This window comes from Thunnus albacares, chromosome 17, assembly GCF_914725855.1.
Source record: "Thunnus albacares chromosome 17, fThuAlb1.1, whole genome shotgun sequence".
Classification (NCBI taxonomy): Eukaryota; Metazoa; Chordata; class Actinopteri; order Scombriformes; family Scombridae; genus Thunnus; species Thunnus albacares.
In genome coordinates, this window is record NC_058122.1 from 20,641,270 (window position 1) to 20,785,448 (window position 144,179).

Sequence of the window (144,179 nt, forward strand, 5' to 3'; positions counted from 1 at the left end):
TGGTTAGATTGCAGATTGCAACCAACTGAATACCCCTCACCCTCCTCTTCTAAGCATGTAGGAGAACCTACGGTGGCCACGAAACTCATGAGAAAATACAAAACGCTATCTCTAGAGCCAGTGTTTGGTTTGTCCATTCTGGGCTACTGTAGAAACATGACGGTGCAACATGGCGGGCTCCATGGAGGAGGATGCACTCCCTATGTAGATATAAAGGGCTCATTCTAAGGTAACGAAAACACAATTACTTTTATTTTCAGGTGATTACACACTAATTAAAACATACTTATGAATATTATATTCCATTTCTGCCAAGTCCGTTCCCCCAGATGCCACTAAATTCTACACACTGCACCTTTAATACATGTTTCTGCTTTAAAGTAACTTGTTACTGCTGATGTAAATTGTAAGTGACATAAATTCAAATTGAACTTTGTACGGCAGTCTTTTAAGCCTGCATGAGGTCAGTATTTGATACTAAGGTAATACATTTAAGGTGGAGTTTCACTTCTAGTTACAAAGGATGTTATCCATTCAATAATTTGGAGGACTAGACAGCTTAATCTTAATTCATTTAGAGGTACTGACTCACTGTATTTGCTTCAACAAAAACTTCTGGTCTGCCTGATACTAGCTGCTGGGTTTCAGTCCTTTTTGTAAAAAAAAAAAAAAAACAATAAAAAAACATGACAGACCATCATAGTTTACTGCTGTCATATCATATGATATGTTCAGTTTATCTGTTGCTGTCATTTGGATCTGTGAAGTTACAGTAGCTAGTGTAGTGAGCCAAAAACATAAAAGCACAACAACAAAGTAGACATTTTGACAGGTTGTTGCAACATCTATGGTGAGCAAAAAAATAAAAAAAAGAAGCTTATTTTAGGTGGTTGGACTCATTAAACAAAACTGATGAAATTATCTGATCTGCATTGTGAAAAAGTTTTTATGCTTTTTCCTGTGAGGAAAATTAAGGGTGTGGAGTAAGATTTGGATGGTGGACTGATGTGTCCTGTTGCAGACCAGCAATTAATTGTTAATGGAATTAAAAAAAACAACAAACTTTTGATGACAATCTTCCTCTGAGTTTAACAGACTTTAATTACCTACCTTGTCATAATGTCATGTGCAGATATTGTAGGGCTAATTACTAAAAAAGTGTGAATGTAAATCAAGATGTTGTATATTTGTCACCATCAGTGTTCTGTTTGGGAAGAGGGTTGACAATTCCCAACACAAAAACTCAGTGTTCAACATTACTGTTACAGTGCTTTTTTTGGCATTTTTTGCCATGAGTATTACCTAAAAGTCTCTTCTGAATACCTCCATCAAAAAAGCTTTAGAATCACCAAAGGCAAAAGCTAACAATTTCTGCAACTCATTTTTAGAACACTTCATCCTCAGGAAAGCTGTAGAAAAATGTTAACTTTGCTCCAGCTGAAAGTGAGTTCAGGCCCCAGAGCTCTTCAACAATTAATTAGAGATTTCTAATGATGGAACCGTAGTTATGAATAATCCATGTCTCAAACCACGGGAGTTATAGCCTCGAGGGAGATCAACAGGCAGCCTTATTGTAATTATTATCATTCTCATTTCATTTATTTATTTGCAGGCAGTATTAAGCTTTGCTATCTGCCCTCTGATAGAATCTGTTTGCATTGAGCTGATTTCAAGGCTCAAGTCATGCATAAATAAAATGATTAGCCAACATGATGAAAACTTCCTTTTTCTCCTTTTCCATCTATTACCACTCGATAGTCTCTTGATTGGTAAACTATTCTGCTGTGTTTATCATTTATATTCATCCAAATTCGGTCTGATTTCACCTGCTTTTGGATCTGTAGGTTCATTAATTATCACAAGAGGACTTGAGTCAATAGTCCTAGCATGTCGAATCAATAGATGTCAGTTCAGTAAAACATTAAAATAGATCAACCACTATTCCAAAATTCTTTCTTTTTTCACAATCGTTTTTATTATCAGCTCTTTGACGGAGTGTTTATTAGCATCACAGGAAGGATTACTGGTGTGGATTAGAGGGACTGACTCATGTGTGGGTAGAGCAGGTAAGCAGAAGCAGAAGTGTTGCTATGGTGTTGGACTTGAAAGTACTCTTTATGTTTCAAGATATCAGACTTGCGTGGGCAAAGTCTGTGCAGTTGTCATCCATCCGACCTCCAAGCTCAAGTCACATTTCTCCATGCAGTAGTTGATCTCAAGTATAATGTCTCAAGAGAAATCAGAACAGTGCTCACAGTAATAAAACTGTGAAAATGAGTCTAAATCAATGTTTCTCTTCTACAGAAACTAAACCACACAGTGAAATATCGTTTGAATTATTATTTCAACAAGGTCTTAATAAAAAATAAAATAAAAAAAAAAAAAAAACATGACAGAAACTTTCCTGCACTGCAAATGTAAGAAAAGTGAAAACACTGAAAATGTTTCACTATAAGGAGAAACAGGAAAAAAAAAAATTATGGTTATGCAAAAACAACATTCACAACATAATATAACTGTCATCCAAACTCCCACACACATAAATTGAACACATGAACACGTAAAATGGCCTCAAGTTGCAGTAAAAATGCAAATATTTACTTGAGATTCAATTATATCACTGTGTTTATAACTGCATTTTTCTCACAATATCTTCCATACAGACAATTACCATGAGTTCCTTTTTTTCAAAAATGAAGAATATTGCCACTAATTCCGATTTAGTTCACTGAACATTCAATAAAACAATGAATAAACATAATTCTTTTAGTAGCAAATGACAGACAGCGATCTTGTGCTCTGTTGAACGCTAAGTGGAAACACCTGCGAAATCTCACTTTGCTACCTAATTTATCCCTTGCAGAAATCTTTGTTTCTATCTGTGTAAAAACTGACATTTTAATTCAAAGCTCTTGTCAAAAGCTGAAACCTGGGAAGTACTTCTACTAAAATATACCCATGTGGCTTTCAAGACAAAGAGCTGCCAAATCAGAGAAGAGGAACACAGGAATGGCAACAAAAACGATGCACAATCTACCAAAAGTAAGATGATCTTTTTTTCTTTGCATTGTTTATAAACTCAAGAAGTATATCATGAAGTATGAATGAATGAATATGTAAATGTGTTACTTTCTGGCTCCTGCAGACACTTAAAGTGAGCAGCAAAACCCCCAACACTGACTCTGGCAAGCAAAAGCAAGGGCTAAAACACACACACAGTATGAATACACCGCACAAACAGTTCAGCTACCCTTGCCAGTGGGGTGAATGTACTGGCTGATATACAGTACGTGCGGGATGTGTACAAAAAAAGTCCCATCCAAACAACTTTCAAAGCAAAATGTGATCCAACTCAGTTCACAAATTGTTGGCCCTCTCTGCCTCAAAACTCTGTGTGCTTGCAAATAATATCTTTAAAAGCCAATACCTGAGAATGCACCCACCAGATATCTGGACTCACTCGACTCTTCTGACCGGTTTCAACAGTTTGGTTTATGTGAAATTTAAAATTCCCAAAAGTATGGGATAAAGAAAGTGTATGTGAATTTATAAATAAGAGTAAGAAATATGTCTGAAAAATGAAAGGTGTAGTAGTCTATTGTAAAATGATAAAGGTGGTTTGCTATTTGAATAAATCAATGTTATCTTATTGCTCTCCTCTGCTCTTATTATTAAATGTCATTCTGTGTACTATTCCTCTTATATTCCTTTGAATGTAAGGTGACTACTACAGATAGTACATTATTATATAATATAGATTATATTCTGTCGTATGGATGCAGGTGTTAAATGGAGGTGAGTCAGGGTTGATCTTTCATTGTTGATCAGGGTAGAAAAGTGAAATCTAAAATGCGAGGGTACGTCAACATTTTTATGCACTCACAAAAGTGAAATTCCCTAAAAGGTAGCTATTGCAGTCCAATGCTGTAGTTTCTGTCTCATTTTAATTGATTTTCTGCTGCCAACAGGAACGATAGGATTTGTACTGTCGCTCCCTGCACACTGCTGCCGGCCTTCACAGTGTGATTGTATCTTGGCATGGTCTAAATGAAAACAATTTTTCACCTGTCTTTAAACTTTTGCCATCAGATCCACATTTATTAAACTCATGCACCTTTTCAGTATGAAATGTCAATTGACCAAAGTACTGTCACAAATTTTCTCTAAATCTTCTACCATTGTCTGACTTATCTCTGAATATACAGTACCAGTCAAAAGTTTGGACGCATTCTCTTGAATAAGAAAATGTTTACAACCTTTTGACTGGTACCGCAGAAGTCAATAAATGCAATAATTATATCTCTGTATGGCCCCCGTAACAAGGATTTAATTCACAGAATTACTATTTAGCTGTTATGTTCTAACAAGATTTCATTTCCAGAGTTCACATGCACAGAGACACCAACCATATAAAAGGCGCTATTTCCTGGTACGCCAGCTGTGCACTTCAGTGTGGTCCTGTCATGTTACTTTAAGTATGGAAGCATCCTAATAAACTCTTAAGCACTCAGAATGATTAGCTATTGCATAACCTGAAACAGTGCCAAAGGGTTAAAGCCCAGTTTTAATGTAGTTCAGGCATTACTGGGCTTCAGTCTTGGGCTGTATTCCAAAAGGACAATTTAAGAGAATTACTAGACGCACATCAAGTTGTCAGAGATACACGTTCCATCAATGAAAGCCCAAAGAAACATTGCATTGCCGAGGAGAAATGTATCCCACATATGTGGGCTTAATTTGTTGCATGCATCCTAAATCAGCTAAAAAAACAATGCATCTAAATGAATGTCCGTGTATAGAACATTGTATGTGGGACATACTGTGCATTTCTATTGTGTTCATACACTGTGTGGGCTGATACTCAGCAATTCACCATCGCATTATAACAGTGGTCTCTTGATTTGAATACATGCAATTATTTTTGCTTGAGAGAGGTGAGAAGAATGTGTGTACTTATTTGGATTACTGCAGTTCGATTTATATTAGCGTGGATCTATCCCTCAGCATCATTGTCATTTCTATTATTTATGTGTAATATCACATGGAAACCTTGAAAATGTGGAGCATTCAAGGGAGAGAGCATTCAATGACTATTTCAGTTCATGTTAGTTATTAATGATTTAAAGTGATGTTCACTTTGCCAGAAATATTAAATAAACCATCTTCTTAGGCAATTAAATGCCTCACAGTCATTATGATATTTTAGATCAAAACTAGACATCTTAAGGATTTGGAGAGTTTGAGTCTTCAGGGTTACTGTGCGTCTTTTAGGGACAAAATAATTTATATTCAGAAATATTTTTTTGGCATTTACATGTTCAAAGAAACAGTGTAACTGAGTGCTCACAATATATATTATATACAGTATATTTCATGTCAATTGTATGAAATAAAGTGGTTTGCTGGTTGATTCCATGCTAATTAATTGCCAGTTTGCAGATATCACTACTTCAAGTGAGTTACATGGCCTCAAAATCACTTTTTAAGCACAATGGGTGTGTCAGTAAATAAAAAACAAATAAGATACACAGGTTCTTTATGAATTGGATATGACTGTACTCACACATCACACATGTCCTGATAAATTGATTCAGATAATCCTCATACTGTACAGTGGATGGACTCTGTGGAATTTTATTTCTGGCTTATTACCAGCATTGTTTCACACTTGCAGAAAGACACCAACAACTTCCATCGTCTCCGTCTGTGTTTACAGTTCCCAGTCACTCCCACTGTGTACCAAAAACTAATAAAAACAACTTGCATGCTTGCAGTGCTGTGGATAGAGAGGATCCATCATTGCAAAAAGAAGCAGAAAATGAATATACAAAATATTACTATTTCTCCTGTGTTCCTTCAGATGAGCAGTCTGTATCAAATGGGCTGGACCTCAAATATTAAACAGAGCTGCCAAATGAATTTGATGATGAGCAGCACTGTCTGGCACATTAATGGTATGTGTTTTTTCTAAGGATTATTCAGAAATCTGTTACAGAGTTGATGTTAATTCCAAAAAAAAAAAAAATCTACTCAACATTAGATTGTTAGTACTGTCAAGACTTAATTTGTGCCAAACCTTTGTTGATAGCCATAGTTACTGGTTTAACACCATCAAAGCATCTAATTCCAAATTTTTTATGAATATTGTTTCCCTATTAAGTTACAGCTGTTGACAGAGTACCCAGGCAGAGGTCATATGAAGAGACACGTCTGATATCCATTTTATGAGGTTTTTTTGGGTAGTAACTCATTTAAAGTTACAGTTGGACCTTTCCAGAGGACCTATAGTCCCTTGTGTGTTGGCCTCTGAGCTCAGAGATGAATTGTCTCGCTGGAAACTCATCTGTTATAGGCGATAATAGTCCGTGGTATAAAATCTTACTGAATATGCAGCGTAATAAATGTATTGTCATTTACAGATTGCACTTGAATAGTGTCTACATTCAACATTTACGTGCAAAAAAAGATTTGAATATTTACAGTATATATTCTCAAAATTTATATCTTAATTCACAAATATCCAAATAAGCATCCAAAAAAATATTTTACCTTGTGTCTTGAAGGCCTGTGGGAGAAAGTTTTGTCTGCTTCTCTCCCTGCTCACTTGCAACCTCATTCCCTGCCAAAGAACAACACATACAAACAACCAGCTGAGCTACAGCTATAAAGAAACCGTATCAGAGAGAGGTATCCTTCAATTTTTTTCAATTCACAAGTCACCGTACCTGACCTCTGTTCTGTGTTCAATATATGCACTGGCAACAAAAAGGCGATACCGTCAAATTTGATATAACTCTGAGTCAGTCTTCACTCTTCTTCCTCCAGCTCCATTGCAGCTACATGTAGACTGACTTTCCTTGTCTTTATTCCCTTAACAGTGAGAAACAAAAACGTGGGAGTGCTGCATTTGGGAAAGCCCAGCCTGAACTGATCTCCTCTCTGAAATTCTGGCCTGAGTTGATGGATACTGACTGAGCATAAATATTCAAGCTCTGTGGCACCATCTGTGCAGACACATAAGAAACGGAATTATCATTTCACAAATCAAAAGCTTTTAAGCCACACCTATACGTATGGTAGAATTACAAATTCTTTTCTTTTTTTTGCACCTTCAAAAATGCATCAACGATATAGATCAAAGTAAAAAGTGCACTTTTATTCAAACAGTGGACCATTTACAGAAGATAGAGCAGAGATTTACAATGGGTGAGTCTTGCACTGACTACAAGTATGAGAATATTATTAAAAAATAAAATATATAAGATCAATACCAAAATTTCAAGAGAAGAAATATTATTGAATGTTATGTAGTATTAGCCAACAAGGATTTCATTTCCTTTCTGATTTACTTTAAACTGTGTTTCAGCTTTTGCTCTTCTGTCTTGTCAATATCTGAAGAGCATTTACACATGTATTCATTATTGAATATTTCTCATATGGTCTAGTGTGGTTACTAAAGCAGCTTAGTTCTTTTGACTGCCACTGAATATAATCATCAGTGGAAAAAAAAAAACTGCACATAAGCGTTTTTAATTAAATTCTCTTGCTTAGAAATGCCAGAGGCTGTCTCTAATTTGAAGCAGTGTGTTGTTGAGAATAGGGATATTATTTTCAGGTCAAAATTAAATTCGTTGCAAAGGTTCCTATCAGAATCAAATACCTGCAAAAAAAGCTGTCGTTGCTTCATGTTAAAATAATGCTCAGTGTTTCCTGTTGCAGAGGGGGCAACCTATTAAGAATATTTTAACCTTGATCGGGAACAATTTTAGTTTTGATGTACCAACATTTATTCCACATCAATAATAATAATAATATATTTTTTATCTATACAGCACTTTTCAAGGTACTCAAAGATCGTTTGTTTTTACAGTTTTCAAGTATGGATTAAACAAACAACATATAACATTGATTTGTTTTAAAGGTGCTGGAAGGCAAATTCTGTTACCTGTGGACGGAGCCAGGCCAGCTGTTACCAATGTTTGTGCTAAGCTAATTGGCAGTAGCTACATATTTATTGTACAAATGATCTTCTTGAGGCAAATATCCATATTTGTTACATATAATAAGCACATGCTATTCCTTCACCCAACCATGAAGCTTGAAATGTGAGTAACAAAATAAAGACAAAGATGTGTTTCTGTGAAATTGTTTGTTTTTCTGCACTGTAGTGGTGAAAAATCACTATCTTAAGGAGATTAGCAGCTGTCACAACAACCAAACCACATTATAAACTAGATGCAGTATAACAAACATGAATATAAAAACTCAGGATCACACAAAGTCCTCTTACTGTCATACATAATTAAAAGCAAAATTAGAACTGATACAGTAGCTTAATTAAGTTGTTTTTTTTTAATAACCTTTTACTCTCAGTTTTCCAGATCAGCCATAAAAAGTCAACCTTCTAAAGAAACTTGATAGCTGACAAAAGGATTCCAGTAAATGTTTGTCTGCACCATGTTTTCTGAATGAATATCTGATAAGACCAGCACAGTGAAAAGCTCATTTGGCACATAAAACATGTTGCAAAATATGCTTATCGCTGTGTACCACAGGGTGAATGTTAACTGAGCAAAGTTTATCATAATGGTGAATTTAAATGACAAAAAATATTTTTTTTTAGCAGATAAAATTATCATTTCATGTCCTCATATTCAGCACCCTCCTCACCTTCATGACCTCCCCCACAGTGTGAAAATGTCCTCTGAATTTTAAATCAGCTATATGAAAATCCTTGTTGTGAAAAGGTCACAAGGTCTCACTTTTCATTGAGCCCGTGAGACTGTCACCGACTATCACGTTATTATCAGCAAACTAACTTTCAAGGTTTAGCAGGAGTTCAATCCTGAACACTCGACATGCATTTGATGGCATCAAACCTTCAGGTGTCAGCCTTCACTTTAAGTATTCATTGCAATTTATGATCTATTTTGAATGGAATGAAAATGCCATCTGTGCAATAAAACTTTCATGAGTTATTGATTTAAAAAACTGGATATAACACAGACCTGAGCCTTTGAAGAGCTCAGTCATATCCCATATTTTTCACTCCATCTGCCATGTTGATTTGCCAGCTTTCATACACTAACTTGTTTTTTTTTCTGCATGGATGTTGTTTTTCAAGTCCAAACTTTTGTCAAAGTAATATCCTACTCTGTTAAAAAGTGGACAAGGAAGTCTGTCTGACAAAAGCCAAGTATCTTTCTGAACTCACACAGAAAAAAAAAAAAAAACACATCAGTGCCAGCAGCAAATTTCACTAATAATGTAAATTCAGCCTCTAATTGGCAGCACACCAGCTGTTTCTCACCAAAAATAATGAGTCTGTTTTTCTTTCATGAGAAAATTACCTATCTTCTTTAGACACTTAACGCATGGCTTCAGTTTCCGTGTCTGTGTCCTGACTACGCCGCTACAGCCTGAGGTTTCCTGATAGAGATCCGGACTGAACCTGCCTGACATTGCCAGCAGCCAGAGGAGAGAGTGAAGCTTTTACCACCAACAGGCAGCTTACTGACTGCTCAAGACTGACTGATTCATTTCCTGCCTTTGTTGGTAAAGACAATATAAACCCCTTCGTAAGTCCTCCACCTTGTCTTCATCCTCCTTAATGGCTCACTGCACAGTTTGATTGTATGCAGATGAGGAAACCTGATGAAGTCAGTTTTTGTGCACACGCATAACCGCAGGGTCTTAGATCCGCCACTCGAGTGCGACTCATTAATGATTTCTGGGACTCCAACTCTTACATATTCACTGAGCAATATAAAAGGTTAATAGGTGTTTTATTTTCTCTGTGTAAAGGAAGGCAGACACCAGTGGTCAGATTGCAATTCTTGTTGGGTATTAAATAAAAGAGTCTTCTGGCCTTGTGATGTTCATATTAATGACTTGCTGATGGCTAATTTAATGAGATCCAGGTTCTTTTAATGAGCAAACATTAAAAAAGTGTCACTCATCAATGTCTGCTTGGTACTTGTAAGTACATGCAGAACACATTCGTTTTCACTAAAAAGACTAAAAAAACTAATCACTTCAGCTATGTCACAGGCTCAAATGCTCTGGATTTAGAAAATGAGCGACGCACACACACACACACACAGTTCTCGCACACACAATCATAAACGTACGAAACACTTTAACATATGTAACACATACACACTCACAACGCCTCTGACACTAGCACAGTAAAATGTAAGCCATACTGTCATCCCCAGTGAGTTTTCATGTGAGATTACATAAATTTCAAGACTCCATTAAGAGCACTCATGGGTGATTTTCTTCCACAGCATGAGAAATTTCGCTAAGTGATTACATGGTTTGCATGCAGTGATGTACAGTAGGTTGAGAGACGCGACACAGAAGGTTCACAGCCCGTAATGTGAGTAATTGTCACAGCATATGTTGCTCCATCTTTTCCCGTTTTGCCCCCCCTCTGGTTTCTAAAGAGAGACTTTCGCAAATACATGTGAATCACAGACATGTTTTTTTATTTGTTGGCGTAAACATTTCATATCGCTGCATGTATGCAGGTCACTTCCTCTCCAAGAATTACATTCACATTTCCAATAATTTGATTTTAGTTACTCAGTAAATTAATCTAATAAAACCTTGATTAACTGGAGAAAAGAGGCATGTTTAACATTTATGTTGTTGCAGAATGGAACTCATTTTTGTTCCTGTAGCATGATATATATTAATAACTGCATATCACAAGATTATATTCTATAAAATGTGGTGGATAAAAGTTTTTGCAATCACTTTACAAAATTAATCTCCAAAAGTATTCATAGAAAATAGACTTAAATTATATGGTAAAATGGGATATTTGTTCATCTGAACTGCATAATATATAATATATAACAAATCACTCAGTGGTGCTTCTTTTGCCACTCATGTCACCCGTCGAGTTCACTTAGGCGCCACAGTGGCTTTACATCGCCACATAACCACTATCATACTTCCTCATTACGTGATCTCAGTCACAGGAGGTTAACTGTGCATGTCGCTGATGATGTCACACATGATGCTCCTGCATCTGGACTGCCAACTGTGTAGGTTTATGAAGCCTTAAAGGAAACAGAAACAGTTAAGAGTTTTTTTCTGGCATCTCCTAAAGAACAGAGATGTGATTCATTCATTCAAGCTGACCTTTCATTGATGTGATAATTTAATGTTATTCCTCAATTAACTCACATTATACTTAGTACAGTACCAGTCAAAAGTTTGGACACACCTACTCATTCAAGGGTTTTTCTTTATTTTTACTATTTCTACATTGCAGAACAATACTGAAGACATCAAAACTATAAAGATCCATAAGACAAAGCAAAATGTCTTTCATATTTTAGATTCCTCAAAGTGCCCACTATTGGCAATATCTTAACCAGCTTCATGAGGGAGTCACCTGGAATGGTTTTCATTGAACAGATGTGTCTTGTCAAAAGTTAACTGCTGGAATTTCTTGACTTCTTAATGCGTTTGAGACCATCAGTGTTGTGCCAAGGTAGTGTTGGTATACAGCAAATACCCGCATTTGACTACTGTAGTAATCCATATTATGGCAGGAACCGTTCAACTAAGTAAAGAAAAACAACAGTCCATCATTACTTGAAGACATGAGGGTCAGTCAATCCAGAAAAGTTCAAAAAAGTTTCTTCAAGTGCAGTCACAAAAAACATCAAACGCTGTGATGAAACTGGCTCTCACGGGGACCGCCCCAAGGAAGACCAAGAGTTACCTCTGCCGCAGAGGATACGTTCATTAAAGTTACCAGCCAAATCGCCAATTAACGGCACCTCAGATTAGAGCCCACATCAATGCTTCCCAGAGTTCCCAGAGACATATCTCAACATCAGAGACTGTGTGAATCAGGCCTTCGTGGTCAAATTGCTGCAAAGAAATCACTACTGAGGGAGACTAATAATAAGAAGAGAATTGCTTGGGCCAAGAAACACAATGGACATTAGACCAGCGGAAATCTGTACTTTGGTCTGATGAGTCCAAATTTTAGCTTTTTGGTTCCAACTGCTATGTCTTTATGAGACGCAGAGAAGGTGAACGGATGGTATCTGCATGTACAGTTCCCACTGTGAAGCATGGAGGAGGAGGTATGATGATATGAGGGTGCTTTGCTGGTGACATCGTTGGTGGTTTATTCAGAATTCAAGGCACATTTAACCAGCATGGCTACCACAACATTCTACAGCAACACGCCACCCCCTCTAGTTTGTGCTTAGTGGGAACATAATTAGTTTTTCAACAGGACAATAACCCAAAACACACCTCCTGGCTATATAAGGGCTACTGGACCAAGAATGAGATTGATGGAGTGCTGCATCAGATGCCCTGGCCTCCACAATCACCTGACCAAAACCCAATTGAGATGATTTGGTATGAGTTGGACTGCAGAGTGAAGGAAAAGCAGCAAAACGTGTGCTCAGCATATGTTGGAACTCCTTCAAGAGTGTTGGAAAAGCATTCCCGGTGACTACATGATGTTATTTTATAGTTTTGATGTCTTTAGTATTGTTCTACAATGTAGAAAATTGTAAAAAATAAAGAAAAACCCTTGAATGAGTAGGTGCAAACTTTTGACTGGTACTATATGTCTCTGCATGCACATGATAGGAGAATCACATACATTTTCCAGATTTAAGGGATACATCCATTGCAGAGATGAGCACACTGCTGATATGATATATATCTTATTTCCAAACTACCTTTTAAATCTGAGTCACATCTTGAGTCACAGACTGCACACTATAATTCTACAACATCTATATTTACTGTACACTATTCCTTTTTATTGTAATTGCAGACATGATGCTTGATGGTAAAAGTGAAGGATACTTTCTGTGTACAATATAGAGCACCAAGGTGTTTTGCAATTAGAGAACTCACAAAACAAATTTGGATGTGTAAGCAATACTGAGTAGAGCTGTATAATGTCTCCTCGCTGGGTTTTTTGAATTCTACTGAGCCACACTATAGCACTCATAAATCACTATACTGAATATTGAAGTGAAGGTGACCCCAACTTCAGTGCAGTCATAACACAATGATCCCTGCATTTTTATACAGAAACAAGTGAATGATGGCTGTATTAAATGTTGCCTGACACATTTTTTTAATTTTTTTTTTACTGAATAATGAATTCTGATGGTTTGACCTTTTGTCCACACAATAGACAATAAGAATAATAATTATATGGTGATTACAAAAAAGTAGTGCCTACAAGATACAATCATTATGCTTAATTAATGCTATGTTAAGTTTTCTGTCAGTTTTCCATTTGATGCAGTTTGTCTCAACATTACAATTCTTTGGGCAATTTTTGCATGCAGCAGTAAAGTCCTAACTTAATTTGTTCTCATTTTGCTAAAGTTAAGCTGTCCCACATGCCTTGACACTCAGTAACGCAACAAATATTAATGCAAGCTACAAACACATTCGCCAGGAGACGTAGCCAACAATCTGTTTGGAATAATTATCTTGGCATTTTCTGTATAGTCAGCTAACTAAATAGCTGTTTACCTTGTATCAGGCCTTATTCACTGATAGTGTCAGAGGCAGTGACAGTCAGGCTTGCTTACATGACAGCAGTTTGCTGCCTCACTGACGACATGGGACCAATCAACTGCTGTGAGGTTGTTAATAATGTTTGTGCTGGTTGTTGAATGTTTTTCTTTAGAATTTTATGCAAATTTTAGAACAGATTTGCCTGTTTTATATTTTTGTGACTGTGTATTTGCGTTACCAGACAAAGGGAATTACTGCGAGAAGTTTTCATTTAGCAAATTTCACAGGCTGACTGTGAGTTATGTTGCTGTATATATATTTACACTGTAGATTAAATCCAAAAGACAGACGCGTGTAACATCCAGCAGCTTGTTTATTCGCACTCAGGTTTTAAAAATCCTTTAAAGAGATTTTTTTTTGTCATTTGGTGTGACATCTCATAGCCAAAAGAATTCACCCACCGAAACTTCCATCTGGACTCCTCCGTTTACTTAAATTAATATTGAGGCTTTTAAGGATTTGATGTACAAAAAACAATAAAAAATGAAAGAAAACTTGTAAGGTGACAGAAGGAATTGCATAATTGAAAACGAAAGCATGGAGCTCCCAAAGAGACCATTCCAATTTGCATAATAATGAATACTTGTGTGTTATTGTGTAGTCTGGTACATGCTGTTAAACTATGTTAAGACTTTGAAATGGTTTTGTTCCTGGGCTTTGAACCTCTTGCTGCACAGCTGATGACTTTGTGCCGAGCAGAATGACGGGAAAATAATGAAAACCTATCTCTCTCGCATCAGAGTCTCTCTGCAAATTCATTTGAACACATCTGTTCCCCTGGAGTGTCATCAAGTGATGCAGCTGTAAAATATGTGGGAGCGATAATCGTTAATGGGGAGGAGCACAAATGGCTAACGTTACACATCAGCCACTATTTGTTTAGAAATAAAATGAGCTTATTTAGGTTTTTTGTGCTCAGGAGACAACTGAAATGATATCCTAGCAGCAGAAACAATAAATTGAAAATGTACCTAAATGTTGAATAGCTGAATAAAAACCACTCATCTAATTTATCAATTAAAAAACATGTTTCGCCAGACCATATGCGTGCCATTAGTGGGTCTGTTATTCACTGTGCTGGCGAACAAGTGTTTTTTTGCCCTTGACCTGAATGAAATATTCAATAGGCACACACACAGTTGTGTTTCCATCACTTCAGACGACATTATATTTACTTATATTCATTTCCTGGAGACTTATCCTAACCTTAATCATTACCACCACATACCTAACCCTAACCCTCACCCCAACCTTAACATAACCCTAAACTAACCTTAACATTAAACCAAGTCTTCACTCTAAAATTAATGATATACATTAAAGGGACTTGTTTTTTGTCCCTATAAGGGAGGCAAGTCCCCACAACGTGACTGTGAAACAGATTTACGTCCCCACAACATGAGGAATACCTGGACCACACACACACACTCACGTGCTCAGCTGGATGGTGGAACACATATAGGTAGCTTTGGGTGGGAAACAAGCAGACGTCTTCATCTCCTGTGGTCAGAGTCATCGGGGTCGTCATTGTTCTGCTCTGACCTGCTCCAAGCTGCAGAGGTGCTTGAATCATTTTAATGGTTTCATCATATGAAGCCCCAGACATACAAGGAAAGATTACTGTGATTGCATCTGTCCCGCTCCACTGATATCTGTCTGGCAGGTGGTGAGATCACAAGGTCGCAAAAGTCTGTGATTGAAGAAGCAACTGTAGATTTTAATGAACCTACAAAACAAAACTAGAGAGAGAAAAGTCTCTTTGGCATTCATGCAGTAATATCAGATCTTTGTCTCCCCCTGATAATTCCAAAAGCAATTTCACGTTGGGGGTTTGACATAATATCTCACTTGTATTATATTTAGGTCAAAGACAGTGTGAAAAAGGAAGATCTCATCCAAAACTGCCTTTAAAAAGAGTTCAGAATGTCAGTGATTCAATTTAAGAAACTAAGGAGACAAATCAGGTCTGTTCTCTTTTGATGAAATTAAAGTAAGAGTTCAACATTTTGTACGTACACAATACACTTGTTCGTTTTCTTTAGATGAGAAGATCAATAACACTCTCATTTCTGTACATGAAGCTACCGCCAGCAGTCAGTTAGCTTAGCTTAGCTTAGTGCAAAGACTGGAAACACGGGCAAACAGCTAGCCAGGCTCGGTCCAAATAACCCCTCATTGCACCATAATATGAAGTTTCGCACATTGTTTTTTGTACAGATTGCACAAATAAGATATGTGTTAATTAGTGAGCTTTAGAGGTTCTGAGAGGACTGAGCCAAGCTAGATATTCAGGCAAGCTCTTCGTAAAAAACAGTAAATAAGCGTATTTCCCAAAATATCAAACTATTCCTTCAAATGACGTTGTTTCAGGATTAAAGTAGGAAATATATGGTTTCATACATGCAGAGCCAAACAGTGCTTTATCAGTCCTTCCAGGACATCGTGATCTTTAGATTGCAATAATTAATACAAATTCAACCAATCTCCACAATATTTGCGGGGGCTTGAAATTTAGCAAAATTCTCACAATTTCTCTGCATTAAAGGTACTACTAGGAAGATTTTGACATCATTATATAATTGCAAATTTAATGTCCATACCTTGCGATGAGAAAGACAGACAATTGCGATGAGTTGAGATATTTTGTGCGACCGAGTCGGATTCACAGGAGTTCTGCTAAAGGCAGTAAGTAAGCCTTTCCAAACAAAACTAGCTTTATCAACAAAAATAACTCCTCATTTACAGTTAGTAAGGCTGTTCAACTTCTCCTCTCATTATCAAAACAAACCCCATTCTGGCTGACCTGAAAAAACAGCAAAACAGGAAGTGACAGGGTTTATGGGAAATGTGGTCTTATCATGGTCCTTTAAATTCAGAAAATAAAAAAAGATGAGAACTAAAATAGTTTCAGCTATTTCTGTGATGTGAGGTGTTCACATCGCCTTCTTCATTAGGTAGTAGTTAAAAATAAAACAATTTTTTTCCTCGACTTGCAATTTTTGCCAATTCCCGCAATTTTACCACAAAAAAAATCACATAAAACTTCATCAATTGCATCCCAAGTTATGAGAAAAGCTGCTGCAAAATCAAGCATTTTTGATCATATCAATCACAAAAAAAGCTCTATGAAATCCTGGAGGGACTGCTTTATGTTGGATTTGCTGAAGGAGCCGGTGGGCTTTTTGTCTGACTGCCTCCATATGCTGCATCCCTCACACATGAGAGCTGCAGGCCGGAAACAAGGCAGGAGCTGTTCTCAGCGGTCCTTCCTACATGCTGCTTCTGACTCAGGGGCTCATGGGTTTGCATGTGTGAGACCAAACTCATTTAGCATTAAAGCCCTCCCTGTGTCTCACATAAACCCTCGCATTTACTCAAGCTACTCTCTACAGCAAAAGCAGTGACTATAACATAAATGAATGTGTCTTATCGTTGGCCACTGGAACTGTAAGTGAAAACAAAACTTCTTCTCAGTCACTTTCAGAACTGTGCAGGAAAAAAATATGTAACTATCACACTGTGATGTAACTAGCTTTTGCCAACAGCAGATTACTCATTGGATCACTGTAGCAATACCAGCTGCTGCCCTTATAGTTGCTGATTTGCGCATTTGACACCTTTGTAAATAATTCATGGGGATTTATTCATAACTCTTCCTGGCACACTGAATAGTACCACAGAGTTATTGCATTTTTTGAAATGTACCGTAATTATTAAAAACGCTGCTTTTCCAAGCTTACAGTAGCAGCTTTTTGATTCCTCGACATTAAGCTTTTCATAAAGCCAGAAGAGACTTTCTGATTTATTTTCCTTTCGGCTTCTGCACAGTCTCCTTTAAGGGACCCCCCAGTGATGTAGTCACTTGATTCAAAGTGTTTTCCTCTGAGAGCAGCTCTTTCTGAAAGGGATACGTGATTATCTCCGCTAGTCACAAACCTAATCAAAATAAAGTTCAGACACACCGTGGCGCAAGCATTATGGGGATGCACAGATGTTTCAGTTGGCAGGAATCAGGAGTTATTCCTATTCTGCCAGAAACAAACGACGTGATGTACAAGAAGTAAAGAATAAATTTAAAATTTGATGCAAGGTGTAAGGCCTGAGGGTGCTTCGTCTGGGTTTTATTTAAACTTTTAGTAGCAGCAAAGGAGTATCTGTCCAACTACTGCTGTGTTTTAGCAGTGTGCAGTGTCTCTGTGAGGATTTTCAGAGATGCCAAGAGAGTATTAGTGGCAGCGGCTGTCATGCGGTAAATACCTCATAAAATAATCCAGAGTTAAACAGGTGGTAGCTGAGGAGTGATCAATATTTTTTAATGCTGAATAATGCTGACAACAAAATATTAACACAGCGGGGCTAGTATATAGGTGCGCATACACACACACACACACACACACACACACACACACACACACACACACCATCTTCTGTGACAAACTCTCTTCAGATGTATCACAAACTTTACAGACAAGCCAACATTTATTGATTCAACCACATTCATAGCACTGGACTCATATTTGAGCAACTCTTTTGCATAAACTCACTGTTCTTTATGACTGAAACAGGCTTTGTGCTAATGTCACAGATCAGTAGCTGGAACTATCTAAAAACCCTGCAGAGCTTCCTGTGCCAGTTCAATATTTGTATATCCTTGTGGTGACTAAGGCCAGAGTGGCCAGATGACAATTAGCAATCTGTGCTGTACAAGGCTTGTGCATGAATTCACTTTTTTCCTAACTGATTGGAAGCAATATCATACTTGTTCAGGATAGAAAGAAAAAAGCTTATTTGGGTGGGCAAAAGTTAACATATCGCACAATAAATAATTGCATTCTGAAAAGTTCCTTTAATTCTTTAATCTAGTTTAATTAAGCAGCCCTGCAGGCCTGAAAGCATCTGATTTCTCCAAATTAAAGCAAAGAGCCTTTTTTTTTTTAAAGGGCACACACAGAATATTGAAACCCATTTCTCCAAAAACCCTCCAGTGTAAAAACTTGGCAGCCTAGGTGGAAAGCACTGTGAACGGTTGTTTCCAATATTTTGGATGAGTTGGCCAGTATAAGAGTTATGCATCGGCACAGCGCACGGCTGAATGCAGATGAGTTAAGCTCGGTCCTGCTTTACGGACTACTTTTTATTACTTTCTGCACATTCATTAAAACCAGTGGTTTCGCTCCCGTGAATGTTGATGCTTCACTGTTCATGAAATCATGCAAGTTTGAATTGTAATAATCATGTTCTGCTCTCCGATGTATTTAACAGCATTAACAAAGTTATTACAAATAATATGCAATCTAATATGAGCACATGAATGAATTCCAGTCTTAATTAGCAGTAATTATCATCTCAAACTAATAAGCTTATGAGGGATTTTGTGGAAAATTTAAACTGAGGTGGAAACTGGACATGACTGCCAAGGTAGCAGACATGTGAATACGGTTTTGTGTATGTTCTGGCATGTTGGTGTGTGTGTGTTGTGCTTTTATTGCTTTACAGCTTCAATAACACCGCCTGCAATAATAGCTGAACATGTGCCTGCTGTATGTGAGTGGACTTCACTTGCCCTCCTCTCACCTTCAAAGATGCACTGGTGTTCAAAAGAATTAAGCACTTTTAGCCCGAGTTTATCAAAACAATCCCTTTCCCTGCACCATCTCTCAGAAATCATAGACCACCTCACAACCTCTGACCCTCCCCTTTTTACTGCGGTAATGAAAAGTTTTACAGGAACTGAGGGAAGTATTTCTCTAAACACTTTCCAACCTCCACCGATCATACACTTCACAATCTGTTCTGCTTTTTTCACCGTTACGTGAGCTGGGGAATCATTTAGACAACACAGTGTAGGCGGATGTCCTTTTTTCAGTATGCACAGCATCTGTGTAGGCTGCCTGCTGGGCTCAGCTCTCTTATGGATAGGGCACTGGAAAGCCAGGCTCCCCGGCTGCAGTCAGACAGATGCAGACTGGTGGGCGCCTCATCACTAACTGCCTGCAGACAGACACACAAGCAGCAGCTACAGTGTATCAACGCTGGGTTTGAAATGAGCTGCGGTGACTGCGAGAGTGATGTGGTTATACCACACATGTGTGCCTGAGTCCACTTCCCTGGCCTCTGACCCGCCATCAGTCTGTTTACATCATATATTATGAGTCAGAACTTGTGAATGAAAAAACAATACTGCGTAGGATGAGGAAGGTTTCATCAGCATATTTGCATAATTTATTGGCATAAGTGTTTTATCTGTTGTTTGCACTAATTCAGTTTCATAGAAATACCTGTACAGAAATAAATGGGGGTTAAAGACATAGTTGTGCTTATTCGCTTTCTTGCTGAGAGTTACATGAGAAGATTGATACCAGTTTCATGTATGATGAATGTATGAAGCTAGTAGATGGTTAGCATAGCTTTGCATAAAGACTAAAGACATAAAACCACATTGTGTCATTTTTACACTTTGGTTTTTGTACAGAATAAACAAATACATTGGAATGTGTTACTTAGTTAGCTTAATTAGCTTAATTAGTGAGTTTTGTTACCATTGAACAAAGCTAGGTTAGTTGTTTCCTGATGTTTCCAATATTTATGCTAAGCTAAGCCTCCAAAAAAGCAAATAAGTGTTTTTTTTTCAAAATGTTGAACTATTTCTTTTTGAGATGATATAAAGTCAAACACTAGAAAAATGTCACCAGATAGATCTGAAACTCTGGTTCAATCAAGACTGTGTTGCAAGTCTAATAGATTTTGTATATTGCGGTGGAACTGAAATGTAATGGTTGTTGTATATACAGGACATATAACACAATGTATGACTGTGAATGTGAATCTGACTGTTCTAATATGTTTAGTTCTGTTTGTACAGTATGTTATAGACTGCCACCATGAGCAGGTGGATAGATGGACGGATGGATGGACGGAGGGACGGATGGGCGGACGGGCAGATGAATGGATGGATGGATAAAGTTTGGTTGAGTAGTGGCTGATGAAATAAATAGTTTTACATAAATTAAGCATAAAAGCAGAGCTTTCATTTAACACTTATTCAAATCTTTGTCAACATGAACACCTATTGATGGCTGAATCCGTATTAATAATTGTGCCAAATTTTTATTCTTGGAATATTATTTATGTGTTATGACGTAGAAGGTTAATGTGAAGGTGTCGGCAGTATTTGTCTTCTGTACAAAGGCCACTTTTTTTGGAAACGATGGGCCTGACATAAAGTGTCAGCTTATATTAGCTAGGTTGTCTTTATATTAGCTTGCATAATTACTACTAAAGTAGATTATAAAGAACCTGAATAGACAGCACATACTTCATGTCTGAGAGGTTTTCCCCTCTGCTACATCTCTATTGGTCTATTGGTATACTGTGTCTGTACTGTCTAGTTGAGATGTCTCTCAAGACATTTCAGATGATGAAAGACGGCATCAGTTCCACAAGATGAATAATTAACTAGTTATTTTTACCCCTCTGGGGCATGAAGCAACTGCCAGTATGTGTGCAGACAGGTGAGAGGATTGCAGACTGTATAAACGATGGCATTGAGTCAGAGGATCTCATGGTTTCACAGGCATGCAGCCAAGCTTGTTAATAAAGGGCCCTAGTAGGGATTTCTCAGCATTCAGAGTACTCTCAAATTTGAATAATTCAGATACAGAGGTATTGTAAAGTTTATCCTACATCCTGTACTGCTGTTCTTGTATATTACATCATTATAAGCATCAAGGAGGAAGCTAAAAAAAATGTTTCCCATTGTTGGGTTCCTAACAAAGCGTTCAGTGTTTCGGGCAAACTTGTTGTCATCAACTTGATAGAAAAGGACATGCAAAGCAAGCACTTTCCTTTGACTACAATGTCAAATTGTCATGATATTCAAATTAAATCAATCTGTCACATAACCTTAAATCAGATTTGAGTCATTGTACTTGATGATGGATAAATTGAGCCTACAAGGCTACAAGCTTCTGAATTATGCACATAGTGCAATTCTTGGTGCTATACATGTAAAATATAGGTACAGCCCTATTTCCCCGCTTGCCTTCAAGCTAATGGATAAAGAAGGAGTAGCATGTAAAAATGACCAAAGCAGGCACACAGGCACTCAGCTGTTTTTAATTATATATATCTTGCATCCCCTGTTAAAATAACCCCACTGTGCATTCCCTGTAAGTGTATCAATATGAGCTGGACACTATTTACAGACATAGAGCTCCATTCCCTTGTTAGGGGGGGGAGGGTGGCCAACCTTAAACCAGAGTAACTCAGCTGGGAGAACTGAAAGTACCAACATCAGGTATTTTCAGGCTTTCTTCCATCTAAACCATAAATAAACCTTGTTCATTCCAGAGTCACAGGGTACAGACTGCATGTCACAGCTGTTAGAATAGCCGTGTCTCTTTTGTAAGGCTTTTAGTGTAGGTGGTGTGTTTATCCCACCGGTCACGCTGAGGCAGTCACCATGGGGCCTCAGCCCTCCTCGCTGAGTGTTGGCTGAGTTTGCCCACGCTCTGCTCTCCACTGTGAGCTGTCTGTCTCTCCTGGTACCCAAGCTGTCAAATATCTTCACAGGAAACATAAAAGAGGAGGGGTGGGCCGAGAGGGGACATAATTTTCACTAAATTACAGAGCAAGTATGACCCTCACACACATTTTTTTTCTCTGGCTCTAGGGGAAATGATGAGGTAAGTGTGACACCTTGACTAACCATTAAAGAGCGAACATAAAGGCTCCCATGTAATTTCATGAAATAGTCCATTGCAGTGCTAATGTTTGTACTCAGATTTGCATACCTGTATGCCTGTTATTCTTACACTGAATAAGCACATTATGTTCATGGGCAAATGTACGTATATCGCCATGTAGTTCTGTTAGGTTGTGATATATGGTTTAATATTGTAACTGGGTCACATTTTATTATTTTAGCAAGTTCAGATGACTGTTACTATATTGTCTGTAATTTTCTTCTTTCTTTGGTTTTATCTCGGTATTTGTTAAATGTAAATGGTGGTGATGGCAGACTAGACTGGAACATTAGCAGCAGGGAGACATTAATGCCACGTCATGTTCAATCACTTCATACAGCTGTCTTTCCAGAATAGAATTTAAAATCCTTCTCCTCACCTACAAAACGCCCTTAATGGTCAGGCACCATCATATCATAAAAAGCTCACAGTACCCTATTATCCCACTAGAACACTGTGTTACCAGTATGCAGGCTTACTTGTGGTCCCTAGAGTCTCCAAAAGTAGAATGGGAGGAAGAGCCTTCTGCTATTAGGCTCCTTTCCTGTGGACCCATCTTCCAGTTTTGGTCCAGGGGCAGACACCTTCTCTATGTTTAAGAGTAGGCTTGAACTTTTTGATAAAGCTTATAGTTAAGACCAGCCCCTAGTTATGCTGCTATAGGCCTAGACTGCCAGGGGGACTTCTCATAATGCACTGAACTTCTCTCTCCCCTTCTCCCTCTCCATCTGTATGCATTCATGCCCCATCAATACATGATTCTAACTTGGCATCTTCCCTGGAGTTTTGTGCTTTCTCGTCTCACGGGTGTGGACCTTCAGTTGTGGACCGGCTGCTGCCTGTGGCTGCAGACCGCTTGCTGTCCCCTTGGTCCAGCTTAATGCCCACTGCTACTACTATTATTATTAGTCATATTTCTATTACTATTATTGTTGTTGTTGCTGTACTTCTCTGTGTCTCTCTCCCCCCCCTCCCCCTCCCTCTTTCTCTCTCAACCCAACCAGTCAAAGCAGATGGCCGCCCACCTAGAGCACAGTTCTGCTTGAGGTTTCTTCCCATTAAAGGGGAGTTGTTCCTCACCGTTGCCACCAAGTGCTTGCTCATGGGGGAATGTTGGGTCTCTGTAAATTAAAGAGTATGGTCTAGACCTGCTTTATGTGAAAAGTGCCCTGAGATAACTTGTAAATTGGGGCTATATAAATAAAATTGATTTGGCTTCAATTGACTGCACCTTTCCAAGCTGCAACACTCCATCTGCTTGCTGTATTTGTGTGTTGCTGCGAGGACAATAACAAGGTATGTAAGTAGGGCTGTTAAACGTCAACAAGCACCCCAGAGTGCAGCTTCACATTTCTTCCACGTAACATTATCATTGGTGAAGCAGCTGTAGATATCCGTCCCACTGCTTAGCCAGTAAGATGGATCTCCCGCACTTCACTGACAGCAGATATTCCATTATATCAACCAGCAGTCACCGTCTCCTCCCCTGAATTATTGCCAGCCCTGTTACTTGCCTCAGCACCAAATTGGCTTAGCCAGTAAATGAAGGATTTGAATAATACATTCCACCTATCTCCCTCCTTTTCTTCTCCACCCGGACTGCCTGGACTTCATTTAGTGACATTATCATCTTTTCATTTGGAACAGTTTTCTACAGATTTATATGAAGCATTACCAGCCATATCCAATGCACAGCAAGTCAAACTACCTGATATTGAAAGCAGTACCGTCATTTTTTTTTGTGTTTTATAATTCAAAATATTAGAAAATCTAATTCAGTGGTGCTGTCGGCCTTGTTTGCTCTGTTAGTCTCAAAACTCTACAAAGTGTGAGACAAATTTAAACTTGCATTGACTAGAACAATACCTGATGCGTCCTGAGAAGCTGAAATGTCATGATAGTCATAGTCATCATAGTTATAGTTGTAATTATGGATAACTACAGTTGTAGTGCCTTATAGCAGTCATTAAACCCAATAATAGGACACTTACTTACAATTAGTTTAGTTGTTTATTGATCAGTTCCCACTACAGTTTATATAGGTTAAAATATTCATTGTTCTGAGATTTGAGAACAGAATCTTAATTTAAATTTAGTGTTTTATTGTAAGATACGGTAATGCAGATAGTTTTATAGTAAAATGTTAATTGGTATTACACTTGTATAGTAAATCTGTAAGGAATCAGATATGTGTGTAATCTTAAGTAAAAATATGTGCCTATAAATGGGAAAATGTCCATCGTTGTATGCACTGTATACAACACAGCTTTCTGATTGTCATAAAAGTCATAAAATGTACCTTAAAGCATTTACAGACTATTATTTAGTGGTAAATTCCATGTTGCGCTGATGCTTGTTTTGACAGAGAAATCATGTTGAACTCAATGTGCAGCTTTGAGTTAAAACCCCTGAAAACATCAGTTTAACTAAAACTGCACAAATGCCACTCAGATGTAAAATGACAAAGCAACAAGAGTGTTGTATATTTCAATGTAAACAAACCTATTACCACCTTGAGTTATACACTAAATGAATCTGTTATATAATAAGAAAATCTCAAAATCCAGCAGTCCTCACCAGTAGCTGGGTGACATGACACCATTTAGCTTTACCTTAAACTTCTTCCCTTATACACTTGCCCCCTACCACTACACATCATAAATCATTACTACATTATGAACAGTTCTATCCACTGGGAATCAAAGCTCATACCTGGATGACATTAAAGCGATTGTGCTCTCAAGGTAAATTCAGCTGGGGATCTTCAATATGAAAGCCCATCAAGCCACCCCATCTGCTGCACTCTGAAAGGTAGAGTCCTCATGTTGTGAATAAACAAAACAAAAAAAGCGATTAAAAAGAAGCCTGCACTTATAAGCCTTCTATAAGAAGTATTTTGCATGCTAGCTTTCAGAATTGAAGCAGAAACATTTGTCAGAATTCTTGTAGTTTTACCCGCTTGAAAGAAGATGGTAACCTTCGGCTATGACCTGTTCTTTTTTTATTGTGCCAGCTGATACAGCTGGGTCCTGATATCTTTATTTTTTTGGAATTCAGGGTGGCGTGCAGTGGCAGCACAATGCTCAAAGGCTACAGTGTTGGTATGGGGTCACGTATCAGGCTTGCCCTGGGGTTGTGAAGATATTAGGGAGCATGATACAGTGTGTCTGTCATTCTCAATGCTGCAGCTGCAGTGCCGTGACTTCCTGGGCCAGGCTGTCCATGTCCACATTTCACAGCTTCAACGTGACTGCTGCAATGAGACAAGACATTGCAGCGTCTGTGCCAAGTCCTCACACAACCACTTGCTCCCTCTCACAGAAGAGCATCTGCAGCCTGGCTGCCGCTTCCCGACTTGCTCGGGTCATCCGTAAGACTACGTCATTACAGAGGACATCAGGCTGCACTCTCCATAAATTAAATCGGGGACTGCATTTACACAGGGACAGACAATCTGGGTTTAACCCTTGAGGCACAGATCAGATTTTTCCACAGCTATATCTGAGCGGGGAAATTTCTGTTTTCTCCTTCTTAACAAAGCCGGAATCAGATTTTACATCTGCATAGACACTCAGTCAACATTGCTGCTACTTCCACAGCAGGTCTGAATATGTTGTGGTCAAACTCATCTGCAAAATTTGGATATAGTTTATGTGTGAGATACAAATCCACAAATATAAAGAAACCTGCATTTAAGTACGTTGATATCATGTCCCACTAAAAGAAAACCTACTTTCTGACATCCCTTTACTGTATCACACTGCAGGTCCATATGGGTGGGAATTTGTATTCAGCAGGTTCTTGTATTCAATAATTTATCATTGATGTGTATTGATTTACTATCACAGGGACCAAGGGTTGACCTCTTCAGTGAAATATGGTCTACTTCAATAGCTGTCATGGCTCCTCCACCCCCCTGAAATTTACAGACCACAACCGTCACAATGTGGCAGTTTTTATTTGTCTAATGGGGCTCTTTAATGGTTTCCATTTACATTGTTGTGAATGTACCACTAAGGCTCAACAGCCTGCAAACAAAACATGTGTAACAATGTGAATATTACAAATATACTCAGGTGATATCATAGGGAATGTTGTAAGACACAGTCGTGCTCCCTGTAGACAAGTTAAGAAATCACCAAATAATATGAAATGGAAGCGCTTCTTTTGATTATTAAGGGGCCCCCTGTTGGTCGGACCGGTGGACCTTTGTGTGGAGAAAAATGATCTCCTCCCATGCGATACGAAATTAAACATACCCCCAACCAGACTGTGAAATTGTGCAGTTCAAAACCATTTTTAGCGCAGTGGTGCAGCCCATACACATAAAAAGGCGGAAAAGTTTGCTCATGGATAGGCCGTTCAAGCCCTGAACCCCGTGTGACGTCGTTGACACTTTTCACTCCGATTGTCTTCATTTAATGAAACTATTCAGCTTTTTCAGAAAACACGGGCTATCACGCGTTTTCACTTCAGTCGGTGGAGTTGCCATAACCCTTCCGGCATCCGTGTTGAACCTGCCACCATTTATAGCCTCGCGGTGACAAACAATCTTATTATGAGATTTAAACTTTGCCTCGGCTAGACAGGAGGATCAACATGCGCTCCTCTCGCAGTTATTCCTCGCAGTTTCCCAACTGATACAGTAATACCTACCTACATACCCGCCTCCTTTGAATGTGGTTAAACGCCGGTGTCAGCTCTCGGTGTATAATAGAAAAACCCAAGCAGGGCTCTGGGTCTGTTCAGCACACATAAAGGCGAGCGGTGAGAGGAGCTCAACCCTGAATTAAATCACTCACGGCTAAATGGATCTTTGAGACTCTCCCTCGACGCAGCCAGTCGCTGTTTTTTGCGTCTTCAGATCGAAAGCAGACAACTGGGATTTTTTTTTTCATTCTTTATCATCTAACAGAAATATCTCCTCTTTGAAAATGTCTTGTGTTGGTGGTGGCATACAGTAAGCGGCCAGCTTTGTATCGGGAAGAAGCTCTTGCTCCGCGATCGTCAAGCAGGTAAGCTGTGCTGGATATTGTACTTTAACATCGCAGTTTACAGACAGCATGTACTTTCTTTCTATTGCGTTCACACGGGGCAGGAACAAACCTCAAAGGCAAAATATTACTGCTTTACTTCACAGTAGCCTGTTAGTATGGCTGTTGAGCATAAACTGTGTGGTCATGTTCAGTAACTCTTATCTTACAAAGCACATACACATCTTACAAAATGCAGAGCTGAACTTGAACACCAGCAAGCTGAAGTCGGTGCATTTTGAGAGATGTTAACGGGACACGGGGTCACTTATTTGCTTTGACTGCGATTCATGTCGCAAATAATGTCAGTACCCTTAACTTTCTCTATTTTAACATTTATTAATCTCAATATTCATTTGTCTAAACAGTAGCATTTGCGACACAACGGATTTGCATTTGTTCTGCAAACACTCCACCTGATTAAAGCTCTAGTGAAAAGTACTGTAGTCGGTACTTTGCAAGTGTAAACCTCCAGTAAAGCCGCCCGCTTGAGATGTCGCTTCAGCACCACGGACAGCTCCCGGGCCGCCTCAGTGCGCCAGTCAAGGCTGAACTTTATGTCAGAGAATCAGACACAGAACATGATACTAATATGTATATAAATGAGAAACTCAGTGCTAATATGAAGGTTTACTTTGCCTAATTATTATTCATTAAAAAAAAAAAAATAAATAACAACACTAGGCCTACCCAGCCTACACCACAGTCACAAAATGACAAGCCAGTTTGTCGAGTCTGCACATGAAGCTTCCAAGACACCATATCATTGTAACGCCCTGCATTAAGTCATGGCAAATGTTGTGATTTTGACAGTTTAAAACAAAAATATTAAATGATTAGTGCTTTGCATAGCCTTAGCCATTATGCTGTCATTATACAGGCTTGTACTTACAGTAGCCCTGCACTCAGATTAGCTGAGGATTTTGCTGCGTCTGTACCATCTGTCTGGGAAATGCATACTATATACTGCACGGTAGGCTAGATGTGTGGATTTATTTGACACAAACCTTGATATGGATTGATTTCTTCTTCTTCTTTTTTTTCTTTTCTTTTTTTTTTTTTTTTAGTCAGCAGAGGGCTAATTTCCAAAGATGTTTAGCCAGCTATATTAAGTCTTTCACACAAATGAAGACTCCCTGGATTCAAGGTCTCTGTCAGGGGAGAAAGAGGTGGTGGTGGTGTTGGTTGGGGTGGGGGTGGGGTTGGGGGGGTCAAAAATGCTGAAACAATGCCAAGTTTAATGTAACCTGCACCTGCAGTCACAAAACAGCCAGAGAAATGACAAGCTTATAGGAACAATTCACTGGCGTTTCACTCAGCTGCACCCGTGGACGTAGGTGTAGGAGTGCTGTATCATTCTTGCTTCGGTTAAAGAATGTGTTACTGTCCTAGTGGCATTTAAAGGCAGGAAAGCATTTAGGATATAAAGCTCAAACAATACGTCTTGTGCCACTGAACTGCAGGCATTGTATTAATTGGCAGCGGTTGTTCTCATTCCAATCATTTCATATAGAAGATCAGCCCCAGCTTAGCATTCGCCATCAGTGTGAATCACCACAGTATCTTACTTCTCCCAACTTTTAATGTCTAGAGTTATGACTGTTTCCCAACATCTTAGTTTTGCTGCTGTTGCTAAAGCTGTCTCTCGCATTAGCCTTCACATCTCCCTTTTCCTGTCCCCGTCTCCCTTATCTTGATTATGCAGCTGGATGATTGAGTCAGCTATTTTGTATGCAAGTTGCCTGAGCTTGGTTCTTTGTGGAGGAGAGAGAGAGAGAGAGAGAGAGATCGTGCTGAGGATACTGAGAGAGAATTACAGCTTCTCATAACGGTGAGGAGTGGAAAAGACGAGGCTGCCCCGTTCGATAAATTGCTGTTTGAAAGAGGCAGATATCCTAGGGGGACAACGGTTTTGGAAATGTGACCAACCTTTCTAAATGGAAATAGCAGAACACATTACAGTTATCCACGGCTCTATACTGTGGACGACTAAAATTGAGGCATCTCAAACTCTTTGCTGTCAAGTTAGTCTGAGATAAACCTATTTGATCTGAATTGAGAGAGATTGAACTCATGTTGTACTGTACATATTCATTTATGTAGTGCTATGGAGAGGACTGTTACAGCTACAGTTTCATGCTCACAGGAACCTAGATTTCAAACATATCCTGGACAGACTGTCCTGGTGGTTGGTTGAATGGTGACTGTCACTTCTGCAGTTTCTATTAAGAAAAAGGACATAAAATCATGTTTTAATCTATCCTGTATTGGTGATCCTGTTGATAGTCAGTGTATAGTTATGTTATTGATGGTGTTTGTGTGTGACAGCAAAAACCCTATACAAAGAACGCAAATATTTATTTTTTCACACTGCTGTCATGTTGTAGAAAAGTTACCGAGGCTTGGCCGGCTGTATGTTCAAGCGGAGATGGTGTTGTTATACAGTTAACAATGTGGAAAGTGTAATCAAAGAGACCAGCACTGTGAAACATATGGTACAACAGCATGGTGTATTTCAGTTCGAGCTCCACAGCTTTTCACAACCGTAAAATTCAATAGGGCAACTTCCTGTGCTGTGAGTAGCTGCGTGCCATTTTACAAGAGCTGTTGCGCTTCCTCAGTCTCAAGTGTCCCATGTGATACTCACCTGTTTTATAAGAGGAAGAATGAGCTCTTTTACCCCAGCGGTGGGGAATGCTATAAGGATGTGAAATTAGTCACAGAGGGAAAACAAAACAAAGGAAGGAAAGATGTCTTCTTTCTTTTTCCGTGCTAAATGTCTGGATAAGACGCTGTAGATAGTTACAGCCCAAAATATGTCAGCACATTGTACATTAATAAAATATGAACCATATAACATTTCCCATAAAAGATAGGAATGTTATTCACTTTTAATAGAAAACAACTTCTGAAATACAAAAGGTCAACATTCATTGGCTTGTTTGTTTGATGATATAGTAGCTACCCAGAGCTAACTGCTACTTATTATTTTAGCTTTAAAAACATATAGAAATTCATGCATTATAATTTCTCAGCATTTCAAATTCTGTTTTTGCAGTGGCCAGACTTGTGAAGAGCTCTCTGTGCTGAAGGACAGGACCTTCAATGACACTGTCAGAGTTGCGCCTCAGGACAACACACATGAAAAGGAAATGTTATTGACAGTAACTTAACATTCAGGAAAGAGGGCAATTGGTTGAAGATTTCCAATATCTAATAAAGGCTGTAACTAACAGATAAGGCTTTGAATACAAAAACTGCTGGCTCCCTTAAATGCAGATGCCGGGGGCACATTTTATTTAGCCGCTGCAAAACAAAGATGCACTTTTGCTGAGATGATACCTCCTAGCAAGCATGCAAAAAAACCCCAAAAACATTAGCAAACTTCACCTTGAATCAGCAGCTCATGAGTCATTAACTACACATTGCGTTCACAGAGCTGTGGCCTGGTCTCATCTCAGGAAAGAATATATTTGAGTTTACTCAGGGGAGTTCATTGAAAGTGGCAGCAAAGGCCCTTTGGATTCCAGCCACATTCCAAGGAAACAAAAACATGGTAGATGTGACCATTATTGCTTGGTACTTTTATTTCTTACTTACCAACATTTTATGTGCTGGATACAAGCTCAGTAGAAAATGAGATGACTACCATTTGAAAACTGATCAGCCCACAGAGCTGAGGAGAATGCATGTACGTGAGCGGAAAGCTGCAAACAGTAAAGTTGGTATAAGCAACTGGACCATTGACAGATTGTGGGGATCAACCCGGAGATGTAGGGATTCACTGGAGGGTGTGAATCAGTCATAATTAATTTAGGAGTGCGCAAAAATTATTCCGCCCCAGTGCCAGAAACGTTTCTGTGTAGTTTCCCCAGCCACCTGCTGGCTGCTTTATGATAGACGAAGCCCTTTAGTAAACAAGCATTACGAAATGGCAGAGTGAGGTGCATCGAACATTGCTCTGTCTCTTCCTTGCCATCTCCTCTGCAAAGTAATTAGATGCCGGGATGCAAAACACCATGGCAGTGTATCTGCAGGCTCCGGCTCTGCTTGATGAATAGCTTGTACATGAGAGCCCATTAAAGCTGGCGATACATAACAGTTCTGTCAAAGCTCACTTTGGAAGCAGGACTCTTTTGTTTGGTTTCTTAGTGAGTGCGTGTCAGAGGACATCCCTGATCGCCTTTGCTGAATTCATGCTCTTTGTGACATCAGATTATGTATATAATGATGATCATACCGCAGTCTGTTGTGCCTTTTGGTGTGTGGCTCACCTTCTTATTACAGATGAAATGTAGGGTGGCAAGTAAAGGGTCTTTAAACATTATAACTCCATATACTAATAACACCAATGTAGTTTGTAGACACACTACACACCAATATAGAGCTGTCTCACTATATGCAAGGCTTATTTCCTCTGTACATGGCACAAAAATAAGTGTTATCTTATTGTCTTTTTTGTTTATGAAACTGAACTGTTATCAGTCATATTCTCTTCCAAATGGAAGCATATTTTTAAGAGATTGTCAAATAGTATAATAATATCATCATGCACTAATATATATTTGAATAGCTGAGCCAAACCCCAAAGGATCGGGGTCATTACTTAATGAAATCCTAAAGCCAATTTCTTTAAGAGGCAATGATTATGTTTAGTTTCTCTTCCCTTCCTGCCACCTACAGATCATAAAATGTCTCTTAATTTCTATTGGGAGTTTGCACATATAACTGATCAACCACGGTTGGCTCCAAATTATGATATCTTAATGTGCAAATATGGAGAATTACATTAACTTCATGCATGATTTAACATTCACTATTTGTCCATATGACTCATGTAAAGTCCGTAACATAAATTACTACCTTCAAAATATTTTTTTTTTTACTGCAAATCACTTGCCATATAGGCCTTTACTTCAAAGTTTGACTTTGAATAAAATTATTGCTCTGACAATCATCGGCATTCTATAAAGGATCACAAGCTGTAAGACGCCAATCTTAGTAATAGCAGTTATAAAAGCCATATTTAGCTATCATTAAGTAGCTTATGTGGGTTGCAGACACAGGTGTGATTATTCCTTTTTCTTTGGTTGACATCATGCTAGAAATGGATCAAAACAGAGTGTGATCTGGTGACTGCACATCCTATAATGCAATGAAACATCACACAGTATCCTTCCAATTTGAATTCTTCACACAAAATAGCTGCACTGAAGAGGTCACTTGTCATCAGGTGTGAATGAAGATGGATGACAATGTATCATGATGACGCATTTCGAAGCTGATTATCTTCAGTGCAAATACCATTTTTATGGTATAATATAAATTAGAGCTTTGTAACATTTTAAGGATCATAAAAATGATCAGAAGATATGGTACTCACACAACTAGGCATACTATACGTGTACTTGCAGAACACACACAAACATCCTCTCTATCCCGGAAAAGACAGACACCAATCACATTAATTGGTTACTTGGGGAAATATAAATCCCAAGCAGTAGGTCTGCAAAGTCCAACACGCTCAAATAAGAAAATATATTTAAGATTGTGAGCTGTCAGTCTATCAAATTAAAGCCATTTTATAAGGCAGACTTAATATGCTGTGTTTCGTTGTGAGCTGTGCATCTTTTGTTTAGATAAGTGTATTAGATTTCAGTGTAGTCGCAAATAGTGTTAGAAGATGTAGTTGATTAGATCCCTGATTGGTAATGTGGTGTGATTAGGTAGCTTGCAGTTTCCTACCAGTTATGAAATTTAAACCAGCAGCCTTTAAAGACGACAGATGCTCCGTGAATAAAGGCAGCTCCCATATGCCACACTGAAAGCAAATGATTTTCATCAAATGATGTGAAAATTCTTTAAGGGTCGATAGGTGTCAAAAGTAACACCATGATAATACATACTGTAGCTCCCTATGTCATGAAGTAGCAGGAATGGGTGGAACCAAATGCAGAGACTGGAAAGCAGGGCTGAAGAAAATCATCTTCATTTCAAGACCAAGACTTATATACTAACTGAACTAATAAACAAAGTCTAGTACAGAGTGCACCAGCCAAAAGAACAAAAACACATGAGTACCAAAAAACAAACAAAGTCCTGGCAGGATGTGACAGAATGCCCCACCCCCCCTTTAAGGGACGGATTCCAGATGTCCTACAAATGCCACCGAGGGACACAGAATGGATGGCTGACGTAAAACGGGGATGAGGAGGAGGCCAAAACTGACAGTCCTTAGGCCAGGACAAAGTGCAGGTAGCCAGGGAGGTGTTACTCATGCAGACGGCCAGAGCGCAGGGAACCAAGAAGGTCATGCTCAGGAAGGTGGCTAGGGTGTGGGGAACCAGGAAGGTGGCACACAGGCAGGCGGCCAGGACACCAGGGAGATGGCACCCAGGAGGGCAGCCTGAGGATGAACAGGGGCAGAGCAAGACAGTTCAGGAACAGCGAACCCAGGGGAAGAACAGAGGCACAGCAAAAAGTCTTAGCCGAGAAGCCTGGGGTCAGGACCAAGGGAAAGCTTAGGACCTCTGGCAGGCAACCAGAGGGCAGGGGCAATGGCTGACGCCACTATGAAGGATGACCAGGAGGCAGGACAGATGGCTGAAGGCACGGCCCCTGTGGAGGCTGGCCAGGAGGCCAGCGGCGAAGGTGGGGCCCCTCTGGAGGTGAAGCCACTGGGGATGCTGCAGACTCTGGAGGCAAAGCAAGCAAACCCAGCAGCCAAAGGAAACAGCTCACCAGGAACCCAAGGACCAGGGACTCCATGACCCCGGGCAGACAGGGACAGGACAGCTGTAGCTCAGGAACAGGGGACTGCCGCTGCACGCCAGCGGGAACGGGAAGTTGCTGCATGCCAACAGGAATGAGGAGTTGCTTCAGCTCAGCAGGGACAAGAGATTGCTTGGGCTGGTGCGTGAGCTGAAAGCTGGGAACCAGGGGCTTAGTCTTTGGGACACTGAAGAGCGGAGGCTCTGAGGTGCTGGGAAAAGGAGAAGTAGCCCTGGACCGGACAGGCAAGGTGGCAAGACAACCCAATGAGTGGTGTTGTTGTCTGCCATGACAACTGGAATTCTGGTGGATGCTACAGGGGCCTCCCAGAGCTAGGCGGGTGCCCAGATAGGGGTTTTGAACAGGAGTGGGCTCGGGACCAGCAGGCTACAGGCTCAGAACCCCAAGCCTTAGAAACTGGGGAGCAGGCTGGTGGTAGACTCACTGTCTTAGATGCTTGATAGCAGAAGAACTCAGAGTCATCTGAGCCAGAACAACAGGTGTAGAAGAAGCAGAATGGCGGTGCTGGTGGCTGGCAAGCTTGGAGGCCTGTCTAGCTGATCAAGGTCTCCCCAGTGCCAGATGGGTTCCTTGAAAAGGATTTGTCTCTGCTGGGTCCATTACTGGTAGGATCCTTCAAGTCATGAAGTAGCAGGAATGGATGGACCCAAATACAGAGACCGTCTTTATTTCAAGACGACGAAAAGCAGCAAATGACCAAAAGTACTGAACAGAGTGCAACATAGGAAAAGAACAAACACAAAGATTCCCAAAAAACAAACAAAGTCCAGGCAGGATGTGACACCCTATGAATGTTTGACACCCTATGAATGTTAAGTAACCTCAGTCTGCGCTTTTACACAGCCAGTGATGCTCCGAGGAAATGAACCTGTTCAGTGACATCAGCAAACATTTCCAAGCACATTTTTGTTGTCTTTTTCGTCAACATGCTAATGTGCAACAATGTGGGTCTTAAAAGCTTTGACACTCAGTATTTCTGTTCTGTGATGATGAACACTTGTAGCGCAATCGGCTACTCCTCTGCCTCTGCCTCCTAAAAATATTCAATATATCAAAAAAAAGTTATATAGTATTCATTTTCTTTTACATTTTGAAAATGTTAATTGATGTGTTATGAATGTTAAATCATAGAGTATCTGTGCATGCACTATAATAAGTTTTTTTTTCAGATTGATTAGAGACTTCTAATTCAGTTAGTAAAGGTTAATCATCTCTCTAAGTAAGAAGCTCACACCACTCACTGTTTCATATTAATTCACACACAGCATGACAGCCAATGATTGGAAGTTTACTTTAGTTTTCTGCATGTAAACAGTCACACTGCTTCCAGGTTTGTGTCCCATTTGTTTGTGACAATCACAACCTATTTAAGCCAACAACAACAAACTGTTCCATCTGCTGTAGTCTGTAAAATCAAGCAGAAAATGTAAATTGTTTTTACACAATTACATTTTAAAATTGCTGCACCTCTTCCTTAGTGGGAATAGGCTGACTTGCAGTATCTAGAGACTTGTTAAAAACTATGATAAAAGCAAAAATACAGTGTCTCATAATGTGATTGAAGAACTGGAGAAACATTTTGCAGTGATGTAAATGGCAATAAAATGCAGGACATTAGTGAAACCTACAATTATACCAGAATTGTCCTTTCACCATTCAAGCACAAAGTTATTTTGCCACTCACAAAGTTGCTTGATAATGCCTCTATCTTTTAACTCAAGGGGTTGATTGTAGTGCTGTTTTTGCTCCGTGCACCCAATTGCCCCTTACAGACTGAACAAACATTTCTTTAAGTGTACAATCATCTGAAGTGAAAGCCAAGAAGACAAGGAGCAATCAGATGATCAGTCCAGGACTCATCTACACTTTGATGTTGCGTGAAGGTCATCCCTTAATCTTCCTTCACATCGCAGCCAAGCACATTGTCGTACAACCGTCTGATGGATGATTTGAGCAAACCGATTGCTTCCTATTGAGCCAACTCTATAGAAGCCATACAGGAGACACACTGCAATGCTCATGAGTGCTTGATGGCTGATGGGAAGCCCCCACAAAAATCCAGCTGACCCAGACAACAAGGTTAACCTTGGTCAACATCAGACAGTGTTCTTCCAATCACTGAAAAGCAAGGACCTTTGTGAGTGAATTTCTGACTTGTTAACATTGTTGACATTGTAAAGATAATTACCATCAACACTTTTCTTAGAACACTGAAATGGAAGATTGTATGTTTAGTCAGGCATGGTCCAAAGAGAGAAAAAACATGTACATAGACTGTCATGACTTGAAGTCCCCTAGGAACTGCTAAATGTCATGTTTGTGAACATGTGGAGATACTTAAAGGATATGGCTGGCTATTTTCTATATTTTTCTTATTGTCAACAAATCTCATATGCTGAGCCAAACCAGCAATGAATTGATCTACTTAAAAGTATTGTGTGTGTATCCAAAATGTGATATATCATATTCCTCTGTGCTGTCGACTTCCATTGTTGTCCAGAAATTATTAAAAACACATCATTTAGCCACATGGCTGCACTGGGTGACATGTTCCTTCACCACAAAGATTACAATCATGTTAGTTTGTTTAGAAATGGCTCCAAAGACTAATAACAGCGATTATGTTTTCAGTTCCCGTGGGAACGAGGTTCTGTTTTCAGAGCTTTGCAAGCTTGTTGTACTACATTTCACAACCTTGACATTGTACTACATTGTAGATTGTAAATAACTTTTATATAAAGTCATGAGGTTGTGATTTGTAGCACAACAAGGTAGCGAGGCACTGTAAAAGGAATTGCATTAACATGCATGTGCAGTGGAGTCTGCCTTACATGGAACTACTCTCTGACGTGATTGCTGTTATTACTCTTTGGAGCCGTTAATGAACAAACTACTGTGACTATAATCTTCCTGGTGAAGGAACATGTCATCCAGTGCAATGGTATGACGTGTTTTTAATAGTTTTTGGACAACAACAGAGGAATATGATATATCAGGCTTTGGATACACGGACAATACTTGTTAGTAGGATCATTGTTGTTGTTGGTTTGGCTGTGTGATTTGTTGACAGTAAGAACAATATAGAAAATTGCCAGCCATATCCTTTAAGAGCACAGATGAGAGAGCATACTGCATAAGAAATTTAGATGGATTCTTTTAATCAGAAGGATTTTTAAACTCTAATGTGGAATCACTATTCAATTTAGATATATAATGAAAACACTAATCACATCATAGTTTTAAATCCTTCAGTTTTTGAACACAGAAAGAAAAATGTTCCTATATATTGTATCAGGAGGCACAATTTCATTCATAATGTGGAATAATGCTGCACTAGTGTTTGCAAGTGATCCTTTCTACTTCCTGCAGTAACAGCCTCTTGACTCACCATGCGGCTGCTGTAACAGAAGGCTTTTATCTCACTACAATCCCAGCATTTGTTTTACTATTGAAGTTCAGTATTTATGCCCGCTGAGAGATGACAGGGAAACAAAACTAAAATTCCCCACTTTTTTATTTTCGGGACATTTAATAGTTCTTTTATTATACAGTAGAAACATCACATTCCCAGTAAACAGAGGTGATAGTTCCTGCAACATTGAACTATCCTTCAATACCTCACCTGAGCTTCTAGCAGGGACCGATAGCTTGTAAAATCACACAGAAAGGATTCACAAAGTCAACCTGCACTGAAAGAGAAGATGACTGCTTTAAAGACCAGTCGAGAAGGGCAGGTTGTAAATAATAGGGTGACTGACTCATCAATAATTTCATCAGCCATATGTCTAGCCGTTGCAACCTGCACACGACCTTGACTGTTGTACTCTGGGGATCAAAGGTCAGTTTTGTGAGGAAATAATTAAGTAAAGCGTCTTTTGATAGCTAGTGACTCAGTGAGAGCGTGCAAGCTGCCAGAATACCTTTAATGCATCTTTACATCTCGACTTAAAAGCCTTTAAGCACTTCTGTCAAGATGGTGCATAGCTTTTAAGTTTTGGCTGGTGGGCAAATTCGCTTACCTAAGCACATGTGTCTTGTCATGATTAAAGAGTGCAACATGTTCCAAAGTGTCCGTGCAATGACTCTTCTCAGGCTTTAAGAGAATTACTTCATTTTAACTAAGTAATACTTGTTAAATCTACAGATTGTCAGTGAAGAAAATGTGTTGATAGGATATTGTTACCATAGAAACTGCTTCCAAACTTGGAGCAAACATACCAGCATCTACTTATAAAAATGTGCCAGTATTCACACCATTACCAGGCCACAGTGTACCATGACACTCATATTGGATAGTGTTGTTGCATACTTGACTTACTGTTCACTGACACTATTCAAAGGCTTTAATATGATGGGAATTATTCAAAGAGCCTGGTTTCTATGCAGTTGTCTACTAAATGAAGTCTTGAAAAGGCCTTGGTGGAAGTGCTTTACACAATGACTTGTATAAGGGGCCTCGAAACAACCAACATGATAAATTAATTAAGACTCGCACTGTTTGTAAAGAATCCCAATGAGTCCCTTGTGTTTCTATCTTTGTGACTGATTAAGCAATGCAATAAAAAGGTGTATCCTTTACAGAGAAGATTGATTGCAGACCAACAAAGCAAGGCAGAACACTGGACTTTTAAAGTAATAACTGAACTGATCCACATCAAGTGAAAAAAAAATCACTATATTTGGTGTGCCCAGAGCAATGAAGTCAGAGTTACACTGTGCCAAGTTTTGAGAGTGCTGTTACCAAATACTACAGATCATGATTCAGATCGGATGCAAGACCTTTCTTGGCAGCCTACTTGCAGCTTACAGCAGCGAATTGGGAACATATCAATATTTACCTGGATAACTGCCATCCTGAAAGCTGATATCTCTAAACAACAGCCAGATGAATAACATCTTGTGAATATAACTTATTTCTCCCAACAGCTGATGAAATCATGGACAAAATGTCTTGGTAGCATGAACACTTTTCTTAACACACTTCTTTAACGAATATTATCCAGGCTGACAGCTGGCAAGAAAAATGGTCCATCCCCAGCTGCAGAGCATCAATCTGACGCTCCACCTGTTGTCTCTTCACTCACGCCCTCCATTGCTCATTAAACAGCGTTGCCTTTCAGGGCGAATCAGCTCAGCCTGGTGATCACCCACTGTGAGACCAGAGCACAGAGAGAGAGAAGGGATCTGGGGTGCCAGATTGTCAGGCCTGTGAGGTGTTATTCCTCAAATAAATATGGAGATTATGTGTAAAGCCTGTATGCCAATTATGCTTTCCCACTTCTTTAGTAAGACCACTTGGAATTCTGTGTGAAGCTATACACAATGAAAGGGTGTACAGTTAGGCTCCCTTGTGATTTGATGAATATGTGCAATATAGAACGAACAGGAATTGGAGAAAAGCAAAAAGGTTCTTTCAGTAGATTCTTGTCTGTACAAAACAGGAAGCGTATTGTTCTCTCTGCACACCCACTGTTCAAGTCTCAACAATCAAGCCCATTGGAACAATAGGTGTTTTGTATGTGAGGGCAGACTCTATCCTTTCCCCTGGGCATACATAATGCCAACCACACACAAATATTCTCTTATTTTATGTGTGCAGTGCTACACCATCAAAGTATTACTCCATATGGCGCCTTGATAAAATATTCTGTTATTTTATCCTCAGGATGTTGCTAAGAAGTGAGTTTAGGTAAGTCAGTGTTCATGATGTTCATCACATGGTGCATTTCTCTAAAGAAAGAACTGGCAAGTCACCCTGATTGACCCTGTAAAACATTTCACACTAAATATTCAAGGAATTTTACGACACATTGTGTTATCATATATTCAAAAGTGTGTCATGTTTTTCTACCATTGCGGCTCACTGATTAGCTGTCTGGTTAAAGTGTGTAGGGTTACAGTTTAAAGGTTTTCATGGCCAAATGCTGCAAAGACACGGGTGATATCTTTCATCTATGATCTCTGACCTCCACAGTTTCATGGGTGTGGTCAAAATTGTGCTTTGCTGCACTTATAACTCAACTGTGATTTCAAGGTGTAGTTACCACACCTTGTATATAATACTTAATCATTAATCACTAAATTAAACTAAACTAAATCACAAAACTTCAACCACTGCAGGTCAGCAATAACATGATTTTCAGATTACTTTTTAAAGGAGAATTCCTCTTTTTAACCCAAGTCAACATTAGAACTCGTCTCTGTATCCACTGGATTTAGTCCATCTCATCACACAGTAAAGACAGTTACAGCCTGTAAGATTCAGGAACACCGAAGGAGGAACCAAATCATTATCATTTTTTTGCTGAGCAATTTGCAGCAGTTAAATAATACTAGAGGTGTCTTCTGTGTTAGCAGTTTCAATAAATGGATGCTGCCCATCCCCGAGATGAGTTTGCTCCGCTACTTGGGAAAGTTTTCAGCAGACAGATTGAGCAGGTGTCGGAGCAGAAGGTTTTATTCTTGAACGCCTCATTTCTATCATTTGCTTCTCACTTTTTAGTAATGTGCTGTGCGTTAAAATCTCAACAAAAAAAAAAGGAATGCAAACATAACTACAACAGCCACTAAAATAAAACACAGAACAGAAGTAAAAAAAAAAAAACAACTGAGAAAACATGGTAAATATAAATGTGCAAAGAAACAGGTTTTATAGAGTTACAAGTTTAACACAAGCTTAATATGCAATACATGTTGTATAACGTTCATTTTTAGGATGGACTGTTGGAAGAGGTTCAGAAGTGCCATTAAAAAAAAAAAAGAAAAACCAAAATTTGGGTGCTCGCCATAACCTGTCTGAATTTAGATTCCCCCCAACCACTTTAGGCGAAATACAGGTGCCAAAGATCTTCACATTTACAACCTACTGCCAAAAACCTTTGGCAAATTCCACATAAATCTGAAAGAGAAAAAAAATAACACTAAAAGCATGTTTGCATCCCTTGTGATCTGTTAAACACAGATATTACATGGAGGATAAGCCATCAATATCATGAGGATCAATGAAATAATTTAAATAAAAAATGAAATGTATCAATTCATTAATAGCTGCAGTATGGATGCTGTACAGCGATTCTACTGCTGGTGTGTGTATGTTTTCACCAGTATGTGTGTGTGATTTACCTGTCCCATGTGCATGGTTTCACTAATGCAAGTTTCAATCAAAGTCTGTCATCCTCTCATGCAGCCCCGCTATACTGTAGCGTATGTATTGTCTCAATCTACCGCGTCATCTCATGCAAACATGAGCAATCATTACAGGTCCTCGCGCTTGTATCTTTTGTTCGTTGATTGTTTCACTATCATCGCTGCTGAATCAAGAAGCTGAGTGATATTCACAATTTTGTATGCAAGTATGCGCTTGGAAAAGCAATTCACGGTCCACCCTGTAAGTGAATGGGTAAATTGATGCTATGGTAGTCATGCAGGAAAATAGGGATCTTGCATATGACCACTTTCATAATTGCAGTGGGTGTTTTGAATCTTATGGGCTCCTTCTTGGTTGTTCATTACGGTTGCCCGCATCAAAGACCTGGACAAACAGAGACAATCACGGCGTTCTAGTGGGCAAAGTACTGTTCGGAGAGATGATGAATACTGGAGTCTCATGATGTCAGGGCATGGAAATAACCTGCAAATGAAGGGTGGAGCAGAACTAGCTGTAGAGGATTTTTCATCAATAAAAATCAGTGTTCTTGCATGGCACAAGCAGGTGTCCTCCCTCCAGAGGACACATCACTATGGGAATAGATGACAAGTAGATGGCGTGTTTGAGGAAGAGGAAATATTTCTGAAAGCAGACGTACATACGTTACAGTACAGAACTGTAAATCAGCTCAGCTCATAGGGAAATGATAGACGTTTAAGGGTGTATCGGTAAAAGGTGTCAGACTTGTAGCCAACTGGGCTTCAGCTAATAGTTTTACAGTATGATGTTCTATTGTCTGAAGGTAAAATATATAACTCCCTGTATCATTAAAATAGACGAACACCACTCAAGCCCTTCAATGTCCTCCGAGTGCTCAGTGGAGTGCTGGATGAACTGCAGGAATAAGCTTGAGCGGTGTATACTACAGTATATATATTGTATGTTTTATTCGAGGACAAGGCCTCCCTCGAGGGCCAGAGTGCCTATTAGCCCTGCGTGTGCCTGCTCAGACTTCAACCCTATCTGCCGCAGGCACCGTCCCTCTGTCAATTCCTGCATGTTGCGCCTCCAGTCCCTCCTCCAGGGAAGTTTTCAAAGAGGTACATCTGTTATGTTACAGTAATGCCAGTGATAACATGATGATAAACTTCTTTTGAATGTTTTTTTTTAATTTATTTGCAAATTATCAAAAGAGTTTGCATATAAAACTAACTGTCTGTGATGTGCTCTACAGGCTTTCAGAACCCTCATCGCGACGATCAGCTTAATTGTAATGATGTTTGAATACGAGCTGATTAACTACAGTAACCTTATTAATATGAGAGCTGAAAGGTTTTTCCATTAATCAATAATATTATAACTTTCCAGCATTAATTATGCATATTAGTAATAGCATCATTCATTTCCGTAATAGGAATAAACATATTCCTGGAAATGTGTGTGTGAGACAACCTCTTAATATAGCATGTAAAGCAAAAATTTGGTTTATTATAATTACATTAATCACAGCATAAAAGAGGTTGAAATTTCAATTAATTTTCCTTGATAGTCTTCTAAGATATGAGCTTGATTAAAAAGTCTAATCCATTCTGACCAGCATATAAATCTACATCAGAGGAAGCGGATATGTCCACGAGGGAAAAGCGCATACAGTAGTGAATGTTGGGCTCTGCTCCCTGTTATTAGAGGTTCAGGCTTGACTAACTGTATCCTTTTCTGTCTAATCTGATTTGCACAGCTAAATGCTTATGCCTAGTGCTACGTGCCAGTGTCACTCTACTTTTAATTAAAAATCTTAGGTCTTTCACTTTTCATTATTCTTGCTGTTTAAGGATTTTCAGTATTCCCATGTGGCTGATCGGATCTGATACACAGTGAGATATACAGTGTATGTGACCGTGGCTGGACTGAGATGATGTTGAGTACTACCTACAACTACAGCCTCGAGAACAGACTGCCCATGTTCAAGTACTCAAGTACCCTTCATAATGAGAACATTTACATTAGAATTGGCAGTAATGATAATCCTTTTAGTCCATAATCTTGTATCCAGTACCCTTCTACCACTGCATCAGTAACAGTACTGTTATAAGACTTGTATGCATTTTGTGCATGCCAAAGTGAACTCATTTATGGGAGTTAGACAACACGTATGTTGCAAAGAATTTTTATCTTTTCCATCATAATTGCCACTGAGTGTGAAACCTGCATGATGGAAATGAGGAAAAGAAATGTGTCGTGTTGCATAAATCTTTTATGTGGACACTGTTCAAAGCAGTGGCACCGTGCCGCTTTTATCATACTGTACAAAGAGTGCAGGATGTTTCCGTCGTTAAAAATGAAATATTGCAGAAAGTATGTCATTCGCTGGTGGCCAGCGTGTACATCAAAGCTTTTAAAGTTTTTGTGTCTGATTGCATCAGTGTGTAAAAGCCAATAGATATGAGTTGGGTTCTGCAGGCGATATTGGCTGCGCTCCCCGCAGCTCGGCTTGCAGCCAGGGTTTGGACTGAGGCAGGGGCTGAAAAGTTTGAGGGGACCTCCCATAAGAGAGAGACATTTGAACTTTGGATCTATTGTATTTAATTGATTTAAAGTTGTGTGTTTTCTGAGAGAGTTTTCTGTGAAAATTTCCTGATGTGAAGTAATTTTGTTTCTGCTTTCAACAGAAGTCTCATTTCTCAACATGCCAAAGTGTGCAAGAGTTTTGTCTTGTCAAGCCGTCTACAGTACAGTCTTTAGTACAGATAACTAACTTAAGACTAAAACCTTTGTGAACAACAGTACAAAGCACAAACAACAGATGTTGTGCAATCATTTTTGAGAAGTTCACTTCCAAGAATTTCTGACGACTGCGGACGTCAGTTAGCCTCTTTGAGTCACTCAGGTGGTCAAGCACTTATTTAACCCACTAACTCCTGCAAATGGACTTACTGGGCTTAATGGGTCTGTTTGGGGTGAAGAGAAGAGATTAGAGGCTCAGCTGCACATGCCATTTTGTTTTACATACTCATACAATGATGCAGTATAAGAGAGGAGAGGGCATTGTTTTAATTATTTCAATGTTTTCATCCTTTGTTTCTCCACAAATTTAAATAGAAGTAATTAAAGACATCTGTAATCCCTGTGAAAGCAATTGTGAGAGATTATGAGATTAAGCATTTTTGTTGAACTATCTTGAGCTCATTACTTTCTCATAATCACATTATTTACATAAAGCATTACATTTACTATCAAATTATTAATCTGCTTAAAAATTGCGACTGGTAACCTCCATAATTTATTTATTTCACTATCCTCTCTGAGTATGTGTATAATCTTTAGTTTTATTCCCTTTTTTTCATAATCCCTGCCATGTTAATATTTACAGCTTCCTCAAGTCTTTCATAACAGACAGGCTTCCTTTCATGTATCTTTCTATATAAAGCCTGCTGTCTGCATTTGCGATTGCCTGAACCACCCTGCCATGATTCATTTGCATTTATATGCATCACAAGCCATGCAAGGCTTGACCACATGGGGCTTCCTGGTGACCCAGTGGTGTAAGACACATACCATGTAACCGTGATGACCACTCTGTATCCGGCTCATGGTCTTTGTCACATGCCACACCTTATTCTTTCCCCTCATGTTGCTTTTCATTCTCTACTGTCAACTGTTGAATAAAACCAAAACGCCATAAAATAATGTAAATTAATCATCAAATATTTAGAGAAATATTCATTATTTTAACATAATAGATTAAAAAAATCTCTATATGGTATGTAGTATGTATACAGTGCCGCTCTCAACAATCATTAAAGATGCTCATGTCATCTTGTCTGCAGAGATTTTTTTATTACATTATTATTTCATTCATTGCATGGGTTTTTGTGAACCGCCAGCCGTGTCGGTTTTAGCAGTAGTCAAGTATGAGAAAACAAGCTCTTGTGGAATTACGTAACAAGTCCTCTCACAAAACTGGAGCGGTGCCAATGGCAGCTTTGAGGGACCAGCTAGACCGGGCTCCTCTTCTCTTTTTAATGTGCTCTGGATACACGGCCATGAGCCATCACACTTCCCCCGGTAGCCTACAAACACTCCTCCATTTTTTGTCCTCTGGGTTTGGTCTCAATATTGTGCTGTGTCTGACTCTACCCCAAAACACCAGCATTACACTTAAATGGGCAAGTGGGAGGCCTACTCACCTTCTTACATTGTTTTTATTGACTCAGACAGTTAAAAAGCTCAGAGTGGAGTGAGAGACTTGGAGGGAAAACAGAGACAGAGGTGTCAGATACTATACTGGAGGTACTTAGTTCTGAAACTTGTCAATAGATGCCTTGACAGTGTATTTTTGTACTGTACTACTGTAAATGGCTGGGTGGTGTGGCTAAAACTCATATAGCAAAATTTATATTTGTCTGATATCAATATTTGTAATAATAAATGTATATAATATCCCATATGAAACAATTAAATTAATGCATTATCAAGCAAAACATGAAAAAAAATGTTCTAATAATTTATTTTCTTTGTTTTAATTGTGCTTTTGGGGGAAATTTTTTTAAAATGTTACAACTACATGATCATATCATGATAATACAGTACTATACGATTTCACTGACAGTCAATAAACAAAATATTGAATTGTCGCCCAACTCAAATTCACATCATTTTATTTGAATAAGAAAATTTGATTGTAGCCGCAGTCACTAAGAGCGAGACAAATAACTTCCTGTGACTTTCAAGATTTACTTTCCTGTCTCGTCAATCATCATTAGCGCTCTGCTGGATTGGTTTTTAGCTCCTATAAAATACGTGTTTATCTGGACACGTATTAGAACTGCCAAGCGCTTTGATTGCATGGAGTGTGGCAACCAAGGCCGCACAAATGCCCTGCCATTCCTGCAAGCTGTAAGCTCTCCCATGCACTGCTCTGAATTACCTGTCAGCATCGATTACAGAGAGTCAGTGTGGATGGGATCTTGGATTTTCTCTCCCTCAGAATTAAGATAAGCTCCTGCCTGCCTGTTTGAGATGCCCCTTGTTGACCCACCTGTTGAGTGTGATGCGAGATGGGTGTTTTGCCGCTGTGGCCATATTATCCTCGAGCTATACACACACACACACATGCACTCACGCCGAGCTGGCAGCACGCACTGTCCTCATCTGTTCACTTCTCTCCATCGCCCCCGTTCCTGGTCTCTCCTCTCACCTTTGTTTTCAGTTCTTGTTTTTCTTCTCTCTTCTCTAACCCCTCTTGCTAAGCTATCTGTCTGTTTTTATTCAACCTCATCTCTCTCGCCACACCTCGGTGACAGCAAATTCCAAAGAGAGTGTCCTATTTCTGCTGTTATCCAAGCAGAAATAAAACATTCTGCTCATTTAGTTTTGTGAAATTGGAAATATATAAATTTAAATGGGCCATTTCCCAGTAGTTAGGGTTCACAAAACCATTCACCTTGCCTTATGAATACAATAAATGTCTATTTGTGTTTAAAAATACTTTTGTGTGTTTAAATCTAATCCATCCAAAATCTGTCTTTTTAATCAATATCTAACACTGGCTTGAAAGGCTGTAGTTTCAGTTACAGTAGTGAAAAGCTATCACTGTGGACAAGAAGCATCAGAATTGGTCACAGAAAGTTCTAAAACTAGTCCTGCATCCTTATTTTTGCAAAATAACAGCTGTTTTGTGGGCATTTGGAAAGACAGTGAAGAAATAGAGCTCTCTGGAATATTTATTTATTTATTTTTTTTTTTGGCACGTTGATACTTTTTCTCCCTGTAAAAACCTACCTTACTATCAGAACCTGCATGCGTTCAAGATAACTGCAGTCAACCATTTAAGGTGCCAGTATACTCCATCAGCAGTCAGATGTTCAAACAGCTCACAAACCCCCCACCTTTCCAATGTCGGAATTGGGTTTGCTGTGTCCAAAAGTTCCTGTAACTTTCCGGAACAAACAGTCTGACACTCACACCCACTTCACACTGTGATTGGCCAGCTGTGCAGTGATGAGAAAGTTGGCAGGGTTTGAACTTCTCTCTCTCAAGCTCTATTTTTTCATTCCTTGCACAACTATTTGTGTCATTTTTTTCAAGTGCAACACTAAGGGTATTTTCACACCTGCACTTTTTAGTACGGTTAAATCGGACTCTGGTTTGTTTTTCCCTTTGGTGTGATTTGTTTGGGCAGGTGTGAACACAGTAATTGCACTCAGGTGTGGAACAAAACAACCGCACCAAGACTCTTTAGACGAGGTGGTATATTGTGGTGGGAACGTGATCCAACCTTGATCCAACCTGAAAGTTTGAGCGAAACGGCTCCCGTAGACAGGTAAGCTTTACATAATGGGATGTGGATGAACGAATTTAACAGATGCTAACAATGAGCAGGAGAATGAATTGAGGTCAGACCTGGACTAGCTCAACGCTGTACGTTGTCTTTGGCCAGTGGACCTCCTTCAGGACCTTCTTCCTGTGTTTACACTCTTGCTTGTTCCAATGAGGGAACATTCTCAGTGGCTTGTGGTACCACATTTCGGCTTGCTTGGATTTTTCTGTGTGAAAAGAAACTGAAGCAAAGGGAAAACACACCAAGTTCACAAACTCATCCACTGATTCAGACCAGAGCAAATAAACTATAGGTGTGAATACACCCTAAGACTACCCTCCAAGAGAAACTTTCTCCAATCTATCAAACCTGTCTCCAATAATGCATCCTTCAAGTGTCCAGCTTTAAACACTGTAGCCTTGCAATGTGGTCAGACGACACTCTTTTCTAGCGTAACCCATCCCTTCTTCTCTCTGGAGGACAAAATACAAGCAACTTCAAACAGCAACAGGTGTCGAATAATGTAATTGTCATTACAGATTGTGCAAAAATGAAACTGAAATAGAGACAAACTTTGTGTATTAATGATGAAAACAACTAAACCTCTGTATCAGAACCAAGGGAGAACCCATTTAAAAACCTGTCTCTAAAAGAAAATCTGTGGAAATTTTGATCCAGGCTTTGAAATTCATCTCCTATAAACATTATGTACATGTTTTTTTTTTTTTTTAGATTAGAACAGATATCTTGCTCTGGACTACCAAAGCTCAGCCAGAGAACAGCTTTAAAACATTATTCCTATTTTTGGAGGACTTTGACTTGCTAACATTTTCTGTTATTAACATTATCCAGATTTTCCTGACCTCCAATTGAATTCACAATATGTTCCTATAATGTAAAGCTCAATAGAGAAAGAAATTGATTAAGAGATGGAAAAAGTGACCAAAGTGGTTTAGAGAATATTCTATTCTTGGTACACGGATCAATTTTCTCATTTTTTTACCACTAGACTAATGTAAAGCTCCTTGAGCTGTAGTTCAGACAAACTATTTATGAGTCATCCAAGTCCGTTTCCTATTCATTATCAACGGGGGAGCTCTAGGCCATGCATCAATATGACACTGCAGTTAAGTACTAGTTCTGGCTTTGAGAGCGAGTTTTTCATCTTTATAGATTCTGATTGGACTTTCTAATGCCCTAAGAAAATGATATGTGACTGTGGCGTTCCCTAAACCACCGCAAAAGGTTTCATCAGGGGATAGAAGCTGGTCCTCAAACGAACACTTTCCATAATTTGCACAGCTTCAAGCCTAATGTTAAGTTGATGAAAGTCTCATGGTTGAGAGTCTGGAATCTAATATCATTTCAGCAGAGGGCTGATTACACTCTAAATGGTGTGCAGACTTTTCAATATGTTGGGTTAAGTAGATACTGGGAAAATATATTTTTAGGTTTCTTCAGAGGGATTTCAATTTTACAAATACTGATAGGACTTTTCAATGCCAGAGGAAATAAGATATGACTTTGTGGTTTTCTCCTCAACTCTAAATATGATTTCATCAGGGGGAAACAAGATAGTTATCAAATGCATGTACCTGCAAGAAGTTACTTAGTGAATGCCTCGGGGATGATCTGGAACATATTTGATGTTGGGTTAAATCATATTTTGGGTTAGCTTTCTGCCCTCCAGTCATCAAGCTGCGGTTGTAGCCCATTTTCAAATGTGACAGTGACTCAGGCCTTCACACCCACATTGCTCAGCCTTTATCAGCTTGTCTCAAACACAGCAGAGTGATTGTGTCCTCGTCAAGCCATTTTGTTATTGTGCTTACAGTTCCTAATCCCCCAAGTAATCCCATCGACTTCACTACAGCTACAACCTTTCTGGTTGAGCTTTCCTGGACAGGTGTCATCTGTTTCTATTTAACTGCCAAACTGTTGGGACAGATACAAGTTTATTAGCAAGGTGCGATGTGGTCAACAACCCTTTATCGCCTTTTTTCCTGCTGACTAACTGCACCCATATGAAGACGTGAAGTTTTGTGAGGTGTGAGAATAACAGGCCCATAATTGGATTCATTTGGTGATGATCATTGTCCCCATTAGTGCCATTTGTGTACACTGATGTAGACTCAGTCTTTCATTGCCTTCCATTGCCTCCCCCTCTCCCCTTGGAAATGAACAATTATCTTCTGTAAATGGATTTCTGCCACACACGGAGTTGCACATCATACACATGCGCATAAAACCATTCTGTCCAGCACCCATCCTTTCTCACTTCATGTCACGTCGCACACATACCGGCAGCACACTGGGCTTTATCGCACCCTTTGTGAAATTCAAAACATATGATTCTGTTCATGTTTGCTTGCTTCTAATCTCCCTAATCCATTATTGGTCATGCTTAGAATATGCTCCTCGTGTTTGAACTTAAGTAGGCTGGAGCGATACTGGTGGAGAGAAAACTCGAGGCTATCATTATCAGCTGATATTCAACGCCGCCGTGGGCACATCCCACCCCGAGGTTGACACCATTTCCTTAGTACCATCACTGATCTAATATGTCCAGGCTCACTCTGAGGGCCAGTGTATGAGCCAACATTTACTGTACGGAGAGGATTTTATAGTATAATCGCACTGCAACAGAAAACACCAAGATGCTCATATCTTACTGGCTTCATCAGGCAACATCAAATTTGACAACATTATCTATAGTTTCAGGCGTCTGGAGAGATTTGTGAACCCGAGTTTCTTGAGGTACTTTAAAACATATCAGTAAATAAATGAAAAAAATGGGTCCTTATCTATTACTAATTTATTATCAGCTATAAGGGGTTATAATCTTGAGGAAGAAGAACATCTTTAAAACACTTTTTGAAGAATAAGATTGAAAAGCTATACTATATACTGTATATAAAATTCAGCATGGTTATTATAATTATTGTAGATATTTACAAAAATAAATAAATCAATACCCTGATCAAAATGCCCTGAATCATGATGAATTTGGTCTTTTCTGAATCTGTCCAAACTGTACAGCATATACAGTACATGTACTGTAAATATGATATCACAGAGAATAAACTGTGTTTTGGCTCTGAAGGATATAAATGATTTTGCAGTTCTAGTTAGAATAACAAGCAATACTGAAATTCTGTGGTAAATCCTTTTTTACAGTGTCTTGGAGCCTGCTGATTCTGCTGTAGTCATTTCAATAGATTAACTGTATTAATTATACCTAATTATTAAAACAATCCATAGTGATAAATAAGATATTCTTATTCAAATTTTCAAACTTGCCATGTCTATTCCATCATACATGATCATGTAAAATTCAGTACATGTAAATATTTTATCATTTAACTGTAGAAATGGATTTACTTTTTTTGGCTCTGAAGGATATAAATGATTTTACAATGTTAGTTAGAATAACATGCAACACTGAAATTCAGTGGTAAATCCTTTTTACTGTGTCTTACAGCCTTGTGCAGAGGATTAGAGAGAAAATCCACAACAAAGCAGAGCTGAATCTCTGTATTGTGTCTTCATGATCTTGAACAGCCTGGGATTTCTTTAAATGCAGAACTTTCACCCAAAGTTGGAAGCAGAGCTCAGCATTGTAAAAAAGCACCACTGATGGTTGCTGAGCTTTCTGCAGCACCTTGGGGTGTCGGGCCAGAGGCTGAAGGTGCTCTAAAGCTGCATAAGCTCCCCAGGTGTTGTCTAAGATGTATTTTAGACCTCAGTCTCCTCGCTGCCGCCTCCAGGCTGCCCAGCCTCACCTCTACAATACAGCTGCTCTTTCTCACAGTTTGTTTATCCCGCCTGCCTCCCCAGATTCCACACCACAGAGAGCAGAGCACTGACCACCACTGACCGAGAGAATGTTTAATAGTCTGTAACATGCACCGCATGCAGAGCCTCTTAAGTAAAAGAGTCCACTCGTTCTTGTAGGACTTTTCCATGTCCACCTCCTCACACTGTGTGTTTACAGTGTTCATATAGTATCTGGCTCTACTGGCAGTCCATTCCTTCTTCTTGTAGTTTAGGGATGTTGTTATGTTTCATGCACATTATGAATTTATGCTTGTAAATCTTTAAATGGAAAAATGTTGTAAAGTAAGGGAGCATTTCCATCCAGAAAACTAAAGTTGAGAAGGAGTGATTGGATCAGATTTTTCATAAACACTGGCATAGACAAGGCATTAATCCTTGCTCACATTTCCCTCTACAGATAAAATTTTGTTTTGTGCTACATTTGTACAGAAACATACCTATGAATATAAAGTTGCAGCTGAAGAAACTCAGAAACTTCTCAGTGTCACAAAATATAAGATTTATAAAATAACCAGTGGAAGTTGCTTGAGTGAATTCTGAAGTCAGAGGTCTAGTGAGTGATCTAAAAGGTGACAGCACAGTCTCCTGGGGTGTGTTCACTACTCTGCAGGTGGACAAACTGAGGTCTATTCGTGAGGCGGCAAGTAACCTAAAAACTCTGATGCTGTCCACTACTCCCAGTGTGATAGCACTGGGATTCATGGAAATCAAAGAATATGTTTCTCACTGAGTTTCCTGACCTCTGGACGTGGAACATAAGCTCTTTGTAGCAGGTATATAGTGTCTATAATCTATATGTTACAGCTACAACCACTGTTTTAGTTTTACATTATACAAGTGTGTAAACACAGATGGTGATGTCAAATCGTATTTATATAACAGTACATATGCAGTTTGGCAAAATAATTATTGAGGGAAGTGCCTACTGAGGTTCTGCTGATTCTGCTGTAGTTATTTTAATAGATTAACTGTATTAAGTATTCCTAATTATAAAAAAACTCAAATTTTCACAGTCACAAGTCTATTCTATCACACATAATCATGTAATTTTCAGTACATGTAAATATTTTATCATTTAATTGTAGAAGATGATTCACTGTACTTGAAGGAAGAAGAAGGACAATGGGGTGAACCATATATTTTAGGCTTGGTGACATGACTAAGAATCTTGGTGAATTTCACCTGTGACTCACATTAAGGAGACTTCCCGCCCTGAAGCTCAAAGGGAACCTATTCCCCCACATTTGTTGTACCCACCACAGTCTGAGGATTGCCTGCTACAGAACAGCCTACAGACTGACCAAGTAGAGTACAACTCTCAGATACTCTGCCTGTTGGCATGGCTGGGGAGTGCTCTTCTTCCAGTTGATGGCAAAACCTATCCAGGTTACTTGCAGCACCAACTTGGTGTGTGGAAAATGGCCCATTCCTTGGACCTGGCCATGACAACGAGGTTGTCTAAGTAGAAGACGACCCTCATGCCCCGGTCATGCAGCGGCTGCAGAGCCGCGTCCACACATCTGCTGAATGTGCAGGGAGCCGGGGAATAGTCAAATGGTAGCCTGTTGTTCTCAGGCTACAGCGTTACCACACACTCCCAGGATGTTAGCTGCCACGGCCAGGTCTGCACCCAGCTGGAAAATTTTCTCGAAATATTCTAGCATGTCACTGTCCTCCACCAGTAGGGGTAGTGGCGTCCTGCTCAGGCTGCAAGGACCTCTTCCAGGGGGGCACACTGGGACAGCCTGTCTCCATGTGGCCTTGCACTCTCAGGAAGGGAATCAGTCCTGCGACTGGTGACTCTGTTTTCAGAGGCGCCTTCCAGGACGCTTTGACACACTGCCAGATGTCCGGGAGAGGACACAAAACAAAGGTAAAGGTACAGCCTGGGCTGTAAAAGCCTTCACATGGCCAGCTAAACAGTTTGGTTGGGATCACTGTGACCCCTATGCGTTCCACCACCGGCAAACTGAAGTTGGAGGTGGATTTCCAAAGGTCAGCGATGTTGCAGACACAGATGAGAGGTTGTTGTCATCGTCCATCGGTGGGACAGTCTCAGCCGAGGCATCTGGTGGCGGCATCTGGTGGCAGTGGCAGCAGCGGGGCACCAAAGTGGGGGACTCGTCATCAACACGTAAATCTATCTCGAGCTCCGGGTTGTTCTCGTTGCAGCAGAGCAAGACGTCACACAGCTGAAAACGGTTCCACCATCACCGGTGCTCAATTGGAGGAAGGCCTCGCCAGTTGCTGAAGTGAGAAGGATAAGAGCAGCAGTGAAGCGCTTCCTTGTATACTGTGTGAGACACACGTAATCAGTAGGCGCGTCCTCATTGGCCAGCTACTATATGCAAATTTCAGTGGACGATTGCATGCATGTGATTGGAGAAGAGTATTACCCATAGTGTCCAGTAGAGGGCGGAGCTTGTATAAGATAGAACATGTTTGTACTGCGATGCTAGTTTGAGTCCATGGCAGCACACTCAGTTGACAAAGCTGAGTAAGAAGGACTGTAGGGAAAAAGCAGAAAACTGTCACACAAAAGTGTTTTTTTCACCCCCTGACAGACAGTGCCATACGTTCCTGAGCACTGAGGCATGAGTCAATCACAAATCTAAGCGCAGGACACCTCTGCATGTCCTATCTCCCCTGAGCTCCTTCAATACATTACAGTGATGGACGTGTGTCAGGTGATGAGAAAAAGTCAAGTGACTTACACCAATCATTTGCCGCCTCACATCTTGGCAGTTTAACGGGTTCATGTAAAAGGAAAGATAGACAGAAGTAAAGTGTTGCTCAGTTCTCTTGGAGAAGACAGACCTCGTCCTACAGATCAGCTGTTCAACTCATTGAACTGACAGTCAGGCCTTTTTCTTCCTCAAAGAAGCTGTAGTCTGCGTCTGCCTGGTGTGAAAATATTCCATTTTTGAAACAGTGTTTCTGTACAATTCTCCTCTGAGTATGTTGCCTGTTTGGTCTCGGGAATGTTTTGTCTTCCGCTGATTTGTAGAGAATGCTCCTTTTTTTAAACTAGCAGAGAGAAACAAGTGTTCTGACAATTTGTGCAGTTGTTCAGTACAATCCCACATTGCACTGTGGTGAGGCTACATCAAACATAAGTTATAACAGCCATGCTTGATAGATTTTAAGAATACGATGATATAGCACAAGGCTATAGAAATTTGTCAGATTTTGCTTTACCATTTCTACCATGATAGCTCACCCTGAATATCTCTGGTTGTTTTAGACCATTGCAAACACTATCGCATATTTTAGAGGATTTTGCTTCAACGTAATTAGGTATATTGATTGCTTGTTTTTTAAATCAGCGGATTATGCCACGTTCCTGTCATATCAGATATACTGTAATTACAAGTTTGCAACTTGTAAATACGTTCATGCCAACCTTCAAGTCATAATTACAACTGGAAAAAAGGTATTTTTCTGAAAACTAAACAAACATCAGCCAAAGTCTGTTGTTCAATGTAATTAAACCAAAATTTAATGGATGTATTGTTAGTTTTGTCTATGCATGGTATTTTAAACCCTCATAAGACCAAATCAATTATCATTCAACCTTCCTGGGTTGTCAGAGAATATGAAACAATGCTCTTTTCTCATGCTTCTCATTCGTCTGACATAGCATGAATTCAGCATTAGCCAAAAACAGCTGGTTATTTTATGTTTTTTTGAATTCCCAGAAAATCTATGTATATCAAGACGTAATAAACAGTATTGCTATCACAATAAATAACTACATACAGTATACTTTGCAAAGAAGTTGTATCCATATCGACCACTCCTAATGCTATATTATCTTAGATTTTTCAAAAGAGTTCTCACGTATCATCCACTATAAGTGATATTAACATTTTAACAATTAATTGTTAACTATTTCCAGAGTTTAGGCTTACATAATAATTTAGTGTATAATTACAGCCTTTCACTCGACAACAGAGCAACAACAGAGGAAGAGTGATCTATATTAAATCATCAGCAAACACCGTTCTCAGCTAGGATGCCATGCCAATATAGCATGCCAATATGTGGTATTTTATAACTCTCTATAGAAAAGAGAGGGTTGCAAAATATAATGTGATCAAACAGTATAGTCATACAATAAATACTGTTAAACGAATACTGCTCAATTTTTGTCTATGGCAGAGATTTTTCAAAATTTTCAGCCATGGTTTGTTGCATTGTTTTGTACTACATATATGGAAAGATGTTACTTTGTCCACCTATTGGATTAAAAATCATAATTAAGTTTTTCAGTATTATTTTTCTTAATACAACCAAACTTGGTAGAAGTAAGATACTCCAGATATGAAGATATCCTTTTCTGTTGGGTTGACATTCTGGCTTCTTGCAGTGTTTCATCTTTAACACTTATGAAAGCAAACACCAATAATACTCAGTGTTCAAGGGGATATTTAGTGCTCATCATGAGCTACGTTGGTAAATTTCAGACTTATTTACTGATTGCAGGAATGTGATATTATAAAATGAAAGCCAGTAAATGGGTGGTCATTAGGGAGAAAGCCATTTGTGGAAGTATACATCCTGCGGATTCATTGCTCTAAAGCATCCATTAAGTACAACTCTACATGTTGAACAGACTGACTAAACGTTGCCATGGTAACAATAGGCATGTATCGTAACTCGAGTTCTACAACCACAGGCAGAGCCTTTTAATGGGGCTCTTTGCCACCTATCTCAGAATCTGTGCTCATTGAAATTTGCATACGCTCTGCCATTCAGGAGGATCTAGTTCAGTCCAGTGGGGGCTGCTTCCCATGAGCACCAATACCACCTCTCATAGGCTTGTGTGGTAAAGTGCAATTACTGCGCCCTCTGCCTTGACACTGACACCGTAACATAATTATCTCTGAAGTTGGCCCGATGCAACTCTCATTGTTTAACTCTTGTGTAACAGGTCAGCCGGGGATTCTATCCTGATAGGGAGATTGAGAGGAAGGGGGGTCGACCAAAGCCTGATTGACAATAGACAACTGCTTAACAAGTCAGACAGGAACAATCCAATGTATCCCACTTTTGCTAAGAAGTTGATGGTGGGCCTGGCACAAATGATCGGGTGTCTCACTGTGCAAGACAGCACACAGCTAGACAAGAATCCACAGGGCAGCATTTTACAAGAGATATCAATCCAGATAAATACAATCCATAGTCTTAGTGTTTCTAACATGCTCATGAGTTGCACCTGGCAACACCTGCTGTAGCTGGAGATGCTGGGCAGATGAGTCAGTGGTTGTTAAAAAAAAACTCCACCCACATAACTATTTCTAACACATGTTGTGTAAGCATTTGCATTTTTATTAATTCCACAAGACATAAAGCTTCAGCAGAACATTGTTGGGAGTTATTTTTTGCTAAACTAACATTACTAATCTTAGCAAGATGGCAAAAAAGTGTACTGTTCCTTCAATGCCAATACCTTCTATAAGTAGTGAACAAAATACAAAGGAAATAGCTTTTTGCTGAGTTAAGCATAAGCAGTAAAAATAAACCCATTCTGGTTGGTAGCTACAGTAGCTACTTTGGTCTCTGGATGGTGCCTACAGAATAATTTTTCCCAACGCACCTGTTTTCTCCATTAAGATTTATTGTTGAATAATATAATTTAACCAATACCCCTCTCTTGATAAACAATGCAATATTTTACTCAAGGGTTTCATTCATTTATAGTCTCTTGTAACACTGCTACAATTCAGTTTATGCAGTATCACACTGTAAGTTTGCAACAGTCCAGCGAGGGAAAAAAAGTTTATTACATCATGGTTTTATTGATTCACATATTCTACATTAGTTGTCATGTAGAGAATTTTAACTGTTAATGGTTTTGAATGCATCTGGAAAATGTCTAATGTTGCACTTCATGACACTAAATCAATATCAAAAGTTAAGGAAGACTCACAGTAGTTTCATTAGGACAGTAATCATATGATAATGAGTTTGTAGTTCATGCCATTGTAGTAACACGGCCAGTGTTTGCGGTCCTTCCCAGGTCCTCTGAATCAGATGGTTCAAGACATTTTGGCAAACATCTGTTCCCAGTAGAACAATGATGTAAGCACACAGGCTTTTAGGTGGCTGGTGTGCAGCCAGGTAGAATGACATATGGCAAGGAGGCATTAGCAGCGTGCAGCAAATCACACTTAGGTGAACACAATCTCTGCCTTGACTTTCAGGTTTCATAAATAATGCAGCACCGGCAAAGGAAAACATTTGGATTTCCCAGGAGCAAAGACAAATAGCTTTTAAATTCCACTTTCAAGTGCACTTGTTTTTTTAAAAAGAGCATGATATTTTCATCAACTGAAGCTCAGCTTCTTTGTTACTAAACCATAAAAGAGGATACTATAGTCCAAACATTTATAGCTACAGCAGCCTGAAAATGCTACTTGACTGTAAAACTTTGATCTGAGAAAAAAAAAAAACGATCTATTTTAAAACATGACATAAATCCAAGCCAAGCAGGTCTGGAACTTGAGCAAAGCCAGTCCAGACAGAACTAGATCATCTCTGTTTGAGTTTTCATTGAGCATTTTAATGCAAATTATTTGCCACAAATTCTATGAAGAGTCCAGACTGATAGCCTTACTACTGCATCATGTAAACTGTTTCAAGTGATACAATTGTGTGAAAAACAGTGTGAAAAGTGTGTAAAAATATTCAGTGTCTAGGTTGTAGTTATTGTTAGAAACTGAGTAAGGGTACCGCTGTGATTAAAAATGAATTCAAGTGTTTTGAGTCATTTGGATTTAATTTGAATGCCATCATTAACAGTGGAATACAGATATTCATACACACATACAGACAATAGTTTTCAGGTAAAAGATTATTTTTATACAGTTTTCCTACAACTAAAAAACGGTGGAACAGTCTCTCTGAAAATGGTGGATGGTGAAGATCTCTACATGATCATAAATTCAAGGCATCCCTTGTCTCCCAGTATTGTCCTTCCCTGAGCTTGAGGGCAAAACAACACTTTGAAGACATGAAAAAAGCCCCACTGTACAAAGAAAAAAACGTTAGGGAACATGCGCAATCCAAGAAAATGTTTTATTTAGGTGAATAAGCACTGTGTGAAAGAAAATGTAAATCCAAATTAAATGCAATTATGTCAAAGTGTACCATCAAGCTCAATTTTATCATAGATAGATGTTGTTTTTAGTGTAGTCACTTTTTTCCGCAGTCACTTTGTAGACTGTATAGTTATCATACATATCTCAAATGGGTCTGGATTAGATGTATTAAGGTGCTGCATACACTCGCACTGTAGCATTATGAACGAGTCAATAAATAAATAGGAGAGCAAAAGTAAAAAGGGAGGAGGAAGGGAGAGACAAATGAGGAGAGAGACGGAGAAATAAGAAGAGAGGCTTTTCTGCCTCAGACAGCTTGTGGCCTTTTGTGTAATAGCTGGTGCCTGTAGGAGGCTGTGAAAAGATAAGGTTTACTAATGGGTGTTCAGGAGAATATTTCATTTATTATCATACTTTACTCTTGCGAGCGCGGAGTAATATTGAGCGTTGGCGCTATTCATGCAAGCTCTGAGAGGTTTGCATTGTAGGGACTGTTAGAGCTGCTTCCAAAACCGTTAACCCTGGTAGAGAAGAGGCAGCTGCAGCGCTAAGAGGCTGTAATGAACTGTGGCTTTAGAGCTGCCAGGGGCAACGTTTGGTCCACAAACCTGATACAGAACTTTCAGCCGCTTCAATCCTCCCTATGAACACATTTCCAGTGCTTTTTATTCTGTCTATTCTTCTTAATGTTGTTTACTTTGGTCTTAAAATCAAATTGAAGTGACTGTAAATTGGCTTTTTTTGTCCACTACAGCATATATATCTGCTCTGTAAATCACTTGTCATGTGTTAACCTTTGAGAAAAAGATCAGAAACCCAACAAGAGATATATTTTAAATTCTTTGATTTTATGATTTACATTTTTACATTAAATACTGTTCCGCCATCTGTTTACATAGCTGGAGATCTTATTTCCATACAGCAAATCAAATCTTGAAAAAAGCAATAAGCTAGCGTTCTATCACAGGCAGAGCAGACAGTCACACTGAGCCTGATAGCATCCTGCTACACAACACAAGAACCACAGACTCTGAACAACCCACATTAGCTTTCCTGCTAAAGTCATGTTGACTTTATTTTTGACTACAAAGAAGGAAGATTAAATGTGATTTCAGATGGACTTTAACAGCTCAATTAAATACATAAATATGTAAGTATGTCACATCTTTGGTTGCTTCTCAACATGTTGGTTTACAATGCTACTGTTTTTTTTCTACACTTTTATTTATCCTACAAGACCAAACACGCAAACCAAATCATTTACAAGGTGATATGTACACATAAATATGTTTGTTGCCATTCTTTTTTTTTACATTTTCAAAATTATAAGTTCAATTTTAGTTATAGTTCGGGTTTAGTTATCTTTTCAAAGTGTAACATCAAACTCAACATCACTGTTAAAATAAAGACAAGAATGGAACATGATAAGTAGAACATGCAATGTGTTGTCGCATAAGCTGACTGTAAAACATTTGTAGTTTTTCTGTGTTACAATTCAACTATCACTTGGCATTGTTTTTCCAAACAGGATTCCTCAATTTGAAAACTTACTCTCCAGATTGCAGTTTTTGGGATAAAAGCTCCCCATGTAGTTTTCTAAGACACTCAATTTCCATAGTAATGCAGTGAGCAGACCCCCCCAACCTTCCAAATAACTTTTGATCCCAAGCCAAAAAGCCAATGAGAGAGCAGTATTGTTACTGCAGTATTCAGCATTGTGATATATGACCTCATCACTGAATGTTTCTGTTGGCTCTTCACTCTAATTAGCTTGGTTGCTCATTCATCGCTTATGACTTTATTATTTTGTTACGCTTCCATCACTGGCACCACTAGCAAGATAGTTTATCACTTTAAACCTTTAAACTATGAATAAGGCAGGAAATGATCCATATAAATGTGGAAAATGAGAGAAAGTTAAAGGCATGTTCAGCAAGTGCTATTTACTTTTAACCCAGGATCAAATATTCTGTGTAGAATGACAGTAATCAGATGTAGAAGATTATTTTATTATTTTCTAAATTTCAGTATGCTGAAGACTAGAATGCATGGCATCAATGTCCATAAGAGGACTGCAAATTGAACTCACCTTGTGCATTTAAGGCAAGACAATCACACTATAATTGCATCTTATGACACACCTTACCAAAGAAACTGTGGTGCAGATGACCGAGCAAATAAAGAATGCCACACGGCAGATAATCAACAGGAGGCGGAACATGCATGCACTGGGCAGAACATGTCCCATCGGTGATCAGCCTGAAGGAGTTCTGGAGGCAGAGAGAGAAAGGCAAAGCCCAGGAACACAGCCAGCACAAACAGATGTTGGAAAATGTGCTAAAACACTGCACAAAGCCAGGTGCCTGATGGAAGAATGAAAATGCAAAAAACATAGGAAAAGATTACTGAGAAAGAATTCTTCAACTCCAGGAAAAAGTGAACCAAAAAGATAAGTAAATAAAAAATAGGATGCATGTAGCTTAAATTCAAAATAGAAATTTGAGATAATGCAACTATTATCATTATGTAGACAAAGCCAAAGAGTGATTTGATCTAGAATATGGATCTGGAATATACAACAAGAGGGTTCACAGTGAATAATCTGAAAGTACCAACTGAACTAGAAGATAAAGCAGGTTTTACTGAGTGCTCCACACTAATTAGTTCAAAGACACTACATCTATAAACACTGAATGTAACTACAGGATGCAAAGCTACCAAATGTAAATGCAGGATTACTGAGAATGAAGGATCATGAAGTGACAAAGAAAGCGACTGCGATGATGAACTAGCGTGCACAGATGTTTCATGTAATGAAAAGAGATGCCAGAACTTATGTTTTACTAAAGGATCTGAATGATAGGTATGACAAATAGGAACAGCATCACATGATGTTTCCCCACTGAGACATTAGCCCAGATATCTGGAACAGTCATCTCATCCCTTGATGCAGCGAGTAGATTTTGGCAAATCCTGCCGCATTAAAGCAGCCTTGAGTGCAAACTGCTCAACGATACCGCATGACATGTTGTATTTTTATTATCACTGCAATACAAAAATGCAATTAGTACACTGCAAAGGGGCTGATTATGAACTGAATGCATCAAAATGCTGGTAAAAAAAGGCTTACTGTACCTACAATTCTGGGTATAACTGTGTTCTAAAATCATTCAGGGTGTCCACAGTCAAGGTATGCCACAAAATCTCACTTTCTGTTCCCCCTCTCTCACTACCACTCCAGTCCTATTAGAGAGTAAATCCTCTTGAGAGAAAAAGAGAACAGGAAGAAATGAGAGAAGCAGGCAAAGGAGGGGAAAAAAACTGGGTGTGCTTCTGTGCCTCAGCATTAGTGATGAGACATTCATGTATGTGTAGCCCTCAGATAAAACAGGAAAGAGTTGATGGAGAATTATAAATGTCACAATTGTTTTCATTGCTCTGATACCCACAACACCAAAACATTAAACCACCTACATACTGGTGAAAATTTTTACTGGATACATTCTAGTAGCTGTATGTCCACATAATGCACCTAGGATTGCTGCATCACGTTCAATAATTCATACTTGAGGTATTAAGATTCGGTGCGCTGTGAGATTTGAACTTCAATTAGTCAGTGATGATTTTGCTTCAGTGGAAGTCTTTAATATCTACATACTGTATCACTACATGCAACTTTACTCAATGAGTGCACCATCAGCAGGCCTGTCTTAAACTCAGTGTTTTTAAGCATCAGCCAGAGAACTCTCAGGTGAGTTTGTCTTTGTTTCAAGTTCAAGTTCATCTTTATTGTCATGTGTACTAAAAATACAATGAAATACTGTGCTGTGGCTCTCTTTGCCTTAACACAAAGGACACACCAACCTATCAGACCTACATAGACTATGTACACAGTGTATTCATATGTATGCATTATAAACACAATATACAGTACATGATAACAACAAAGTGCATACGGGTGCATCAGCTGTCAGGCAACCTGACTGCTTGTGGAAAGAAGCTGTTACCGAGACGGGTGATGTGTGAATTGATGCTCCGGTAACGTTTTTTTAGATGGAAGGAGCGAGAACAGAACATTAGCAGGGTGGCTGGTGTCCTTAATGATGTTTTGGGCTTTCCTTTTGCAGCAAGTGGTGTAAATGTTATAAAGTTGTGGTACTTCCTTGCCAATGATTTTTGCTGCTGTCTTTACAGTCCTTTGTAGCAGCCTGCAGTCCTGAGCAGTCAGGTTGCCAAATCACACTGTGATGCAGCCTGTCAGGACACAATCAATGGTACAGCAATAAAAGTTCACAAGAGTTTTGGTGCTCATACCAAACCTCTTAACAGTCTCTGTTGTGCTTTCTTGAGGATGCAGTTGGTGTTGAGAGACCATGTGTGGGTGTCTGAGATGTGTGTGTGTGTATGTGTGTCTTTATGTTAGTATGGCAGTAAACTTGCACAGACATAAATATGCTGTCAATATGCTTAGATATGGCAATCCATCACAGTTAAGAGCACATCAGCTTTTATTTCATATTGATGTTATCATTGTATAGTAATGCAGTTGGCACATACACCAACATTTCCACCTATAAACTAGGATTATGAATACTTTTTCCATTTTAAAGCAACATTTTTTCTGCCTATAGGTCTGTGTGTTCAAGAGCTTTTGCGGAAATTATATTTTTGCCATGATTTATTTATTTATTTTCATTTTATTTTAATCTTAATATAGAAAGCTATACATTATAAATATATACAAGCTACATTATAATTGCACAATTACAGTGAGGTTGATCTAAAAATAGTTTGAAAGATTAAAAAAGTTATGATGTAAATGGTATACAATCATGATACTTACATGCACATCACCACTGAGCAGATGCGCACTAATGTAAACATTACTTGTGTTTAACAAAGTGGCAAGTCTAATTTTGGCTTAAATCAAGAAAAATTAAGCTTTGTTTCTAAAATATAAAAACCCCACAACTTCCAACTGCTTTTTTTTTTAAATATTTGGAAGTTTTAGTCACCTATTTCCAGAATTAGAAAATACCAAATGTTCAGTTAAATCAGCATTCAGCACAAGTTTCAACTGACATAAGTTTGATGAACCATATTAAACAAATATTGACATGGTGCATGGATTTTGCAGAAGTTGTGGCATAGCACTAAATTCAAGTGTCATCAGCGTAACAACAGAGCTCAACATTTAGCATATTTTGGTCTATGTCATATATATAAATACATTCCATGTTTCAGATATACTGTACATAATACAGCATGTTAAACATTTGGTTTGGGTAAATCATCAGTTTGCTCACTTTATTTACTGCAGATTAATTCAAATGCACACTGTTCAAACTAAAGTTTTAGACTTAATAACTTGAACTTAATAAGACTTAATTTCCCACTGGCCTTCGTTGACAGCAACCAAGTTAAAATGAAATAGTATTGCAAGTAAATCATTGGAAGCTCTTAATGACAATCTATAAAAAAACAAAGGTAGGCTACATTTAATGCTACAGCAATACAAAGTGTATGGAAGTAATGCGCTATAATAAGCCCTTTAGCTCAGTAAGTTTTAGTAGTCAAATAAATTCTTCTTTAGTAACTGAGAGAATAATTCTGGAAAAAGAGTTGGTTGCTGCTCACAATTTAATAGCAACTTTAATCTTTGGATGACTCAGATCCTGTAGATAATTTAAGAGAGAACACTTTTTGTTTTATTACTGTACACTTTGCACTTTCTCTATGTGATATACCCTGCACATTAAGTTATATATTATTGTTATATTCTTTGAGCATAATTGTACCTTTACATGGCTTTTCTATTAAAATACCAGTTAATACAGCAAAAGACCTTTAGAAAAGACCAGAAACTGGCTATTTAAACATTTCAACCTATTAGATTCTCCACTGTAATGCAAATAATAGACTATAACAGGCATTACCCTAACTGAAATTGGTAGAAATAATCCTAAATTGGTGAGTACGTCATCACTTTTTGAGCAGGACAGACAAATTATTGACAAGTTATGAAAACAGCATAGTGCATTCTACGTTGCTCTTCTGTAGTTTGTTATATTGGCTGTTTTGACGGGAAAAAAACTCATGATGCAAAGACTTACGCTGCTTGGCTTCAGTGTTGACACTGTAGCTTCATCAGACCCCAAAGTGCATTAGCTCCACTCAAACAATTTAATGAATCAACTCTGGCAAGAGCCATCAATATGAAGACACTGAATAATGCCTTTAGTGCAGACACTTAGCTTGTTGCCCTATCCATTCTATAAGTGCTGATTGAAGAAAAGGAGGTGGGGGGGTCGGGGGGTAGCTGCAGGTTGTTCTCATTCATGATGTCAAACCAGAATGCACTTAATGATTAATATGTTTACTTTCATATATTACATCGCCTTAAACACTGTTACAGAAAATGCTTTTTGACATGACTTTTTTCTGACATTACCTGTACAGTGCGCTGTAAATTGAACCATGAAATGTAACACCAGTTTTTTGAACAGGACTCTCACAGACAACAATACCTGTACATGCATGTATCTCAAGTTACTTTCTACTCTTTGTATTATAGATGATGTCTGTTCCTTTTACCTTTTGAATTATTCAATTCATCCAAAAGAGGCAATTACATTAATTACCATCATCACCCTTAAAGAGATCCACCTGTGGTCGTTTTCTATTTTTTAATTTAACCCGTTGTATTTTCTACATATTTGTTTTCGAATTCCTGATATAGGAAGCAAAAGCAAACCTCTTTCAGCCTAGACTTTGCTGAGTCATGACAATTTATCCTCACAGCCACTGACATTGGTGTCTTACCGGCTGCAGAGTAAAGGCGGAGCATTGTGCTGTGATTTATTGAGTGGGCTTGCTGCAGAGGGAAGCAGGGAGAATAAAGTGCTCTCACCTGGAAAGTGAGGCTCTGTGGTTGGGAGAGATTTTCCACGGCTACACTCCTCACATTACTGTAAAAGAACCAATGAGGTCTGAATGATTCCATATTCATGAGTGGATTAATGAACAGTCGCGGTAATCGTGTCTGCAGCACCAAATTGATTCTTAACATTTATCGGTGTTGACCACTCACTCTAAATAATGAATACAGAGGAACTGTGCATGGAGGACATATCTATATTCTCTCTCCTGCATGTTCAGCTGAGAGGCTTCACATTCCCCTCTAAACTGCTTGAACACTCTCTCAGTGCGAGGGCACTCCACATGCTACTTCGTTCCTGGTTTTGCGGCCTCAACTGTTTCCGTGTTAACATGTGTACAGTGCAACCCCATGGGCCTGACACTCCCTCTCCCTTGTGCACGCTGAGCTCTGCGACTTGAACAGGGCGACATAACTTGTCCCATTTTTCATGTCAGATCATGTCCGAGATATGCATCACCTACCAGTAAATGCAGGGTACATTCCCCATCTAATGCTTGGATTTTTGACATATTGCTCAGTTCTACACGGTGAAAATCCAATCTGAACTGGTTTAGGCATAATAATGAACTTAAACACAAGGGTTTTACAGCGCTCTGTCATCTTGACAACCTCTGCAAACAGCTCTAAGGCCTTAAGGGTGCTCACCAGGGATGCAGCAATTCCACGCTTTTACATCTCACAGTCCTCTAACTCTCCTCTGATCCCATCAATTAAACTGCAAGCTCCTCTTTATGGAGGGCTTATACCTTTTGTCCTTTACACAGTAAACCCTGCCTTTAAATCTATCCACATAACCTGACTGTGACTTAGTCAATCTCAGCAAACTGACATGAGTGTATCTATTAAAATTTTACAATATAGACTATAAAGTATGGCCACTAGTGAAGAATATAAATGGAAATAAATCCCATTAAGTGTACACTGTAAAAAAACAAAAAACACACGCATTTCACATTTTTGAAGAATATTGTTGAGTGTCTTATTTACAGCTAATGGCTGTTTTTTTGTGATTTTTCTGTTGTCAATTTACAATTAAATTCTGTAATTCCCCCGAACAGTCAATCTTTCTCTTGAAAACACTTGTTAACGCTTGTTATTCTACAGCATGATTTTATTTTTACAAGGTTTTGTTAATAAAAACACACCAAGAAATTCATTTTACATTCAATTTTCACGATGATGAAAAAAAATGCAAGGCTTTCAGTTGGCCAATGCCAGTGATGGTACAACATGAATGTATTTTATGTTGTAATGGTGATTCTATAAAATGTTTGTATTTTTACAAGGCTGAGTATGTACTATTAAAATACTGAAATAAACCAGCTTGAAATGATTTCCATGATATTTTATTCCAGTTTTATTCATTGCAGAATGTGGTAGATTTTCAAATGATATCAATTAGACAGACTGCAAAATACCCAGAGTGAACCACGGGATGCTTCATGGATTTCCTTTGCGAACCTCAGAATCACAGTTTGAATTCACGTCTAATGATGGCACTGATGACCAGGCTCATTTTAAATTAATGGTGGAACTGGTGGTGAGATTTTGCGCTGCTGTAGGTTTTAAATGAATCCTCGCAGCAGTGCGGGAGATGTTCTGCGACTGCTTCTGGATGGGATCTTTATTTGGGACCAAAAAAAAAAGGTGCCACGGCAGCATCACTGTGTTTCATTGCACCATATGTCTTTCCATATGCCTTCAATGTCCACTCATGGGAATATCAGAGAAAGTGTTTTACATGAAGCAACCCCTGTGAGTAAGATGTGTATTATGAGTGCACTATTGTGCGAATTCCACTTTGTGGTTACACTACACCCTCCAAGATCAATTATTTTGTTAACAAAATGTCCATAGATTCTCATGTTGGTACCAGTTTATTAAATAATTCAAATGTTAAATATTATGTAATACTGAACATTATTATAGTTAAAAATGAATACAGTATGTGCTATACATGTCTTGATGCATACTGAAAGTGCACAATGTAGCATGAATCCTTTCTTTTCCTGAAAAGAGCCTCTGTGCATTAATCTATTCTCAGCTCGCACATGTTCCCTACTGTTCCTATTAGGCAATCCTAGAATACCAGCACACAATGCCCTCTTTAGCTTCGGTCCTGCCCTGAAGAAAATCTGCTAAAAGTAATAAAGGCAGTTGAATAAAACCATGAGGAGCCCCTGTTATACTTGTCATCCTTATCATTCTACCCCACTTATTCCAGATAATAACAAATTACTGCACATGTCACTCAAAGGATCTGACTTTGACCGTGAATAAAAGTCATGGCGCTTCACAAGATGTTCCTGATGAATAATCCTGGAGAGCAAAAACAGACATGGGAGTACATGAATGCCTTTGTCAAATCCATGTGTGCAAGGCCACTCTTGGTTGCATACTGCCATTCTGTTACTATTCATTACTATTCAGAGCTTGGCCTGCAAGCAAAGAAGAAGAAACTAAGAAGCACAGATCAGACATTAAATGAATGATTCCCCGGGCAAAACAAAATAGCCCCAGAGTTTGTGCCACTTAATAGCTTTCCTGCTTCGGTACCCCAGGGGCTAGTCTGTTCACAGAGCACAGAAACGGCTCGAACACAAGATTATGAATGCACCTCTGCAATGAAGTGTCAACAGCAGGGTTTCCTTCAATATGGCAAAGGTCAAGTGCACAGCTTTTGCACATTAAAACAACACAAGAGGTGCCACACTTCAGAGTGTTAGGTTCCTAAATACAATATTGCATATGAAAATACTGACTAGAAACACTTCTGTAACAATTTAGAATCTACATTTATAAAGAAATGTTCACTGCTGCCTCCATCGAGGTCCATATATAGGAACAAAAAAGTTATATAGCAGAATAGCAGAAATGAGTTGTCAAATACTTCAAGCTGTCTTGAAAAAAATATAGTGTTTGCTATTCATATCTCCTCAGTGAGTTGCTCCTGAGGTCAGGGTCTCTGCCTGCAAATGCTTGCTTACTTATCACTTTTGAGAAAGTGAAAGAGAGTGTTGGCAGTAGATTCGACACCACTGTGCACTGGAGTTGAAGGTTATGCAATATACACATGCATTTGTTTAGAAACTAATTAAGCTTATATTAAAGTGTAGCCACAGTGTGAGCAGATGAGAGAATAGCTTAGCAGTTTTAGAGTGCAAAGAGCTTCTTTGTCAATAACATTTTTTTTATTTTACTTTAGAAATAAAGAAAGTGTTCTCGTTTAATAGACTTCTAGCAGTCGTAAAAAAATAAGCAGTATGTGATGTTATGTACGTTGATACTGTGTATATACAGTATATGATTATTAGATGCCTTACAGCAGATCATCATACAATTTAAATCACATAATGCACATTAACTCTTGTAAGACCTTGTAAGATTGTTAATGGGACTTTCAACTAAATATTTGATCATAAATTTCATTTAATTTTAGATAAGGTGGCATGTACAATTTAACTTTAGATGTATGAAATTTTAAACATCACATGAAAACATGGCAGTTTCCTTCATTAGTGGTTTTAAAATTCTTCAAGCAAACCTCAGTTTTATTTATTTATTTATTTTATTTTTCTTGTTTCCTATTGAAGGGAAGGCTTTCACACATGCTCAGAGCAGTATTATTTTGTACTTTGTTAGCAAAGTCCGCGACCAGCCATGTTCCATTTCTCTGTAGGGCTATTACGACATCATTATGTGTGCTCTAAAAAGCATGCCATGCTACTTTAATATTGAATGAGTGAAGGAATAGCACACCAGTATCTTGCTTTCATGAAGCTATCAGGAAACCCATTCTGCCTCCAAATGTGTTTTTTTTTTTTTTTTTTTTTTTTTTTACTGTAGATACCATTTGCTATGGTTGAGGGTACAGTAAGTATTACAGCGTGTCTATTTTTAGAAAGGCAATTTCAAAGTTTACTGTGTGCATACGCATGCACATGGGCAAGTGTTTAAATGGAAACATCTTTTGTGTGTGTGTGTGTGTGTGTGTGTGTGTGTGCGTGTGTGTGCGTGCGTGTGTGTGTTGCTTTCCTTACGGCTTGTTGTTTGTGGGTTCAACAGGCAGCACATACTTTCTTATCCTCCATAGGGGAATCTAAGGAGTTCTTCACTTCTATACCTTCAGGCTTAAATGAAACTGAGCTTGAGTCACTCAGATGTAAAATCAAGACCTTCACCATGTTGACTCTTAGAGAACGATATGTTAATCTAATAACTTTGCCCCCGTATGGGCTCAAAATAGGTATGTGAATATGTGAAAACATTAAATATGAATACATTCAAATGTGTGAATATGTAAAAACATTTTGATCAAATGAAATTCAATTGTTTGAATGTGTAAAAAAAAAATAAATCTGAACAAACATAATTTTTGAATCCGTAAAGAGATCTGTAGCTGTGTATGACATTTTGTGCACAAATAATTTCCAATGTGTGAGTGCATAAAGAAGATTTGCACAAATGTTTGCAGTTACACATCAAAGGTTTGCAGTTACACATCGATCTGTTTGTGGGTGAAAAAAGTTCACACAGAACTCAATTATACTCCTGAATACCCGATGGGAATGCTCTGAGCGCTGGGGGCATTTTTTATTATAGCACGTCTGCCATAATTGTTTTATTTACTAAAGTAGGGGCTTATTACTATTATTATTGCTAAAGGTACTGCATAGGTGTAAATGTGTTTTTTTAGCAAGAGATAGCACTTGTATAGCCTAGGAAAGTAGCAGAAATATGCAGAAAGTATTTTAGAATGCATTTTATTGAAGGAAAACAATAACAGTCTTTTTTGGCAACATATAGTGTACAACTTATATACTGTACAACAAGGAATTCAACTACAGAATACTAGTCTTCTCCCATTTTTGAACCATTGCCCTACCTACAAGGTGTATAAACAAACAACAATAAACCAGAATAAAATAACAGATACAAAACAAAACTTGAGGAGCATAAATAAATCAACTCTAATAAGTGGGACAGTGTAGAACAATATGCAGGTGTGTGTGCATGGACTTTGCAGATGTATTCCTCACATCTGCAGCACACAGTATTTGTTTTACAGTCCATCTTTGGGGAGCAGAATTGGCATCTCCTCCTCTTGCCTGCCCCAGCTGCAGCCTCAGGTGAATCAGAACAAGATTCAGCCCCCTGAATAGCTTTCATAAGCGCTGCAGAGGCTGCTGTGCAGGGGAGGCGCTCACTTCTTTGAATGTGTGGGGTTACAAATGCCTTTCCCAGCTGCTCCAGGAACACCCTCCTCTTGTTCCGCTTATCCAGCATCCAGGTAGGGTTGATCTTGTTCCATATCACAAAGACATTGTATGAGGACACATAAATAATGTTATGGAAGATGAGCAGGGGGCCAGTGGGCAGTCATCCTCCTGCAGCTGTAAGCTCCTTTGTTGTGGTTGTAGTCCAGGATGAGGGCTGGCTTCCTCTCCTCACGATCTCTGATCTCAGCCGTTTTGTGCAGTGTGCTCAGGAAGACCACCTTCTTGTTCCTCTTTGGGAGGTAAAAAAACTAGAGTGGTGGTGGGGATGAAGGCAAACTTTGATGAGAAAGCCTCTCTCCCCCTTGTTGCGAGGAGTGCAGGGAGGAAGCTCAGGCTTGTTCTTTCTAGCACAACCCGCATCTCCTGGTTCTTCTCTGGGCCTCCACTGGTTGTCTTTGTGTAGACTTGCATGTTCCAAGCGTAGCTGAATTGTGTGTCACAGGCTGCCCATATCTTGACACCATATTTTGCTAGCTTGCTGGGCGTATACTGTCTCTTGAAAAAAGAGATCACTATCAGTTATTAGTATCAGTGTCACAGAAAACAATCACATAAATCAATATTACAGCAATACGTAATAAAATGAACAGTGAAAAACACGTTACAGATATGAAAATAAAAATTTACCTCTGAATGGAGCCAGTTGTTTATCCACTTCAGGCTCAGGGTTGTAGAGGTACGGCAGACGCTCCACCCACATCTCCCAGAACTCTCTTATGGCCGCCAGTTTGTCTCTCACACATCTTGCAGGTCATCATCTCATCCATCCTTTTCCAGTTGTCTCCATATTTACGGAAATCCTCCAAATTTGTCATCTCCAGGATGATCTTTTCAATGGCTGGTGTAATGAACATGTAGAATGTTGAGGCGATGTCCTGGACATGGGCTACTGCAGGACTTGTGGGCCCTGGGGTCATCATTATGATATTTTGTGCTGCCATCCTGCCCTGGTTGTCATATGGTGACAAGGACTGTCTTATTTTGCTGTCTCTATTTTAGCTTGGGGGATTTCTTCTTCATCTGAAGGTGATGCATTGTTCTCGGGGTTGTATTCTTCCCTATCTTCTTCTTCAGATACATCCTCTTCTAAATCATTGTTCTCTTGCTCTAAGTTGTTGGGAACTAAATATGCACTCAAGGCTTCAGCAAAGAGAGAACTAGGAGTACTAAAAATACTCAAAAATGACCCTAAGACAACCTTTGTACAGCTTTGATGGAAATATGAAAAAAGGAGATGTTTAACTTTTTCTAATTTTGGGGTCATTCTAGGAAAAGTCTTAAAATTTCAAGTTGAAAAAAGATCATTTAGGGGATTTTCCCTGCTGTTTAACATGGTGGTGGGTCATTTTTGACCCTTAAGACAACACCAAAACTGATCTGCCCAGCAGCATTCATGACACACCTCCCATCACACTCTCTATCAGAGTGGACCTTTTAAAGAGCAGTGATACAGTGTGTTGCTCACTCTGTGCAGTCTGTTGCATGAGACTGTGCAGCATGCAAAAGGTTTGTATGCTTTTGCACACCCTCCTCCAGCCCAGCTGCCAAGCTGTTAAGTACTGCAGAGTGAAGTAAGCACTCATTGATCGACAGTTCCTGATCATAAATCATTCACTAGCAAAACCTTCATTGTGTACAGTTTTTGAGAAACAACATGTTTGTTTCATCTTAACACGTTTACATTGAAATATTATTCTGATGTTCAGCCACTGCAGTGATAATAGATAATACAGATACAGATAATACAACCTATTGTCTGCTTATGAAAATTGTGGTGATTGTATAATCAGGATAATGATAAATCAATTTAAAAGATGTGTATTGGCATCAGAGTAGACCGCAGGCTTCATTTTTAAGCAGGCTGGATACCACAGGGAGCAGTCTACAGCATCTCACGGACTGTGTGTCAAGGTCAATACAATTTTAAGGACACTTTCTCTAAATTGTTGATTGGTTGGTAACACCTGATGCCCACTGGGTTCACCCAGGAGTACAACACTTGAGATTACTCCCACTAGAGGTAGAGGGGGAGCTAAAGTAATTTCTTCAGATCAGCTCCAATATTACAACTGGTGAATGTTAATATCTTATTTTTCAAAGCCGGGCTCAAAATGTTGCTGTCCTCCCTCCTCTCTCAAAGAAATGTATGTAGGAGTATGTGGCTGCTTCAGTTTCCTGAGGATAATTCAAATGTGCATGTGTGCATGGGTTGGATTGATTAACATGAGTGCAAGAAATTCAAAGTTAATTATACTTAAAACTATATGAGCTTATATGTGCCATAGGCCTGAAAATCTAAACAAATCTTGTTGCTCAACACATTAAATATCTGACCAGGAAAACACAACTTTACAGATTTAGACATTATACCAACTGACATATGTCATATTAAAAAGGTCCAATTAGTGTCATTTTTTAAAATTAATGGGGCTACGGTAATATACTGCTGTTACTGAAGTTAAAAGTGTCAAATGTATCATCCAAAAAATGAATGTCTAGCCAACTTTGGTCTTCAGTTTATTCTGCAGGTCAAACTATCACACAGTGCAGCAAAAAAAAGAGAAGATTTTAATGTAACTTCTTGGTGGATTTCTCAACATTTTGAAGTAATATTCATTTAGAAAATCTCACCCTCTGCTTATCTTTGTTTTATAACCATCTAAATGTAGAGGCCTTTACTCTGCAAACCACTTAAGCACACTAATCTCTTCAATTAATGAACGGGCACAACAAGATAGTTTGCCTTTGTTACGCTGCAAGATGAAGAGGGCACACATAATTTGACTTGGGGTCAATCCATTTCTGAATATTTTAACTGCTTTCTTTATTCAAATAGATTGCACATTACTTGAATAGTAAATCTAAAGTCTCCCCATTTTTTCTAAAGTATCCACTTAAAAGACAGCAATAGCACAAATCAAATAAAATCAAATGAGACATCCTTTATCTACACTAACAAAATATTGGGTAACACTTTATAATACAGCCTACAGAAAAATTATACTTTTTGAGGGTTTGGGGAATATTGCTATGTTGTGACAGTAGTCATCTCAAAGAAAGTTGACGTGGGACTGAATAAATTAGCAGCGATTTAAATTCTGAACAGTTTCGTCAAGCTGTGGACCACAGCAAGCTATTTTTGTCCTCATATCCATGTGCGCTCCTCTGCACGTCAGCAGCTGGGCAGAATCAGTCAGATCGGTGCCAAGGCTCAACCTTTCAATGCTCTGGGTCAGCATCCTGGAGTTGCGCCAGAAATTCCAGCTCCTCAAGACCATATGGGGTCTGCTTCTCCACAGCACCTACACTACCCCCCTCCTGCACCCCCCCCCCCCCCCTTCCTCCAGGGCTGCAACCTGACCCACCCTCATGTACTTTATGTCTTAGGAAAAGCCAAACAAAAGATGACAGTCTTTAGACAGAGGGAGCATGATGGATGGCTACTGCTTATGTAACAGTATATATATTAAGATTAACTGTATACTTTTAGTTAACGTTAGTGAATGTTACAGATTATCACAAGAAAGTTGTAGCTTCATGCAGTTTCACCATAGATGTTACATACAGTAACACCTTATTATAAATTATTCTAACAATATTCACTTCTATTAATGTGTAAACATCTTACCTCCCTTCAATTCTTGCTGTAAGTCGATCGAGAGAAGTGATTTTCATCATGTGACTGGCTTGGACTAGAGGGCATAGGGCAGATGGGAGCCCAAGAGCAATGGACCCTTCCCCCATACTCACCTACAGTATAAACACTGTGAATATAAAGGCAGGCAGTGCGTCCAGAATCAATAATGTGCCATGATAACAAGCAAGCAGTCAAAGCAGAAACTTGACCTCTGTGGCTATAGGCAAATCAAAGTTTGTTGTTTCCTCATGGGTTCAATAAAATTTCCTATATTACACAATGCATTAACAAATGATCTCATAATTACACAATGCATGAGAAAATAATACAAAACAGCCTATAGAAATCACTTTCAAGAGGAATGCAATTTTGCAAAATCCTTATTACAGCTGCAGATTTCTTTTCTTGGTTTCTTTTTATGCCCAACAACACATTTATAAAAACTGAAGATCTTAGCATAATGCAAGGTCTCACAAAGTGCAGATTTTTCACCACAGTCAAAGGGATAAACATCGGTTAAAGTGACTTCAGTGCAACATTAAATGAAAGAAGTGACGCCACATTTTGTTTATGTGTATTAATTTACATGTTAGCCTGGACTTAAGAGAGAAACAGTTTAAATGTAAAGAAAAAAAAACGTGGTTGCTACTGTTGTAAAGTCTATCCTACATACTGGAAACATTTATCTTATATGATGTCTGACTGAAGTCATTAGCATATCTAGAAGCTTTTATGTGCCAACTTCATGGCGGGTGCCAATGTGTCTATCTTTAGCTGATGCACTGCAACGTTCGCAAAAGAATAATTATTTTCTTCCATTTAATGAGCTCTTTTTTTCAAAATTAATTCCCTTATGGATGACATACAGTCCATGCTTCATTCACGGTGATGAAGTCAGTGTGGACATGTGTGAATGTGTCTTGTAGAAAATTCTTGAGCAACCTGTCTGTTAAAGCCAAGTGGGGGGGAAATAAAAGTTCCCTCTTGGTTGAAGCATCACAGGCAGGGGCAGCTGCAGGATTGACCCTGCCAAGGACAGAGAGCTTCCCATGCCTGTTCAACGCCGTAAAACGGGTCATTGAACAGCTAAATGGATCCATTATGATGAGTAATTAAAAGAATACTGCTAGAGACTCCCAAACTCCCCTTTTCTCTTGGTTCCGCTGCTTTCTGTGTTGTCACGGGCCTTTTGCTGAAAGGCAGCTGCCTCGGGCCACTTAAACTATCACCCCTTTCACTGGAATGCAAATAGCAGCCTTAGCGGCTAATTGAATTGCATTATCTATTGTCCTCTCATTTACTGAGAATCTAGCCATTTTGCAGATTTCCATTACTGATTGTTGGAGATTGAATTTTGCCTGTGCTTTTCATCTGATACCGCATGTCATACACTCTGAATCACAAGGGATGAGAACACAGAATTGTTTCATTAGAGCAGTAGAGGAGTAATATGAATACTGATTGTGCGGTAATCTGGAGCTTGTCTTATGCAGATATTAATATGTATGTAGGTGGGAAAATTGCAGCCTTCAACTGATGCATCACTCCATGCTGTAGAGACTCGGTAAACAGAACAATAAAAGCAAGGAAGAGGCACGGATAAAGGATGAAGAAATCATGTTTCATTTCTATTTCACTTATTGTAGTGAATACAAAACATCCATTTCTCTGTAGTACAAAGCATCCATTTCTCCTTATTTTAACTTCCAATAAAAATGCATGAAGATGTGCCCATGCAGACTCCCCCTGGGCGATGTTTGCAGCACATTCTCATTCACTTTATGGGGCGTCATTAAGATGATAGGGAGGGAAACTGATGTTTGATTAATTAGTAAAACTAACTTTGGCAAGACCAGAAAGTGAAATAGAGGATTTCATTAGCTCGTGCTTGTTAGATAAGGTTAATGAGGTGATTCTTGAAAAAGAGAAAAAAAGAACATTCATGCTGGTGAATTCATTTTGGAGACTCCAGTGCCAAAAGAAGGTTATCCTCTGAAAATGCAGCTTTTTTAAATACATGCACCATTAAGATTGGCCTCAATGGTTCGGATTTAACATGTTGACTTAAATACTTTTATGTTACTTGGATAGGTTTAGTACTCGACACTGGTCACCACATGAAATCCATTCCCTCGCTCAATAACAAACCTCTTGATAGTAAATGACTCATTTTAACATCTGTCTTCATTTATTTTTCCAGAGTCAAGACGAGAAATCAGTGAACATCTGTACTGATGGAGGACACCAGGGATGCTCCTTTACACAGAGGACTTTAACCTAGATTACAGAGGTAAGTGCAGGTATTTGGTACAGTCGCTTGCAGCTTGAGTCAACCGCAGCTCTGCATAAGCAAACGCCCCGTAAGAGGATCACAGAGAATCCATCGCTAATCCACTGGTCAATACACCTGACAAGTACAGTGCCAAAGACAAGTCACTCAAAGGACATGTCATCCTTGACGGTCTGAATATCACTCTGTGGATTATAGTTGTGTTCAGGTTTCAGGTGTGTCCCTGTCTCAACCTTTTCTTTTGCATTTATATACCAGTATGTCAGCACCGGAAACTATTGTGTGTATATATGTTGATTTACAGGATTGAGAAGGCAACATAGTCTTATAATAGAGTAATGCTTGTATTTTTCAGTTGAAGTATTACCAAAAAGAATGTTATTCTTTATAAGAATAACTCTTTCGAAAATCTTTTTTTTTCTTCTCTCTACTCTCACTCTAATCCTACTTTGTAAATACTTATTTAGTAGGTAGCTAAACCCAAATAATTAAATGCTATCACAGCTTATTGCCCTGATAATTGTGTTGAAAGGAAAACCAAACCTCCATCAAAAAATATGCCAATCATTTCAGTCAATCAATACCTTTATCATCACCTCTCTGCCAATTTTCTGTTCTAAGACTGGGTGTGGACATATAGATAGATATATTAAGAGTATCATAACGTATATAAGTTGTTTAAAGTTACCATAGATGGTCTAATAGTTACTCCTCTATTGTGGCTGTATTTTATCTATTTTACCAAGTTTCTTTTGAAAATCTAAGCTCTTTGGAAATGAACTGCATGTCATCTTGAACAACACTGTAGTTCTGTCTTTTGCTTTTTCTCTCCTATCTTCTTCTTTCGACCAGTGACCAAGCAACAAATATGTACTTTCATTGCCTAAAGTGGGTGCAATGACAGGTCGCACTATGATTGCACACTGAACAATTAGTTATAATTAGGAGTTCATTCACAAAAGATGTGGCCTCAACATTTGAATCACCATTGAGTCACTTTCTAGAAAAATCCATTGTCATAACTTGTGCAGCCTTTCTGCTTAAATGACTCACTAGTTACTCACCTAGTCTGTCATGTAAAGCAGAGCAGATGGGGAGTGCCCTATGGCTTCACAGAGGCACATGTCAAGTGGTTGAACAGAAGCAGCGGTGATTGTCCTAAATTGCAAAATGCAGTACCAGGGTGGTAGATGGCTGACAAGTAGTATTAACATTGTCGCAACAGCTACAATAAAGGAAGCATATATAGTGCACTGCCTTGATGTCTTGTGTTTACTTCCTTTTAAATAAAAAAAAGCACAGGAGGAAAAAAGGAAAAGTAAATTGTGAAAACCCAAATACAACACAGGCCTTTGTGTCTTACATGTATTTTTTTTAATCATAGCAGGTAAAGAGTCCATGGCATGATAGCTCAAAAGTAAATGTCTGAAGTCATGTACTGTACGTTGCACAGCTGAGGCTGATGTCATACAGCTGAATAGACTTAAAGGGGCCCTGTGGAGTTTTGTTGTAAACAAACAAAAGTTAACATTGAGTGTTACTCACCAAAACACATTGTGCAACCCTGTCTCCTAGAAATTATGCTACAGCGAATACCTAATATTGGCTGAATTATCATAATGAGAAAATGTTAATTTACATATTTGGAAAATTCCAAAAATGTTGTCCCGCATCGTCTTGTATCCCCCTCATCCACCCTGACCTCCTCCCTACAGCTTCAGTGTGATATATAAATGTAGCGCTTCAATGATTCGAAAAATCGTTCTTTGTGAATATAATCTAGACAGCAATTATGTTTGCCAATGCAACGTAATTGGGAAAACAATTTAGTTGTATATGAACGTAATTTATTGCAGACAGGGTTGCATTGTTTGTATCCTTGAGGTATAACAAAGGTGTTGAATGCATTTCCTTCCCCCTAAAACATTTGCAAAGTATTTTAAATCCTGCATGGTTACCAGATTGCAGTCTTCTTCTTCTTCTCTGCCTTTGTCGGCGCATTGCAGTGTTTCTCTGCGCTTGTAAGTCAAGTCAAGTTAATTCATAAATAGCCCAATATCACAAATTTGCCTCAAGGAACTTTACAATCTCTACAGCAATATAACATCCTCTATACTTTGACCCTCGATTCAAATAAGAAAAAATTCCCCCAAAAAACCTTTAACTGGAAAAAATTGGAAGAAACCTCAGGAAGAGCTACTGAGGAGGGATCTCTCTTTCAGGACGGATTATCATGCAGTAGATGTTGTGTGTACAAAATAGACCAAAATAGCTAAATTACAGTATGGAGAAACACAATGACAGGTCCTGACAGTGCTATATAGATCATCGGCATAGTGAAAACAAAACAGGAACCCACTCATAAAAAAACTGCTCCAAAGCGCTGCTAGAGGTCAGAAACTCCACAGGGTATCTTTAAGGTAAAATATCTGACATGCAGTCAGTGTAAAGATCTAAGAAACACAAAGGTGTCTCTTCGTGTATCCACCCTAACAACTTTGTTATCCGGTGTGTTTACAGCAATACAACCTCAAGGGGCCGTTGGCATGGGTATAGACTGCTAGTCTTATCTTTTATGATTTCTAATTTGTTAACACTTGAGAAATGGCTATAGTCCCAGTGCCCATTAAACAAAAATGAAACTACAACAGATAGAAAGATGATCTCTAAATGAAGAGGGCCCTGGAGAAGACTGATAATAATGATCAACTGAGCTATGTAGAAATAATAAAGACTCGTTTGAAAACTGCACATAATGTATTCAGTGGTTCATGCATCACCATCTAAATCAGCTCGGAACAAGAAATTTGTTTGCCAGAAAGCACTTAAATGGGTTTTGAAACTGCTGCTTTTGTTGCCATCACTGACCAAGAAACACTATTTATTGTATTTTTGAGTATTTTGAGTTTATCTTCATGTCTTTTCATGTTTATATAATTTTCAGTTTGTTCTAAATAAGAGCAGCTTTTGGTGGCGTTACTATTTACAATACCGTAGAAGTTGAGAGACATTAAGCTTTTGTATATTATGTTTTGTATATTCTTGTCAATCACATAACGAAACGCATGTCTGGACAGACTCCAAACGTTAAATCCCCATTGGACACATCAAAAATGTGTGTTTGAGTGCTGGATCAATTGAATGACTTTGATTTAATCCTCGCTGCCTTTCAAGTATGGCCAAGGGGATTTTTCTTTATGTCGAACTGTCCAGGAATATTTCTGCTTCACCAATTCTTAGGGTATAAATATAAAACCACATTATGCAGAAGGAGCACAACGAGCCAATACAGACATACTATTCATCGCTGTCCTAAAACAACCCATGAAAGAGTAGTGCAGCTAGCTTTTTAACACTGTTATTAAAACTGAAGAGATGTAGTGCTATTGCTAGTGAGGTTTAAGTGACGATTCTGTGGGCCCAAAGCTGGAGAGGGACCACAAAACTCCCAGTTTAATTATTTTATTTTAAAAAAAGAGTGTCCAGAACAATATTCTTTGAGGGGACCTATAATTCCTTCTTTCCCTGCAGAGATACTGTATGTGCTTTCACTTCACTGATTTGTACAGGATGTGCAATGTGCGCGACAGAAAGAAACATTTAACAGTTGCCTTTAGTGATAAAACTGCAGTTTTTTTATGGTCTTTCAGAGTTTTCACCCCTCCATCATAACTGTGTGTATCAATTTGACCTCGAATCAGTATAAAATATTGCAAATTAAGAATACCATAAAGTCATTGATCAATATGACGATCATTAGTGTATGTTACGACAGCTTTAAACTTTAGTCCTATCAAGCTGTATAGTTCCAAGTCCTCCGTCAACCTGGATTCCTAATTGATGGCACTAGAGAAGAGTTATTTGAATGGATTACCGTAAAGAGCATCATGGATTAGCCTGTGAGAGACATGGATCCCAAGGGAGTCTTAAATTGGTCACATAAAGTGATTATAAAACATCCATATGGTTGGCAATTATTGGGCTGCCTGCTCATCAAAGGAATTTAACTCCTCTGTCATCGCTTGCTCAATGCGTCAATATCACTTTGGCCTGTTATGCCTCACGTTGTCTGCAATGTGCATCTTTGCTCCGGTCATGTTTGGTTACTGGTTGTAAATATCGCACTGATAAATGTACAGTAGTTGTAATTGATGACTTAGTGACTAAGACATCAATCTGGTAACATGCGGTACTGTGACTCTATAAAACCAACCTGCATTTTTATTTATTTATTTTTACCATTATGCTCTTTTGGCAAGATCAATTCACTCTCCATGACAGCACAATCCATATTTAAAAGACTAAACGGCTGGTTTCCACTTCTTGATAAATGTTCATTTATCACTTCTTGATAAATGATAAATTCAGGTGATTACATTATCACTGGAAAGTACAGCTCTCAATCAGACTAAAAGAAAATCCAACAAACTGTAGAGCCTCCTCTGTTGGTTCTGTACCGGTGCCTTTTCCCAGAATTGAACTCATCCAATATTGCTTTGCCCAGGCTGTCGTCAGTCCTAATGTACTGTAATTTTTTAGTGATCACTTTATTCATTTGACGCTGCCTCAGTCCATTAATTTCTTGATGAGAGCCCCATTTATCAGAAATATGGCCACCATAAGATTAAAGGCTTTGTCCAGTAAAAGATGACCGCACTAAAACCAAACATGTCCTCATGTTTATGTTCAAGTTCTGTTGTGTCAGTCAGTGTTAAATCCTCAGCGTTATTTGTTAGATAAAGTGCTTAAACTCTTTAAAAAAATGAGCAAAGTTCATAAGTTATAAAAAACTTTTTTTGTGGTCAATTGCTTAAAAAAATATAACTCACAATGTATTTAATGAATACATGTATCATAAGCCGAAATTAGACTCCAAACTTGTCCTATGAGATCTGCAAAAATCTGAGGTAAACAAGATAAATAAAAATAACACAGGGCTGTTGCTTATAATGTAATCTCTGCTCTGCTTTAATCATATTCTACATTTTGTTAATAAAGACTTGTACTGGCAGTTGGGCTGTGACTTGGCAATGAGAAAGGCAATCATGGAGAAAATGAATGTAAGTTAAAACAGGGCTACAGAGATTTGACAGACAGCTGTCAGCCATTCTTTGCGAACTCCCTAATGATTTTTTTCCACATCACTGATAAAATGCTGCGGCACCTTTCTCTGCATGACAGGGGACTTTTCTCCAGTCATGACACCTCAATTCTCCCCTCTTATTACGTGCCATTCATTCAGTCAGACCACAGCAGCCAAAGCTTCTTGTTTGCGTGCGTATCACTGCAATATAACACAAAGAAATTGCATGTTTTAGTGCACATACGCCATTCTGAAACACAGATTCAGGCATGTTCTTGAGTGACAAAAGAGGAGATAATTGAGGCTTTGGTTTAACGCCTAAAGAGAAAGATTAAAAACCTGAGGCCACTCACCTTTAAAGAAGGATTTCTGGCCATCTGTTTTTGTGTTTCCTCTGCTCTTCATTTTTAAAAATGCTTTCGTTAACGTTGCAATTTAATTTAATTTGTAAGACATTATGCTTTGTTATCTAAGCAGTGACCTAGTTTTAAATGTCTTTTAATATAACATCACAAAACATGGTTAATGAGTCTTTATAAACACTGACAAGCAGGTAGAATTATCATCAGTTGTTCATCTGCTTGCATTAAGTAAATGTTATCTGATTCACTGTATTTAATATGGAACTAAAACTGACTTAAAATATCTAAGCAATTAATAAGAATAACAACAATTACGTGTGAAGCTGATCCGAGTAAACAGGCTTCCCATGGTGCATTTAGTCTAGTTTGGTGATTTTTCTTGAGAGGTTTTCTTCGGTCTGAAAGATAACAAGACTGTAAGAGATGAGACAGCAGGCCACTCAAATGAGAAAACCTTCACAGCATCATTTGAAGAAACCATCTGCAGGTACTTGTTTTATTAGCTTTTAATCTCTCCGAGTCAGGTCCTCACTTACAATGTTATTTCACCCCCTTTTCTTTCTGCCATCACTTTTTAATGACGGTAAAAAAATAAATAAAATCATTATCTATAATTCCCATCCTAAGCTGCTGTGTTTGGTTATTTTAACAGGAAGTGACCTCACAATCTGAGGATTGATTTATGTGTTCTTTATTGCCATTGTGCCTCTTTATTCCTTTATCCCTTTTGGAAGATAGCACTAAAGCTGAAAATTCCTTCTCAAATGGATTAAAGATTAGTATCAGTGACTGACTGTCCAACTCGTGTCAGGATTGTGCCGCCGTCCCGACAAAGAATCACTCATCCAGAGTCTTTTGAAAACCTAGTTGAAGCTGTAATTAATCCACTACTATTGGAGAACAGTGTATTGGTTATATAAGTATTATGAAGCGGCGGGACAACAGATGAGTAAATTAGGTAATATGTCTCATCCATCCATATCACTGATATCAGTTGTCTCCAGCTGTGTTCAATTAAGATTTATGTTTATCCAGGTTTACTTTAAAGCAGCTGCATTTACTTATTAATTTGCTTTCAGTGAGCGGGAGGGAATGAAGTGATTAAATAAACAGCCGTAATAGTTGAATGCAATAAAAAAGCTTACACACACACAGTGGTATACACACAGCTCTTGGTGCTACATGACTTGAATGCAAGACCTTTTCTACAAGGACAAACTTACTCTGTTTGACAATAAACAAACTCAAACAAAGACAAAAAAAAAAAAACCTGCTGCTTGAGCCACAAAAGTCAAGACTTAACTTCACTTTTTTTTTATTATTGTAGTCAATATTTCCTTGTGACATCTGAATAAATAGCTAGGTTAAAAGCATAACACCCCATGTAAGTGCAAGGCTAGCTAGATCTTAATCAGGTTACAATGTTTATAAATTGTAAACATATCAATTTATCTACCTATAGGCTTTATGAAGTCAGCTGTGGTTAACCATCCAACCTGCCCAGGGTGATTCTCAAAACTATTAACAATTCCTAGTATGGTACATAAGTATGCAATGGAAACTTGATCAAAAGATACTCAGATAGAAAGATACAAAGATACAAAGACAACTTTACATGAAACGCATCAAAAATATCTCAAATGTATGTCAGTGTATAGAAAATATGACGCATAGAGATGGTGGAGATTTCTCTGTGAGATATAATAGTTTTTGTCATGTTCAAAATTTTAATCTTTCTTTTGATGTAACTTTTTAAAAAATATATTTTAAATAAATTTAAGAATTTTATACAAACAAACAACTTTATTAATCCCAAAAGGGGCAATTTGTTTGGAGTAGCTTGTTGTGCACACAACACAATAACACACACACAAACAAATAAATTATACAATGGAAGGTACTAAAAAGGAGTAAAAAAAACACCAGGGAGCTGTAAGGAGAGTAAAAAAATCCATGAATAAGATTTTTAATACATTTGACAAAATATTGTTTTGATTGGTGGTTCGTCATATTAGCCAATAGTAATTCGGTAAACTAACTTGAGGACAGAAGTCGTGCACATGAATATATGACTTATCTGAACTCTGTCCCATTTCAGTAAAGCTACTGTGCCTTTAAATGAAATAACCTTGCTTTTACTTTTATACAATCTCAAAAAAAAAAAAAAACTTGCAGCTTTTACAAAAACATACATTTACTGCTTAACATCACAGCAAAACCTGAATGTGTCATAGTGAATTTATGGCCTGACAGAAAGCAGTCATTTCAGCAAGTCATGGTAAAAGTAGAACACACTGGACATTTCACTGGCGAAATGATTAATCACATCACATAAGGCATCTATTCGCTATGTAATATATCTTGTCATATGACCTTTCGACTTTGTTGTAGAATGATAATTGCCTCTGCGTCATCTCCTTAGTAGGTTCTGACATAGATGACATTTATTGACTAGACACCCTTGTACAAGAATTTTACAAGAAGTGCGCAGAAAGCAATGAAGATGAGCAGCATCTGTGGAAGAGAGGCTCGTCTTTATATGTAGGATTTGCATTATCTGTGTTGGTGATGGAGCCTGCTATTAAAAACCTCATTAAAGCTTTTGTGTCTCTCAATAGGGAATTATGTATTTAAATAAAATATCTGCCAGACCGGAGGAATGTGTGAAACAAACCTGGATGTCTTTGTTGTGGCCGTGACAACTGTAGCATCACTTATGAAAGAGAGAGAGAGAGAGAGAGAGAGAGATGACTTGCTTCCCACTGTTTAGAATAAAGACATACCATAGTATTTTTCCTTTCTGAGGAAACAGGTTTTTTTTACATCAGCAAAGCAAATATTCTTTGTTTCCCATCTCAGTTTGTGGAAGTAGATTCAAACGGACAACAGTAATAAAAATGCAAATTCTGACACAATGTTATCAGAGCACTTTATGTCAGTTTATCTTATCTAATGCCCATTAGCATTTAAAGCATTTATTTATTGCATTCTCCAACCTAACTGGGATAAAAAAAAGTCCTCCCAGTGTCCCACATCTTGTGTTCAGATCTTCCTCATGTCTACACTTGGCTTTCTGCAGCATACCAAAAAAAGCTCTCTGTTGCATTTCCTGCCCCTTATTGAGCCTGAGAGAACATGCTCTACAAGAAACAATAACTTCCCCGTCAAGAGAGAGACGGTTTTATTTCTCAAAGTAGCAATCGCACAAGGTGGTTGTTTCCATTTGCCTCCCTGGGTTTCCCCTCATTCCTGTGCTCATCAAAGATGGATAAAATTCTAGCTGTAGGAAAGTCAGACTTTTTTTTTAGCATCCTCACCAGTGCTGCTTAATTTTATTTCATTTTATCACCCTGAAATATTTTTGTTCTATTAAAAGGAGCTCATACTGGAGGTTTAGGGACAAACATAAAGTCATTAATGCCTCTCTGACCAGTTTGTTAAAAACCCTGCGTCATGCATCTATTGCTATTTGCTTTCACTATTTCACTATTTCGCCACTGTTGCAAACTGAAATGCACCCTCACCACCCCACCTTCAACCATATGTTCAGTTTGCAGTTAGAAAATAGCAGCGGTTAGCATCAATAACAGTTACACGCAGCTGTTGCTGTGTGTAACTGCTATTGATGCTAACTGCCATTAACCAGCCAGTGGCTTTCATGCACTGCAAGCTGAAAACACACCCTTCACCACGCCAGTCTTCAACTATATGTTATTCGATTAGCAGGTGGTGCTGCAGCTAACTGCTTTTCACTGATGACTGCTATTGCTGCAGGTACAGTAACTGCTATTCACCTCTACAATGCAATACAACTATTCATGAACTAGTGGTTAACCATATAATTATCTCTTTGATACAGCTGGCGTTTGAACATGCTGCTTTGAATGGAGACATTAAATCAATGTAATCATGTATTCATAGTGGAATATAACAAGAGTGTGTCTGACTGTGGTTATGGTTATCATAGTTTTGCCTTAGTTTTTGCAATTGAACATAAAAACACGCGTCATCACTTGAAACATGAACACTTGGCCAGGGAGAAAATATGCTGCTGACATATTGTAACTGAGAAAATATAGCTATTTGAACGCTTTTGGTTAATTTAAATTACCTATTATACACTTAAATGGATATTTTGTTAAGTAAATTTACATTTACAACATCTACCGATGATCCTATTAAATTCACAGCCACATTTTTAACTAGGTTTAAAGGTCAAACACTGAGATTTCTCTACCTTATGTCAATGGGATTTGAAACTACTCCTCCCCAGAGTAAGTAAATACATCATTAAACTTCTCCAAACATTAATGGCTGGTCTTACTAAACTACATGTTGAAATCTATGTATTCATAAAGTCAGTGTTTTCTCTATTAAAAATGTTTCCTATTTGATTTTAGTGTTAAAATCCTGCCCACAGACATTACTATAGGAGGCGATATGCAACTCATGAGGAAAACCTAAATTCAAATAACATGTGCACTCTAATTCTCTCTACAATATGTTTTTCATATTACAAATATTACAGGTACAGAACAACAGTTAACATCAACTTAAGTGAGTTTTTATTAGTAGCTGAGTTGAAAATCTAGGCTTAGAAATCAGTTAAATGTGTCTGTGTGTGTGGTTATCACTATAAAAACACTATAAGTGTCCATGAATATAGCCAAGACACTATTCAGCATACTTTACCTGCAGAGACACATTGAAAGAAATGGGCATAGTTTGGTCATGCAAATTCATCACTGAGTTTGGCTTATTCAGGGTAGAATGTAAAATTGTAAAAAAAAAAAAAAAAAAAAATCCCTGGAAACCAAGCTCTTCAAGATGCAAACGATTGAAGTTCAACTTTTCTCGCGGCCCTCTCTGTGGAGCTAATCTCAGAGCGATAATGTCCTCTTCCTTAACTTGTCAGATAGTCTATTGGGTCAGACAGATATAAACATTCAGCGCAGGGAATGGCTTTGCCGCCGTTCACAGCTTGTCAATCAGAACACTGAGGTAGGTTGAGCTGTCAGTCAAAAGTGTGGGTCCTGCCATAGAGAATAATTGAATTAGCTCCAGTCACTTTCTGAAGGTTAATTGGTGGGGAAACCTTGGCTGCAGCATGGCGAGGTAATTGACAAAGATAAGGAGACAGCAGTCTTATCGCAGATTTTGTCAGCATATGTGAACTTTATCATTTCTCTAAATATCAGACATTCATGAAATTATAAGCATAAAGGCGTTGACACCAAGCTTAAATCCACCTGGATAGTGAGTTTTCCATAACTTTCTGTCACGCTCAGCGCTGCACAGTAGCTCCCTCTTTACTTCGACATGTCATGAGTCAGCAGCTGAAGACATTGCTGGCAGATACTTTGGCTCGGAGGCCAAAAATAACGTGCCGAGTTGATGGTCAGTTGATGGCCTGGAAAATTGCATTTAAACCTTCAGGTGTTATTCCAAGCTGTATCTTACTCTCAAACGTACAGAATTAAATTAAAACTCTACTTTCCTCCTGTCCCTTTGATAAATGCTCTCTATAGCTCAGTTGTTTTCCCTCCTGTTCAGTATGCATCCTGTCGAGTTGAACTGTTACAGTTTTGTTATAGAATAGTATTTTTTTTCATATCTACAGTGCAGAGATCACTGCACTAATTTCGAGAAAGAACCGGTGGAAGGACTTGCTTTCTTGTTTTCTGCTAACGATTGCGCTGGGCTGTTTTAATTCTCCTGAAGGGTTTCATTGATGCATCAGCCTCCATCAGTGCAGTGTGTGATCCCATGCCATTCTCCATGGCTTATCATCTTTATAAGTGGTGTCACCCAAAGTAGAGCTTTTAGTTTGTAATGAGATTTTTTTGCTCTCGTCTAAGCTTGAATCGTACTAGGTCATGAGCTTGCTGAAGGACTCTTGATACACTGAAGAACAATAGAGTGAGATATTGGGAATTTACAAGAGATGGCAGGGCAGTAAGTCATTTAAAGTTTTACAAAGTATGACACCTGTGTGGAATACCAAGTAGTTAGTGGGTTGAATGTAACTTTGGAGTAGACCGGAGGCAGTTTCACATTCAGAATGCCTGTGCATAACTGTATCGGCCCAACCTTTGCACTCAAGGCTTTAATTATCCAAAAAGGATCTATCATTTGACATTTAGCACTAATGTATCATCAGCATTAATTGAGATCAACCCACACTTCAACAGTACTTATTATCCTGATGCTAATTTGCAGCTAATGAGCAGGGACCAGTGCTAATTGGCAGCAGTAAGATGTTATTTGTCCTTTATTAAGCTCTGCAAAAAACTTGAAACTCAGGATACAGGAAAGTAAATAATAACAAAAATAAATGTTTATTTGTATGGTTTTATATTTTTACCTCCACAATTCTAATAACTAATAGTATTTATATTAAATTCTGTAAGATTTTGTACTTGTGGGAAATCAAGCCAATAAATAACATTTACCACATTTCTATATGGAAATGAGTGTTTTCAAGTGTTCTCAAATGGATTTTTGGCTCTTATATGATCAACATCTCTACACCTATATTATATTATTCCAAATACAGCACCTTACCGTTCCATTTATCACTTTATTTCAAGCTCAGGAATTCATATTGAGATAAATACCATGGTGAAGGCGTCTTCTGGCTCTGGTTTATATGAGGAAGCAACTCCAATTGTCATGTGGGAATAAAAGGCTTTTTGTGGAAAACAAATGGATTCAGTGCATGGAGGTGGCATACAATACTCCCCACTTACAAGGGAAGTTAGGTTATACTAACTAAAAAAATCCATTTGCCTGTCTACTGAAAAGGACACACCAAGTTCAACATGTATTTCACTGAAGCCATAAAAAGAGATGAACTTTAAGCAAACAGTATTCAATGAAGACAGGACCATCAATTCTTTTTCAGGGCAATATTCCCCGAGTAATTAATGTATGAGTTTAATATCCTCTGATATAACCCAAGCATATGTGCCCTCGTTCTCCCCCTCTCCAAAGCAATTCAGTACCTCAATGAGCACAATGTTTTCCTTCCCCAAGAGCAGTAGTTCCATTTCAGCTCAATTGATTCTCCACTTCTGGTTTCCCGTCTTTACTTTTTTCATTCTTTCCAGCGAGAAGTGCATACATTTTCAATGACATCAAATAAAGGGCAGTCATTGGTATGGATGAGGGGGGTCCTCAGAGATTGAGGCACCTTCACCGTCACAAAGCGCAAGATAAGGAGCACGGGAGAAACAACAAAAAGCAGGGCGTCAAAACTGTAAAAACAGATCCTTTGATATCGCGCTTTTGTAGACTCTTGGAGATAGAACAGAAAAATATTCATTTAGTATGCACAGTGAAATTGTTTGGACAGACACACTGACAAACAAAAGGGGACTGAGAGGCAGAGATAGCTAGTGAGGGTGGTGAGGTTCAGTCTGGTTGGTTTGCATACAAAATTCCACTGTTCGTGGGGGGAAACAGTAGTTTGAAGGTCGGTTTTCTCCATGTGGTGTTCTGGAGCTCCTGTCAAAGTTTGCCTTGAAGCACTGGCTCTTGTGGCAAAGCAACACTCCTGAGGCTCTTTGTGGCAGAGGACGACTCTTCGGCTTCACTACTTCAGCCAGACACAGAGAGCCACTGCAGCTGAAAGATTCCCCTTAAAGCACTATCCAAACTGTCACTTTCACAAAACCTACTTCAACCCTCTCCTGTAAAGCCGTATCAACATTTGACCTCTGTTTTCACTCTGTTTTCACTACGTCCACTGGACATCTTTAGAAGTCAAATTTAGTTGCTTTACATACTGCCAAACGAAAGATAGAGCTCTATTTCTCCACACTTACAGCTGCATATGTGATGTCTTATTGCTTTTTCTTTTCTTTTCAAAAAAGGAGCCAATGATTTACTGAGTAGAAGTGGAAGTATGAAGGGTCCCTGAGCAACAGAAATTTACAAGGCTGTGTTTGAATCATTCTTCAAGAGCAGGGTTTCAATAGGTTATCCACAGAAGAGGAAAAGAAAAAGAAAAACCTTCATTACCCAGCGCATAAAGCCTAAATGGAAAAGAGACTGTGGAATGGCTGCCTGTGTCTGATAGAGGAATATACTCAGCTCTGATGCCTTGGGTGTTCTGGCCTGCTGCACTCAGGGCTAGCACTGGACCATACAGATTGCTGCCATTATGGAAAGTGGGTCTGTGGTGGCAAATAGACCTAAGCTCTCATAAGGCAACATACACTGCTGGCTGCTTTAGGCTCCTTTGAAGATTCGAATATACAGTATGGTGTGATGTGCATGAAACTAAGGAGCTATAAATTAATTTTAATGTAGTTGGTTGCTTTGTTTGTCCCCTGACAACTTAAGACTACAGGCATTGTTTTTGTTAGCATATGCTGTGGAATCATTGGGGCACCAGTGCAGAAGTTAAGATACAGTGTTTGAATGCAAAATCTGTGTTTTGTCTTGCAAAAACTACCTATCAGTGTAAGCATACTTGTGTATTTGTGTTTACCCTAACAAGGAGAAGTAGCCCAGCTGTAATTTATGCATGGGTTTCAGTGGTGAGGCAGTGAATCAGTTGGAGGCTCACTAAAATGAGTCACCATGGACAAACAAAACACAGCCAATGCATTCTAAATGAGAGGAGACTTCTTAGGTATAACTTAAACTTCTATTTAGCCACTAAAACGGCTCTTGCACCACTGCCATGCTGTGAGCGAGCGGAGGTCAGGTCAACCTCAGTCTCAGCCATGCGGTATTTGCGATAAAGGTCAGAGACTGGGGAATAATAACAAGACACCGTTTTTCTTTGAGAGATTTTTTTTGTCTTGCCAGATATTCTGCAGAACAGAGCTGTATTTTTCATATTCATTTCATGGAACATTTGATTTGGAACCGCTTTCCTCCCAGGGGCTTTGACAGTGTTCTTTTTTTCAATGCTCCTCTACTGCTGCTCTTTTGTCGTCATGAAGGTGGTTTTGTAATGGCAGCCTTTGGCATTCAGTGGCTGTGTGTCCTCCACCACAGCATTTATTTCTCTTTATCTGTGCTTGAATAGCTGACCTGTGCTTTCACTAGATCATCTCAGCCCCTCTGCAGATAATTTCTTTAGTAGACTGTGAGCCAAAAAAGGATAACAATTAAAAACACTCTATTCTCTAAAACTGCACTACATATGTGTTTAAATGTGCAGTTTTTTGTGTGCCTTGGGGCATTTATTTTTAAGTGTGTATGAGCAGTCTTGTCTGAAGAGTACCAGAAAGCTGTAGTTTTAAAGGTGTGACATTCAGTGACAGGTGCTGCCCTCAGTTGTGTAACCTTGTTATATTGCCTATAAATACTTCTAAACAAAATATGAGACTTTGTTGAATGTGGTTTTTGAATATGCCACATACAGCTTACTGTACTATGCATACATTTACCACATCTGGCTTTGGTAAAGACTGGGAATGGGAAAGCAGAAAAGGGGAATTGGCGATGAAGACATACAGCTTACCCCTAATATATAAAGCACAAATTGGACTCTATATGAGCCATAGATTCGTATATAATCTCACCCTCTAGGCCAATTCAAATCTATGTGAGACATACAAAGCTTCAAATTGTAGCACCAATGTTCGAGTGTATCAGTTTATCAGCATTCAGTACAGTATTTATTGCTGGGGCAAGATGCAGATCTGGCAATGCATTTTTTCTCCAATACTCTGGAATGATTCTGTTATTATTATTCTGTTGAACTTCTTATGTAATTTTAATATGACATACAGCATGCAGTTTTTACAAACTGAGGGTTTTTGCCCATGTATTAGAGTGTGTTTGTGAATATTAAATGTAGAGAAAACAGACATTTGTTATTGGACTGTGCAGTACAATCATGGTAACTGCATTAGATCCTGGGATTGAACCCATAAATTAGGTTCAGTAACAACGTAGGATGTAGTGTTCCCTGTATGTAGAGATACAGAGTGGCGTAAAGGTGTGGAGGTCTAGGTTGATGGGTGTCTTTTTTTCATGAAGGAGACCAGTGTTTGCATCCCATTACAGACCTATATCCAAATCTTAATCAAGTGTTTTAATTGCCTGACCTTAACCATGACCTTTTCCTAATCTATACCATACTCTTGTCGTCATACATAGATACTCAAGAAAGAAAAAAAACAAAACATTGGCACTGAATGTTAAATAAGACTTAGAATCTACATCCATGCTAGCAGCTCTGGACAGTGCCCTAGGCCAAATGTGAACATCAGAATGCTAACATGCTTACAATGAAAAAGCTAATTTGATTTTTAGCAGTAAATGTTTACCATTGTCAACATCTTAGTTAAGTGTGTTTGCATGCTAATATTTGCTAATTAGGACCAAACACAATGTAGAGTTGAAGCTGTTGGGAATGCAATTAGTTTTGTTAATATTTGATCATAAACAAAGAATTTGTTAAATTTTGACCTGATGACTTAATTGGATAAGTCAGGGAATTACCAAAGTCATTAGGTTTCATCTGAAAGCCATACATTTCCATACAGAATTTGGTGCCAATCCATCCACTAGTTGAGATATTTTCGTTTGGACCAAAGGTGGACCAACTGACAGATGACTGACATTGACATCCCTAGAGTATGGCCAAAAACTTTGTCATTGATCTCAATCAGGGGTTCTGCAGACCTGTCCAATATAAACCTTTTTTTATTTGGTAGAATTTCAAATATTCCTACCATTACCCTTAAAACCCCAACACAAGCCTCAGAACTAGCACTGGTCCCCAGTTGGTACCAATCCTAACTAAGTGTGATTGTAATGTGATAAACTAAACTCACAAAAAGGTCAAATGACAGCAGGAATGCTCTTTAGGTCTGCCACGGCAATTGGAGTTTCAACTTGAAGTATATTCTGTCTGCCATAAACTGTCACATTTACTCTATTCTAACTGTGTGATTATCCCTGTTGTGTAGAGACATGTCCTCTCACACACAAAAGCAACTTCTCACCCCCTGTGTCCCCCCTCCCCACAAGGCAACCCTTCCTGGCCTTTATTGGAGGCAGAACTGGTGAACTACAAGAGAAGAATAGATGAATCACACATCACATTATGCTTTCAACAGCCTTTAAGCAGTGCCTTCATTTCACTTACAGTACATTTTGATTAGTCCTCTGATTAATTACAAATTAGTGGCGATTAGATGATACTTTTTAATATTAATCTTTAATATTTCTGGGTTGTCTAACAGAATAGTGATCACTTCAATGTACTCCATGAATGAAAAATGAATTATTTAATACTGTTATCATTTCTGTTCTTAACTACACTTCATATGTAAATAATGTATTGTGGAAATGACATTGAACAGTAGAGGAAATAATTGAAAATTGAAGATCTGAATTATCTAACAAAATAATAAAAGTTCCATTTTTTTTAATGCACTATGATGTAGTGACCAGAATTGAGTAGATGAAATCCTTCCAAACAATCACAACAGACGGCAGTAAACAAAGTCAGTTTCTTCATCGTTCAACCTGCAATTGAGTATAAACACCCCCTTGCTGCATGTTAAAATCAATCTAATAAATTGCTTCAAAATACACATTATTATTGGTGATTGCAGTCTTTCAATCACTACCACATACCTGTGCAGCAGGCAGCAATATGTTTTTTTTTTTATTATTATTTTCTTGTCAGTAATAAGTTGATCCTTGAACTACACTTAAATGCTGCAATGAAGGCTGTAATAATACGTAATTTGATGATGTAATAGGGTAAGGTTATGCTCTGACTCTAAGACTGTGCTGCAAGAATATCTACTGAGAGAGCTGTAATATTTAACCTTCAAATGTAGCTTTAAATGGTATTTTATAATATTTTAAAATAAGAGAATAAATTAGTTTTTTCCCCTCTACAATGGCCTCTTCTGAATAGAGACGAAGAGCTGTTTCTTGTATTTTTGCAACAATGACAAAAGATAAATTAATTTAATTTAAGAAAATGTCTTCGATTTCCCTCTTTTCTCTTGTATATGCTGGAAAAAAATTTTAATGTATGCATCAAGGTTTTTAGAGGAAAATGCTAAATACATTGATCCAAAGTGTCATTTCACATGGTATTGTATAATTGATTTAATGCAGCTTCTTAACATTGGCCTCCGTTGCATCCTCAGTTGCATCTGACAGTCCTCAGGTTAATGGTGTGAAAACAGGGACCCTGCTTTTCTCAACCTGTCAAGTGGTAATTGGCCAACGGTTTCCTTTAATAGCAGTCTGCCACAGGGACTGCAAACACCTCTTAAATTGTGTACAAAATAATTGGTGGGGCTGGAACAAGGAGAGCATGCAGTAAACATGAATCCTAGGCTTTAAGTGCAACATTTCAATACCAGCATATGCAATATAAGTACATTCTTCTCGTCTTATCTTGATAAAGTCTAATTAATGTCTTCTTGTCTCTATATTGCAGACTATCCATCCGTGCTCACGAGAGAGACGCAGAAAGGAAGACAGTGGAGGAAACAATAAGATGAGACCATTTAATGATGGTAACCACTAAGGAGAAAAGCACAAGCCAACCTGAGGTTTTGAAATCTCTTTTAAGCATCACCACTGCAGGCAAACCTTAATGAATGAAATTCAGTAAAAAGGCAGATTTTTTTGATTGGTACATGGGGACAATACCATCCATCAATGAAGAGGAGACAAATAAATGGATTGTTTCTAGCCCTGAGAACAGTTGAACATCAGGCTAATTTTCAAACAAGGTCATTCCAGCTGTACTGAGACCACAGTGGTATCACCCTGCTCTCATTTTTCTGGCCCTGCACATGACTCTCAGAGAAGCACCAATGGCCTGCAGCTTAGGCATGGTGATGAGTGCCTTGTTTTGGTCTGTAGCCATTGTGTATTTGACTCATATTGACAGAGTCAATGGAGACTGCTGGCTTATTGAGGGTGAAAAGGGCTTTGTATGGCTTGCAATTTGTAGCCAAAACCAACCACCTTATGAGGCCATCCCACAGCATATCAACAGCACCATTGTGGACCTTCGTCTGAATGAAAACAAAATCAAAAGTATCCATTATTCTGCCCTTAGTCGCTTTGCCAACTTGACCTACCTGAACCTGACTAAGAATGAAATCTCCTACGTAGAGGATGGGGCCTTTTCTGCTCAGTTTAACTTACAAGTCCTTCAAATGGGCTTCAACAAGTTGCGGAACCTGACAGAGGGGATCCTCAGGGGTTTAGGAAAGCTGCAGTACCTCTACCTCCAGGCAAACCTGATTGAGACTGTGACACCCAATGCCTTTTGGGAATGCCCCAACATTGAGAACATTGACCTCTCCATGAACCGTATCCAGCAGTTAGATGGATCCACATTTACCAGTTTGACTAAACTTACCACCTGTGAGCTGTACACAAATCCTTTCAACTGCTCCTGTGAATTACTTGGTTTTGTCAAATGGCTCTCAGTTTTCCCTAACAGGACAAATGAGCGGATGGTTTGCGATTCCCCACCTGGCGTCTCTGGTTATAGTTTATTGAGCCAGATTCCGAACAAGCCAACATATCGAAATGCTCTCCACCTGCTCACCACTGTGTGTACTGATGACTATGTGACACCATTTTTTCCTGTGCCCATTGAGCCAACGACACCTCCTCCGGACATGACACTTTGTGGGCTAGAAGATTGTCCTTCAGGCACAGAACCAGAAGACATTACCATCAGTACAACCTACAATGATGTGGAAGCAAACCCTGTGATGAAACTGAAGCAAGTAACGAATACAGGCGCCACCATCACGGTTCAGATTCCTCATCCCTACAAGAAGATGTACATCCTGGTTCTGTACAACAACAGTTTTTTCACAGATATCCAAAACCTGAAAGATATAAAGGAGGATATTGAACTGAAAAACCTTAAACCCCACACTAACTATACATACTGTGTTGCTTCAATTCGTAATTCTCTTAGACACAACCACACTTGTCTGACAATCCCTACTGGCCCTAGGAATGGAAAGGGTAGAGTCGTTAACAATGCAACAGCTACTCACTACATTATGACAATTTTAGGCTGCCTCTTTAGCATGGTCATTTTTCTTGGGGTGGTCTACTACTGCTTAAGAAGAAAGCGTCAGCAAGATGAAAAGCACAAAAAAGCAGGAAGCTTGAAGAAGAATATTATGGAACTCAAATATGGACAAGAACTGGAAGGAGGGACTATTTCTCGAATGTCACAGAAGCAGTTGTTGGCCGGGGACAGCATGGCACGTATGCCATACTTACCATCTGCAAGTGAAATGGAGCAGTACAAATTTCATGATATAAGTGATACTCCTAAAATGATGAAGGGGAATTACATGGATGTGCGAAGTGTGGACCACCATGAACGCAGGGAGTGTGACATGGGAATGGCTGGGAATAGCCAGGGGTCAGTGGCAGAGATTTCCACCATTGCAAAAGAGGTGGATAAAGTCAATCAGATAATTAACAACTGTATAGATGCTCTGAAGTCAGAATCCACGTCCTTTCAAGGGGTGAAATCTGGAGCAGTGTCCACCGCAGAGCCCCAGCTCGTATTATTATCAGAGCACCCACAGAGTAAATCTGCCCTTCTGTCCCCAGTGTATAAGGACAGCTACCATCATTCTCTGCAGAGGCATCGGACCTCCGATGTCTCGCCAAAGAGGCCCAGCACTGCCACAGGAGGGCCCATGCGAAGCCCCAGGCCTTATCGCTCTGAATCCAAGTACATAGAGAAAACCACCCCAACAGGAGAGACCATACTCACTGTAACACCTGCTGCCGCTATCCTGAGGGCTGAGGCAGAGAAGATCCGTCAGTACAGCGACCACCGACACTCGTATCCTGATGCTCAGATAGAGGAGCTTGAAGGACCTGACAGCCACAAGTCCTCCATGTTGGAGCCTCTTACTCACTCCCGCTCCAGAGACTTAGCATATTCTCAACTCTCATCTCAGTATCACAATCTAAGCTACTCCTCAAGTCCCGAATACTACTGCAAACCTTCACACAGCATCTGGGAGCGATTCAAGCTCCATCGGAAAAGGCACAAAGATGAGGAATACATGGCCGCGGGCCATGCGCTACGTAAGAAAGTCCAGTTTGCAAAGGATGAGGACCTGCATGATATTTTAGACTACTGGAAAGGTGTATCAGCCCAACATAAATCATAACCTCTTTTAGGTGTTTTTAAATGGACTACACATTGCAGAAATGACACAAGAACCTCATCAGACAATTGAATCAATGGATACTTCCATATTATAATCAACTACTCGCTCACATGTATCACATTCTCTTTTGACTGTGAGGAAAATTGGGTAAAGATTCTTTAAATTTGTCATATTATGTAAATCATTCATCTGGAAAACTTTTATCTATTAAAGAGAAAATATATTGCAAATTAATAATATATATGTTACAATGGATTATAGGTTTTTGGGTATCGCATGGCCAAGTCCTGTGACAGTGGATTTGCTGTTGTGTAATATGAAACTACTATATGAAGATATGTCTACTGAAACTTCAATATTTTTTGAAGAACTATCTGGACCCTTCATTCAAAAGGAACTTTTTTTCGTTCCCTGCATATATTTAATTCAATAAAACTATGTACAGATATGGTTTTCTATATTTGCAATGTTTGCTGTGTAAATGGAAAAGTATTAGTGAATGAATCAGGTTTATCAAAGGGAGCGCTGTTCATTTAGAATATCTTGTCGCTGAAGAACAGCATGTCCCGCTTTAAACCTGACAGAACATTTGTCATTTTAACCGTCGCCGCCTGTTTTTTTATTCTTTCTTTTTTTTTTTTAAAGCTTTTACATGCATTTACAAGATACAGATGGATTCAGTTTTAAAGTCCCCTTAATCACACTACTTAGTATTCACTGGATGGAAATCTGATAGGCTTCATGCAGGCAAAGTGTAGTATCTCACATGCTGTAATGAAGGTCTCAGTCATCAGTTTCATGAACCATCATTTGTATCTTTATTACCAAAGTAGATAAAGCTGAAATGTTTACAATGCTTCTGCACGGTCTGGGAATCGTATGAACATACAGCATTAGGTCTATGTTGACTTTTTTCCTTTTTTTTGTATCAGTTACTCCTTCAGAAGTGAGAATATTGGGAAACAATCATATCCTCATACAGGATATAGTATTGAAAGCCTACTATTAATCACTAACATTTCAAAGGGAAGGCAGCTGTACTTTGTCACCTGTTGTTTAACTACAGAGACAGCTGTTCTTCCCTGCAGGAGAGCCCGATGGATGAATGTAACAGATACATATTCTGATCTGTCTATGGCAGCTTTTATGTATATTTTCAAGGAAATATTTATTTAATGCTATTAACGACTGTGTGTTTTCTTTTCCTTTGCTTCAATATTTCTTCCAGTGTATTATATTGCATAATGTCTGATCCGATAAACACAGGAAAGTAGTTTGTTGTTCGGATGGGCCTTGTTGCTTGCTGAGAGGTTTCACCTTATTTTGAACTGCTAGGCTGTTATATCTTTTTGTATATTATGAAACTTACGTACCAGACAAATATCAACATGCTAGAGTAAAATTTGAGAATGTGAAACTGAATCCTCTGACTTACTGGCTGTGAATTTGTATATCATGAAATTTTTTTGAGTAAATATAAGACTTAACGCTTTTCCTTTGTAAGATGCTTATAGAGCTCATTCCAAACAGGCTCATGATGATTCATCGCATATTCATGAATGAGCAATAAATATGTATTTTAACACCGTTACTCATTCAAAGACTTGCAATAGTTTAACTTTAAATGTATTGTGAAGTAGGATGTGGATGAATTCAAAAACAGAGAAACAGCTCATGACATCAGTCGTTCTATGGCTACCCTAAAACTCTCAATTGTGATTGTAAAAATTTTGCTAGACTGTGATTATCTTCATTTCAGGAAACCAAGAAAATAGCAGCAAGTCTTGTTTTTATTTTCCTTTTCTGTCCATCCTATTGTGATCCTCACCTTTATAAATTCAAATAAAACCAATTACTACTTTTGCATTAGGGTTGTGATATAATAATTAATCTGTACTTGTTCGTCATGTATCTTCAGATGACAGATTATGATCAGTTTATAGGAAATGAAACATTTTCTGGATTTTCCTATGAAACACTGGACAAACAATTATTGTACACTTTGCTTACAAGATACTCTTAAGACACTGTGTCAGGTCACCCTACCTGCATCTCTACCTTCACTTTAAGAAAGTTACTGAGCATACAGGTACCAACATCAGGACTGTGGAGGAAACGAAACTTCAACACTTAAATATTTATGAATGAAAGGATTTATAGTGCAAGCATGAAAGCAGGACAGACATATACTGTATGGATTGTGTTTTGAGGTGAGGACCAGAGTCTGCAGTCGTGATAGGAGAGCTGACCAGAAGGAATCAATTTATCTGGCGACATATTTCCCCCATCAACTCTTTTTTTTTCTCCTTTAGACATTGAGTTTGTAACTGCAGGCATTAGTTAGCCCTATTTTTCTATGTTCTAATGCTGCGTCCATTTCATGTAAGTGTGTCATGACGCTGTTATTATTCATTAATGTGAAATGAACCATTCATGAGCCTGATGTGAATGTGTTACATAAGCACCTTGTGAAGTGTTAACTTGGTTGTCTGACTTAATATTTCAACCGCCTTAAGATTTTGGGATATGTGTACAAGTGTAAATTTCCTTTGTTTTATTTCCAACGTTGATACTGTTGACAAGTCTCCATTTGTTGTTATTTTTATAAAAGCATTTCAGTATATTCTGAGAGCTGTCAGGTTTCTAGTTCATTTAGCTATTTAGCAACATGTTTTTATACTGCATATTGTAGCACTTGTGTCTAATAAGAGTTTAAAGTGTTGAGAAAACCTTTAGAAAGATCAAAAGTTGTTGTTTCAAGTGCATCAAAACAAACAAGAGCACAAAAATGTGTTGTTTTTTTTTTTATTTTATTTCTTAATACTATGTTATCTGCTTTCAGACAAAGTACTGTGAAATAAAGTTAAGGGTGCACATACAGTATATACTCAGCATCTTCATTATGACTTTTATGCCAGAATCACTTTAGAGCTGCTCTACTTTGACAAAATAGGTATTATTGTTGTATGTTCAATTCATATCATTTTTGTTTAGGCTTCACTCTGCAGAATGATGTATATGCAGAGTTTGAGACTAAAAGGATGTTTTCACAATCGTCTCCTGAAGGTGGAACAATTCTCTGTGCTCTTAAATCATAGTTAAAAGTGTGTACCTACAAGCATGATATGTGAAATCACAACTAGTTTGGGAGCCAATCATGGTCCAGTATGCAGTTTACACAAGTGTGATGTGTAAACTTGAAGCTACAGTGCACATACACTGAAAATGGACTTTTCAATAGTAGTAGGAGACATCTTGTGTCTAGCGCTTAAACTTTTGAAATGAACAATATTTGCATATTCGTAGATTCTGAATTTTTCAATGAGTGAGAAGGAGTAGATGTCATTTCAAGAATTTTTAACCATATAAAAAAACATATCACACACAAATTGTTAATTCATTATTAAACAGTAAGTGTTAAGTATTACATAGTATTATTAAGTATTTTTAGATGTCTTAAAATATGTCTGGAGGGGACCTTTAAACAAAACCTGTCAGGAGCTGTCCTCACATTGTTACTCATTAATATACAAATTTAGGCCGTGAAATGTAATTAGGTCTAAATTTATTTATTATATTAATTTTCTTGTCATAGTTATTGGCCCTTCTGTGTTTTTCTGTACACATTAAGCACACTGACTTTGCGAATGAATTTTTTTCACCCCACCCATTTGTGATTTTGTGGCTGATCATGACATCATGTGTGCTATAACAGACACGGAGTGCACTAAAGGAAGGTTTTAATACAAATCAGGTAAGCTTGCACAGCTGGTGATGGTGCATCAATATAGACCTCCCCAAAAAACACACTGGCTCCTTTCATGTTGGTTACGCTTGTCTGTCTGATTTTGATATAAATTCTTCAACCAACAAACATGTTTCCATGCAAACCTAGTCACATGTTTTGATGTGATTAGACTAATAATGACAGTAAGTACTGAGCGATGGATTAAGAGCTTATTCTTACCAAACTACCTTGTATTTCTGAACCCATGTTGTGGTTTATGCATGTATTTTTCTTGTTCCTGTAGATAACTGGCCAAACGCACAATGTGTTGTCGTTTGGTGGTGATATTTCCAGTGCAATTTTTCTTTTCAGCTATTGAAAGCATTAACAGTAAATGCAAGGTTTTGATCTCTTCCTCCTCCTCCTCCTCTCAGAATCAAAGCGCATTTAGCACCCATCATACAGGGAGAAAAGGAGCAGAAATACCCTTCTCTCCACCCAAAGTAGCCTCAATAGACCCTAAATCAAAGGAGCCCCTGCCATTGTCTGCCATTGTCATGATTGCATGGCTGCAACCATAACAGAGGGTAAAAGACAGCATTCAAAAGCTTTTTATATGTCCTGACTTCCACCTCTCACTAAAAGCAAAAGTTCATGTGTTTGCTAGTCCACTCTCTGCTTTCTGCAAGCATAATATAAGTAGTAAACATCTGCAGAGGTTGCTGATTACTAGAGTCAAGAAAAGTAAACAAGTCAAGGTCCAGACTGTTTTTTTTTTTATTTTTTTAATGTTGTTGTTTATTGAAAGTCTACACGTCTCATTTAGTTTACGAACATTTTCTGGCTTTGACAAACTGTGAGACTTGCTGTATATGACACCTGCTAATGTCTGCTCATTACTACTCTCTTAAAAAATGCAATGAATCCAACAACAAAGCAATAACCATATTGCTTTCCTTTGCTCGGCTCACCTCAGCCATCGATAGCTTGTTTACAGTTCTGCTTTTGCTGGACGTCCACTTGCCTCTCTATTGCAATTTACTTGCTCGGCTTGCCTGGAGGGAAATGAAGGGTAGAGACTGTGCAAGGAAGGTGTCGACTTTGATTTGTTGTTGTTACTCACATCACTGAACAACAGAGGTTAACATTAAGGCAGAAATTACAAACAGACTCCATCCGTAACTCCTCACTTAATCTTTGTATGGCTGAAGCAGTGCAGTGCTGACCTCCGGGAGCTGAAAGTTTTAGAGTCGTACTCAACAAATTTTCCATGTTGATTGTGACTTGCTGGTTTATGATGAAAATTCAACTGCTGACAAAAAGCATTAATGCTGTTTGCTGTGATGGAATTTCAGATCTCAAAGTTTTAAGTCTCAACACGTCGGTTTTCTCTGAGGAAACCAATAGCTAAAGATATGAGAAACACTGCAGTTTAAAACACATATGGTCTGCTTTGGAACAGGGTCCACAAGCTTGAAAAAACCATCAAAACTTTTAATGCATTTTTAAGAACAATAAAGACTCGTATTATATCCTACAGCATGTACAGTTGTATGAATTAGAATTAGGGTTATGGTTAGGGTTATTGAGCTTTCTGGGCTACTTGAGCATAATTTGGGGATTTGGGCTTTTACTCACTATTCAATAACCTACTGAGTGTTTATTATGTAGGAAATAATGAATGTGAGAACCAGTGAGTGATTTCAGACACAGCATGGACTGAACTCCAGGATGTGGACTCCATCATGTCACGGTTGAGGAAACAGGGCGCAGTACACTGATCACAGAACTGGGGCTTTACCCAAGGGTTTATGTTGATCCTGCACAAACAAATGTTTTAGGGGACACAGCATAACAGCTAGGTAATAATGAGAAAAAAGGTCAACCTAATCCCCTGATGCACTTGTTTATGTTGTTTGTTTCCTGAAAGAGCAACACTGTGATAAGACAAAATCTCACCTCCATAGTCAAGAAGGCACGGTGGAACAAAAACCAAAAAAGATACTTTCATTTCAAGACATTTTTTTCTTTAAATCGCAAAGTTTTAGCGATGGAGACCCTGTATCTTCAGACATGGCACAGAGTGCATTAATCAGATGTCAGCAGGGCATGACTAAGGCTGTGAGTTTAAAGTGTTTGAGGAGAGGAAACACCAAAAAGTTCCTCAGCTCTTGTCAAATTCAATGTCTAATTGGATATGGGTGATCAGTTAAGAAGCACAGAGCACCTACAGCGGGCTCTAAAACTGAGATCTGTACAAGTATCAAAGCTCAAATAGCTGGCATAATTAACAGGTCGAGCTCATATAAAGCTTCTTTGAAGGGTGATGAAACAAGCTAATAGCATTTCCAGTATGGACAATGACCAGCAGGGTCTCAGTGACTCTATAGATATTAAGAGGAAAATACGTCTTGAAATTGGAATTTAAAAATGTAGTCAAATATGAAATATGACTATTAATTTAGATATTAAAAGCTATTTGCATTCAGCGGTAACATTTCACATGGCTCCTTATAGTTAAAGGACTGATGTGCTTATTGCTGTGGCTTCTCCCCCAAGAAAGAGTATTATGAATGAATCTATCATGTTTTTACCAAGGGGTGTTGAAGCCTGTGATCTATGAGTACCTTCATGTTGATGGGCTGAAACTCTTCACTCTTGTTAAAGGAGATTTATGCTGATGGATGATTCTGACGAGCCGAAAGAACCCAGAACCAGCTCATTAATACGCGGCACAGCAGCTCGAGACGAGAGCTCCAGTGATCGCCAAGCAGAACAAGTGAATGATCCTTCAAATGAGCGCTGTGCAAAGGCAGGTCACAGGGACCACCAGTCAACACTACTGGCAGGGAAGAGAAGAAGAAGTGCTGAGCAAACTACACTACATGTTGGAGCAGGAGAGACCGAATGGCTCATTACGATATGAAAGTGAGAGCAAATCAAAGAGTCTTCACACTCTAGAAAATATAAGATGTGTGCCCACACAGGTCACATGACTTTTGTTCCTGGAACTTTTGCTTCTGGCGATAATGAGCCTGCCTGTCTCTTCCTCACATCTTTGGTCCTCTTCTTTTTTCCCTCCTAAACAAAGACTCCTCTGATCATGGCGGAGTACAAACGAGAGGAAGCTGCGCAAAAAAAAAAAAAAGAAAAAAATCAATGGTTCCATTCTTGTGGAAGATAAAAAGCTTTTAGGCTTTAATTATTTCCCCCTTGTAGCTTTATGAATTTGCTTACCATTCAATTCAGAGGTGAGGACTCCCTTGAACACCCTTACAATAGGGTGGATCAGTTCATTTCCTTTCACCACATTTTAAGTAGCATCTTAATTATTTGCATGAATTAAACACTATCAATGTATTTGGACACAAACATATGTTTCATATGCTACGCATACAAAACATTGTATGACATTTAAAGTTACAATACTTAAGATCTCGAAATGAAATCAAATCCCATTTTTGAGACCATTTATGGTTGGCATTTTTCCAGTAATAGAAATTGGATATTTTTAATTATCTTTCCATATGGTAGTTTATTGGAAATTTCAGAATCCGCTATTCCAATGCTGGATTCAGATTGCCAACCTTAGCACAAGGGATTCACAAGGAAACTGTGAATCCCGCTGCACACATGTAATCCAGCGCAATTTCATCTCATTGATAACAGCCTCACTATTTGCTGTTCACTCTCTTTACACTGTATCACAGCTGCTGTCACTGCTTCACATTAAAATCATTCGACTGGCGTGTCCTGATAGCCAAAGGATTAAGGTGCCTGTGTCTAACTCTATAGTGTCTACAGTCAAAAAAATTTTTTCAATAGTTCCTATACCAATACTACCATACTATTTAGTATGCCAGAAAAAGATTTAGTATGTCCCAATACATAGTTTGTCAAATGCAGTATGCCAAAAGAACCAGGATGTCCTTCTACATCTGGTCACATTTTGCAGTGTGCAAGCCAGCATGCTTTTCTGGCAGTTCTGACCAACAATCCTCTGCACAGTGTAAGATACGTCACATTGACTGAGCCGCCGAAAGAGAACAGACCAATGACAGCGCAATGATGGAAGCCAGTGCAACGTCAGAGGCCACAATGAGAGATGAAATATTATGTCCCAATTGTAAGCATACATCATGTGTACTGCATGCAACAGTATGTACTTTGTAAGGGCAGCTGCAGTATGTACTAAAAGTAAAAAGTAGAAGTATGCGATTCAGAATGCAGCCATGCTCTGTGAGGCTGTACTTAATCACAGTGTTGCTTTGAGCTAAATGATAAAGTCAGCATGCTAACATATTCACAACAGCTGAAGCTGGAATTATGGTTCTTTGGGCTACATGATGGCGATCGTGCACGAGGGTCGAACAGAACCGTTGGCTGTTTCTTTTATATATATATATATGTAGCATGTTGATGTTTGTTTTTATCTCAGTTTCAGACCCGCCTCCTGACAGCAATTAAATCCAGCAACCAACTCACTTGATGCGCAGGTCCACACTTCATGTTATTAAGATATGGAGGACATGTTCACATGTATCTGCAGGGAACCATAAATCCAGCTTGAGACCAAGGTATTGGACAAACTGACAAATGAACATATGAAACAAATTAAATTTTGACCTGATGATGAAAGGTCAAGGGATCAAGGTTATTACAGCTCATCCTGTGGGAACATGAATGTTTGAATGGATTTAATGGCAATCCATCCAATAGTTGTCAAGACATTTCACTAAAAGCCACAAATGTCAGCGCCAGAGGAGTAAGGGAATTAGAAAAGTCAGTGGGACTCACCCTCTTCGAATCATGAATGTCTTTACAAAATATTGTGCCAATCCATGAAGTAGATGTTGAGAAATGGGAAACATCACTGTCTCACACATCTCAAAACTGTGCAAGAGATTGAAAAAAACAGTGACAAAAACAGTGACAAGTTAACAGGAAAGAACTCTGCTGGATGTTATTATAACCATATTTGTTAATGGCAGGTTTTGCAAACAAAATAGTTGCTGAGAAATAATATGATCTTGTCATCATTTGCATCTCTGAAACAAAAATGTTTTTGAATTACAGAGATACTGTATTGTTCAATGTTAAGACCCTACACATGTATGGCCTACTGTAGTGTCACCACCTCTATACAGAACAGAAGATGTTTGAAACTTTTAAAATTATTATAGTTAATGAAGCAGGTCAGCAGGTAGGAATATGTACAAAAAAGGTGATATTTATTAACAAAATATTAATGAACCCCAGGAAATTTAACAAAAATAACTTAAGCTGAAGCAGAGAACAAACAAATACAACCTGCAGCCTCACAGCAAGCTGCCACCTACTCTCTTCCCTTCTCCGTCTCAATTGACCGGTCACTGGCCTTTTACCTTCTCAACCTCACCTAACTGGAACGTACCATCTACTCAGGTTACCAAAGGGTGAGCTAGACTGACACCAAGCTTTCAAAACATAGAGAACAACACTGATGTAGTTACTGCTGACAGTCACAATTTCCTATGGTCACACGCACAGCCATGAGTGCACAAAATTATACAGAATGTCATTTACTTCACAACAGTTTTATCCCTCCTACAGTACCTCAACTTGACAGAGCTGTGACTCACTGCTTAGTGCAGCTAATGATGCACACCCGTTGTCACTATCACTGATTAAGCAGACGATCTGCCCCACCATCACAAAACTGTCAAAAAAAACCCAACACAGCAGGACTGAAGTCATCAAAATATAACATTAAGAAACACAATCCACCCAAATCAAACCCATGTTAAACTTTCTGTGTAACATGACTAATAAATAAACAGAAACATTAGACTGAAACACTAGTAATATTGGGAATCAGGGCCCTGTGAAACGGAGACTTTTTCACACCTACCCACATAGGTGTTTTCAATTATTTTGCCTGATTATACCTCATCTGAGGACTGTGTGGGTGGACATGCTTGACTGACATCTGACCATCCTATTACTTTTGTATCACTGGCTACAGTGAAAGGGGGTAACACCTTTATTATTCTTATTGCTTCATGAAGTTTGAAGACAACATGTTACAGCATAGCTCCACCGAACCCAAATCTAATCAGAGGTCTAATAGCCAGAACGAGTGAAATCACCTGTGTGGGTGTGCAGGGCCTGAAAACACACAATATTTGATTGCATGACCTTATCTGACTAGTTCTCAGAAGCACTGAGTACTCATTCTCATTTTTATTGGGATTTTACATTCTGTGCGTTATGTAAAAGTATATAAAACTACTGCAGAGTAAAAGTCGTACTGAGTCTGTTACAGAGTAGATTTATGAAAAATGCACCAAATTTTTTAATGTAACCCAATAAGGGAACATTTCAGAGAATAAACGTGAGGAACAAGTAAAAGGAAAAGGAGAACAAGGAGGTAAAACTAACTTGAACATCAGCTGTTTGCTCCTGTTTTATGCAAACAAGGGAACTGAAGCCAAACTTGTTTTAGGAAAATCAGTCGTCTACAAGATTTATGCTGTTAAATTAATTTTGGAATTTTATTCACAGATATTACATTTACTATTAATTTATACTAAATAAAATGAAGAGTAAATAGGTTAGAATATTGTCTTTTGTCTGTCTTGGCTATCATCCAGTTGGCTACAGAAAGTTTTATTGTTGGTACAGGAGGTTATTATATCATAAATCTGTGTTTGAAGCATATAAACAGATTATTTTCATTTCTATGACTTCACATTTGTTCTTAGGGAATTATTATTATAATATTGCTGCGGCTGCTTGTTAATTGATTGAATTAATTGATAGTGCATCAGGCTTCTTCCAGTGTCCGTTATGTTTGGGTCTATTCAGGGTTGGGTCTGGCTGTGCTTGGATCCCCCTCAGGTCGGGTCTCTCTTTTTTGAAAATTAATTTATGCAGGTTTGGATAGGTTTTCCATGGGTCCGTTACGGGTCGAGTCCAACATTTTGGACCCGTGAACACCTCTAATGCACAGCAGTAGCTCAGATGCAGTATCATTCTAAGCAGAAAATCACCGTGTTGAGTGAAACAATGTCCTGCTGATGTGCTGTGCTCTCTATGTGTCACTACAAGATCTTGAGCAATGATGTCATGCAATGTGAGATTACTGTCTGTCGCACTTTGTTGGTGCTTTTGTCCCAGCTTGGAATTCTCCATAGCTATGTCCTCAGCGTGATGTCTTTTAATCTCAAAGCCTGTAATCACAGGTTTTTTTTTTTTCTTTCTGCACTGGAGGACGTGTTTCTGATTACTGAGGCACTTGTTATTTCCTGGATGAGGCTTTGATGCATACTACAGTCCTCTAATCTGTCCAGCAATCATAAAGTCTCTGGAAGCTGTCACTGATTGCCCTGATAGTGACATGATTTCAGAGGACTTCACTTGTAAAAAATAAATAAATAAATAAAAGGAATAATTCACTCACTGTCGGTGAAAGGCACTTATAGCCATGATCATATTATGTCCAACGGCATCCAATGTATTTCCAAACAAACAAATATTTGAATACAAATTGGTTTTCAGTGCTCTTGAAGAGCTGGAAAAACAAACAGATGTTGAGTTGTTATATACATGTTGATATTGCTCATATGTATTCGGCATTTAAGCTATAAGTCGTTCTGTATGATTCTTTTGGATAATTAACTAAATTTGCAGCCTTCGACATGTGAAATGACTGTGGTGCAGAAGAGAATGCAATTAGGCAGAGGCTTCATGATTTTAAATAGCTTAGATTGCAATCTATTATGAAATGTCATTTACCATCGTACACTAAAAGCAGTTGAATTCTCTGAATAGTTGACACTTTGTTGCATTATTTTCTTTTTAGAGAAAACAATTCTCTATTATCCCAGTTCTGTTGACGATTAAATCACACAGAAAAGGAAGGAAGTGTCACAAATTTTCATTGGCGGGTGTTGTCACAATCTGCAAGCTGCTACATCTTCTGCACAAACCCTAACTATTCCTGTTTCTCCCTCTCTCTTTTTTAACATATGAACTCAAGTATTAATCAGACTGCAATGGTAACAAGCACACAGACATTAGGAAATGAAGAAGCTGATGAACATGAATGGGACATCTGCACAGAGTCACAATGATGGAGACTTAATACGTGTATCAGATATGACACAACTGTTTTAGATTACCAACATATGTTCATTTACTCATTAATTTTCAATGCTCATGGGTCAAATTGAGGTTAGAGTCTATCCCAGCATACATTGGGCTGAATGCCAAGAAATACCCTGGACAGGTTGCCAGTCTGTCACAGACCAGAGAGCTACAGATAGTCACAGAAAGATGGGTAAAGTGACTCTTGCTCACATTAAGTCCTGTGGGCAGTTTTAAAGGATATAGCTGGCGATTTTCTATATATTCTTATGGTCAGCAAATCACATGTTCAGAGCCAAACCAACAATTAATTGATCTATTTAAAAGTATTGTGTGTGTATCCAAAGCCTGATATACAGTATCTTATTCCTCTGTGCCATAGACCTTTGTTGTCCAAAACACATCAGTGAGCCACGTCGACACACTGGGTGACATGTTCCTTCACCACAAAGAGTTAAGATTGGTTTAGAAACAGCTCCAAAGACTGATAACAGCAATCATGTTTTCAGTCTTCAAGTAGCTCTGTGTAAGGCAGACAATACTTCGCATGCACGGGAACGTTGGTCCGTTTGCAGTGCTTTGCTAGCTTGTTGTGCTACATATCACAACCTCTTGTCTTTGTGCTAAATTACTTTAAAACATTTACAATGTAGTACAAAGTCAAGGTTGTGATACATAGCACAACAATGCAAACTGCCCACAGAAAAATTACCCGAATTTGAGGACATTATTGCTGTGGCCAAATATTCTGACCTATAACATTTGCAAATGCTCAAATGATCTTGTAATTATAACATTTAAGACATTGCATTTTGCACATTTGTATTATAGGACTAAAGAATGTGCTTTGTCACTGCAACAGAAACTCATTTTGAAGGATAAGGTTTATAAAAAAAGAAGTGACAAGACTCTTGCTGAATAGAGAATGAGATGCATCAGACCAGAGAAAGCTGTTTTAGTATGCATTGTGACTGAAATTAAGCTTTGTTCTTCATTTCACATCCTTGGTATGCAGAAAAATCTGAATTATTTGCAAATAGCCCCTGCAGGTGACTGTGCATAATTTCATTACCCTAGTAAAAGCGTTAACAGAGATCCAAACGTTTTTGCTTATGCTTCATGTAAAGGAAAAGGGAATCTGGGTCTCAAAAACAAATGGGAACAACTGGAGTGAAATCAAAGCAGGAAAACCGTAATTATCAAACGGATTCCACGGTTTCCTTATAATTGATATGTAATGGGACAAAGGTTAAGTTTCACAGTATGAGATTTGCCTTCTTTCGTGTGTCTTGGTGTGAGCCTGGGTGTTTTTATGTTCTCCGCTCGTCTGTATGGGTTTCCTCCCACAGTCCAAAGACATGCAGGTCAGGTGAAAGAAACTCTAAATTGCCCGTAGGTGTGAATGTGTTTATCTGTCTGTATGTATTAGCCCTATGATAGACTAGCGACCTCTCCAGCAGTGTACCCCGCCTCTCACCCAGTGCATGCTGAGATAGGCTCCGGCACCCCGCGACCCTGAGCAGGATGATGTGGTATGGATGGTGTGAGGCATCTAAAATCTCGGTAAATGCTTCAGCTGCAGTGTGAAGATTTCACACAGATATATCTACAGGAAATGTCATATCTGATTAATTTGTTCCCATGGAATACTGGGAACTCAGATGTAACAGAGCCATCGTTAATATTGTTAGTTACACCTGTGCTTTTCCTGCTATAAATATGTGAGAAAAGGTTACCTGTGAGAAGAGTATAAACAAGAAACATCACTCCTTTCAGCATTTATCTCATGTAAATAAGAAAGAAAGTAAAAAAATCAAAACATTGCAACTATTCAATGTCATTGGTGCCTGGATAGTGCAGGATGTGATTAAGGCAATTAGATCCACCTGTTCTCTGTTGTCCCCTGTGTCCCCGATGTTCTAAACTCATCTACACTGAGTGATCAGGGGCTAAAGGCAAAACACTGCCTGACTGAACAACAGACTAGTTTTTAATGTGAACCCTTTGAAGACTTAAAAAAAGTCCTCAAAATTAAACGAAAAAATACTTAGTTGGTGGGTGCTCTCCAGAACAACACATATAGCCTAATGGCGTCTTCAGACAGAACGTGAAGCATCATTTATACAAGTTTGAGTATTTTTGTTAATTAGCCTCAAATAGCCAAAATAGCAACTCAGATAGCAACGTCAACGGGGTCTGTGGGAGTATCTACGTGTGTTTGTGTTCAGCTCAGCCTCTGACTGAACTCAGAACTCACCAGAGACTCCACTTCTTTCTGTTATTTCCCTCCAGTCTCTGTCCTTTTTCCTCATCTATACATCTATGAAGCAGATTCATAAAACCCCAGGATATGAGCAAATATTTCGCTCAAGCTGAAACATGTTCAACTCGTGTACGAGGTCGAAAAAATTCAACATTGACTGTCGGTAGGAAACAGGAAAGGGTTAAACTCACACTTTTTGTTGATCCAACTATCCACCCTGACCACCTATTCTGTGGATTTTTTTGTTCCAGTACACCGTCACATTACTTCCTCCTTTGCTCCCAGTGGGCAAGAGTCCTAATTTCTACTGCTGCTGTAACGTAATCATATGCTGTTTTTGGCATTTCCTGAAATGATTGATGCTCTCGTTTTTCATGGGGGGACAATCTCTCCCCAGTCCTCCTGAATTATGCCTTCTTAATTTCCTCCCTGTTCTTCAGGTCATTCTAGTGTGGAAAGACTACTTGAGCGAGTGGGTCAGGTATTCAGTTGTAGTGGGGTATTTTCACTGAGAGCATGCCAGCATCACATTATTGTGAAGTGGGATAGACAGTTTAAGAGAAAGAAAAACCAAAAGCAGTGTTTCATTCATTTTTTCCCTGAAAACAAACAACCAGTTTTCAAAGAAATTTGCAAAGGATATTCATTGTCCCCAGAGGACAACTCCTAACTATTTTCAGTGAACCAATGACCTTTTATCTAGAAATGTACTAGACACAAGTTGCCTCATAATGCAACATGCAGAAGTTCTAACACACTTTCATCATTACACATTTAGTGTTTTAGACTTGTTTTTAAGATCATTGTGTTTTGGGTGGTCAAACAGAAGATCTTGTGTAAACCATATAACAACTTCCCAAATCGCAGCCTTAATGTATATACCATAATAAAATTAGATAGTTGAAAGTCATATAATTTTACAGCAAGAATCAATAAAAAAGCAATCTGAAAGTCTCTCACTGTACCCACTCATGCAGCATCATCCACAGAAGGTGAGAAATGAGCACCTCAACAGCTGCCACCTCTACTCCTACAGTACCACTGCACTCTGCTCAATTCTGAGCACAAATGTAGTCTGTGTGCATATTAATACTTTATCACACTCCTCCATAGTAGCTGCACTTGCACTCAGGACAGCAAACCATCAGTCTCAAGTTTAATAAAAAAAAAACAAAAATTAATTATTAATTTGTACGGCAATTTTCATTCATAGTGAAACTCAAACTGCTACAGTATTAATAACATATAACACACAACATAAAGAAAAGAGTAATACAAGTTAAGATGAAAAAGCCTTCCTGAACAGAAAGTTCTTTGGGCCTTTTTTTTTTTTTTAAAAGAAACTAGGGTCTGTGCTGGCTGTTCCACAAGTGTGGTGCAGCAGAACAGAAGGCTCGATCCCCCATGGTGCGGAGCTTAGTACTGGGGTCCCGGAGGAGCAAGTTGCTGGCAGATCTGAGGATGCGCGTGGAGGTTTGTGGTATGATCAGTTTCTGTAGGTAGGGAGGCGCATGTCCATTGATGGATTTGTATGTGAGTAACAGGACTTTGTAGTCAATCCTGAAAGAGACAGGGAGCCAGTGCAATGAAAACAGAATTGGTGTTATATGTTTGTGTTTTCACAGTCTCATCAGGATTCTGACAGAGCTGTTCTGAATGTACTGGAGCTTCTGGATGCTCCTGGCAGGGATCCCTGTGAAGAGCACATTGCAGTAGTCCAGTCTAGAGAAGATAAAGGAATGGACAAGTTTCTCTGCATCTGACAGGGTTAGAGAGGGGTGGAGTTTAGAGTTGTTTTTGAGATGGTAGAAAGAGGTTTTGCATAGATGTCTTATATGGTAATCAAACGCCAGCTGAGGGTCAAACCTAACAACCAGATTAGTGACTGAGGAGGAAGGTGGTCAAGGATGTGGATCAAAGATGTCAAAGGTGAGATGAGGTATGAAGGATGACTGAATCAGGTGTGGAGTGCCAATAAGGAAAGCTTCTGTTTTGCTGCTGTTTAACTGGAGGAAATTTGTGCTTGTGCTCATGCAGGCCTTTATCTCCTGAAGACAGGTGCTGAGGTGTGACACGGCTGTAGACATGCTTGGGGCAATTTTGATGTACAGCTGGGTATCATCAGCATAACAATGCAAGTTTGCAAATGTTCCAATGACCTGCTTTGACTGGAGGCACTTAAATATTTTCCAGTGACTAATCTGTCTTGTTCAGTTAAATCTACTGTAATTACTTTGCACTAGACTATTTGAAAAATTTCAGATGTACTACCAAATACAAAATACTGAGTCAAAAACTGGCTTCTTGTGCAACATGTCAAAATAAAAAAACCCAGTACATATTGTTATATTCAGAAGCTTTATTGTACTTCTGTCCGTTTATCTGCAACTTTACTTTATGTACAGGAGCTCAGGGGACCCTATCGTTTTCCCATATTCATTAAAATTTCAAACTGTTGCTTTAACTAACACAATCCACAATCATTTTATATAACACGCCATTTGTTCCGAACATGCCTTGAATGCTACAATCAACACAGTATTATCAAGAGCAGAAAGTAGGTCCTGCAGATCATTACGTGTCTCCAGCTAAGTTGTCTTCTCCTCTACCTAAGGGCTTATTTGAAATAAGGCACGAGTGAAATAATGGAAAAAAGTGAAAAAGGTCCCTATTAAATGGATAATTAGCCGGGTAAGGTGAAGGTCTAACTTCAAGGTCAAAATGAGTTTCTGCCTGCTGTTTGTTTGTTGCATTAAAATGCATTAATAAAAAGCAGTAACATCAGATTTAATTGTTATATTAATGTGTATTGATTCACTGCGTGTTATAAACATAAATATTCATTGTTATGGTAGAAAAGAACATTACCCTTGCTAGATCTTACCCAATATGAGACTTGCAAACAACAGACATATGCTTATTAGTAAAGCAAATGAATAGCAGTGGATAAATTGTCAGGAGTCATTAGAGTCACTGTGTTTTCTCTATAGAGAACACCTGCTACAACATGTAACATCATGAGGGATACTTGTTCTACCACTTAAGTTGTGAAAAATAAACAGAAGCGATACTTATTGAGAATGTTTCAGTGATCTGTACTATTATCTCTCAATGTTTTAACTTTGACTTTGTAAAAATATATCATCCTTGATGTGTTTATTTAGAGATCCCCTCCAGACATGTATTAAAATGTATAAAAATAATTGTGCTTTTAACAATAATTTGTGTCTGATACATTTTTTCCACTAAAAAAGTATAACAACCACATTAAAATCCTTAAAATGGCATATATTTCATGTCTAAAGTTTTCTGGACACAAGGTGTCCTAATTTACTGAAAAGTCCATTCTCAGTGTGAAATGTGCACTGGAGGCTTCAAGTTTCCACATCACACTTGTGTAAGATGCATACTGGTCCACAATTGGCTCCAAACTAGTTGTGATGTCACAGAGAAACTTTCCACTTTCAGCAGATGAATGTGAAAACAGCCTTCCAGTGTCAAAGTCTACACATACATCATTCTGCACAGTGAAACTCAAACATCCAACTGAGGGAACAAGAAGAAAAAGGGAGACTTTAATTATTTTGCAGTAATTAATTTTAGCAGCCTAATGTTATACTGAAAAGAAAGACAAAGTTTCTATTGATATTCAGTAACATCTTATTGTTTTAAAAGCTGTAACAAATGTGAAATAAAGTAAAAAATTAACAGATTAAAAACTATTACAGGCCAAACTTCACTGTTGTAGTCAGGATCACAGGAATCCACGACCTACTATGTACACAGTGGGCAAAAAGGATGGAAACACTCTTCACACATTGCCAGTCTGTGACAGAGCTAACAAAGACAAATACTTCACCTTCAGATCTGCGAGCAAGAAGATGGATTAGTCACCAACTCTGACTTGCAGGTCTAAGAGGAAACCAAGACAAACATGAACAGAATGCATAAACCTCACAGGAACTTTCATGGACTGTCTTGTGTGCAACACACTTCAAAATCACATTTCTAACACTTTAAACCTCAACTGTTATTACTGGGAGTAATTAGCACAGGGAATAGTGGTGTCACAATACAAGTTCTTACTCTGACTTACAATAATATCTAATATCTAAAACCATTAAGAAGAGTCACAGATCATTCGCTGTGCTGCATTTTAACAAGATACACCAGAGTGCATTCATGACTTCAATAACAACGACTGAAATAACCAAGCAATATACTGGCAGCACTAATTAACAACAATGACACTGAGAGCTGGGACTTCTGCTAATATGATGTGCAGTTATTGACGAGATCCTTCTCATTAATGTCACCTGTCTCCAAAACAGAACCACAGAAAACTCATTTTAATTCTTTGTTCAGGTCATTGTGTCAGTCACTAAGGAGCTTTGACTCTGTCAGATTTGTCACCTTTGTCAGCTCAGTGAACGGAATAGTTTCATATTTTGCCTCCTGGCAACTGTCTTTAAAAAGGTGTAGATGGACTGCAGTTCGGAATGTGGTGAATATCGGGAGCTCTTGCAATGTTTCCAGCTTCTGTATCTTGTGAAATTTGACTGCAGCAAGCAAATGCCAGGAGTTACACTGTCACTAATTCAATCCTTTTTGTTCTTGCACATGAAACTATTAAATGCATTTTCATCTTCAAGTTGAGCACAGCGCACCTGCATACATTAAAATACCAAAACTGACATCATGTTCATATTTGCAGACTGTAACCAACTTGTGAAAAATATAACTTTCCTAAATGTTTCAAATACAGCATGAAGGAACCAGGAGATATTAGGTAAATACATCTCAGATTAACGCCTCTGGCGCAGCACTGAATAGAACTAAAAATGTCTTCAGTGGATGGAAAGCCATTTATATCCTCTGAGACGAGCAAAAAACTCAGTCACACTGGTATTATCCTTATGGGGTCGCACCGATTTTAGACCTAATACATTTTTTTTACACTTTCATACTGCTGCCACAATGAATACTCAATTCTGAATGTCTCGAGGGGTGTTGATTAATTTCAGATAACGGTATATAGCTTTGATGGAGTGGTCTTATCACTTTTCCATATTAATGCACTACCATGATGTAAGCATGCTGTGCAGAGCCATCCGGCTGATGCACAGTCCTATGGACCACTATGTGTGAATCAAGAAAATAATTATGTGTCTTATACTAAGATGGAATTACACAATTTACTCAGGTTGCATTACCTACATATATATACACTATAACTTCTGCCTTTTCCTATTACAGTACATCTATTGTACTTTTTTAACGTTAAAAGTTGAGAGGTATTCATTACAATACCAATACTGCAGATACTCTTAAGTAAATTAGAGTAATTCTGAGTCATTTGCATTACTGCATTCTGCATTTACATAACAGAACATAGTAAAATATAAAGTATGTTTTTGTCTTGAGTCTTGACATCTTTTGGCTTAGGATGTATCCTGAATGCTTCCTATAACCCTAGTGATTTCCAGTGTATAAATTTATAATCTGTGTGTAATGACTCGCCAGTCTGATGCGCAAAGATGTGCCCAAAATGTCATGTACTTTTATTGCTAGAGCCCTGTACTGTGCCATAAACTTATTCGCACTGGGTCTCATATGTACTAGTAGCAGTTGTGTATGATAATTGAAAGGACACTGCTTCTTCAACGTATTCTGCAATTCTTATTTTACCACATCTGTTTTGTGCAGTTTGTGCTTGTCATTCTGTCTGCGTCTGTGCAGGAGTATCACCATTAAATTCATCACCTGCCAAATTGGCTTGTAACCTGATGACACTACTTGCCTCGATTAATTTTTAACTATATTTGGAGGGTGGGCAGGTGCTAATTTCAAGCCCTGCTGGGCACCTATAAACACAGTCTCATTGCTTCAAAACAAACACACAGAGACCAAGGGATATCATCGTAATTGTTTTGTCCTCTATTGTTTACAGTCATGATGTAATACTGGAAATGGCTGACATTTTTTAAGGCTTCTACTAGGGCAAGATGACTGCTTGGCTGCAAAATCTCCTAATGTCTCCCAAAATTTTTAGATAACATCTCCCTCAACAAGCTACATCCTCAGCATTTTCTGACTTAACTGCCAAATAATTCCTTTTGTAGATTTGATCTAAAACATCACATAAAACTTATTTAAACCTTTCCTCTAGCAGACATGGTAACATCATCTACATAGAATATATGCGATCATCAATATGATGAATAAAATATGATGAAGAATCTAATATCAAATTGAACTGAGAAAACCTATCAGTGAAATAATCTATATTAATGTGTCTTTGTAGTACTTCCTCAAATATCTAAAACATTCAGACAAATTATCTTTCTAAGTAGTAAAAGTAATGTTCGAGATAATATATTTTTCTTTAATGGTTACAGCCTAAAAGTTGTACAGCAGAAGGATTTCTTATGAAAAGCTTAAGCGATCAAAAGCATGTGTGAATCCCAATAGATATGAAAGTCTTTTCATCGCAAATGAGAATGCAATTAAATGAAAATGTATCACTTCATTTGGCTCTGATCTAGAGGGGGTTCATATGCAGCTTCTCATGTATCATCATGTCAGCATGTTGCATGACAAGATGGTCAAAGTACTTATGACATTACAATGTAAGGCCATTAAAAACAAAAAAAAGCATATTTCTCACAACAGGGAGCATGTCCACCCACTCTCTAAAAACTGTTCTTTCTCGTGAGGGATTACCCTACAAGTGTCAGTGTCTTAGACAGATGTTTCCAAGCAAATAAAACTATAAAGGCTATTTTTTAAAGCATAGGAATTATATTTTTTGATTGAAGATTTTAAAGATTCACACTCATTATTCAACTGTCTGAATCAGTTGAGGCTGAGGACTGTTTCCACTTGTCTTTTTACAGACTCTCTGATTTGTTCCTCACTTTTTGCTTTGCGGTCACTTCCTACATCCCTTGATCTCTTGCACCATAATCTAACACCCACCATGATAAGAGGCAGGGATATTGAGTTGGTGGATATATGGGAGCAGTGGTGTCTGGGCTGTGAACAGGACTTGCTTTAAGACAAATACCCGAGCAGATTTGTGATAAGGTACAGCAGTGTTTATTTTTCCCTGTGCAAGATAAACTGCTTAAGCATGTGTGTTAAAATGATGACCTTGCCTCAGTGAATCTGTTTTAACATTTTGTTGTGAAGTCTGGCTTGACAGCTTGAGCTTAAGGAATAAAAACTGACTGGGGAGTGAAATTCACAAGATTGCACATGGAAAGTAACATCTTGCTTTTTATAATGAGTAGTGTTCATTTTATAGAAGCTTAAACACCATATACGTGCAGTGGCAAAGGTGAAAAGCAAGCCATGACGTTGATACATCACCATTAAAAAATGTGTATTAAATTGGAGAATAAAAAGCAGAGCAATCTCAATTGTTGACACAGACTGGTGACTCCACCAACTAATTCTGCTCACTGAGATGACAGCTTGAGTGGCACAGCTTACTGTTAATGTCAACTCAAGTGCTGTATACCTGACTGACTGGATGGGAAGATTGACAATCATGATCTGCCAACAAAAAGGTGTAAAATATGACAATAAAATTCAATATTCAACCTAATTTTGTCTTTTTATCCTTCGATCAAAAGTTTAAATACTGATCTGGACCCTTAAAAATGCACCTCTTGCCAAATTTAAGAATAAAATATTAGAAAATCAGAGCTTCTATATTGTTTTTTCTACAGCCTTAAATAAGATGGTCTTAAAAATTGTGCAATATGGCTTGAAGCTTAATAATAAATGGCTTTATTATTTAGCCTAGACTGTCCTAATAGTGTATTTTTGTTTCTCACCTTCTCTTCACACCTTTAAAATGTTTGTCATATTCCCCGAATGTCCCAAATGCAAATTCTACAATAAATAAGGAGGCAGGAAGCTACAGGCTAGAGAAGGAAACAAATTTGAATCCCAACATTGCCTGGTAAAAAAAAAAAACAGAGTGAGATAGGCTCTCCACTTCCTCGGTGACTACTGTCAAAGTGCCCTTGAGCACTTTGTATTAACATCCCAAACTGCTCCAGTGGAGCTGGAGAAAGAGCATGCAGGCTCAGTCAGCTCACGCTTTATACAATACAGTAAAAAACTGAATTTCTAAAAAGTAAAACTGATACAAACTGATAAAAAGCACAAAAATAAATTCAATGACACAAATGATCACACTAGCGAGTCAACATGCATAATTGTTTATTTTGGTCATTCAGTGTGATATTTTGCTCCCTTTTTGTAAAAAATAACCTTTTTTAACATCCATCTGTGGCTTTGAGATAGTATTTCTTCTATCTGGTTTGATTTGTTTCATCACACAACAGGGACTTTATGTTGAAAGACACTCAACCGGAATATTAGAGTTTAAAAGTAGGAGGAACAAAGTATTACTCGTGTGCATCGTATCTAAATGGAAACAATGATTTTACAACCTGATTCAACACACCTCCGTTGAAAATTGTTGATTTTGCCAGTGACTTTTGGATGAAAGTAGACCTATACGTCTTCTGTGATGGCAGGAGTTTTCACAGTTGTCCATGTCCCTGACTGCAGAATAAGTCTTTAAAATAAGAAAAAGACACTTCATGGGAAAAGCAAAAATTGAGATGTAAAAAAACCCAAAAAAAGTCAAACATGCATTTTTTCACACATTTTGGCATGCAATGATGGGCAGCAGAACAATACACCCAGGGCCACAAGGTAACACAACAGAAAAGACATGTTTCATTTCCTGGGACCTTTAAGCCTTCTGAGTTACACAGGAGTCATTTCAAATCTGCCAATACAATTATGTTTACTATCTGAACACTCACATTGCATTTAACTACAATGTCTCTCAGGAAATTACCACTCTGGGTTGTTTCAACATCACACAGCTGGCCCACTTTTTTGTGCAATGACCTTTTCAGCCCTCACGAAAACCATTTATATTATATTCCCTCAAGCACAGTGGCATTAATTCATGCTGAAACTCTATTCTAAGCTCTGGATTTGAACTCGGTTGCACTCGTTGTAGCCCATCTCACCTCTGCTGGTTTTCACTCTCAACAACAGATCAACTGAGTGACTGAAGCCTGAAGCCCATTTAGTTCACTGGGATTCTTGCAGCAGCTGACTGGGATGAGGCGGGGCGAGGCGGCCACCGGAGCGGCTCTCCTCCAACACCTGTATTCTCTACAGATTGGAACTTGTCGCTGTGACAAAATGCCAAGTGTCAACGTTCATGAAAGCTGAAGTGCATCGGTTCCTACATACTCGATATCATGATTCTAATAAGCCTCATGAACTTTAGGCGTAGACTTCTTCTAATTATTTGAACACCAAACAGTAAAGACCAGTAAGGCTGCATTCATTTACCACTCTCAAGAAGATTAATGGGTTCAGCCATGAGGTGCACACCACCTACCTCAGTCAGGAAACAAAGCAGCAAAATAGCAGCAAATAACATCAGTATGCAACTGTGACGCAACTCTTCAAAAATTATCTCCAGCCCTCTTTGAACAGATTGCATCTGCAGATGAAGGTCTGTAAAGTCATTTCTAACACAGGACATCTGCAATGTTAATGACCAATTCACATGAGAAAACAGATCTCTAATCAGTCTTTGAAATTACAGAGATGGGAGTGTCTACTCCATTTACAGAGGTCTATTTTCACACCATCATGACACCAATATAGTTCAACAGGTAGAGTCAAAGCATAATAAATAATAATATCATAATATGCTGCACTTATGCGTTATGTATACAAACTGTACTGTAGCCTCCTGACAACTTAATTGGAGATTATTCATTTTCACATCACATATAATCACAGTTTCACAGCTAACATTAAATGGCTGGAAATGACCTATAATGCTCATTTCTAGCTCTGTATTTTTATTCTGGGACTCCACTAGAGTAGCTGTGCATGATTTACAGTTCAAAAAACTCCTTCTTATACTGGCCCTTTATGCAGCCCCTCAGTTCAGCCTCTGTCTATTAAAAGGCAGTCTTAGCTCCTGTCTCTTTAAGGCCCCCCTCCCAATGAGCCCACTCTGTTCTGACTAGCCAGCCCTCCAGAGCCTGCGGAGGGGCAGCCGTATCAGAGTTGTGTTAAGTTACTGCTGATGAAAACCCAACATTTCCTACTTTACTGCTTCATATTAAAATCTTTTAAGTGACTAAATAATGGGAAACTTTTATTGTGAAGAATTAACAGAAAAAAGAAAAGTGTTCCTCACAGAATTAGCAGAGCTTTGTTAGCGGTGCTAAAAACTGACTGACACAACAACATATGGAGATATTTGGAGCTCTTTGTTCAGCGGATCAGTTAGAAATAATGCAGGAAGGAATAGTACAAGCAAAAACAGCCACAGTGATGATGATGTTTGATGAAGAGCTGCAGATGACCAGCACGCCTCCGACAGGTAATCAACTTATTTTATTTTACCATGCTGTGTAATGGAAAAACACTCATAGTGTGCCAGCTTGAATCGAGTCATGGCTCAGTGTGACTACCCCGAAAACAACGGAAAAATGCCATAATGTTAGCGGAGTGGAGCAGTGAACTCGCACGCTGTGTGAGGAGCAGATGCGTTCAGAGCAGTCTGAAGCTGGTGCTATTTGCTCACAGGGATTACTTCTACATACGTTTACCTCATTATTTGACACTTTGGATTTTGGCACTTTTGACACATTTATATGAACATTAACTGACATTGTAGCACTATATATATATATATGCCTGGATATAAGGAAAAGCATAATAGGTCCCCTTTAATGGATAGGTTCACAATTTTACAAGTCTGTCATAAAACAATAGTCAGATGTCCAAATGATCATTGACACATTTTTCTCACTGTAATTATTCCTCCTGTTCATATCGGCCATTAAGGGATCCCTTCATAATGCATTTTTAATGTCATTGATGGGGGACAAAGTCCACAGCCCTCCTTCAGTGCAAAAATGTATTTAAAAGTTTATTTGAAGATAATATGAGGCTTCAGACATCTGAGTTAGTCAAAAAAAGGGGATAGCTTCCATAGTTACAGTCTTTTTAGTTAAAAAAAATCCTTTGTGTTTACTTGGACAGTGTTTCCTGTTCAGCTGCAGTAGAATTATAGTAACAAAAAGTGGGAATCTGGCAGTAGAATGACTGTAATTTTGAAAGATATTGTCTTGATTTGACTAATTTGCATGGCTAAAATGTCATATTAGTGTAAAAAAAAAAAAAACAACTCACACATTTATATGAGTGAATACATTTTTGCACACAAGGAGAGCTGTGGATTTTGTCCCCCATCACATCACATTGAAAGTGCATTATAAAGGGATCTGTTAATGGTAAGTATGAACATGACAGATTTGGCATATTGTTTACCAATCCTTTAAAATACATGCAATCAACATACGTTCAACATATGGTTTTTATAACTGTTTTTACAATGAACTTTTCTGGATGAAATGGAAAACAAATAGAAAAGTTAGCATTGCATTATACTGTACCTCTTCTACTTCTTGTGAGTGTGACGCTCGTCTTGGGTTTGTTGTGTGGTGTGAACAGCATCCCAAGCACAAAGTCATTTATTCTGAACTGTCCGCAGCAAGCAGGATTTAAACCGAGTCTAACCTTGGCTTTAGCAGCATACAAACTCATTCCCACTTGGGATGTTTTACAGTGAACATGCTCTGCACTGCAGAATCCTGTAGAAAACCCTTTAAATCCAATGTGACAAATGAAATAAGGAACATCACAATGGTTCAAAGATGGTCAACTGTTAAAAGGATTTCAGATCACTCGACAATAAAGAACACGATGATAAGATGCCATGGTCTAATAATTTTTATTCAGCACTGACATGCACAGAATGAAGGTTCTGCTCTAAATATCATCTGCCCCCATTTATATGTACAAGTACCTGTCCATCAAGATGAATATGTGCCAGCTGCTTTCTGAGCTTTGTTAAACACACACCAAGCAGCTCATTTACTTTGTCATTTTCGTCCACGCTCAGCTGGCTACTTTCAAAGCAAGGGCACTCTGTGTGTGTTTTAAGTTTGTAGGCCAGTAGCTCTATTAGTGAGTCTGTCAGCAGCCATATTTCAGTATCCGTATGTGTTCCCACCCCTCTGCTCCCAATAACAAACACCATAAAGTGTCAACTGAATTATGAGCCCCGGTTTCTGCCTACTCATTTTGATAATAGATTTTGAGATAAATCACAGAGCTTTGTTTGGTGAGTAATGCTGGGCTGACAGGATAACGGAGGACAAATCTCCCATACTGTAACCTCTATATCATGTAACGCACTAACAAGAAGCTGCTGGGTGTTTCTCACAACAACATTTTACACCAGAGACCATGGATTGAATTTTTCCACTGTTTCCAAATCCATGGGTGTTAGGGATGGAACAGAGAGATCGGCAGTATCTCAGCTAAGTACTGCAAAACATTAATACAAAGCAGGCAGGGCTCTTTCCTGCCTTGGTAAATGGACCCTGTTTAAATTGCTGGAAGCCCACAACTCTGCAATGACAGTTTTGCATTGTTCATTCTCCAATTAATAACTTCACCGTGAAAGGTTTGCAAGCAGTGCTCATTGATTCTGTGTTATTAAAACTCCCAGTGCTACCCACTAAGTCTCCCAGCTCTCGCCTGTAGACTGCTAAACAGGAACCCCCCCACCCTACTGTCTGCTCTTCTAATTTGGGCTGTTTGCTATCGATATTGATTACTTCTTGATATTTCCTTCAGCTGGCCTATCTGTGAAAATCTCCACTGTAAGTCATCGCTCACCCACATGTCAATCGCTGTAGAACAGGAGAGCACTACTCTGTCTTAATAAAAGCAGATTAACTGAGAAGTTGAACAGTTTGCTTCTGTTTCAGATATAAAGGGCTGTGTTGAGGAAGTGAGAAACCAGCTTGTTGAAGAAATTCTGCAGAGTAACTACGGCAAATAAAATAAAACTATGATTACAGTCAGGCCCTGTCCTAGCTATAGGCAATCTAGGCAACTGCCTAGGGCACCATCTAATGGGGGGCGCCGATATCAGATGCACTTTCGCCCTTCGTGGCTCCTGCCCAGAACATGGATATGTTTTGGTTTTAAATTATGTTATGTGAAAGGTTTTGAATGAAATCTTAAATTTAAAAGAATCTACACATTTTGTGGCTGTATATGTAGAAAAAAATAGGAAGAGAATGAGAAACATACAAGCTGTGTTTTATTAAATATCAATATGCATATCATAGCAAGTGTAGAGCATATCATTTTAAAGTATGTGTAAAGGAAAATCAGAGATTTCTTTTTAAACACATTATACATGTTAGAAAATAATTGCTGAAAACATATGAAAAGACTGTGAACTATGTAGTGATGAATTTTGGACTTAGAGTCTTAAACTGTTTTTCACCATTTCTTTTTGGCAGGCCTGAAATGATGGCTTGATGATGTAAAGGGGTTACTAGCATGACCCTTCCCCCACTATATAAACATTAGAGTACACATACTCATAGTTACAGTTTTTACACCGGGAAGTTTTACAAACTTTCATCGGAGACAACTGGGGCTCCGGGTGCCAGCCGCCGCCCACGGCTTCAGTTTCAGCACCAGCTGGGAGGTCCCTGGCCAGAGGGAGAGCATTTGTCGGGCAGCACTTCACCAAAATGCACGGCGTGAGAGGCTTTTGCTTCAAGGGTGACGGCCATAATGAAGCCACCAAGGACGTTTGAGTAACATTAAGTGCACTGAACAAAACGATGATTGGTGATGGATCGCTTGTTAACTAGTCATTAAGTTACATTGTTACTGAAACAAGTTCACATTTACCTACAAAATATGTTCTGAATTAAATAGTGGCTCCTATCATTACTTTATTTCTAAAATATCATCTATGTAGCTTGCCTTACACCTACAAACAAGGCCAATTTAATCTGTGTATTTTATATTTTTATACTAACGTTGTTAGCCCGAGGCTGTTCAGTTGGGCTGTGCTTTCAGTGCTTTGAGCGCATCAGAGCAGAGAATTCTGCTTATTTTTCTACAATTTTGAAACCTAATTTTATATACTTGGCAATTTTTTTTTATCTTACAAATTTGGCTGGGAGGTTAATTACACATTTTTCTGTGGTGTGACAAACTCAGAACACATATTCATTATTGCTTTATACAGACTTTAAGAGGTTTAACTTAATATGAACTGTAAACAACTATTAGTATTTATGTCTGCACCAGCCTTGTAGCTTGTATTTAGAGATTATATGATTATGTAATGTAATTAAATTCATCTACAGTAACACTCTCTTTCCTAACTCAGACATTGTGTCTTGCTATGAAGCTCTCTGTGTTCTTAACACCTACAGAACTATAAATAATCTTTCTCAAACCAGCATGCTGTAGATCTACTGTACCTAAAACTCAAGATGGAGAGACAGTCAGAAAACCTAAAAGGTTATTCTGACTAAATAATGACTAAATCATATGATGCAGCAGGGCCTCATACTGACCATTATAAGGTCCCTTCCTAATGCATTCTCTATGCAAGTGATGGAGGACAAAATCCACAATCCTTAATTCATGCAAAAATTTATTCAAAAGTTTATCTGAAGTTAATATGAGGCTTCAGTAGTCTGAGTTAGACAAATCAAATAGATATCTTCCAAATTCATACTATATTCCCTCTTTTCCCTGGACAGTGTTTTCCTGCTCAGCTGCAGTGGAGGGACAGTAACATAAAGAGGGACTTTGGAACTAAAAAGACAGTAACAGTGGATGATATCCACCTGATTTGGCTCATTTGAACAGCTGAAGCTTCAATTTTAAATAAAAAGAAGACAGTGAATTAATTTCTAGGGACCTTATAGTGGTCAGTATTAAAAGAAGGAATGACTACAGTGGGCAAAACCTGTTTCAATGTTCATATGGACACATGACTATTGTTTTAAGACAGGCCAAATTCAGATTTAGGTGCCACAGCCACTAAATTCAATAAAAATACAGTAGACAGCTGATGGGAATGGAACCGCACCAGTCTGCATCTGATATAGTATCATTGTGTGCAAGCTAAAGAGAAGGATATGTCACTATGCAGTAATAATAGAGCGCAATTTTCACTTTTCACTTCACCTGATTACATTCAAATTATCTATCAGACATCAGCATAGGTTCTGAAAACATTTTATAGATGCATGGCTCAGGAATTAAACACGGCTTTATTAGGCATCAAGACCTTGAAGTATGTGCAATCATGATTCTCGAAAGCAGTTATTAGAACAATTTAGTCTGATGAGCTATTAACACGTCAATGGAGATGATTGCTGAGATGCACATTTCCTCACCACTTGCTGCATTTGATTATCACTGACAGAGAGGCGGAAACACCATCCTAAACTTCAAATCAAAATCTTAATTTAAAAACTTTCAAACAGGTACACTGTGCATGACGACTCAATACAGCTTAGACACTTTTGTCCAAAAAGTTTTCATTATTTGAGTAGGAGTTTACTGTTTTCTTTCATGAGGGGAGGTAGAACAAAGTTTTCATATCAATTGTGGATGGGTTTTTCTGCCAGTGATGGAAATGGCTGTAAAATTGAATGAGTCCATTTTCTACACTTCCTATCTTATTGCAGCAGCTGAGTGATGGAGCTTCATGCATGAACAAGGTTGATTAAAAAGGGGGGAGTTGCATTCAAAGGAAGAGTATGATGACTAATGTGGGGAGACGTGGAATATTTGTACAATTTCAGATTAAAACCGAGCATCCCCTACTATCAAGAGATGATCCTGAACAGAAAGACAATTTGGATGACAGAAGCAGTGGGCCCTGGGTCACTGGAAACAGGGTCCAAGATAAAACAAAAAAAAAAAGCTGTGCACAGCAAATTACTCCTTAAAAGCACCCTTGTCTTCTCTGTGATGTACAGGAGGAGAGGACATCAGAGTGATGTTCAGAACTCAGAGGGGACTGGGGTGGTGATAATATTAGATGTGAGAGCTCTCCATTCTCAGACATGATAGGTAATGGCATTTCTACCAACCTCCCATCACTAATATGTATAGCTCTCCCTCTTACCTATTCCATTACATCGCACTCATAGCCTCCGTCAAGCAGGCCTTTGGGTTTTATGGCTTTTATACAATAGTCAGCATAAGATTTATGCTGACAGAAAAGCAGTAAACATGAAATAAATAAAAAAAAACATGAAGAATCAGGAAAAGTTCCTGCAGAAGTAGAAATAAGAAATTAGCTACTGTAAACACCATTATTAAAATATGTACACAGAAAGAATGTTTAATGATGTGAAAGTGTTATCACAGAGAGGTCATGGATTTATGTGATACTGCAGCAGACAACAGTTTATTAGACGTTGTAGTCAATTATTGTGACAATTATAAAACATACATAATATTTTGGCATTAAACTGTTTTTGAACCACAGATTAATTAAGATTTGCTTGTTTGCGCAACATGAATCAAGTGTATTTTACTCTTAAAAATGGTAAAACTGTATTGTATTTAAATGATGTACAAATTGGGCCAGTACTTCGAACAAAAGCATGATCTACATATCTGCAGACGCTCGTAAAAAATCTGTCAACACATCTCTAATTCTGACACAAAACGATACGATCAAAGCTTTACACTCTGCACAATCTGCATTATTTTTAAGTCATCAGCATGTTAAGAAACAAGATGCAAGCAGCTCTGAGGGGGGTGTGGGGGGTGGAGGTGATGATGATGGCGGTGGACTTGTCTAAGAAATGGACCGCTGGGTCATCGATCTACCACAACACACCGCTCCCGCTCCATTTACAGAACCAATCACATCCCCTGCTGATTGATGTGCGGATAATTGAGCTGTCGCTAGGGTTTTCATGTTTCTCTTCTAGCTTGCTCAAGACTTTAGGAATTGTATTGTATTTTACTTTAACACCATTTACAACAAAGGACATCCTGATGTGTATTTATGTCAATATTCTGCCAGACTGCTGTCAGAGAGACAGAGAGATGCTAACTCCTGCACTGGGCATATTAGAGCACTAGCCTGTCCAGGCTAATTAACCTCAGGGGCTGCTACCCTGCAGGGTCAGCCGGTGTGGCAGCTGCTCCATCCTGACATCACACAGTCACAGGCTCTTCTCTGGCTCTCTCTTACTATCAGACTTAACTCACTACTTCACAGCTGTGATCTAATTCTCGTGTTGTGTTCACAAGCTGTAAAGAGTACTTTTTTTAAGGATGTGATGTATACATTTTATAGACACACTGTAAAGATTTCCAATCAGATTATTGGTGATTCTAAAAATAAAATAATAATAATTTTCAATATTAACTACTCCAAGCCTTTCCAGTATTACTTGTTTACTGGAGGAACATATTCACAATTTCTAACTGGGGCGGTATTGTGTGAATGACTTTATTGTGTCAGTAGGTGAATAATTCCTGATTATTACATTATATCGTCATAAATGTTTTCTTAAAACTAGTGGGCAGCCTTCAAACTGGTGATGAAATTTACTTTTTATTTGGCAATGCAACTTTTGATGAACTATTCAACATTCAACTTTGTATTTTCTTCTTTTAGGTAGCAATGTGAGTTGTTTCACTTCAACATTAGTCCACTTTAAAGTGGACATATCATGCTTTTTGTGATTTTCTGTTATTTTTACACTGTTAATGCTGTTGATGTTGGATGTCTATGTTAAACATGGTCAAAGGTCCAATACTTGAGGCGAATGTGTGTGAAAATGCATGCAAGTCAAAATCCCAGGCTCCAACCTGCTCTGAACTCGTGTTCTTTTCAGTCAGAAAAGCAGGAAGATTGTTCGCACATGCCCACAAATGGACGTTCATTCTGTGGCTTTTGTTGCTAAGGTCCACAAGTTTGCGTTGTACGCTCACATATTGCAGATCAGATTTGGGCTCAAACATATATGGATGTACTGTATTTGAGAAGTTTCCATTTTGAGTAAAGAACGAGAAAAATAAATGAAATCCTTCTACTATTGTTTGTTTATGTAGCCTCCCGAGTGGTCGGAAGTTTGCCGAGGGGAAGTTTCTGGGAGCTGGCCAATCAGAACATGCTCATCGGGAGCAGGGCCTTAAAGAGACAGGAGCTAAAACGGACTGAGCCGAGGGGTTGCATAAAGGATAAGTACACGATAAATAAGAAGTGTTTTGAACTGTAAATCATGCAAAGATAAACCAAAAGAGCCCCAGAATATAAACATAGACCTGGAGATGTGCATATGTCTCCTGTAGCTGATAGGGGTCTCAGAGGTGTAGCTTACCCAGTTTTGCATCAGCTATGTATAGTCAGACGGCCCTCCTAACAACATTGTTTGGAGGTTTGTTGAAGTAACATGCTCTTACTTTTTTCCACTTTAACCATTTGGCTCACATTCTCTCTGTTCTTTTCATCTTTTAGCACCAACTGCTGCTTTGCTATGGGTTTTTTATATCCATTGATCACCTTTAGTTTCTCCTTGGTTTTAAGAGTTTTTACTGTTTTTGCTGACGTTGTGTTTTATGTGCAGACCCAGCCATCTGTAAAACCTGCTTCTTTTCCTTTTGTTCTCAAGACAGAGTTCATCCAGGAGGGACCGATCATGGTGACCAGTCTACTTCTTTCACTGAATGCATAAGTGTGTAGTGGGCTGTATTTGTCCCGTATACTCTAAACTTGAGTTTGTGTGTGTGTGTGTTTCATCAGTACTGCATTGTCCTTTAGTTTTGTGGGCTTCCAACCTCTTAATTTTCCCCCGACTTCACTAGGCTGCATCCCCAGCCTGGCTCAGAACTACTTTTATGTTGTTTTTTGAGGTTCTCGGTACATTGTAGAGTTGTACAACTCCTATTATTAACTAACCAATATTTAGTGGCACTGTGTTTAAATGGGTTCTTTTCTACCCAATTGACTCCTCTTGTGATTTTCTGGCCCTAGTGAATAAAGTGTCTTTTGTATCTGTGGAGACCTGGTTTTTGCTGCTTCTTTATCACATTTTAGTGTTTGTTTTTGTGTTAAAGGTCTTTGTGCTGAAAAATCTAATGCTGTTGATCTCACCAAGGCTGAGTTATACTTGCAAAGAAAACATGAGAAAAGCTTCAAAACAAAATGAAACCAAGAGACTCCAACAAAGAAAACAGGGAATCAGAATGTTTCTTAGGCCTTGTTCTCATCTGGCATTAAAATGCATTTTGGGTGATCCGATCACAAGTGGACACAGTTAAAGTGTGAAACAACAGAAGAAGAAGCTACAGCAACAGGCAAAATGGATTATCGTGGATGGAGTACACACAAAACACACTGTCTGATTTCCATTTGGCCCAAAGAGTTTTGATTTTGCCCATGCACCAAGGTCTTTGCAAACTTCTTTTTTTAATTTCTAGCAGACTAGGGATGGGAAGTGCATTGCTGCCTCCCGCCAGTTAAAAACAACAATGCATTTGGTCTTTGCAAAAGGAAATTATGTACGTGTTTATTTCCATATAGAGCAGGGAAGTGAAATCTGATCACAAGTGGTCACTCGAGATTCATGTGGAGACGCATTCTAATGCCAGGTGTGAAATGACGTACTTAGAGCTGTCCACTTGTGATTAGATCACCCAAGACACATGTTAATGCCAGGTGTGAACATGGCCTTATTTATGCATTGTACTGGTGACAACTAGGCCAGATGGCAATTTACAAGTGTATGGGGCAATTTTTCGCAGCTAGAATTTACATGAGCACTGTCACAATTATGATGAAAATGGATTTTCTCTGTGGTCTGAGCGGTGCCACTTTGCAGAGCACATTAGGCCATAAGAACCTCCTATGGTGTCTTTCGGTCTGTGAATGGCCGAGCAGCAGGTTAACACCGTCCACATGGAAAAGGCTGTTGCCAGAGTATTAATAATTAAAGAGGCTCTGCGTCTCTGTTCTTGCACCGTTCCCTCTCGTGATGGCCATAAGCGAGTTGATTATCCTTTTCAGCGTCGACTCGGCAAGATTATCATCTGCTGCCAGCTGATACAGCGGCCATCACATAAAAGCTTGCTTTCCAGCAAACTGCATCATTGCTCCCAGGCAATGGCAGCTTCATCAGAAAACTCAGCCATGCACCGTGATAGCTGATGATAATGCCTCCACACAGCAGGCTAGAGAAAGACTGCTTTCTCTCTTTCCTTCTCTCTCTCTCTCTCACACAACAATGTAGCAGTGGGCTTAAATATCAGTGTCATTATTTTCATTAACATATTATGAATAATACATGCATGCCTGAGGTGGCTTCGATCGACAAATTATTTGCCAATATGACGGTTGAATGTCTTTATAATGTTGTATATGAAGGCAATAAACTGGACATTTGGAAAGGCTTTCCATGAGGGAAAGTATAGGCCTTAAATCTTTCCTCAACCAGACTGTCCAAGTTCAAGCCCTAGCATTGGCAAGTCTAGGCTTCTGCAGTGTCTTTAAGCAAGGCTTTAATCCCTGTTAGATGCAGGATTTCTATAGGGATGGTGATCATGACCCCAGATCTCTAAAGGGGCAAAACAAAGAGAATATTTTCCCAGGATTGACAACAAAAGTCATATCTTTTACCACTGGATGCTTGCAGATCGGATATCAAATGAAGTGACAATGAGCAGTGGTGAAATTGAGACTGGGTCAAACAATGGGGGTCATTTGGTAAAGAGTCTGTTCAGATGCGGAGATGAGGGAAGTTCTATAGGTCACTGAGGTTGAACAGTGGTAGGTGGGGGCTAAAGTTAGACAGCAAAGCACCAGGAAACTCTAGGATAGAGTGCATAGAATACAAAGTTGATGGTATTTGTCTTCTTTAAAGGGCACAAATATATTAAAAGCTATTAAATAAGAGTTTAAGAGAAACTAATTGTGCCGTTTTATCAACAACAGTTTAAAGGGGACTGGGTTAAAGGTTAAATGGACCGGAGTTGTGGACTGACTGACAATGTCATCCCTAGAACCACGGTGGCTTAAAACTTAAGTCTTCCAAGTCGGAGGTGAGCTACACATTTTCACAAAACTTGTGAAAAACTTCTTGCCCCAAACTAGTGAACATGGGTATCTGAGAGAATATTTGCAATAGGCTCATTTACATCACATCTGATTGACAAAGATTGTCAATCAAAAATATCATTATTAAGCTAATTAGAGGGCAGATTTGGTTAAAATCCTAAAAACACTGGAAGTTACAAGCTGGAGATTTCATTCCCCTGCAAGTGTCATAAACAGTTTAAGACAAGAGAACTCCACATGTTTCTGATGCAGGCAGACAGCAGGCAATCTGCACAGGAGAAAGAATGAATGACCAATAATGAGTGAGGCCATTCTGGTGCTGATAGCTCAGCTTAATTTGCTGCTCAAAAACGTCCTCTAAGTCCTCCAAATGAAATGCCAAAATGCATTGGTAGTCTGTGCACTCCAGAACGAAACAGGCTATACATCAAGTGTTTTCTGATCTGATGCCTCTACCGGCAGGATGACATCATGTCTGTGCCTGGTTAGGTTTAGGGAAAGGTGGCAGTTTGGATTAAAGTTACAGTGTTTCTCCTATATTCATTTTTGCATTGGTGCACGGCAAAAGTATGAGCTCCACTGCTAAAATTTCATATGATCATTAACATCAAGGGGCTACTAATGATTTTCACTCACACACTGTGCGAGCACGATAACACCCTACGTTACCGTGGAATTGTTTTGAGTCATCCTTCTTCTCCTCATTCTTTAAAGGACATCTACGTGAAAGGTATTGTTACAAGAGTAGCGTAGCTCTGTTAAGGAATAGGGCAGAGCGTAACGTGTGTGTGTAGTGAGTGGCAGAGCGGAACAGAGGAAAAGGTTAGCAGTAAGTTGTCAGTACGGTTAATAGATGCTACAACTTCTCACGACCAAGAAAAGACTTCAGAATGGCCCTGAAGTTAGCAACAATGTGTTAGCCTCACCTGACCAGGCTCACAAAAGGTGGACTGACCTTCGAGGTGGACCAGCTATTCTTATTTTAGTGTCAGTCTCAGCTGCTCTTAAACTTCGGTCACTTGAGTGTAAATATATGTGTGAAGATCAAAAACCATATTAAAATATACATGGGGGTTATTTGGTAAAGAGTCTGTTCAGATGCAGAGATGAGGGAAATATACATATAACACGAATGCTATTATAGATATGAATTATAGCTTTGAGTTATAGATATGAATTCTGGTGACAGACCTACTTTGGTGGTCTGTGTTCTCAGAGATACTGTGAGACCATGTGAGGACAGACATGATCTGCTAGATGAAGAGATAACATGTCATGTTGTTGTTGAGCTGTAATACTATGTAGGAGCTGAGAGCGTCCTTTGGGAAGAATGATATGGCTGCACATTCCTATTCGTGCCAGATGTCCCTGAAGGGGGGCAGCTAACCCCTTTCATCTGTGTGCTTGGCTTACCCGTTATTCATGAAGCATGTGAGGCTTCTTACAACTGGGGCCTTTACTCTTTATATGGCCCTTTAATTTGAATGCCTGACCTCCCACAGCTGACAGAGATGTGGACACGAAAAATGGTGGTGCTTTCAGGGAGGCATGGATGGGAATGATTTTGACATTTGTTCAGGTGTTGTCCCATTTCAGCATGGATCAGTGTCCACCACACATCAATTTCACGTGAGTTAGATACAAAAGCAAACACGGCCAGAGGGGCTACAGCTGCCTGGTGCTCGAATCTTTTGGAGCAAGACCTCTGGACATCACAGTCCAGAGCACAAACATACAACATACGCTTAGCAGCTACACCTCATCTCTTCACTGTGCAGCCTCTGCTGCTCCAACAGGTTTATGGTCAAGCAATATATGGCGTATGATATATTTCCAACAGCGGCAGAGGCATGTGCAGAAGTTTTTTGCTCCAACAGAACCAATATTCTTTGAATCCTCTGTGGTGCACTCAAACTAAGACCAACTATGAGGGCGCCTCTGGGAGCTGGTACATATATGAGCCCTTACTTTTATTTCCTCACATGTAATCTAAGTTGAATAGATATGCTCAAGGCAATTAATTCAATAAATCAAAGAAAACATCTCTTTATATATTTATAAGTATTTAATAACATTATAACTCTTGGTGACATTGCATTAATTGGTTATGTATATCCTTTGTAAAGAATGACGCAGAATCATATTTACAATGGCAGAAACAACAGTGTGCTTTGGAATATGGAGTTGCTCCCTAGTTGCACATTTCGAGAGCAGAGGCTCAAAGTTACAGCTCAGAGATGTTTACTGCAACAGGCACAATAGGAGGAAGTTCCGTGAAGTGGAAAGAGATAACACCGAGATGTGTTTGACAGTTTGTTGGATTTCTACAAATTAAAGGGAACACACGGTCCTCAAGTGAAATAACAAGTCTGATGTAGGAAATGGACAAATAGACACTGTGAACAAAGATACAGAGCAGCCTTAACAGATACATACTGAGAGAGCAGCACAGTGGTGCATTCGGGTTCATATTTTTAACCCGTTGTGCTACTGCAACAGGATTAACTCATTTTGGTTCATTTAGCAATTGTTTTTTCTCACTCAAGTATGGAGTTAGAAAAGAATATAACGCAAACCATAAATATACAATTTTTATGTGCCTCCATTATAAAAATGGTGGAAGGTAAATTGAATTGATTAAGGTATAAGGTATGGTATAAAGGCATTATTTGTCCACATTGTAACAAAGGCAGTGAAAGACACTGTTGTTGCACAATACATGTGGCTGGCTACTGTGGTAGTTGTATGAAAACTTGTTGCTTAGGTGTTAATGTGTTTCACAATAATAGACCTCTTTCATTAAGTGCAGGTAGCCCAGCGTTTGAGCCCTGATCGACCTTAGTTTGCCTCCAGGCAACAGTTGCATATGATTACCATAAATCATTGTATGTATGTAAGAGACATACATGAATTAAACTCTTACACCATTGTATCATTTGCATTTCATTAATTATTTAATAGATAAATCACTTTAAATTGCTTTTGTATATGAAATGTGCTATATAAATACCCGTTTTGCCTTATGGAGAGTATTTTATCATAATAACTATGTGGCCATCTAATTTCTTCATCAATCCTCCTAAGACAAAAAAAATAAAGTGAGATCTCTCCCTGCAAGTTACTTCATCAGTCCTCATGGGAAATCCATCCTCTGCAGTTGACCCACCCTGACTGTTCAGGAGAAGTGAGCAGTTACAGCACAGCTCCCCTCCACTACAGGTCTGATGTCAGTTCCTCAGTCAAAAGCAATGGCAGAAATTTTCCCAACTCTAAAGGAAAGGTGGAGGGAAAAATGCCACTACTCCGAGGACCTAAATTTCCTCAGACCTAAAGATTTTTTTAGAAGCTTCCCTTACTTCAGACATCTCATCTGAATTTATGAGTGACGGTGGTGAACAATGGAATTTTAATGTGCTGTTCCTGTCTGTTATATGAACTGTGACGCACAGGCTAAATGCAAATGAAACAACAAGTTGAGAGCCCGTCCACTGAGCAGACTGAGTCGCACAAAGCAAGTCCTGCTGGTTTAAATGGTTCTGGCTTAATGAACATCGACTTAGAATAATCTTTACAGCCAGGTCGCAGGTGCACACTCCAGGCTACTGTTAACTCAGTCAATCTGACAAACATTGATCAAAGGCACTCAGGCTCACAGAAGTGTAGCACACATCTTATACAATACTGCTTCTCATAGGATGCAGGAGGGTTATCTACCAGAAACTTAACTAAGTGAGGAAAGTGGTCAGAAATTTGATCCCAAGAACGCTGACATTTTAAATCAAACATAGCAGTTTCATTCAGTGTTTCTTACAGGCAGCAGAGGTATTGTTAGCGGTCACACTATGTTGACCAATATACAGTATTTTCCCAATTCCAGGCCTGGTGAGGATTATTTTTTTTTAAAGATGACTGCTCAGTGCTGTCAACCAATTTCTTCAGGATAGCAGCCACCACATTGCAAAATGCTTGAGGGAAGTCATTAGCACAAAGCTGAAGAACTTAAGTTTGGCTTTAGAGTGGCTATTGAATTTTTAATTATCCTCTACAGATTTTGTTTTTCATATTTTTCATGAAGTAGACTCAACATGTTCTTGCTCATGGTCCAGTCTCATTGGGAATAGGTGAAAATGAAGATATCCCAATGATTAAACTAGTTATTGTTTAACCTTTAAGCACAATTAAAGGAAATCGTTATGTTTAATGAAATACTGGTGTGCTACTTTACCTTCTGAAAGGTTTTCCTCATTAGAATGGTCTCACAAGGTCAAGTATGTGTTTCTGCTCTGTTGACTATATGAGTTGTGCCTTTCTCATTAGACTTTTTTCCCACAGGGAAGATCATGTCAGATTTAGCCCTCTACACTAAAACTATGGCAGGAGCATTGCTTTTATTAAAGTAAATCCTGTTCTAATCCTTTAAGGAAGGATGCTGAATATTTTTTTTATATCTTAACTTACTGCTGATTATTCACCCTCCATGGAATTCTTTGGTTCATTTCATAATGCAACACAGAAGGTCTGGGATAACTCTCTATTTTAAGCATCATTTTGGCCAGAGTCTCACCATCACTTCACTACAGAGCTACTTGTCTTTCGCTTGACAAGGTGCATGCCCCAGAGCAGAGCACTGAGAGCTCTACATACTCTCAAGGAAACTGAAGGGGCAATGGCTCTAAAAAAGAAGCAGCAGACAAAATTCTGGTCAGAATCAAACTGTACGATGATAAAATAAAAAAGGAAATGAATTATGTTTCAATACAGACTCTACTCATTCTTTTTGCTAGCAAGATTTTCACCAAGATCAATACCATCTCCAAATCCTTTCTTAACAAACAACCTTTTTTTGTCCACTAGCCTGTTAGATTTAGATTTGTGATAAATATAATTGCATGGATGCTCCTTGATGGAGGTTGCCTGATCCAAAGCTCAAGCACACTAATTAGGAATGTAGGAATAATCCAATGCCAATATTAGGTTGCCCTGAGCACCAGCTCTGGATAAGCATTTGTGAAGGTCATCCCCCTCAATCAGCTCTGCTGGTTATCATGTCAGACCAGAAATCGTGACTCACAAGGCTTTCAGACTCAATAAACGTCTTAACCTGTGACTTTTATTCCTTTTAATTTAGAAAGAATAAACACATCACAAGGGAAACTACTGTTTGTAAAGTAAATTGAAAAAAAAAGATTCCCTTGCAAATAGGATTCTCTAAGCTCTGAAACTCCAAAGTGGAAAAGTAAATGGTGAAAAAACAGAATAAAAATCACTTTATAATCTATTTTCAGCAGCATGTATTTTATAATCATACATACACAACCTGCATGTTCTTTTAACCTAATGGGCATGTAGTGCTAATGGCAATGTCTTGTCCTCTTCATTTTTCTGCACCCCAATTGCTAATTGCTAATTTTCTTGTTGCCACACTCAAAATACTGTCACTTCAGATATATGATTTAAAATCTGACATTCACCTTAATGAATATTTCATTCAAGTACAAATTCAAGTATCAGAAATTGCAGCCAAAATCAGGCTTCATATCCTCTGATCAAAACACTGTTCTAATGATACTAATGATACTGTTAGGCCAGCTTAACCTGTTAATTAAACATTTTGAATACACAGTAGTTTATGCTAAAAACTGCTCTTATTTCACCAATTACTTTGGTGTTCATCTGACTCATCCATGTCACTTTTTCAGGCATAACGCCGCAGTTACACACTCCTCAGTCACAGCTCAGAGTCCCATAACCCAGAAATTTTCACTTCAATTGACTATGTTTGTTTTGAGGCACAACTAAATGTGCAACTGAAATAAATGTGAAGCTGTAGTGGGAAACCTGAACTGTAACTTTGGAATAAAAGGGACTCCACAATGTGTTACACTGACCAACAGCAGCCACCAAGCCTGGATACTGAAGCCAGTTTGTTGGCATCTTAAGCTGCAGTTTCTCTAATGGCCACTAGATGCTGGCTCTCAACAAAATGTGTATTGAAGTGACTGAGAAAACCCACTACTTCTATTTTGAAATACAAAGTCCATCTATTTTTTATACAGGATGTATGTATGTGTTAATGACAATTTAAAGATCATCAAGATTTTAAGGCTTGAAGAAAGGAAGGTTTCCATTTCTCTGCTGCTCTTGTTTCTGTATTGTACCATGTCAGTCACTACTGCCCCCCATACGGCAACACCCATAGTAAATCTTACACCCCCAAAATGTCCTGACATCTTTAAAGTATGAAATGTATGCGAATGAGAGGGGGCACTAGTGTAACAAGCTTCATAAAATGAGCAAAATGTCTTGGAATGAAAGTGAAATGCAAACTTTTGTTATTAATTTCATTGTTTTTTGTTAAGCTTTTCTTTTCTTTGTTCATGTATATCACTTCTTTCAGTGTCCAGGTTTAAGGGGGCTTTGACTATAATATACACCCTCAGACTGCACAGAAACCTGCATAGTAAACTACTACATACTATACTATTTTTCTACCTATTTTAGAGTAAATCAATGCATAAACACAAATAAGCTTAGAATACCCCGATGATAAGAATATTTAAATAGACGGTGAATAAATAGATGATTATTGAATAAGCAGAATAAGCATTTGAGGGAGCCTTTAGTGTCTGATTTCCATCCTTCTTGTAACGTAGGTAAGGCCATTCTTCTCCCCTACTGGGGCCTCATGCTGCCAGCAGCAAGAAAATGACAGAATGAGAATGAACAGCAATGCAGCAGTCTTTAAATTTCATAAATAAGCATATGTATAAATATTTGATGAAGACAATTAAAGAAAAAAGCTGTACTAAGTGAAAATAAACATCAAATTCTTCAAATGCTTTTGGATACTGAAGGACTCTGGTGGAACAACCATACACTTATTTTTAACCTTTAAGGTCAAGGTTAAACTTTGATTCAAAACCTACTTCTACATGTACAGTATGTCTGCATTTCAAACCTAATATACAAATAGCTGCTTGATTAGTCTGATCAACATTTTCCCTTTAACTGATGGTGTTTGTTAAGAATTGACTGCTAAAGCACAAGATAATGTTTTAGTGGCTTAGTTGATGACCTTGTTTACGATTTTAATGATAAATTAAAATTCTCATTAGTTGCCCCCGCACAAATCAGAAAAGGCAATTATTTGGCAAATCACCATGAAAAACTGCTGCAATTTGTCAGCTAAAAAGAAATTGCTGAAAAACTGAAGGACGGCGGAGGAAAACTACATGTTCAAGATCAAGTTATAATATACGATAATGCAATCAAGAAAGAGAGACAAGCCAATTTCTCAAAGAAAAACAAAATAATCCAAACATGCTTTTTTTCCACAACTGACAGTTTTTTAAATCCATCACCTGCTGTCAGTCTTTATAACAACTCAACTCTTAAATGTGAATTGCTTCATTTGTTAAAGAAAAAATAGTTTCTATTAGAGCCAGCATTGTAAATACAGACACTCCCTGGGAACTCCCTGCCCATGGGCCTCCATCTATGATGTCATCCTTTGATTTGATGTCAGAAGATGCCATCAGTGAAGTAATTAATAGGATGAAGTCTTCCACATGTGCTCTAGACCCCATCCCAAACAAACTGTTTAAATCCTGCTGCCATAGCCACTCCCAAGTAACAAGTATAATAAAATCCTCTCTTCATTTAGGCATCTTCCCCACAGCTTTCAAGAGTTCAATGGTAAAACCTCTCCCCAAGAAATCCAATCCAGATTACTCAGAGCTAAACAATTACAAACCCATTTCTAATCTACCTTGGTAAACTTTTAGAGAAATTTGTTGTAAATCAACTACTTGCTCATCTAACCAAGAAAGGCATTTTAGAAAAACTCTTATCAATTTATCAAGCATACCACAGCCTTGAGACAGCCCTGCTGAAAGTTATAAATGACCACAAAATTTTAATTGACAGACTTGAGAAATGGGTGAGTCTCTCTGACCATGTTTTAGCTTGGTTTCTGTCTTATTTAACTGGTGCAAAGGTTTTTGTCAGCCTGGTTGCTTATGTATCACAGACTCATGGTATAAAATATGGTATTCCTCAAGGAGGCATTCTCGGCCCAATTTTGTTTACATTATTTATGCTCCCATTTGCAAACATTATTAACCATCACCACGTCAATTACCATTTTTATGGTGATGTCACACAATTGTACATCTCTGTACCACCAAATGACCCCAACACACTAGATGCTCTCATTGCCTGTCTCAATGACAATAATGTATGAATGGGTAAAAACTTTTTAAAATTAAATGAGGAGAAAACTGAAATTCTTTTAATAGGACCCAAAGCAGCAAAAGAAAAACTGTAATCAATGCTTGGTGGTCTTAGCAAACAGGTTAAAACACAAGTCACAAACTTGGGAGTGATTTTAGACTGATTCAAATTTTAATTCTCATTTTAACATTAAAACATCCTTTTTTATCTCAGAAACATTGCCAAAGTCAGACCTTTTTTAATTCAGAGAGATGCTGAGATGCTCATTCATGCTTTTATTTCTAGCCGTTAAGACTATTGTAATTCCCTTTTTACTGGATTACCTAAAAAGTCTATAAGAAAACTACAAATAGTTCAGAATGCTGCAGCCAGTCTTAACTAAAGCAAAGAAAATGGATCACATCACCCTACTGCTTAAGACACTGCACTGGCTACCTGTATCTTTCAGAAATTATTTTAAAGTTCTTTTACTTGTTTATAAAGTTTTAAATGACCTTACTCCTCCATACATCAGAGATTTTCTTTCATTTTATGTTCCAGCTAGACCACTGAGGTCCTCCACCACTTCTCTTTTAAATGTTCCTTATGTGTCCCATAAAAGTACCGGTGAGGCTGCCTTCTGATTTTATGCCCTTAACCTGTTGAACACACTGCCTCTGGATATTACAATGGCAAGCTCTCTCAGTAGTTTTAAAAGGAAATTAAAGACCTACCTTCTGAATCATTTTATCCCTGGTATTTATTTTATTGACTTTTATTCTACTTTCAAAAAGTTATTGTTTTATTGATGTAATTTTAAGTCTGACAAAAATGTATTTATTGTTGTCTATTTTGCCTTTATAATATAATATATAAATAAAGTTGAGTCGAGTTGAGTTGTCTCTTGCCCCAGTTAGGCTGGATGATATATCGCTGGACAATTTTATTTTTGCACAATGTGTAAAATATCTACATTGTGAGGACTGTATTATTACAACATGCACAAAACATTACATTCATTCAAAAAGGAACATAGATGACAACTGGCTACATATGCTGTCTTGAATTACAACAGTAAACTGTGGCAAGAATACTTACAATTTGACTGTTGTGACTTCCGGTGGCTTGCTGGCTGCGGTTTTCTCATAGTGAATTTAACTGTCGCATCTACGAGAGGGACAGACTGAAAAAATACTGTAAATAGGTCAGCACTCTCGGCCTGTGTGTGTGTGTTTTATCTCTTGTTACAAGAGGTGAAGCCTCGGGAGTCAACTGAAAAGTGTACAAATTCTACTTTGTTCAGTCTGTACCTACTAAATGTGTAGCTAATGGTAGTTAACCATACAACTATACAGCTCAAGGTGCTTCACGTCATTAACAGTGAAAAAAAGAAAAGAAAAGAAAAAACCCTGAAAGATACAACACAACAATTACAAACCCATTTCTAATCTGCCTCGGTAAACTTTTAGAGAAATTTGTTGTTAATCAACTACTTGCTCATCTAACCAAGAAAGGCATTTTAGAAAAACTCTAATCAATTTATCGAGCATACCACAGCCTTGAGACATCCCTGCTGAAAGTTATAAATGACCACAAAATTTTAATTGACAGACTTGAGAAATGAGTGGGTCTCTCTGACTGTGTTTTAGCTTGGTTTCTGTCTTATTTAACTGGTGCAAAGGTTTTTGTCAGCCTGGTTGCTTATGTATCACAGACTCATGGTATAAAATATGGTATTCCTCAAGGAAGCATTCTCGGCCCAGTTTTGTTTACATTATATATGCTCCCGCTTGCAAACATTATTAACCATCACCACGTCAATTACCATTTTTATGCTAATGACACACAATTATACATCTCTATCGCCAAATGACCCCAGCGAACTGCATGCTCTCATTGCCTGTCTCAGTGACAATAATGTATGAATGGGTAAAAACTTTTTAAAATTAAATGAGAAGAAAACTGAAATTCTTTTAATAGGACCCAAAGCAGCAAGAGAAAAACTGCAATCAATTTTATCTCAGAAACATTTTCAATTTCAGACCTTTTTTTTAACTCAGAGAGATGCTGAGATGCTCATTCATGCTTTTATTTCTAGCCGTTAAGACTATTGTAATTCTCTTTTTACTGGATTACCTAAAAAGTCTATAAGAAAACTACAAATAGTTCAGAATGCTGCAGCCAGTCTTAACTAAAGCAAAGAAAATGGATCACATCACCCTACTGCTTAAGTACCTGTATCTTTCAGAAATTATTTTAAAGTTCTTTTACTTGTTTATAAAGTTTTAAATGACCTTGCTCCTCCATACATCAGAGATTTTCTTTCATTTTATGTTCCAGCTAGACCACTGAGGTCCTCCACCACTTCTCTTTTAAATGTGCCTTATGTGTCCCATAAAAGTACCGGTGAGGCTGCCTTCTGATTTTATGCCCTTAACCTGTTGAACACACTGCCTCTGGATATTACAATGTCAAGCTCTCTCAGTAGTTTTAAAAGGAAATTAAAGACCTATCTTCATTTTATCCCTGGTATTTATTTTATTGACTTTTATTCTACTTTCAAAAAGTTATTATTTTATTGTTGTAATTTTAAGTCTGACAAAAATGTATTTATTGTTGTCTATTTTGCTTTTTATAATATATTATATAAATAAAGTTGAGTCGAGTTGAGTTGTCTCTTGCCCCAGTTAGGCTGGATGATATATCGCTGGACGATTTTATTTTTGCACAATGTGTAAAATATCTACATTGTGAAGACTGTATTATTACAACATACACAAAAATGTTACATTCATTCAAAAAGGAATATAGATGACAACTGGCTACATGGCAAGAATACTTACAATTTGACTGTTGTGACTTCAGGTGGCTCACTGGCTGCGGTTTTCTCATAGTGAATTTAACTGTCGCATCTACGAGAGGGACAGACTGAAAAAATACTGCAAATAGGTCAGCACTCTCGGCCTGCGTGTGTGTGTTTTATCTCTTGTTACAAGAGGTGAAGCCTCGGGAGTCGACTGAAAAGTGTACAAATTCTACTTTGTTCAGTCTGTCCCTACTTGATGTGTAACTGATGGTAGTTAGCCAGATGTCTGCAGTTGTAGGGTGACATCAAGAAACATAAACAGCAGTGTGCAGATTTTTCTGTTTTATCTGTGCTGAAACTGATCATCAAAGTGGATGGTCATGCTGTCCTTAGTTGAAGCATCTGGTACCGATAGCCCAGGGTCGTAGCGGATAACCTGTATCTTTTTTATATGAATAACTGACAGCCTTGCAGGTGGTGCTGTCTTTGATTAAATCAAATGAAAATTGTAAATCATCCAAAAAAATAGATTTTATTTTTCGACCATACAGCCATACAGCTCAAGATGCTTCACATCATGAACAGTGAAAAAAAGGAAAAAAAAAACCTGACAGATACAACACATCAATACACCAGAATGAATCTGGTCTGTTTGAAATGTAGTGCTTTTATACCTCAAAATTTTACTGCATTA

General features: G+C 38.5%; 1 protein-coding gene and 2 long non-coding RNA genes across 4 annotated transcripts; 1 reads left to right on the forward strand and 2 right to left on the reverse strand.

Moving 5' to 3' along the window:
* Positions 1-10,387: 10,387 nt before the first annotated feature.
* LOC122967625 lies at positions 10,388-16,402 on the reverse strand. Its single transcript, XR_006398644.1, has 3 exons — positions 16,182-16,402; positions 15,014-15,133; positions 10,388-11,069 (listed from the first exon to the last, which is right to left on the reverse strand). It is a non-coding gene; the product is annotated as an uncharacterized LOC122967625 (long non-coding RNA).
* Positions 16,403-26,942: 10,540 nt separating this feature from the next.
* Positions 26,943-100,261, forward strand: elfn1a (extracellular leucine-rich repeat and fibronectin type III domain containing 1a). Of its 2 annotated transcripts, XM_044330187.1 has the most exons (3): positions 26,943-27,340; positions 76,613-76,702; positions 94,578-100,261. In XM_044330187.1, exon 3 carries the CDS (start codon positions 94,939-94,941, stop codon positions 97,309-97,311), a length of 2,373 nt encoding a protein of 790 aa, XP_044186122.1. In that variant the 5' UTR covers positions 26,943-27,340; positions 76,613-76,702; positions 94,578-94,938; the 3' UTR covers positions 97,312-100,261. The 2 variants fall into 2 exon arrangements, with proteins under 2 accessions (XP_044186122.1, XP_044186123.1); XM_044330188.1 differs by lacking the exon at positions 26,943-27,340 and having other exon boundaries at positions 74,557-76,702.
* A 12,581-nt stretch (positions 100,262-112,842) lies between these two features.
* LOC122966183 lies at positions 112,843-121,388 on the reverse strand. Its single transcript, XR_006398340.1, has 3 exons — positions 120,488-121,388; positions 115,288-120,021; positions 112,843-112,988 (listed from the first exon to the last, which is right to left on the reverse strand). It is a non-coding gene; the product is annotated as an uncharacterized LOC122966183 (long non-coding RNA).
* Positions 121,389-144,179: the final 22,791 nt, after the last annotated feature.

Excerpts from the sequence above, each read along its gene's own strand:
- elfn1a (XM_044330187.1), top strand. The coding sequence starts at position 94,939 with ATGACTCTCAGAGAAGCACCAATGGCCTGCAGCTTAGGCATGGTGATG.